We start from the raw sequence: 135,550 nt of genomic DNA, 5'->3' as shown, positions 1-135,550 counted from the left end.
AAAATGTTGTATTTTACTTGTTTTTGTATGACAAAGACCCGTTTCTATTTGGCTACACAGGTGTACGCCTCAGCGCCCAACATGCGCACTGATGGTCCAATGTGGCTGCGGCTGGTCCAGTCAGCCCGGAGCGCTGAAGAACAGAACCTACACAAACGATGTGAAGAACGGACACCTATTCTTTAGAGCCCTCAGGACGATCCAGAAGGAAGAGGAGCGGTTGGTGTGGTACGGGAAAGACCTGGCCAAGCTTTTTCTCCTAAACCACTGCAGATACAAAGCAAAGGTATGTCTACATACTCTATGAATGTGTTATTACATAGTAATAAAATATGATGTATTACATTATAGATACATATTGTTCATATCAATTTTCAGGATTTTAATACTGACTGCAATTATACATAAATTAGGACATCAAACTATATTTATTCATTATATTTGTACAATTTAAACAGTATTGGCAAAGGTTTATGTCAAGCAATATTAGCAGAATAAGGTGATATTAATCCATATCCATCTCTATAACCAGGTACTGGTCCGTACACATGTGCTAACTGTAACCAATGCTTTGAGACTGAGTTCCCCTTTCTGGCACATCAGAGATTCCTCTGCACACAGCGACAACCAAACAGCCACAGCACCAAACCTGGTCTAGGCAACACTGACCATGTGAAACCTGACTCCCTTCCTGTTCCTGCCTTCAAACAGAGCCGTCCAGAAACAAGTCCACAGGATAGCAAACCTGCAACAGACTTCCATAACTTAGCCCGGGATATGGAGAATATTAAGACAGGGTCTTCCAGCACCAGGGACTCTGAGACTAGAGGTTCCCTCAAAAGGAAACACACAGAGGTAGAGGAGGACAGGTGCAGTGAGCCACAGCATCTAGTGATTAAGCAGGAACCACTGGACACAGGATACTGTACTTTGACCATGAAAAGGCAACCCAGCCCAGTCTCCTGTCACCTGCCCAGGAACATCAACAACAACAACATCACCAGGTTCTGGGCCTGAAGACCTCAGATCTTCATCCAGCCTAAAGAACCAGAGCATTCAGCCCGGTAGTGGCCGAGTAGAGCCTCAGAGAGACCCAAAGAAAACAAAGTCAGAAAGACTACGGTCTCCATGTCACTCAGAGGAGTTGTCTTCTTTCACTGACTCTACTACTGTCACCTCTGCCTTCAGCCAGGTCTCTAAGAACAGGACGAGTGTCTTCTCCCAGCCCCCACGCTCTGTCTCCTTTCCCCAGACTACCCCCCTGCTTCGGAGGGATAAAACCTCAATCACCCCCTTTACTACTGTCAATCACCCTGCTGGTCCAGGGTGTTCTGAAACAGAGGCGCCCTCTATACAGCCCAGCAGCTCTCTGGACCAGGACCACAGGCAATTCCCACCTCCAGGTCCAGATTTACCTATCCCCGGTGCTCCTGTCCCCCTCCGTCTCACGGCTCTCGCCCCTCTGCCTGACGGCTCAGAACTGGTGTGCCAAATGCAACGTCTCCTTCCGCCTGACCTCAGACCTGGTGCAGCAATATGAGGTCCCACCACAAGAGGGCGGTGGACGCCACAGAGTCAGGGTCTGGGGTGAAACAACAGCAGCGCAGGGCGAGAGAGGCTCAAGTGTTGCATCTGCAACGAGGTCTTCAGACAACGCCATCACCTTGCGGACACTTGACCTCTCACACATGAGTTCAGTTCAATTAGTTCTTATCATTGGTAAGATCTTGATATTTTAATGTTTGATGTGTCATCATATTGATGAAGATACTAATTGGAGAACTAATAAAACACAAACTATTATGTTAATTATTATAATGTAAATTATCAATGCGATGACATTTGTTCTCTGAATTCTGTAAAATGTGTCAATTTTTGAATGCCATATATTTTTTTACACCATATATTCTTTTACATCAAATGTTTGTTTTCCACACAAATTACAATAGTTTGGGTATTATGACTTGATTGTAAGGTCAGTTGCGAACACTAGATGGTGCCAGAGAGCTATTTACAGGGACAGAAAAAAACTCACTTAATTTTTTTTATTTTATTTTGAAAGAAAAATATACCTATTATTACCCTGATAAGTAACACATTGGGGGGGAGCAAACAATAAAATATACACGATACAAAACCAAATAGTAAAAAAAGATGAGAATACATAAAAATAAAACATTTATAAAAAGTAATATTTGTAAGGTAAACAAACACATATGATGATACAAAAACATTTAAAAAACAGAGTTAACTATTCACAGGCTATTGGGTCATATTCATATTCCTTTCACCAAAGATGAGATGACAATTGTTTTATGTTCAGCACAAATATTTAAGTAATTTATGACATATACAAATCACACAATTTACTAAGAACAAAAACATAAAAGAAAAATAGATTACATTTTAAGAACACTGAGCAAGCCAACCAGCAACAAGCTCATGCCACTTCAGAAATACCACTTCAGAAAAGCTTAGAAAATCATCAGTAACCATTTCGACCCATTGGTATAAAAAATAACTGTCATACTGTGTGGGTAGACATGTTACAAATGAATCATCTGTAAAAGAACTGTAATACTGTGTGGGTAGACAAGTTACAAATGAATCATCTGTTAATGTACAGTGCGAGAGGCAAGATTTTCAGTTCTCCAGCCGAAGGAGCCATCCTTAATCTGAGTGCTTGAAACAGTTATTTTCCCCATCCTTTGTGAACATCTTAATCTTCCAGACCCTGTCAACCGTGAGCCTCTTGTTGCGAAAGAGGATCGCCCAGTGTCCCACTCATGACCGTCACCTACCGATGCTCTCTATGCAGTAGGGATGTCCTGAAACACAGGACACATAACACAATGGTATTATTTAAATAAAAACTGTGCCGTGTATGAGTGCAAAACCTTGATTGAAGTTGACATGAAGTTAGTAAAGTGAACTAAAGTAAAGTGAACACCTGAGAGACCTCCGACTGTCCTTCTCCAGGTGGTTCTCTGGACCTTCGGTCTCATAGGAGGCCAAGTGCAGCTCATCCTCGGTGAAGACAGGTGTAGTGACCAGGTATTGGAGGATCTTCCTGTCTCTCTCAAAGGGACACATCACCTGACGCCACACCAGGAACTCACTGACCTGCTTCGCCAGGTCCCACAGTTTCTATAGAGAAACAGGAAATTAACAATATTGACAACAATGCCTTTTTTGCCCACTACTAAAAGCGTAGAAGATGAGTATTGTCATTATCAATAACCCCAACAATAATGCATCCCGTACATTACAGTAAGACTCACCTCAAAGTTCACATGACCGTTGGGTAGTCGGCTGGCACATCCCTCATTGAGGAAGTAGATGTCCTTGATGAGAAGGCTGAAGAATGGAATGACTATCTTCTCCTGGTTGCTGTGTGCTGTGATAGACCTCTGGGTGGCTCCTCGCAGGGCAGTACGGTAGTTGCTGAAGTTACTGGAAGGGTCCATTTGGTGCTCCAGTATGTCAAATTTGTCTGTGTTGACTTTGCTCCAGGTCTTCTTCAGTCGAGACACAGGACTCATGTTCATTCCGGCTATGGGAGAAGAGACCAGAATGTGGGGATCAATTTCAGTTCAATTCAGTGAATTTAGGAAGTAAACTGAAATTCCAATTCTAAGCATATTATTGCAGAATATAGAAATCATTCTAGAGCCCTGTATTGTAACATACTGATGATGGCCATGAGTGAGTTGAAGTTGCCGATGTTATAGCATTCTCTAGCCACATCTATGAAGAACTCCAAGGCCCGGGCTCTATGCTTCTTCTTTACAGGCTGGAAGGAAGAAAAACACAAAACCATGGGAACAGAGTCAGAAAGAAAGGATGACAGAAAGAGAATGCTTGTGGGGAGAGAGACAGAGATGGAGAGAGCTAAAGAGCGCGAGAGAGACAGAAAGTAAGTAAGAAAGACAGAGAGCACTCACCATGCAAATTTCAGTAGCCACCAGATAGCTGAGTCTGTTAAACCAAGCTACATAGGCCTCCAGGTTAGTAGTCCTGCGTTTCCGGAAGAAACTCTGAGGGGGAAAGAAAGTTCATGGTTACTTTTCAACTTATTATCCAGCTGAATTACAACATCGAACCGCTGTTGGAGCAATCCACTAAATTCTGTTTATTTTCTTGTAAAATTAATGTGGTCTAGAGTTGTTTCTGTCAGTCAGTTCTTGGCTACTTGTTGTGATGTACTCTGTGGATGATTGTTAACAGACTATCACAATGATAGTCAGCCACAGCCCATTCAGTAACCTCCCCCTAATGACTGACATATGGTCTCTTATGTAACCAGTGGAAGGAGGTGGACAATGTTATGTACACGGTATTGGACCAGGCCTACCTTATGGTTGTCCAGGGGATCTTTCACACCAAAGGCTTGGATGAACTCCTCTGGCCCAATAAAACTCAGTCTGTCCTGGAATTGGAAAAATCACAAGGTATAAACTCAATATTCTTACATTCACGTTACTTGATGGATTAAGTTTATGTATAAGAGAAACTTCTAGTTAACAATAACTTCTAATTCAAACAGAAATGCCATTCAGTTTCAACTTCTCTGAACACCACATGTCTAGAAGGTACATATACAATATAATCTCTCCTCACCAGTTCAATGTGTGTGAGCTGCTGGGCTAGTATAAAGGCATCATCACAGACACTGAGGACATCATTCCGCTGTCCGTTCTGCTGCTTGGCCTTCAGAGCGGTGGGTCTCTCGGCTGCGGAGGCATTGAGCGTGGCGATAGCCTCCTCATACTGACCCAGAGCCGCCAATCTCCGGATCAACCGCTGAGTCATCTGCTGCATGGCCCGCCATGAGTACTGATATAAAACAACATAGAGAGATATGAGTACTGATATAAAACAACATAGAGAGATATGAGTACTGATATAAAACAACATAGAGAGATATGAGTACTGATATAAAACAACATAGAGAGATATGAGTACTGATATAAAACAACATAGAGAGATATGAGTACTGATATAAAACAACATAGAGAGATATGAGTACTGATATAAAACAACATAGAGAGATATGAGTACTGATATAAAACAACATAGAGAGATATGAGTACTGATAGAACACAGCAATCAAATGTTATTTGTCACATGCGCCGAATACAACAGACCTTACAGTGAAATGCTTACTTACGAGCCCCTAACTGACAGTGCAGTTAAAAAAAATATGGATAAGAATAAGAGATAAAAGTAACAAGTAATTAAAGAGCAGCAGTAAAAAATAACAATATATACGGGGGGTGCCGGTACAGAGTCAATGTGCAGGGGCACCGGTTATTTGAGGTAGTATGTACATGTAGGTAGAGTTAATCTACCTACACTCAGTGGCCAGTTTATTAGTTACACCCCTCAGATCATGAAAATGGTTTGCTCCTACAGACAGTGAGTCACATGGCCGTGGTTTGCTATATAAAGCAGGCAGACAGGCATTGAGGCATTCAGTTACTGTTCGATTGAATGTTAGAATGGGCAAAACGACTGACCTAAGCGACTTTGAGCGTGGTATGATTGTCGGTGTCAGGCGCGCCGGTTCTAGTATATCAGAAACAGCTGGCTTTCTGGGCTTTTCACACACAAAAGTGTCTACGGTTTACAGAGAATAGTGCAACAAACAAAAACATCCAGTCAGTGGCAGTCCTGTGGGCGAAAGCTCGTTGATGAGAAGTCTAAAGAGAATGGCAAGAATCGTGCAAGCTAACAGGCCTGCCACAAACAGGCAAATAACGGCGCAGTACAACAGTGGTGTGCAGAATAGAATCTTGGAACACACAACTCGTCGGTCCTTATCACGGAAGGGATATTGCAGCAGACGACCACACCGGGTTCCACTCCTATCAGCTAAAAACAAGAAGAAGCTGCTCCAGTTGGCACGTGATCAACAACACTGGACAACTGATGAGTGGAAAAACATAGCCTGGTCCAACGAATCCCAGTTCCTGTTGCGTCATGCTGATGGCAGAGTCAGGATTTGGCGTTAGCAGCATGAATCCATGGCCCCATCCTGTCTGGTATCAACGGTACAGGCCGGTGGCGGTGGTGTAATGGTGTGGGGAATGTTTTCCGGGCACACGTTACGGCCCTTGATACCAATTGAGCAACGTTTGAACGCCACACCTTATAGAATCCATGCCCCAAAGAATTCTGGCTGTTCTGGAGGCAAAGAGGGGGTCCAACCCAGTACTAGATGGGTGTACCTAATAAACTTCCCATTGAGAATGTACTGTATACGCATACTGATATAACAACGTAAAGAGGAGCTCAATTTATGTACTGAACACAACGGAAAGAGGATATGAAATAATATATATACCGTATATTTCTACATAGTCTAGTTCAGCACAAACAACAGAAAGGAAAATCAATATCTATAGATATATCATAGACTTACAGATGTAAGATCTTAATTTGATTACTCTGTTGCAGGAGAAATTTCCTGCAATGCAGGACATTTAAAACTTGCAGTGTATTTGAGGTTTTAAAAGGCTTCTGATGTTTGTAATTTCCACTTTGAAATTTCAGACTTGATTTTCCCTTGTGAAAAATGTATCAACCTCTACAAAAATGTCCATTAATTATCCACATAATAATTAACATTTCCTGTTGTTGCAGGATTCTTTTCCTGCTGTAGCAAACATGCTCAAATTACGATCCTACATCTGTACATCAATGTATACTTGTATAGCCACAAGAGAGAGAAATCAATATCCAGGTATATCTTTATTTGTGCTGATATAATGACGAAGGCACTGAGTCCATTATCTGGCTCTGGAATTTGTGAACTTGTTATGGGTGTGTATTCTCACCTCCTATGCTACAAATGTAGGATCTTAATTTGATCACTCTTTTGTTGCTGTCAATTTTCCTGCAGAGCAGGAAATTTAACTTGTAGTGTATTCAAGGTTTAAAAAGGCTTCTAAAGGTTGTAATTTCCACTTAATATCAGACTTGATTTACCCTAATGACAAATGTATAAAACTCTACAAAAAATGTCCATTAAAAATGCACATAATAATTCACATTTCCTGTTGCTGCAGGATAATTGTTCTGCTGTAGAAATTGAAATGCATTCCAGGTGACTACCTCATGAAGCTGGATGAGAGAATGCCAAGAGTGTGCAAAGCTGTCATCAAGGCAAAGAGTGGCTACTTTGAAGAATCGCAAATATAAACTATATTTTGATTTGTTTAACACTTTTTTGGTTGCTACATGATTACATATGTGTTATTTTATAGTTTTGATGTCTTCATTATTATTCTACAATGTAGAAAATTGTAAAAATAAATAAAAACCCTGAAATGAGTAGGCGTGTCTAAACTTTTGACTGGTACTGTATTTGTAATGATATAACACTATCAACACAAGGCAGCAGTTCAGTTCATTCTTTATCAAGCTCAATTTGTGATAAATAAGGTGTCTGATGTCAAACTGAACTGTAACTGGTCAAATTAGATGTCTGATGTCACGTCTATTGTCATCTCTAATGAGTCAGTCAGTTAAAGGTCATGTCAGGGTGCTGACCTCATCTCCTCTGGCCAGATGATGGCTCATCTCTTTCAGGCAGCGCATCATCCTCTCATCTCTGAAGTCATAGGGAAACGTCTCTGTCCACTCAGTCAGCAGCTGCACGATCTTTGGAGCAACGTCCCGTATTCTGATCTGAGAACAACAAGGAAAAAGACATGCCAGTGTGAGACAGACTGTAAGGAGGTGGTGTCCACTCCTGGTTGTTAAGAACAACTGTGTGTGTGTGTGTCTGTGCTGTGTGTGTGTCTGCGCTGTGTGTTTGTGTGTGCGTTCCTGCAGGTTTGTGCCTGCGTGTTTGTCTGTGTATGCATGCGCGTGTGTGTCTGTTAGCTACCTTATCAAGCAGCAGGTCTCCAGATCGATGCTGCTCCACACACAGATGACAAAGCCGAGACATGAGCTCGTAGGGGTGGAGGAAGAGACGGGAACTCAGCAGGAAGGTGAAGACGTACGACCTCTGATGGAGAACAAGAAAAAAGATAATCAACAACAACTCATGTTGTCATAAACCCAGTATCAACTCAGCATAAACCCAGTATCAACCCAGCATAAACCCAGTATCAACCCAGCATAAACCCAGTATCAACTCAGCATAAACCCAGTATCAACCCAGCATAAAGCCAGTATCAACCCAGCATAAACCCAGTATCAACCCAGCATAAAGCCAGTATCAACCCAGCATAAACCCAGTATCAACCCAGCATAAACCCAGTATCAACCCAGCATAAACCCAGTATCAACCCAGCATAAACCCAGTATCAACCCAGCATAAACCCAGTATCAACCCAGCATAAACCCAGTATCAACTCAGCATAAACCCAGTATCAACCCAGCATAAACCCAGTATCAACCCAGCATAAACCCAGTATCAACTCAGCATAAACCCAGTATCAACCCAGCATAAAGCCAGTATCAACCCAGCATAAACCCAGTATCAACCCAGCATAAACCCAGTATCAACCCAGCATAAACCCAGTATCAACTCAGCATAAACCCAGTATCAACCCAGCATAAAGCCAGTATCAACCCAGCATAAACCCAGTATCAACCCAGCATAAAGCCAGTATCAACCCAGCATAAACCCAGTATCAACCCAGCATAAACCCAGTATCAACCCAGCATAAAGCCAGTATCAACTCAGCATAAACCCAGTATCAACCCAGCATAAACACAGTATCAACCCTGCATAAACCCAGTACCAACCCAGCATAAACCCAGTATCAACTCTGCATAAACCCAGTATCAACCCAGCATAAACCCAGTATCAACCCAGCATAAAGCCAGTATCAACACAGCATAAACCCAGTATCAACCCAGCATAAACCCAGTATCAACCCAGCATAAAGCCAGTATCAACACAGCATAAACCCAGTATCAACCCAGCATAAACCCAGTATCAATCCAGCATAAACCCAGTATCAACCCAGCATAAAGCCAGTATCAAGCCAGCATAAACACAGCATAAACCCAGTACCAACCCAGCATAAAGCCAGTATCAACCCAGCATAAACCCAGTATCAACTCAGCATAAACCCAGTATCAATCCAGCATAAAGCCAGTATCAACACAGCATAAACCCAGTATGAATCCAGCATAAACACAGCATAAACCCAGTATCAATCCAGCATAAACCCAGATTCAACACAGCATAAACCCAGTATCAATCCAGCATAAACACAGCATAAACCCAGTATCAACCCAGCATAAACCCAGTATCAACCCAGCACATACTGGCACATTTCCTGCTATTCAGTTGTGAAATCAGCTAATAATATACTGTACATAGTCTACCCATTTGTTCTGGAAGGATAGAACTTATGAATGCTTTATGGACTTCGTTAGTACACACAACACAAAATATAGCTGTATTCTATTTGGCATAACAACAGGTTGTAGAAGTCCATTATTTATGTTTTTGTTGTTGTCATTAGAGTCCCCCTGAGAGATCGTATTGGACCAGAGATAACAGCACTACCATCATGTTCTTGAAGAAGGGAACTTCTAATGCTGTTTTGACCCAATCATAACCCCAAATATGTTTGTATGATTCCAGTGTTGGTGTTTTATGTTGTTGTTGTTCTTGGACCAGGGATAGCACTCACGTCAGGGTAGTAGTCCACTGTGGGAACTAAATGTTGTATTAGGGCCTCCAGGGAGCCAGAAACAAGACTGTTGTCATGGTAGCACATGTCCCCGTAGCTCACGTCCATGGGCTGGTGGTATTTGTGGAGATGAATGTTGTTGTTATAAGTGCTGGTACTGAACTTGCCAGCGTATGGTGTCGTAGGAGGCATGTTGACCTGTTGAAGAGATGTGGAAATATAAAAACTATGTTCAATCTTTGTTTTTCTTCTCTTAAACTCCTAACTGATCACTTTATTTTTCATGGTTGCAATTCAATGTTATTTCCCTAAGAAAGATATTGTGTGTTTGTGTGTGTGTGTGTGTGTGTGTGTGTGTGCATGCTTGCGTGTGTAAGAGAGAGAGAAAAGCTGAACTGTAACAACTTATGTAATAAGTACTGGCAGTGTGTGTGAAGTTACTATAATGTTACCCTATTACTGTACGTCAACACCATGCTGGTATAAGCCTGACTGTGTCACTGTCTCATATCCCTACTACTGCTGAGTCTTTAGTCTACACCATGCTGGTATAAGCCTGACTGTGTCACTGTCTTATATCCCTACTACTGCTGAGTCTTTAGTCTACACCATGCTGGTATAAGCCTGACTGTGTCACTGTCTTATATCCCTACTACTGCTGAGTCTTTAGTCTACACCATGCTGGTATAAGCCTGACTGTGTCACTGTCTCATATCCCTACTACTGGTGAGTCTTTAGTCTACACCATGCTGGTATAAGCCTGACTGTGTCACTGTCTCATATCCCTACTACTGCTGAGTCTTTAGTCTACACCATGCTGGTATAAGCCTGTTTTTGCCACTGTCTCATTCACCCGACATCCTGGCACATTCTAACCCTGATCTCGTTCTCCCTGCTGGCTTCCTTAACACTGTTAAGAGAATAAAGGTGCTTTCTTCTTTACTCTGTTCAAACAGGGATAAAGGACCCTACACCCCCTACACGAACAGAGCCATGGAGCGTTGTATACAGTCCGTTCCAATATTTGAGCCGCACAAAAGTACGTAGAACGACGTAGAAAACGACACTCCGTCGCTGCGTTTGCAACGTGGCCTTTAAGGCGACCTGCTACAACAGGAGCTGACGATCTAAAACACAATAGAGCTATTCAACCAATCACCACCCAGCATTACTACTACAGGGACGCCCCACCCAGTCAAGATTAGATCTACGCTGTAACTGGAAAACAGTAAATGATATGGTAATGTTGGGTATTATCAACAATACTGTATCATACTGTAAATGATGATGCATTGTGGGAAAATGTTGTGGGCAGGGAAATAATTGCTGTATTTTGAATGGTACTGTAATTCCACGCCACACAATACAGTACTGTACCGTATCTTTGGAGTGGCAAAAACCTTTTGACCACTAGTGGGTGCATGGTATTGTTGTTTCTGGCTCGTTGACATATTTTGAGGTGTGCCTTGTAAGAGGCTATATTTGTTGCACCAGTGAGTGAAAATGCTGTACCAATTTAACGCATATGTGGTTATAGTGCCCCATCAATTTGTATAGGGGACAGACTGGAATGGCAGCAAGTCTTAAACAGTAATGGTTGAGCATTTTTCCATGTCCTTTTGGTCTATTTTTCCCGTAGTCGCTGCAGTTTGGAAGCCGTTCTTAAGGCCTCTAGAAGTACAAGTGATCTAAAACACCAAATATTAAATTATATACTGTAATGTGTAAAAACACTTTACCTAGGAGCCAACCTGCTTGCACCAATCCCTGGTATTGACAGTAAATGACTGTGAAATACAAACCCCTCAATTCATTTCATTCATCCAATCCGATTACGGTAGCACTGACTTTTTTTTTTACCATATAATACAGTACATTTTACGGTATTGTACTTGTGTCATTACGTAGCACTTGCTTTGATACCGTCTTTATATTACAGTAGGAGTACTGTAATATGAAATATAGAATTTTACTTGCCCCCGAGCTGCCTGTAAGCTACTATCAAATTCACAGTAACCCCTGTACAGAGTACTAGATAGACCTACTACATTTGAATGAAAGTGACATTCTCTGACTGATGCAACAGGCTTACACTAAACTAGCCTGGCTGGGGTTGAATGGGTTTAAAGGTTTATGTGGAAACAGATAAGAACTCAATCTACCTGATAAAGGAGCCAATAAAATAACAGTCAGAAAATAAGACTGATATACAATACATTATACTGTATCCATCTTGGATATAACGTCCAATAAGATTGATACAATGGAGGGATTAAAATATCTCATTACCCCACATGTCCCACCTTGTTTTGCCTGTTCCCTAGTCTAGAAAAAGATAAGAACTAAAATCTGATAGAGAAGCAAATGTAGAGTAATAAAATAAGATCCATATACTATATCCCTCTTGGACATATTATCTAATAAGATGGATATTGTTTTAAAGAAATCTCATGTCCCACCCTGTTATGTTTATTCTCAGCCCAGTATCCAGCTAACTGTAACAAACGAACTAACCACCGTACGGTACTGAAACACTGACCGGATAATCACAGCCCGCCCAACCCACTCCTCTGGCTGTTTATTACTCTTGACTCGCGCGGTCTTATTATGTGGAAAGCAGTCTTCCATAGAACCCTCCTGGGCTGAACCACACTCAGTCACAACACTAGTGAGTAACGTAGGCTAATGCATGCCAGGCAATTAATTACACAGGCAGGCATTATGCTGCAGACTAAAGCAAAACAATAACACAATTGAAGTACAAAACAACTGAAATTAGCTGTAATTATATCATATATAAGTGACTGGGATATGTAACTGATTTTGCAAAGAATTTTTGTTTGTAAAAGTCAAGATCTGCCATCATAAGCCGTTTTTGCATTCACTCAAAGTGCAACCCTCAAACCCATTGAAAGCACTGTAATTTATAGGTCAAATAGACATCTATTGGGAATGCATAGCATAGCCTAACACTTTTGTCTGGAAAGTTCCCAGCATGTTTTCCTTATTACAAATAATAAGACTTTCATAGTGGACATATTGTGATGAACTTACCCCGACTAGAAAAAACGAACAATTGTAACATTATAAAAAGGATGTAGACTATGTGTATCAAATACAGCTATTCCAAGTCTTTGCAAAATAATATCATATGTAAGAAATGAATCCTTCAAAGATATTCCTCGGAAATATGTGCACAAAAAGCATACGAATACTACCGATCAGTGTTTCAGAGCGTGAAATTCCTATTCGTATGGTCCATCCATTGTGTCCATGCAGTCCTTCGAATCACAAGTCATTTGAAACTGTGACCACGACCAGCCGTATTCAAATGACTTACAGAAAGCGGTGAAACAGCCTATAATAGGCTTAGAGGCGGATCGTTCTGCATGGCAGTAAGCCAATCACAATGAAGAATCAGAAAAATCGAAACGTTAGCGCACTCTCATTGGTCAGTTTGCCAGCCATCGATTCTCTTTGAACGACATAGGACCATAATATTACATATAATGTTTTGTGAGAAGGAAAACGTGAAAAGGACATTTGCTAGAGAGATAGAGGGAGTGTGTGAAGGCATATGGCATGGCCAGGTTTTTTGCGCTATCCAACAGCTTTGGTACATCATATGGAGTGTAAAATACAGTACCTGTCAAAAGTTTGGACACACCTACTGATTCAAATGTTTTTCTTTATTTTTACTCTTTTCTACAAAATATAATAACAGTGAATACATCAACACTATGAAATAACACATATGGAATCATGTAGTAACCAAAAAAGTGTTAAACAAATCAAAATATATTTGAGATTCTTCAAAGTAGATCAGTCAATACAGAACATTTCAAGAACTTTGAAAGTTTCTTCAAGTGCAGTCGCAAAAACCATCAAGCACTATGATGAAACTGGCTCTCATGAAGACCGCCACAGGAAAGGAAGACACAGATTTACCTACGCTGCAGAGGATAAGTTCATTAGAGTTAACTGCACCTCAGAAATTGCAGCCCAAATAAACGCTTCACAGAGTTCAAGTAACACATCTCAACATCAACTGTTCAGAGGAGACTGCATGAATCAAGCCTTCATGGTTGAATTGCTGCAAAGGACCCACTAAAGGACACCAATAATAAGAAGAGACTTGCTTGGGCCAAGAAACACGAGTAACGTACATTAGAACAGTGGAAATCTGTCATTTGGTCTGAGATATTGAGATTTTTTGTAGATTGTTGGTTCCAACTGCCGTGTCTTCGGGAGAAACAGAGTAGGTGAACGGATGATCTCTGCATGTGTGGTTCCCACAGTGAAGCATGGAGGAGGTGGTGTGGTGGTGTGGGGGTGCTTTGCTGGTGACACTGTCTGTGATTTATTTACAATTCAAGGCACACTTAACCAGCATGGCTACCATAGCATCCTGCAGCGATACACCATCCCATCTTGTTTGCGCTTAGTGGGACTATCATTTGTTTTTCAACAGGACAATGTCCCAACACACCTCCAGGCTGTGTAAGGGCTATTTGACCAAGAAGGAGAGTGATGGAGTGCTGCATCAGATGACTTGGCCTCCACAATCACCCGACCTCAACCCAATTGAGATGGTTTGGGATGAGTTGGACCGCAGAGTGAAGGAAAAGCAGCCAACACGTGCTCATTATATGTGGGAACTACTTCAAGACTGTTGGAAAAGTGTTCCAGGTGAGCTGGTTGAGAGAATGCCAAGAGTGTGCAAAGCTGTCATCAAGGCAAAGGGTGGCTGCTTTTAAGAATCTAAAATATATTTTGATTTGTTTAACACTTTTTTGGTTACTACATAATTCTATATGTGTTATTTCTTAGTTTTTATGTCTTCACTGTTATTCTTCAATGTAGAAAATAGTAAAAATAAAGAAAAACCCTTGAATGAGTAGGTGTGTCCAAACGTTTGACTGGTACTGTACGTCTAAATTGTCTCAGAATACAGTAAACTTTGCGGTTTTACATTTGAAAATACTTTACAGTAAGAATAAAAAATACTAAAGCACGACAGTCATGCAATTATTGCAAGTTTTGGCAAGGACCAAATTAACAATCACACAGTTTCAACTAGTGTTTCATTACTGATTATTAGTTCTACTTTATAATCTATTAACTGATAATTAATAGTTTATAAACAACTTATAGACCCTTTATAAATGTTACCAATGTATTGGTAATAAAACAATGATAAAGCAATTGGACATAAATCAATTGAAATGCCAAATTCACCATAAATCATGACCATTGAAAGTTGATCAATGGAACTTGAGAAACAAACAGGACTTCATCTTTCCTGATAGCTACAGATGTTTTAGTAGCAATGACCTGCTTCCATCAGCAGTGGGCGTGTCCTCTTACAATTGGAGCCTATAGGGAGGAGGTCAGAGACCTGGCAGTGTGTTGCCAGGACAGCAACCTCTATCCTCAACATCAGCATGACAAATGAGCTGATCTTGTTTGACTTTTTAATAATATTTCTCTATTTTCATTCTCTCTGCATTGTTGTGAAGTAAGTAAGCATTTCACCGTTAGTCAAGACCTGTTGTTTACAAAGCATGTGACGAATACAATTTGATTTGAGTCATATTACATAAAGATGGTTTCATGATTTACAGAGAACAGAGTGTGGGCCCCAGGTTGTGGGTGGTATTCATTTACAGCCTCTCAATCATAGTCTTACATCATTGTTCATACAGGAATAGCCAAAGCCTGCAATGCCTATAGGCTACGTTCTATTCTACTGCACCTACACTCACGCCAGCCACCTGAAAGCACTGCTAGCTGGAGATGGCTTCCGGCTTGGCTTCAGCTTGGTGAGGGCCCTTGTGGAGCCTTTCGATTAGATTCAATCCACAGTGCTAGGGCATGCGGGCCACAGCTTCCCTCAAAGAGAGGCAGTATATAACTCGACTGACACACACACATACACACACACACACACACACACACACACACACACACACACACACACACACACACACACACACACACACACACACACACACACACACACACACACACACACACACACACACACACACGCTGACATCATAGTGGACTGACTGACTCCTGCCTTCCATAAACACTCAGATTGAGCTTCCACCCACACACTCCTCTCTCTCCCCTCTCTCTCCTCTCTTTATCCCCTCTCTCCCCCTCTCTCTCCCCTCTCTCTCCTCTCTCCCTCTCTCTCCCCTCTCCCCTCTATCTCTCCCTCTCTCTCTCCTCTCTCTCCTGTATCTCTCCTCTCTCTTCCTCTCTCCTCTCTCTCCCCTCTCTCTCCTCTCTCTCCCCTCTCTCTCCTCTCTCTCCCTCTCTCTCCTCTCTCTCTCCCCTCTCTCCTCTCTCTCTCCTCTCTCTTTATCCCCTCTCTCCCCTCTCTCTCTCTTCCTTCTCTCTCCCTTCCTTCTCTCTCCCCTATCTCTCCCTCCTCTCTTTATCTCCTCTCTCTCCCCTCTCTCTCCCCTCACTCTCCCCTCTTTCTCTCTCCTCTCTCTCCCTCTCTCTCCTCTCTCTCTCCCCTCTCTCCTCTCTCTCTCTCCTCTCTCTTCATCCCCTCTCTCCCCTCTCTCTCTCTCTTCCTTCTCTCTCCCTTCCTTCTCTCTCCCCTATCTCTCCCTCCTCTCTTTATCTCCTCTCTCTCCCCTCTCTCTCCCCTCACTCTCCCCTCTTTCTCTCTCTCCCTGTAACGGCTGTCGTAGGAGAGAGAGGACCAAGGCACAGCGGGTTGCGTGCTCATCATTATTATTTATTAAACTGTGAACACGGAAAAACAATAAACAAAGACACGACAACAGGAAACAGTTTAGCAGGCTATACACATAACAGCAGTGCTAAAACAACTACCCACAATTAACAAACAAAACACATCCCTATATATAGGACTCTCAATCAAAGGCAACTACAAACACCTGCCTTCAATTGAGAGTCCAACACCCAATTACCTAACATAGAAAATACTCAACTAGAAAGAACATAGAAATACAAAAACATAGAACATAACCCAAAACCCGGAAATAATAAATCAAACACCCTTCTAAACAAACCACCACCCCGAACCACATAAAATAAATACCCTCTGCCACGTCCTGACCAAACTACAATAACAAATAACCCCTATACTGGTCAGGACGTGACACTCTACCTCTCTCTCACCTATTTATTCCCTCTCTTTCCCCTCTCTCTCCTCTCTCTCTCCTCTCAGGTGAAACCCAAGCAGGACTCATATCACTTCACAATGGACCTCTCTTCTATTACTGATGATGCTTGATGTTCAGTTACGTGATGATGAAGAAGAAGATGAAGGGATGTTGTTTACTGTGCTCTGTTGGTTGAAAATAAATCTGAAGGAGTTGGATTGTTTTGTTTAGTGTAGAAGCCGGGATGTTTTGTAGTTGATGTTTTGAATGTCTTATAAAGTTTTGTTTTACAGTAAGAAACACATCATTTATGGTATTGTACCTCTATTAGTCTGACTTCATAGTACCAACATAACACCAACTCTCATTGCATTGTTCATTATCACTTACAATATTGCGTTAATAACCATGTGCCCTAATAACAATAATAATGTACATGGAAAAAAACATATGATTCTCCAACATTAAGAGAATGGAAGAATAAAATGCTTTATTATTTAAATATTGAAAGAAAATCTGTCTACAGACAGAAACAACATAATACAATTTGAAGTCATGTGAGGCAGAGTCTTACAAGTATTAGAAACAGCGTTGGATGTGGACATGGTGGGTACATGTAAGTCTGAGCAAGTGTGATGTCATTAATGTTTGTGGAAATGTATTTATGTAAATGTGATGCAGTGGCGGTCAGTGCCGTTTAAAATGAGGGAGGAGGATTTTTGTTTAATTAGCATGGTCTTATTTCTATTACAGCATATTGGATGATTATCATTCATATTCCATTCACCCAGTTCAATGTTACAGCGATACAAATTTGAGGTGACAAACAGTGACACATGGACAGACAGTGACACATTCAATACCGCCTTGCACATGCTTGTCTGCATCTAGCTGATATAGGATGTAATCATTTGTTCAACAGTTGCAAACTACAGTTTCTATTGGTCAAATGTAAGTATGTTTATCCCCGTTTTGTTCCGTTTGCTTCCGTTTAAGAAATGTTTTTAAGCAGAATCGGCGGAATGAATACACCCCTGATCATGCGTAAACACTCAGCCATATTGTATTCCTTCTCGCATCCATGCGCACTTCTTGCATCCTCTCACCTCTTCCCTTCACTTGTGGACTTCAATGCACAACACATCAGCTGTCTGTGACCAGGTGAGAAAACCTTCATATCATAACCGCTAACCGCTACACACAGCCTACATCGTTGTCACCATATTAGCTAAAGTAACGTCAAAGTCAACATAGCTAATAGAACTAATGCTGTCACGCCCTGACTATAGAGATCCTTATTATTCTCTATGTTTGGTTAGGTCAGGGTGTGACTCCTCGGGTGGGGAAGTCTATGTTTTCTGTTTCTTTGTTTTTGGGCGAGTGTGGTTCCCAATCGGAGGCAGCTGTCTATCGTTGTCTCTGATTGGGAATCATACTTAGGCAGCCTGTTTTCTTCCTGTGTTTGTGGGAGGTTGTTTTCTGTTTAGCATCTGTTGCCTGACAGAACTGTACATTTTTGTTTTTTTCGCTTTTGTTACTTTGTTTGAGTGTGTTGTGATAATAAAGAATCATGAGCACTTACCACACTGTGCTTTGGTCCACTTCTCCTTCAGACAACCGTTACAAATGCATTAGTAAACCTGCTACAATCATGCAGTAATGTTACAGTGTATAGTCAGTAAGCAGTTACACCGGCAGGCCCCGGTGGCAATAAATGAGCAAAATCAAAAGTTTACCTTGACTTGGAAGAGTTCCAGTGTTGTGTTGGCTAGTCATAGCCAGCTAGCTAACATAGCATCCCTCTGTTTGAGCAGGGTGTTTCAGTAGGCTAAACTAGCTAGCTGTATTTGCTAGCTAAGTAAGTGAAACTGAAAGTGAAAAAAATGATAATCTCTCTATATATATACTGCTCAAAAAAATAAAGGGAACACTTAAACAACACATCCTAGATCTGAATGAAAGAAATAATCTTATTAAATACTTTTTTCTTTACATAGTTGAATGTGCTGACAACAAAATCACACAAAAATAATCAATGGAAATCCAATTTATCAACCCATGGAGGTCTGGATTTGGAGTCACAGTCAAAATTAAAGTGGAAAACCACACTACAGGCTGATCCAACTTTGATGTAATGTCCTTAAAACAAGTCAAAATGAGGCTCAGTGGTGTGTGTGGCCTCCACGTGGTGTGTATGACCTCCCTACAACGCCTGGGCATGCTCCTGATGAGGTGGCGGATGGTCTCCTGAGGGATCTCCTCCCAGACCTGGACTAAAGCATCCGCCAACTCCTGGACAGTCTGTGGTGCAACGTGGCGTTGGTGGATGGAGCGAGACATGATGTCCCAGATGTGCTCAATTGGATTCAGGTCTGGGGAACGGGTGGGCCAGTCCATAGCATCAATGCCTTCCTCTTGCAGGAACTGCTGACACACTCCAGCCACATGAGGTCTAGCATTGTCTTGCATTAGGAGGAACCCAGGGCCAACCGCACCAGCATATGGTCTCACAAGGGGTCTGAGGATCTCATCTCGATACCTAATCGCAGTCAGGCTACCTCTGGCGAGCACATGGAGGGCTGTGCGGCCCCCGAAAGAAATGCCACCCCACACCATGACTGACCCACCGCCAAACCGGTCATGCTGGAGGATGTTGCAGGCAGCAGAAAATTCTCCACGGCGTCTCCAGACTCTGTCACGTCTGTCACGTGCTCAGTGTGAACCTGCTTTCATCTGTGAAGAGCACAGGGCGCCAGTGGCGAATTTGCCAATCTTGGTGTTCTCTGGCAAATGCCAAACGTCCTGCACGGTGTTGGGCTGTAAGCACAACCCCCACCTGTGGACGTTGGCCCTCATACCACCCTCATGGAGTCTGTTTCTGACCGTTTGAGCAGACACATGCACATTTGTGGCCTGCTGGAGGTCATTTTGCAGGGCTCTGGCAGTGCTCCTCCTGCTCCTCCTTGCACAAAGGTGGAGGTAGCGGTCCTGCTGCTGGGTTGTTGCCCTCCTACGGCCTCCTCCACGTCTCCTGATGTACTGGCCTGTCTCCTGGTAGCGCCTCCATGCTCTGGACACTACGCTGACAGACACAGCAAACCTTCTTGCCACAGCTCGCATTGATGTGCCATCCTGGATGAGCTGCACTACCTGAGCCACTTGTGTGGGTTGTAGACTCCGTCTCATGCTACCACTAGAGTGAAAGCACCGCCAGCATTCAAAAGTGACCATAACATCAGCCAGGAAGCATAGGAACTGAGAAGTGGTCTGTGGTCCCCACCTGCTGAACCACTCCTTTATTGGGGGTGTCTTGCTAATTGCCTATAATTTCCACCTGTTGTCTATTCCATTTGCACAACAGCATGTGACATTTATTGTCAATCAGTGTTGCTTCCTAAGTGGACAGTTTGATTTCACAGAAGTGTGATTGACTTGGAGTTACATTGTGTTGTTTAAGTGTTCCCTTTATTTTTTTGAGCAGTGTATATTTCTCTCTTGCTTCTCCTTCATTTTGGAAGAAATTAATTAGCTATTGTCTTTCTCTCTCTTTGAGCCATCTACTCACCACATTTTATACACTGCAGTGATAGCTAGCTGTAGCTTATGCTTTCAGTACTATATTAATTCTCTGATCCTTTGATTGGGTGGACAACATGTCAGTTCATGCTGCAAGCTCTGATAGGTTGGAGGATGTCCTCCGGAAGTTGTCATAATTACTGTGTAAGTCTATGGAAGGAGGTGAGAACCATGAGCCTCCTAAGTTTTGTATTGAAGTCAATGTACCCAGAAGAGGATGGAAGCTAGCTGTCCTCCGGCTACACCATGGTGCTACCCTACAGAGTGCTGTTGTGGCTACTGTCGACCTTTGCAAAATAGTGTGTTTTATTCATTATTTTTGGTGACGTGATTATATTTAGTTAAGTTTAATCTAAAAAAGGATAACTTTTTAAAATGTATTACACATTTTTTTAAATGAAATTCACTGAGGAGGATGGTCCTCCATTGATGTTATGTTGTGTATTGTTTTTGTCTATGTATGTTTTTGTTTGTTGTAAAAAAAAAAAAACTGTAGAAAACACGAGGTCACCAAACATCAACGTAGTATGGCCTTGGTGTGTTATTGTCTAACTGGGATTACAGACAGACCACTTTGTGAGATCAGAGGAGAGACTGGCTGGGGTAGAGGGGGGAGACTGGTGGATATGAGGGAGGGGTGCCCTATCTGACTCAGAGATCTTTCAGTAAGTCTTATAGTTCCCCAGTGGCCTGTGAGTCAGCAGCCAATCTCTCCCATTTGACCCGACTAGGTCCAACATGGAGCTTTCTCTGTTAGACAAGTTAGATTTAACGACCCTGCAAAGTATTCTGTCTCCAGCCACTGTCTGACGGAAGGCCTAATGGGTGTCAACTGACACATTACCTCTGCATGCAACACTGGTATGAATGACACTCACACACACACATGCACACACGCACATAGACAAGAAAAGGATCCAAACATTTCAAAGGTCCCTGTATGCGTGGCACTCAAGGGTACAGAAAGCATCTCCTTCTCCAAACAGCTAGGCTGTCCACGACAGCTGAAACAGAGCAGTACCTAGCCAGTTGCTTTGCCCTAGTTTTTGTCTGACCCGCAATCTGGAGGCCACGCCCTGCAAGTCTGTGTACCTGGCCGAGACTGCCAAATATCAGCGCCACCAGCTTGCACCTACACCCGAGGCATCCCAGCGTGCCACGAGGGCCTGGTATTTAAGCAGCTTCTTGGCAAAGGCCTGCTCCATGGAGCTGTCAATTTAACAGCCCATTTCCAACCTGAGCACCTCCCCGTGGTCTCCCCCCACAACAACAATATCTGCTGTATTTGGTACACCGGAAAACAAATCAACATCAAACTAGCTTCCCCTTAGACAATAATGTTTATGCACACACACACACACACACACACACACACACACACACACACACACACACACACACACACACACACACACACACACACACACACACACACACACACACACACACACACACACACTAACACAGGCACAGCACTATGGATGATCACAGAGCTCTTTGTGTGTCAGAGCGATGAGGGACAGAGTTACTAGCCAGAAGTTATACACTCTTTTGGCAGGATCTGGTTGTTTTATACGCCCCCACACACTATGCCCCCCTCCTCCACCCTCTGTTTTCCCCTCCTGTCTGTTTTCAATGAGGACTTCTGGTAAATGGAAAGTGCCAGTGGAGGCCCCTGTTTCCCGGAGATCATGCACCCTTACTTCCATGTCACATGCAGACATATTCGTTGGAGAATATTGTGATAGAAACACAAGAAGATAGCTGTGTTTCATTGGCTTAGAACAGAAGCCATGTGTCTATGTGGAGATGGTCCAATAGGAACATCTGTGAATGGTGAGCAATGCAATTCAAAAGCCATTTGAAGGTGATTTACTGTAAGCTATACCGTGATTTACTGCAGTTTACTGTAAACTATGCTTATAGCTGCTGCAGTCTACAGATGTGGCTCTACTAGTTTTAGTGATCTTGGCATCCATTGGCCAGCTACTCAAGACTATAGTTTTAGTGGAAAGTACCTTTTACTTTCTATCCATCCACAACAAACTATCATTGCATTCTTTTATTAAACCAGGACCAGTCTGTAGGCGTTGTACAATGGGGTTTAGTTGAACTATATTTACTCCAGCGGCAAGGAATGTTTTTACACCATGCTACTGTTCCACAACATGTGCTGCTTTGTTTTCTCTCTCTGCCTGGTAGAAAGTAATTGGGCTGAAAGTGTTTTCAGCCAGGGCCACGGCCAGGGCCATGTGCCTTGCTGCAGGTGCATGGGGCATATGAATGTGACACAAACAGGAAGCAGTGTGTTCCCTGCAGGCCTGCTGTGTGGGACACCCTGAACTCACTACCGTCTCTATATAGAGAGCTAATCCTCAATCTGAGAACACCAGTGTTATATTGAGTTGTCAGTATAATCTCTTCCAGACACTTGAGATGATAAAGTTCAGTGAGTCAGTGCTCCAAGTTAACCATTCTGTTTACTGAAGTCTGAGTGCACAAGGGGCAGGGTTTGTGTGTGTCTCATGTGTCTGGTAACTTGACCTGATTTGGACATAAATGGGGTGGGAACGGGAAAGAGAAGGGGGATGAGGAGGGGGCGTTCAGGAAGATGAGGAAACTAGAAGAGAACACCCTAGACAGAACTGTTCCCACAGCCCTCCCTCCCTCCCTCCTCCCTCCCTCCCTCCCTCCTCCCTCCCTCCCTCCCTCCCTCCCTCCCTCCCTCCCTCCCTCACAAGAGAGGTCTGGACTGGTCTGGTTCAACAATGAGTGCATCACATCTTGTCACAGCAAACAATGCGTCACATCTTATCACAGCAAACATTGCCTGTGGGACAAGAATGTTTTTAGGACAGTTTGTTTTTGTTCTGGTCCCTTCTGCGTATTTAGTCTAATTTTAGTCTACTTACTAAACAGTTTAAGAGTTACTCACTGATTGTGATTTGGTCCTACAGTAATTGCTGAGACCAGTGTATTTTGTCTTTAAATGGTAAACAGCTGTGTCACAGATCTGTTTGTACTCTTGCCAACTCCACTGCCGTCATTGTCAAACCAAACATTGGCATGACAATGAGGGACAAGGAGTTGGCATGATGGCACAAACAGACTGGCACTGACAATTTGGATGGAAAATTATTGAGGATAATAGCGGATGATATTGCCACTCCTATTTGCCATATCTTCAATTTCCGCCTACTAGAAAGTGTATGCCCTCAGTCCAGGAGGGAAGCAAAAGTCATTCCGCTACCTAAGAATAGTAAAACCCCTTTTACTGGCTCAAATAGCCGACCAATTAGCCTGTTACCAACCCTTGGTAAACTTTTGGAAAAAATGGTGTTTGATAGATACAATGCTATTTCTGTCACGTCCTGACCAGTGAACGGGTTATTTGTTATTATAGTTTGGTCAGGACGTGGCAGGGGGTATTTGTTTTATATGCTTTTGAGTGTGTGTTTATGTAGAGGGGCGTTTTATTTATGTTTCTGGGGTTTTTGGTTTAGTTCTATGTTGTACAGTTCTATGTCTGTTTCTAGGGTGTTTATTTCTATGTTTAGTATTTGGGATTGGGGCCTTCAATTGGAGACAGCTGGTTATCGTTGCCTCTGATTGAAGGTCCTATAATTAGGAGTTTGTTTGTTTTGGGGATTGTGGGAGATTGTTCTTTGTATTGCTGTGTGAGCCTACAAGACTGTTTGTCGTTCGTTCATCGGTTTCTTGTTTTGTTTCATGTTTAATAAAAATGAGCATTCACATACCCGCTGCGCCTTGGTCCAATACCTACGAAAGACGTGACAGAATCTCCCACCAACCACGGACCAAGCAGCGGAGAAAGGAGCAGCAGGTTGACTATCAGGAGTTGTGGACCTGGGAGGAGATTATAGCCGGAGGATGGGTCGAATGTAGGGGTATAGCATTAGGGCCAGGATGCCCCAAGCCAACTTTTGTAAGGCATGCATCAAGGCTCACGTGTGCGTGGTGCCAGCGCCCCGCATTTGCCAGGGGGAAGCGGGCATCCAGCCAGTAAGGGTGGAGCCAGTGCTGCGCTCGAGACCGCCAGTGCGTCTTCACGGTCCAGTGTATCCTGTTCCTGCTCCTCGCACTAGCCGTGAGGTGCGTGTCCCCAGTCTGGTTCCTCCTACCAGCACCACGCACTAGGCTTCCAGTGCGTCAGCCCAGTCCAGTACGTCCTGTTCCCGCTCCTCGCACTAGCCTTGGGGTGCATGTCCCTAGTCTGATACCTCCAGTACCAGCCCCACGCACTAGGCTTCCAGTGCATCAGCCCAGTCCAGTACGTCCTGTTCCTGCTCCCCGCACTAGCCCTGAGGTGCGTGTCCCCAGTCTGGTACCTCCACGACCAGCCCCACGCATCAGGCTTCCAGTGCATCAGCCCAGTCCCGAGCTTCCGACGACAGTACCTCGTCCAGAGTGTCCGGTAACAGTGCCTCGTCCAGAACTTCCGGCAACAGTGCCTCGTCCAGAACTTCCGGCAACAGTGCCTCGTCCAGAGTGTCCGGCAACAGTGCCTCGTCCAGAGTGTCCGGCAACAGTGCCTCGTCTAGAGTGTCCGGCAACAGTGCCTCGTCCAGAGTGTCCGGCAACAGTGCCTCGTCCAGAACTTCCGGCAACAGTGCCTCGTCCAGAGTGTCCGGCAACAGTGCCTCGTCCAGAGTGTCCGGCAACAGTGCCTCGTCCAGAGTGTCCGGAACCAAGAGAGACGGCCCACTGTCTGGAACCAAGAGAGACGGCCCACTGTCCGGAACCAGGAGAGTCGTCCTACAGTCCGGAACCAAGAGAGTCGTCCTACAGTCCGGAACCAAGAGAGTCGTCCTACAGTCCGGAGCTCCCATAGTCGTCCTACAGTCCGGAGCTCCCAGAGTCATCCTACAGTCCGGAGCTCCCAGAGTACAGTCCAGGGTCCACAGTGACAGGCTTCAGGCAGAGGTATTCAGTGGGGGTGGACTGGTCAGGTAGGGGACTAAGGCCTGAGCCTGAGCCACCTCCACTGTAGGAGGATTGGGGAGGGGGGGTGTAGCACGGGAGCCGTCGCTGACGGCAGCCACCCTCCTTTCCCTCCCTTTAGTTGAGTTTTTTTTGTGGGTATTTTTGTTGTCAGGTGCATCCGGGGTCTGCACCTTTTGGGGGGGGGGTACTGTCACGTCCTGACCAGTAAAGGGGTTATTTGTTATTATAGTTTGGTCAGGACGTGGCAGGGGGTATTTGTTTTATATGCTTTTGAGTGTGTGTTTATGTAGAGGAGTGTTTTATTTATGTTTCTGGGGTTTTTGATTTAGTTCTATGTTGTACAGTTCTATGTCTGTTTCTAGGGTGTTTATTTCTATGTTTAGTATTTGGGATTGGGGCCTTCCATTGGAGGCAGCTGGTTATCGTTGCCTCTGATTGAAGGTCCTATAATTAGGAGTTTGTTTGTTTTGGGGATTGTGGGAGATTGTTCTTTGTATTGCTGTGTGAGCCTACAAGACTGTTTGTCATCCGTTCATCGTTTTCTTCTTTTGTTTCGTGTTTAATAAAAATGAGCATTCACATACCCGCTGCGTCTTGGTCCAATACCCACGAAAGACGTGACAATTTCACAGTAAACAAATTGACAACAGACTTTCAGCACGCTTATAGGGAATGACATTCAACAAGCACAGCACTTTCACAAATGAATGATAATTGGCTGAGAGAAATTGATGATAAAAACATTGCGGGAGCTGTTTTGTTAGACTTCAGTGTGGCTTTTGACAGTATTGATCATAGTCTACTGCTGGAAAAACGTATGTGTTGTGGCTTTACATTCCATGCTGTATTGTGGATAAAGAGTTACCTATCTAACAGAACACAGAGGGTGTTCTTTAATGGAAGCCTCTCCAACATAATCCAGGTAGAATCAGGAATTCCCCTGGGCAGCTGTCTAGGCCCCTTCTTTTTTCCATATTTACTAATGACATGCCACTGGCTTGCCACTGGCCTGAGTAAAGCCAGAGTGTCTATGAATGTAGATGACTCAACACTGGACACGTCAGCTACTACAGCGACTGAAATGACTGCAATACTTAACAAAGAGCTGCAGTTATTTTCAGAATGGGTGGCAAGTAATAAGTTAGTCCGAAATATTTTGTATTTTATATTGTATTTTATATTGTATTTGGGACAAATCCTTCACTTAACCCTAAACCTCAACTAAACCTTGTAATGAATAATGTGGAAAATTAGCAAGTTGAGGTGACTAAACTGCTTGGAGTAACCCTGGATTGTAAACTATCATGGTCAAAACATATATATTCAACAGTAGCTAAAATGGGGAGAAGCCTGTCCATAATAAAGTGCTGCTCTGCCTTAACAACACTATCAACAAGGCAGGTCCTATGGGACCTAGTTTTGTCACACCTGGACTACTGTTCAGTCGTGTGGTAAGGTGCTACCAATAGGGACTTAGGAAAATTACAATTGGCTCAGAACAGGCCGTTAAATCTACATGGAGAGCTAACATTAATGATATGCATGTCAATCTCTCATGGCTCAAAGTGGAGGAGAGATTGACTTCATCAATACTAGTTTTTGTAAGAAGTTTTGACATGCTAAATGCACCGAGCTGTGTGTTTAAACTGCTAGCACACCTCGGACACCCATGCATACCCCACAAGACATGCCACCAGAGGTCTCTTCACAATCCCCAAGTCCAGAACAAACAATGGGAGGCGCACGGTACTACATAGAGCCATGACTACATGGAACTCTATTCCACATCAGGTAACTGATGCAAGCAGTAGAATCAGATTGAAAAAAAATGATAAAAATGCATCTTATGGAACAGCGAGCTCTGTGTGTAAGGTTTTGTATTTATTTTCTTAGTCAACCTTGTGTTCTGTTTCGTTGTGTTCTTGAATGTAGCCTTATTTTTCATTTTTGTTCATTGATTTCACCTGTGTTAGTTACTCACCTGGTCTCAGCTCCTTATTTAGTTCAGTTCATTCTGTTTGGGCCTTTATGAGGTATTGTTCGTTTTGACTCTACTAAGTTTTTTTCCTAGCTCGTTTGTGAGAAGCAGTAATAGCCTTCAGTTCTAGTTTTGATTCACCTGCCTGTTTGTCTACCTGTGTATGACCATTGCCTGCCTGTGACCCCGATTCCTGCCTCCTGCGAAGGTGAAATAAACACCTGCCGCGCTCTGCGCGTGAATCTACACCTTTTTCTCCCTGAGTATTCATTACACTGTGAAGAGACACACACGGGTACAGACACACGCATACGCAAACAAACGCTAGCACATGCACTCTACACACACATTACATTGTAATATTGTTATATGGTGGTATTATACATTTTGTATTGTAGATATGTAGTGGTGTAATAATGTTTTATGCTGTACTGTTTTATCTTTTGTTTTATGGGTAATGTAAGTGCCTTAATGTGTTTGGACCCGAGGAAGAGTAGCTGCTGCCTTGGCAAAAACTAATGGGGATCCCTAGTAAATACAAAAATACTGAGGCTATCTGCTTCCTGGTTTGGGACAGAATTATTTTTAAATTAACCATTAGTTACCGTATTTTGGTTTACCCTAAGAATCAAGCTAATTGTCAGCCTCTAACCCTGTGTTTGTTGGGCAATGGGCACTTACCTCTCCTCTTCCTGGTGCTTTAGGCAGTTGTCAATGTACAGTAGACTATGCTAATTCAGTTAATCAGCAACACAGAGTGAGAAATCATTCAATATGGTTCAAATAGGCACTTACTGTTCTGGATGAGAAGAGAGGAGAGGCGGGGAGAGGAGAAGCAAAGAGAAGTGAAGAGCGAAAAGAGGAAAGAGTAGAGAAGAGGAGAGAGGAGAAGTGAGAAGAGAGGAAGGAGGAGAGAAGAGGAGATGAGAAGAGAGGAAAGAGGAGAGAAGAAGAGAAGTGAGAAGAAGAGAAGTGAGGAGAGGAGAAGAGAAGTGAGGAGAGGAGAGAGGAGAGGAGAGGAGAAGAGAAGTGAGGAGAGGAGAGAGGAGTGGAGAAGAGAAGTGAGGAGAGGAGAGAGGAGAGGAGAGGAGAAGAGAAGAGAAGTGAGGAGAGGAGAGGAGTGGAGAAGAGAGGAGAGGGGAAGAGAAGAGAGGAGAAGAGAAGAGCGTCATGCACTCTTGCATAATACCTTCTGTTCATACTGTTTAGCCGTCTGCCCAAAGGGAATATGAAATCCAGATTTTACTGGGCTGGATGGACACTCATCATTACCTCAGCCCCTGAGTCACCAGGAGTGTGAAGTGTCTTGGCCACAATAAGCCCCAGTGCTGACTAGCTGAGGTATACTGAGAGCCACAAGAAAATAAGTAACCTGTTGCACTTTACTCTACAGCTCAGAATCATTGGGTTATAACATAGTAATAACCATGGCAATTACAAGTAGTTACCAGTAAGTAAATTTCTACCAAAATATCGAATGGAGTTCCGTTGATGGATAATCAAATGCGATTCCAAAGTTTTAAAGAATCTTTGTAACGAGTTCTAAGAACTTTTGCACTGTTTCGGTGTGTTCTGTCATTGACAAAGAAACAAATTCAGCTGGGCTGACCCAAGCAGTAAAGTGTTGGCTGAAAGCTCTGTTTGTGCCCTGGCTGCAATGGCTTTCCAATGGCCATAGTTAGTTTCTCATTGTTTGGGTTGAGGTATGTTGAAGAGGTATGTTATGAATAGTGAATTGAGCTGTTGATGACAGTGCATCTGTGTAACTGTTTTCACAATGTAGCCAACCTAAGAAAGTGGAATTGGGGCCATCAGCAGTGGCGATTTTAGCATGTAAATCTTGGTGGGTCAAAAAAAAATGTAAGTGGGATGCATGCCAGCAAAGCCACTACACAACACTGAACAATACATTAATTGCACTATAACGGTACCTACAAACTGTTAGGGCCTACATAAAGCTGTCCCTACCGCAGTCCCAACATCTTACCACTGTTACACCTGGCTATCAGGCTGATATGGCTGTCTTGCTTAAACAAATATGGTTTCTAATGACAATTGAAATGTACAAACTATGGCATAAGGGGACGACAAGCGGATAAGAGGCATTCGGAATTTCGATTAAGACATTAATGAGCGAGCTAGGACGGACGTAGTAAATATAACTATTTGTATAGCACTTTTGAAATGTACAGCGACAGAATTCAGAACATGGGCCGTTCTTACAGTGTTCTCCCTGTACACCAAGTCAGAACCATAGGATAAATAAAGGGGGCATATAAGTAGACAATGAAGGTTCTTACAATATTCGATGATTACATTTCTCTGAAACAGGTTATAGGTTACATGTGCACCACCAAGTCAGAACAGTCGGCGAAATTAGAAGGGTAAATAGACCAAATTATTAGGGTGAGGCACATGGGCTACCAACATCTTACTACACAACAATCACATACAGTAGTATTACTTTCTTAGCTACAGTATACATATCTGGCATATTACCTAATTTATTCAGCAGCATACAACACATTTTTGGTCTCACCTTGTTGTGCTATGCTCACTTGAACAGGAAGGTGGCGCAACGGTCCTTCGTGGGAAAATTTTGTCATCAAAGTCTGGCATTCTCTGGATTTATGGTGTTTTCAAAACAACTGCAAATCATTTTTTTTATTGAACCTTTATTTAACTAGGCAAGTCAGTTAAGAACAAATTCTTATTTACAATGACGGCCTACACTGGGCAAACCTGGATGACGCTGGGCCAATTGGGCGCCGCCCTATGGGACTCCCAATCACGGCCGGTTGTGATACAGCCTGGATTCAAACCAGGGTGTCTGTAATGATGCCTCTGCTAGCTAAGATTTTGAAAGTTGATGTTGACATCAGTCCAATCAAAGCTACTGTATATATAATGTGATTTGAGGTCATTTTATCTGTGGCCAATGACCTTGAGCCTTCTTGGATGGGCAATTCTAATGTAACTCTATGGCAGCACCCATGGGGCTAGAATTTTGTAGCTCTACCCTTAGACTTGGCGGTGACTTAGTGTCCCCATGAATGACAGAACACTGAGCCAATCACGGCGCAATGCTCCGTATTTTTGCCCCACCACCACAGAAAGTACTGAGCTAGGCTGAAACACCTGCATTTCAGAGCTGCCTTAATCAAGAAAACACAAAAGAGACCATGTTTGTATGCAACTTTACTAATTCAATGATATATATTTTTTTTACATTGTTTGCTAACTGATATGTGATGTATTAATGCCAAAATAATATTTAAACAGGCAAGCCCTCCCCCCCCAAAAAAAAAAACAATGTCGGGCTCAAAACAGGTGGGGCACATTGACGGGTCGCCACTGGCCATTACTAACCACGCTGCTGTTGTCAACCATTGTGTTAGTGGCCTCACAGATGCATCAAAGTGACACTTGAAAATGTGAGTAAAACAATCTTCAAGTCAAGTGACTACATAAACAGACCACTTCAGCATCAGTTCAATTTGAAAACAGAGAGTGGAATTCTCTCTTCCACATTGCTCAACTTTTTATCACCCCTCCTCTCCACCTATGCTTCCTTCCTCATCTTTCCTTCCCCTGTCCCTCCATGTCACTCTTCAGCTGAAGTGCTGATCTTAAGGAAATTAAAGGAATCAATCTGTCTTTGTGGGTGTGCAGCATCTGCAAGTGTTCTGGATAATTTAGAAGCAGTTGTGTTTGTACAGTAGAGACCAAGGGAACAGTTTGTATCATCCTACGGACCATTTAGTCCGCACACACACACACACACACACACACACACACACACACACACACACACACACACACACACACACACACACACACACACACACACACACACACACACACACCCACATCCATCCACACCCATCACAACAACAAATACCTAGGTGTCACTTAAGCATCTCCAATCCAAAATTAAATCTAGAATCGGCTTCCTATTTCGCAACAAAGCCTCCTTCACTCACGCTGCCAAACATATCCTCGTAAAACTGACTATCCTACCGATCCTTGACTTCGGCGATGTCATTTACAAAGTAGCCTCCAACACTCTACTCAGCAAACTGGATGTAGTCTATCACAGTGCCATCCGTTTTGTCACCAAAGCCCCATATACTACCCACCACTGCGACCTGTATGCTCTCGTTGGCTGGTCCAGGTCATCTATAAGTCTTTGCTAGGTAAAGCTCCACCATATCTCAGCTCACTGGTCACCATAGCAACACCCACCCGTAGCACGCGCTCCAGCAGGTATATTTCACTGGTCATCCCCAAAGCCAACACTTCCTTTGGCCGCCTTTCCTTCCAGTTCTCTGCTGCCAAAGACTGGAACAAACTGCAAAAATAACTGAAGCTGGAGACTTATATCTCCCTCTCTAACTTTAAGCATCAGCTGTCAGAGCAGCTTACCGATCACTGTACCTGTACTCATCCAATCTGTAACTAGCCCACCCAACTACCTCAACCCCTCTTTTTGCTCTTTTGCACCCCAGTATCTCTACTTGCACATCATCATCTGCACATCTATCACTCCAGTGTTAATGTTTAATTGTAATTATTACGCCTCTATGGCCAATTTATTGCCTTACCTCCCTAATCATCTACATTTGCACACACTGTACATAGATCTGTCAGCGTATGCGCTACTGGTGTTGAAGTCAGGTGCAGGAGAGCAGAGAGTTGTGATCAGGCGCACACTTTATTCGGCAGAAGCAAACAACAGACGGACGCAACAATGTCCAACAAACCTCCAGCCAAAGGCAAAAGTGCAAAGCGCGAAAAAGTCACAAATAAGCAAAAATGTTTAACAATACAATACACATAGTACCCGGGGAAAAACCAGCTAGGCGCGTCAATACAAAACACGTAACAAAACAATCCCACACAAAGACATGGGGGGAACAGAGGAATATATATATGCAGTTGATTAGGGAATGTAAACCAGGTGTGCGGGGAACAAGACAAAACAAATGGAACAATGAAAAATGGAGTGGCGATGGCTAGAAGGCCGGTGACATCGACCACCGAACACCGCCCAAACAAGGAGGGGAGCCGACTTCGGCGGAAGTCGTGACAAGATCTTTCTATTTTTCATTTTCTTTTGTGTTAACTGTACGTTTGTTTATGTGTAACTCTGTGTTGTTGTTTTTGTTGCACTGCTACGCTTTATCTTGGCCAGGTCGCAGTTGTAAATGAGAACTTGTTCTCAACTGGCCTACCTGGTTAAATAAAGGTAAGCATTTTTTACAAAATAAAATAGGCTGTATTATATAGGGAATAGGGTGCACTATATAGGGAATAGGGTGCACTATGTAGGGAATAGGTTGTATGGAATAGGCTGTACTATATAGGGAATAGGGTGCACTATATAGGGATTAGGCTGCACTATATAGGGAATAGGGTGCACTATATAGGGAATAGAGTGCACTATATAGGGAATAGGGTGCCATTTGAGACACAAATAGTTTGGGACACAAATTGTTTTCTCAATAAACCACAAAAGGCTGGTCCTCCCTCCCTCCCTCCCTTTCTGTCTGCATCACATAAGGTCCACACTATGGACACCACTGGGATTAGACTAATCTGCCACAGACTGTCCCGTCTAAGGGGGTTGAGAAGCACCTCTCTGCCAGAGACACGCATGGAAAGAGACAGAATTGGGCCTTGGGGGCTTTGATTACTAATCCCTACTGATCAGAGGTCCACACTAACTCAACACACTAACTCAACCTGCTCCAGAGATGCAGTCAGGAAGGCAGAGCAGGTAGACAGAAAGGCAGACAGGCAGCCAGGCAGTAAAACAGACAGGAAGGCAAACAGGCAGCCAGGCAATAAAACAGCCAGGAAAGCAAACAGGCAGCCAGGCAGACAAACAGGCAGCCTGGCAGTAAAACATACAGGCAGGCAAACAGGCAGCCAGGCAGTAAAACAGAAAGGCAGGCAGGGCAAAGTTGTCAGGCAGAATGGCAGGGCTTTAAACAGCGCCACGAATTTGAGTGATCTGGACTAGAGATGGACAGCACACAACCAGGAGAGAATCAGCTTGGCTCATCCATTCACAGCAGCACCCCCCTCTCCACCCCCTTCCACCTCCAACTCTTCATTCAAGTGTGCTCAAGACAAAGTGGTTGTGACTCAGACCCATAACAAACACAGTTTAAGTTAGACTAGAGAGAGCTAACCACTCACTAGAGACCTCTAGTCACCCTCTATAAAAGCTGTCAGCTGGTCTCACACAGCATGCAGGGAGGAGGGGATCCGAGAGAGGGGGAGATCAAATGTCAAAAGAATTCCACTGAGCACCTGGAATCTGGAATCTTCAAGTGGGGCTTCTCGGCTCTCTGTTACCATTGAGAGTTTCCAAATCTCCACGGGAAGCTCTTACATAAGCATTCCATAAAGTACAGACAAATAGATTGGTCATCCTAAACAATTTAAACAGAAGACCTCAAGCATTACAAGAACTCAAACATTGCATTGCAGCAAAGTACAGTCCCGACAGTCTATAGAGATAGAAAGATGGGTAATCTTAAACAACTTTGATCTGTTTTTAATAACTTTGTTTTCCCTTGCTCCTCCAGAGTTGTGTAATCCTATATGTTTAAAGGCCTCTCATGCCATCACACATTATTTGTGGTATCTCTAGAATGCGGCCTGTCTGCATGTGGAAAACCCCCAGACTGATTGATTCTGTGGTACAGTAGCTATTATTTCTGGCCTTAGCTCAGCGGAGCAGCCAGGGGTGTCTTATGCAACAATCCGCTAGCCTACGCGATCAGCCACAAATAGTCTCTGCTAGGCCCTTATACTGTATACAAACCATATTGACATGGACATTTGTATTGCATCGATCTGGAGAGGCTTTAGTCCGATCACTCATCCCTTCACACACCCACAAATAGAGCTATTGCAGTGTATCAGAGTTTTAGTTCAGGTCATTGTGTAGGTTAACTTTCCCTTTTCATAAAGCCACTTGACTACATCCCTCTCAATACAGTATATCTTTATCTATTTCAATGGAAATCCTTTAATTCTTGCTGTTACATTACAGCTCTCAACCGGCCAAATTACATAACTGCATAAATCTCCATGTTTATTTTCAACTTCACCAACGGTTCCCTCTCTTGTGCCACAGTAAAATAACTAACCGTGGAATGTCCACATGGCCTGTCACTGTCAGACACTGGGCTCTCTCTCTATCAAAGGATACAGCTGAGGCCAGTGTTGCTGTGCTCAGTTTGAACAATCACAGACATTCATGTTAACTGAATCAGTCAACGGTGGTGTTGGTCTAAACTCCTGTGTAGTGACCTGTTTTTGCTGTTCTCTCTCTGCTGCTTGTTTTGGATTTTTTGTATTTTATTTGGGTCACGACAAGTTAAAATGACACTGTTTCATAAGCATATTATGATATAAACATGCGTATCTAAATTTCTTTAAGAGATCATATGGGATTAACTGATTATTTATATTTTCTTCAAAGATCTATTGTTGCTTCGCAGATGTCAAAAGGTTATTCAGTAATCATTACTAATATTGAACATCTAAATAAAATGTCCGTATTTCTCTGAAGGATTTTCAAAATATTAAACACTTGCCGTCATTTTAAAATCCAAAGTGTTCCTCACTGCTGAAGAGGACTAGATATTGGATATTACAGAACCCACTTCTTATCCAAAACTTTCTATGATTGAATTAGGGTGTACGGTAGCAGAATGTCTCCCTGAAGACCTTGCATGGCCATGGAGTTAGGGATTGAATAGCACTCTCTGATGGCCATGAGTGGAAATGTCAGAGTTTTGAGAATGTTCCTTGAACAACATGGAGTGTATAAAACATTAAGAACACCTTCTTAATATTTTGCCCTCAGAACAGTCTCAGTTGGTCAGGGCATGGATTACAAGGTGTCGAAAGTGTTCCACAGGGATGCTGGCCCATGTTGACTCCAATGCTTCCCACAGTTGTGTTGGCTGGATGTCCTTTGAGTGGAGGACCATTCTTGATACACATTGGAAACTGTTGAGTGTGAAAACCCCAGCACCGTTGCAGTTCTTGACACACTCAAACCGGTGCGCCTGGCACCTACAACACCCCATTTCAAAGGTCTTTCCCATTCACTCTCTGAATGGCACACATACACAATCCGTCTCAATTGTCTCAAGGCTTTACAATACTTCTTTAACATGTCTCCTCCCCTTCATCTACACTGGTTGAAGTGGATTTAACAGGTGACAACAATAATGGATGATAGCTTTCACCTGGATTCACCTGGTCAGTCTGTCATGGAAAGAGGATTTAATGTTTTGCACATTCAGTATAGAGTACATTACTGCTTTTTGCTATAATAATACTCATGTTTGAGAGAGGCCAAAGAAACTTATTGTACAATATACAGTATATGATATACTATTAATGAACAATTGTATTTATTTAATCTTTATTAAAGCAGGGGAGAGTCCCGTTGAGACCAAGTCTCTTTTTACAAGGGAGCCTTTCATTACAAAGCATGAATGAATAAGTCAACACATGTAATATGTAGGTAAACGCACAATGTGTTTGAAGTGCACATTTTTCAAATTCGTTTTCTAAGAAAAATTGTATTTGGAGAAAAGGTTAGGTTTATAGGTTTATTTGGTCAAAATATGTCGATGCATCATAGCTGCAGGCCATCACTTGCCAATAGGCGCACAGACAGGGCGGGGCTATAGTTCACGTCCCTCCTCTGACGTTATTTTGCGTGATATCGTGATGGATGCACAGGTACACTGGGAACTGGTTTTCACTAGCTACCACAGCCACAAAGTCAAACTGTCTGTATCGTAAAGATTCATGATTTTTCTGTTGCTTTTTTTGGTTTTAATTTTAGGTTAGGGTTAGGGTTAGGCATAAGGTTAGCAGTGTGGTTAAAGTTAGGTTTAAAATCACATTTGAAAATCATACATTGAAGAAATAGGCGGGGTTTGTGACTTTGTGGCTGTGGTAATTAAGGACGACCCTGCACACTGGACTTCACACTCAAAGTTGGGAATGAGGGGATGAATGGTAGTACCGCCAGTAAAAACAATGGCATTTAAAAAGGTCCCAGATTTCTCTCTTAACGGAAAGTATTGAAAGAGTAAACTATGGAGACCTTCCTAATGTTATTAAACGAGTTGTTTATCATCAAGCTTCTTCTTATGTTTCTCTCCAGCGGACAAGTGTTGGGAGGTAAAGTACAGAAAACCTGTGTAATTCTTTGTCCATATGAAAACTTCCTCTTGAATTTTCCTGAGAATGATACATTATGGTATGATAATATAATTTGCCTCTATCTTTTTAACTGTTGACTCATTTGTATTGTGCAATCTAGGCCAACTAGTCTACTGTATATGTGATGTTCTTTTATTGGCGGATTGACTTGCATTCAGGGATTTTGACGTTTAGATAAATTCACATTTATTTGTTCGATTATAATAATACATTGCATGAAGCATTATTGTTATGTTGTCGTTATAAGAACAGAAGAAGGTGGCAGATTTATAATTCAAAGTGATGCAGTGTTATAGCAGGCAGATTAATATTAATCCAATTAGTTAAGGATCTATAAACGCGATAAGACCTCGTAGGAGGACACTGCCAGTGACACGATAACATAGGCTGCTATTATGTATTTGGAGCAGAAGTCTCCTGCAAGTATGTCTTTTTACTATAGCTATTTGCGAATATATATATATAAACTTGCATTACAGTTTTATTACATTGTTATAACCACATAATTAAATATAATATTACATTGTATCGCTATGGTTCTACTATCTGATGCTTTTTCCATGGCTGACCAGATTTAGGTTTATAGTGTGAGTTGGAACTATTCGATATAGTGTTTCCCCAAATAGGCCTCGTCTATTCAATGGGTTGCTTTGTGAGATGTCAACTGTGATTCTGCCAATGACGCAACTAACTACTGAAAGAACAGCAGTCCTGACGTAGTAGACGACATGTTTTAGGTCAGCATTTGGAAAGTTGTACTGCCCGACCTCATGCACTACTATTATGACACCTTGCCACTTGTGTTTTTCTCCTCACACTATTCAGTCTGGAATCATCAGATAAACAGTTTGGCCTAACCTGACCCTTTTACTCTGCGGGGACTGGGAATCATAGGTCATTCACAAATATTCTCTACACACTCACTTTCCTTCCATGGGTATTTTAGTTCTTCCATCAATTGGGCCACTGCTCCAGATATTCTGAATCTGAATGATGTCCCGCCAGCAGCACAATCTGCCTAGTTTTCCAGTTAGAACAATGCTCAAGGCATGAGAGTTTACATGAATTGAATTCAGATACAGGCAGTAAAGGTCACAGACACTTTGCAATAATAGCGAGCACTTAGTCCCTGTAGCAGGGAAATCAATAAGTTAAATGGGATGCTGCCAAAGAGAAGACCTAATTTTGCTGCCTCAATAGGCTAAATGATTGTTGTTAGCATTCACATGTGCTTTAAGAAAGGGAAAAACCACCAGGGACAAAGTTACTATAGTGTTTTATGCAAGTTAACAAATGCTGAATATCTACATTACTTGTTGTTGCGTTCTCTAAAAAGAAAAGAAGATTAGGCCTAATGCGTTGTTTTGCAGCATGAAAAATAGGCTGCCCTTTGGCACTACTAGAATAGAATGGGTGGGGTGCAACCAACTATGATACAGAACTGCTCATACAGAATTTATCTTCAGTGTATGGAAATAAACCCTGCAGAATACAGCAACAGGCCGTGACATGATTAGCGCCTAGCCGAACCAAATCTTATTATTCCTAAATCTGATGACATCATATAGAATGATTTTTAAATCTGCTGTTTCTCAACCCCTCTACACAGCCTCATTCTACGGGGATGGATATGTCCAGCTGAGGACTGTGGAGTTATCCAGCCGAACGTCGCTCCATGTGCGCTTCCGCACCTCAAGTCACAGTGGACTACTTTTCATGGCTGCCGGAGAGACAGACTTCCTCCTGCTAGAGCTGCACTCTGGTCGCCTGCAGGTGAGAACACACCTTACAGATAAACAGACATGCCGTAGCGCAGAGATTGCAGGTGAGAACACGCCTTACAGACAAACAGACATGCCGTAGCTCAGATTTGCATATTACTTCATAGGCTCAAAGCAATGCTCCCGAGTGGCGCAGCGGTCTAAGGCACTGCAACATATGCAGTGCTAGAGGCGTTACTACAGATCAAGGTTTCTTTCCCGGGCTGTGCCACAACCGACCGTGGCCAGGAGTCCCATAGGATGTCGCACAATTGGCCCAGCGTCGTCCGGGTTAGGGGAGGGTTTGGCCGGTGGGGCTTAACTTGGCTCACCGTGCTCTAGCGACTCCTTGTGGCGGGCCGGGTGCCTGCGGGGTGACCCCGGTTGCCAGTTGAACGGTGTTTCCTCCGACACATTCGTGTGGTTGGGTTCCGGGTTAAGCTGGCGAGTGTTAAGGAGTGTGGTTAGGCAGGTCATGTTTCGGAGGACGCACGACTCTACCTTCGCCTCTCCCGAGCCTGTTTGGGTAAAATACCCCCCAAAATATTTTAAAAATACTGTCACTGTAGAGATGACTCCAACAACACCAGTTCTGACCACTGTGATTACGTAAAACTCAGTACTGCTCTTAGCACTTCTACTTTGGAGCACAGACAAGCCACGACAATCATTTTCTCTAGATTACAGATTGTGGACACCCCTTCAAATCAAATGGCTTTTTCAGCCACACCCGTTGTTGACAGGTGTATAAAACCGAGCACCAAGCCATGCAATCTTCATAGACAAACATTGGGAATAGAATTGCCTTACTGAAGAGCTCAGTAACTTTCAACGTGGCACCGTCGTAGCATTTCTGACCTGCTAGAGCTGCCCCAGTCAACTGTAAGTGCTGTTATTGTGAAGTGAAAGCGTCTAGGAGCAACAACGGCTCAGCTGCGAAGTGGTAGGCCACACAAGCTCACAGAACAGGACCACCGAGTGCTGAAGCGCATCGCGCTTAAAATCGTCTGTCCTCGGTTGCAACACTCACTACCGAGTTCAAAACTGCCTCTGGAAGCAACGTCAGCATAAGAACTGTTCGTTGGGAGCTTCATGAAATGGGTTTCCATAGCCGAACAGCTTCTAAAATCGCCTGGCTGGAGTGGTTTAATGCTCGTCGCCATTGGACTCTGGAGCAGTGGAAACGCGTTATCTAGAGTGAATCATGCTTCACGATCTGGCAGTCCGACAGACGAATCTGGGTTTGGCAGATGCCAGGAAAACACTACCTGCCCGAATGCATAGTGCCAACTGTAAAGTTTGGTGGAGAAGGAATAATGGTCTGGGGCTGTTTTTCATGGTTTGGACTAGGCCCCTTAGTTCCAGTGAAGGGATCAGTGTGGAATAACTTGACTGGCCTGCACAGAGCCCTGACCTCAACCCCATCGGACACCTTTGGGATGAATTGCAGTGCCGACTGCAAGCCAGGCCCAACATCAGTGCCTGACCTCACTAATGCTCTTGTGGCTGAATGGAAGCAAGTCCCCGTAGCAATGTTCCAACATCTAGTGGAAAGTCTTCCCAGAAGAGTGGAGGCTGTTATAGCAGCAAAGGGGGGACCAACTCCATATTAATACCCATGATTTTGGAATTAAATGTTTGACGAGCAGGTGTCCACATACTTCTGGCCATGTAGTGTATATAGGCAGTTATTATCCTCAGAATGGCCAAAGGTTAAACCCAGAGGAGGGCTATGTTCCTATTGCTTTCATAGAAAAAAAGACCACCGTGAGTTTAAGGATTTACCACAGTCCCTGACAAGTTCATTCATGAATCTTTCTGGAAGAGACCACAGTCGGTTAAATGTTAGTATCTGCTGCAGCATATAAGGTTTTAGTTGATGAGTGGCTGTAAATGTGGTGGAATGGATTCAACCTGGCATTCTGCTTGTGAATGACCTCTACTTATGCTATGTTAGACAGAAATATGCTGAGGAGAACAACCTTGATGTGCTACTTTCCTGAACCCTTCTGTTGTTTGATGCTTTTTGTAACAAATCTGTAATGTTATCTTACAAAATAACCACCAATTAGTCTTTGGTTAATTTTACAATTGGAAAACATTTCTTGATACCTTCATCTCCCCTTTGTCCCTCCTTTATCTCTCCTTTATCCCTGCTTCATCTCTCCTTTATCCCTCCTTCATCTCTCATTTACCCCTCCTTCATCTCTCCTTTATCTTTCCTTCATCTCTCCTTGATCCCTCCTTCATCTCTCCTTTATCCCTCCTTCATCTCTCCTTCATCTCTCCTTTATCCCACCTTCATCTCTCCTTCATCTCTCCTTTATCCCTCCTTCATCTCTCCTTTATCCCTCCTTCATCTCTCCTTTATCCCTCCTTCATCTCTCCTTCATCTCTCCTTTATCCCTCCTTCATCTCTCCTTTATCCCTCCTTCATCTCTCCTTCATCTCTCCTTTATCCCTCCTTCATCTCTCATTTACCCCTCCTTCATCTCTCCTTTATCTTTCCTTCATCTCTCCTTGATCCCTCCTTCATCTCTCCTTTATCCCTCCTTCATCTCTCCTTCATCTCTCCTTTATCCCACCTTCATCTCTCCTTCATCTCTCCTTCATCCCTCCTTCATCTCTCCTTCATCTCTCCTTTATCCCTCCTTCATCTCTCCTTCATCTCTCCTTTATCCCACCTTCATCTCTCCTTCATCTCTCCTTCATCCCTCCTTCATCTCTCCTTCATCTCTCCTATATCCCTCCTTCATCTCAACTTTATCCCTCCTTCATCTCTCCTCCATCTCTCCTTCATCTCTCCTTTATCTCTCCTTTATTCCTCCTTCATCTCTCATTTACCCCTCCTTCATCTCTCCTTTATCTCTCCTCCATCTCTCCTTTATCCCACCTTCATCTCTCCATCTCTCTTTCATCCCTCCATCTCTCCTTCATCTCTCCTATATCCCTCCTTCATCTCACCTTTATCCCTCCTTCATCTCTCCTCCATCTCTCCTTCATCTCCCTTTCATCTCTCCTTTATCCCTCCTTCATCTCTCCTTTATCCCTCCTTCATCTCTCCTTCATCTGTCCTTTATCGCTCCTTTATCTCTCCTTTATCCCTCCTTCATCTCTCCTTCATCTCTCCTTTATCGCTCCTTTATCTCTCCTTTATCCCTCCTTCATCTCTCGTTAATCTCTGTTTTATCATTCTTTCTCTCAGGTTCAGTTGGATTTGGGATCAGGTGAGCGTACCCTCCGCTCTGAGAAGGGGGTTCATCTGAACGACTTGGCCTGGCACTCTGTGGAGCTCCAACACGACCAGCACAATGTCACTCTGACGGTGGACCGCCACTCTCACACCAGCGTCAGGATCCCCGGGCCAGACCTGGACCTCAGTGTCCACGATGGGTTGTTCGTTGGTGGGACGGTTGGCCTGGACAAACCCTACCTCCATAGTGACGATGCCAAAGGTTGGGTTAGAATAAAAATATTAGATTTAAGTTATAATCAATGACTATAAAGTATTCTTCTTCTTTTCCTCCTGCTCCTCCTCCTCTTCCTCCTCCTCCTAGGCTTCCGTGGCTGTGTGGACGAGGTGCTCTTCAACCAGCACAACTTGCTGTCCAGCCTGCGGCCCTACTCGGGATATAAGAGTGTCCATGAGGTGTCTCTGGGCTGCAGTTCTCAGTTTTCTGCAGGCGAAGACGACCCCATCAGCTTCTTCAGTTCCAGGGCGTACATGTCCCTGCCCCCATGGGACGTCCCTCAGGAGGGGGTGTTGGAGTGTGAGGTACACACCTCCTCCGAAGAGGGGATCGTCCTGTACAGCTCTGCCCACCAGAGTGACTTTATCGCCATGGAGATCCAAGAGGGGACTTTGGTGGTTGTCGTTGGTAACGGCGGGACTAGGACGGAGCTGCATTCCCTCACGTTCGTCAACAACCAGAAATGGCACCGGGTGAAACTACACTTGCTTCCTCACAGCCTGCAGCTGACTGTAGGTAAGGACGACCTGTACGGACCACGATGGCAACAAGTAGTAACCTTTATTTTGTGTTGTCATTGTTGATTTTAAATTCAGTGTATCCACTTGTGTGACTGGAATTTTATTTTTTGAGTTGTCAAATTATGGCTAGGGTTAGGGTTACTGAATAGTTACAGTACTGTAGTTGGAATGTTGTTGACAGTTTGTTGAATATCTACTGAACATCTAAAAAGCATCTATTTGAGACTATTCAAATAAAGTGATACCAATGAATTGTATCTTTCTAGGTGAGGAGATAGTCAACCACAGCCTAGGGGCTCATTCCGAGTCCCTGCAGCTCCGAGGCCCTCTCTACATGGGTGGTGTGGATGACAGATCACGTTTAGAAGCCAGGAAGGCCGGCCTGCTGTCTTTCAATGGGAAGCGGCTGGCCGGTGGAGGATCCTTCAAAGGCTGTCTGAGAGACATCCGGGTCAATGCGCAGAGGATGGGGCTTCCCCACGCTGTAGTCACCAAAGACATATCTGTCGGTTGTGAATTAGAGAAGCTTCCAGAAGCAATCACCACCGTGAGCCCCACGGCTGTCCTCTCTGTCACCTTGCCACTAGTCCACCATCATGGATCAGACAGGGACAGGAAGAAGCCGGGTCAGAACTTTCTGGTTCTGAAAGACTTAGTGGTTCCAGAAGGTGGGAAGGCTCTGTTAGAATCTAAGCACATCAAGGTGAACCTAGAGTTCCGGAAGCTTGGAATCCGTCAGTCTCAGATTATGTTCCGTATTGAAGAGCAGCCTGTGCATGGCCAGCTGAGGCTTGATGTGGATCATTCAGACCAAGACGAGGATTGGACCTTCAGCATGCTGGACCTGTGGCATGGTAGAGTGATCTACGTCCATGGAGGCTCAGAAGACCCTCAAGACTTCTTCATGTTCTCTGTCTTTACCAACAGCAAGAAGGAGATCCCCTTTTACCTCAAGGGAAACAAACTACACCGCTTCAACATCAGCGTCACTCCCGTCAATGACGCTCCCGAGCTCAGCCTCCCTGAGGGAAGTCTCTTCATCCTCCTGGAGAACTCCAAACGCCACCTTAACATGGATGTTCTCAGAGCCACCGACCTGGACAGCAACTCCACAGACCTAGTGTTCACCGTACTGGGGAACCATAATGCTGAAGCAGGCTTACTGGAGAACCAGGACTACCCAGGGACAGCCATCACCACCTTCTCCCAACCCGACCTGGAGGAGGGGAAGGTCAGCTATGTGCACACGGGAGGGCTGGTGAGGAACTCCCGGATGGCTGTGAGGGTCAGTGATGGGGACAAAGTGAGCAACACAGTAGTACTAAGGATCATGGCTGTCCAGCTTGAGCACAAGGTGGCCAACAACACAGGGGTGGAGGTGGACCAGGGTGGGGCTGCTGTCATCAGCAGCCAACACCTGGCTATGCAGGTCAACGTTGTGAAGCAGGGCTTTGACATCCGCTATGACGTGGTGGAGGCACCGCGATATGGCGAGCTGCAGCGGCTGCACTCCAGCGGAGAGTGGAAGCCCACCTTTGTCTTCTCACAGAAGCTTCTGGAGAAAGAGCGCATCAGGTACCTAGCTGTGTTGTTTGATCTGTGTTTGTGTGCAATTGTCCATTGTTTTAACACCACGAGTTGAAGGAAATATTTACATTTTATTAAATAACTTAATGGACAATAAATATTTTATTTTCGATTTTATTCAGGTACCTCAACACCTTCCAGGAGATCAGGACAAGCAATGTCACAGATCAGTTCAAATGCAGGGTCAGTGTGGGCTCAGCAGTGACTGATGAACTGGTTTTCCACATCACGGTGCGCTGGATCCACGTCAAGGTCACCAGGAGTAAGATGGAGGTCAGCGGTGTGAGGAAAGTCCTTAGCAACGAGGAGCTCTGTGTTGTCTCCAAGGGCATGAAGCTCCATGACAGTGAACTTCACTTCAGAATGCTATCCCTGCCAAAGAAAGGACAGCTTGTGTTCAAAGACAAAGTCTTAATGAAAAACTCAACATTTAGCCAGAAGAATATATCTGACCACATGGTGAAATATGAGGTTACAGGTAGGCCTCATGAGGACACAAGGGACTCGTTTCGTTTCCAGGTGGTCTCCAAACACGCACATTCAGGGGGTTACGACTTCAGAATCAACATCAAGGCAGATGTTCATAGCCTGATCCTAACAAACAAAGGACTGTCCATCCTGGAAGGAGAAAGCAAGGTAATCACCAAGGATTTGCTGTTTGCTGAAACAGTCGGGGTCAAAGCAGCACTTTATACACTCACCAGCAGTCCTAAACATGGCAAGTTAAAGAGGATCAATCTCTCTAATTCTACGTCTATTAACGATAACATCACGGCTTTCACCAATCAGGACATCGTAGAGGACCGCATCATGTACGTGCACGACGGCAGTGAAACCACGGAAGACGCGTTCACGTTCCACACCACCATCGCCAAACACACCAAAGCACACAATCACAAACGCACACACTCCAAAAAAGAAAACACTCACACCATTGACGACATCTTCAACATCTCGATTGCCCTTGTCAATGACGAGAAACCGGTCCGCGTTGTCGACAAAGTTTTCCACGTGGCCAGGGGCAGGCAGAGGCTGCTGACGTTAGACGACCTGCGCTACCACGACGCTGACTCAGACTTTGATGACAGTCAGCTGGTCTACACTAGACGGGGAATCCCCATGGGCGACCTGGTCCTAGTAAACGACACAGGCCACAAGCTGTACCAATTCAGCCAGGAGGACCTGCAGCAGAGGAGGGTGCTGTTCATCCACAGGGGGGTCAGTATGGAGTGAAATCAGTAACTTTTATTACACACAAAATACACACACACACACACACACACACACACACACACACACACACACACACACACACACACACACACACACACACACACAGTTTTAATTATTGATTTGTTACAGTTACGAATATTAAAGATTTCACTCCATAGGTCAGCTTTGGACGTTTCGTCCTATTCGTGTCAGATGGGAAACACTACACATCCACACTGTTGGAGGTCATTGCCCAGGACCCCTACATCCAGGTGGAGAACAGCACAGGCCTGCTGGTCCAGAAAGGCCATGTGGCCATCTTGGGTTCGGCCAACTTCAGTGTGTTTACAAACCTGGATGTCCGAGACGATGAGGAGGTGGTCTACCAGGTCTTCCTCCCGCCGAGACACGGGCATCTGTTCCACAACAACGTTAAGGTAAAATAATTGAAATAGCACCAGCATTGTATTGTTTGTAATGTGCATGTTGTGTGTTGTGATGTTGTTCGTTGTAAGCCTGTGACATTTAATTTGACCTAGGGCATCAAGAAAGGTTCAATTCAAAGGCGGACCGGTTTAGTATAATTCAATTCAATTGATTCAATTCAATTTGAAGGTGGATCGTTTCACTCAGCATGATCTGAAGCTGGGCAGCGTGCAGTATCGCCATGATGACAGCATGAACCTGGCTGACTCCTTCAACTTCACGGTGAGCGTTAAAGAGGTGCGTCTGGACGCCAGCATTGGGGTGAGAGTGTACCTGGAGAGCCACCAGCAGCCCCCCACTGTACTCTACAACCACATTGTAGTGGTGGAGGAGGGCAAGTCTGTCAAGATCAACAGAGGAGACCTGGAGGTGAGATACTACATTGAAGTTCCCTATCACAAGCAGTTTTTCTGTTAAGAACCATGGGCTATCATCACAAGTTTTAGTTATAAGGGACACAAGAACAGATCCCATTACCTTCACTGGGGTGTTACACAAGTTTTATGCTTAGGAATAATACTAGAATGGATTTACAAACATAGACACATTTACACGTTACTTTTTTGTCTTGTAAAAAACTACACTTCTCAAATTCCACCAAATAGTCTAATCTCATGTCATGTCACATCTTTCATCTCACCTCTGTTTTCAGGTAACCCATAAGGACAGCCTCCCCTCTGAGATAGTGTACAAGGTGAAGACGGCTCCATCCCACGGGTTCCTCCGTAGGTCAACCCAGGGAGAGGACAGACCCTACCAGGGTAGCAGAGAGGAGACCATCCAATCCTTCTCCCAGGAGGATGTCAACATGGGACACATCCAGTACCTCCAGGTTGATTCAGACCAGACCCACGACTCCTTCCTTCTGGACGCCTCCAACGGCATCACAGTGGTCCATGACATCAGGTAAGTAGATGATAGGCTGACCAGAAGTCCATGACATCAGGTAGGTAGAGGATAGGCTGACCAGAAGTCCATGACACCAGGTAAGTAGATGATAGGCTGACCAGAGGTCCATGACATCAGGTAGGTAGATGATAGGCTGACCAGAAGTCCATGACATCAGGTAGGTAGATGATAGGCTGACCAGAAGTCCATGACATCAGGTAGGTAGATGATAGGCTGACCAGAAGTCCATGACATCAGGTAGGTAGATGATAGGCTGACCAGAAGTCCATGACATCAGGTAGGTAGATGATAGGCTGACCAGAGGTCCATGACATCAGGTAAGTAGATGATAGGCTGACCAGAAGTCCATGACACCAGGTAGGTAGATGTCAGGCAGACCAGAGGTCCATGACACCAGGTAGGTAGATGTCAGGCAGACCACAAGCGGGGAGGTTGCCGGTTCAAGCCAAAAATGTGAATTACTCTCCATCCAGGCACCATGCACCGCGGCTGACACTGTGCCTCGATGTGTGTGTGTGTGTGTGTGTGTGTGTGTGTGTGTGTGTGTGTGTGTGTGTGTGTGTGTTGGGGTAAAAGGCAGAAGATTAGTTTCCGTTCTAACCAAATGGACAATAAGCATCTCATTCTATTCTATTCTATTCTATTCTATCAGGGTCTCCGTGGACATCATCCCAATCCACATCCCTCTCAATGTCTTCAACGTGACCTTGGAAGAAGGGTCATCCACGGCCCTGACCAAGGAGGTCCTACAGGTCACCAACAGACACTTCTCTCAGGTTGATTTCTTCTACCATGTATCTGAGCCGCCAAGCCATGGTCATATTGAACACGCACGCATTCCTGGACTCTCCATTCCTTTCTTCACACGCAAACAGGTTAGTAAAAGGTCCAAGGTCATCTATGTTTTTATCTTCTTCAGGTGGAACATCTTCTACCAGTAGGGTTTTAAAAAGAGTGTCTATACTGGGCAGATGGAATTATACTGGACAGATAGATTTCCTAACCTCCGGGTCATTTCTGTGATTTCAGGTGGATTCAGGGCATATTTATTATGTCCACGATGGAAGTGATACACTGTCAGATAACTTCACCATTATCGCCAACGACACAGACACCAGAAAGCACAGCCAGCCCTGCATGGTGTTCGTCCATGTGACGCCTGTCAACGATGAGGCCCCAGTCATCACAGCCAACAGGATTCTACGGGTGAGTTTTTGTGTGTATATAACACAATAATACTGTAGTAACAGATATGTGTAATAACAGAGATGGAAGGAACTTGAGAAACTGGCAAAAAAAAGTGTGAGTAATTTGGGATTGACCTATGCTAGTATGCTCCTCCTAAGTCATGTCAGTATGTTTTAGCCTCATGATTTTGAGGAACAGGGTTTATAAGAAAATTATGTAATTGGCTCTATTTTGGGAGTGGTCAGGAAACTGTGTCACTGGTTGTTTGGCAGCTTCCTGTACATTTGAACCTCTGTCATGAAAAATGATTTAGCAAAGGCTTAGAGTTGAGAGTTTGCCCCAACTTATCAAATAGTTGGAATTCCTGACATACTATCAGCTGTCCTTCTTGACCTTGAGATGTTTCTGTTGTTGCTGGATTTGAGTCCAATTGAGTTATTTTGTTGTTCAAATGTATGAGCCACAGTGTAACATTTACACCCTTTTGACTTCAAATATAAGAGTGTAGCATTGTTTCAAGACAATTCATTTTTTCAGTTACAAGTTAAGAATCTGGTATTTTGAACATTCAGTCAAGAGTTCACGGATTTCCTCTTCTGGTATTATTGAAGTACCTTAATCTGTCCACCAGGACATCACTCTCAGTGGTGGTATCAGACACCAACCAACCGTCATGACATACTGTAGGTCAGTGGTTCCCAATTAGGGGTACTTGGCCTATCCACAGGGGGTACTTGAGAAGACTCATGAGACCATAGGCCTACTGCTAAAATGCACATGAGGGGGTACTTAAACCCCCTAAGGTCGATGTCCCCGTGGAAATCTAAATAGCGTAATATAAAAATCCCCATAAAAATCTGTCAATTTACGCTAGAGATGTATGTTTTTTTTGCATTAGATCCACTTCTGCATCTGCAGTGAAAGGTGAGAGAGCTAGAGCGGTGTTTATCAGACCATGACACATCCAGGAAATCGGTCTTCTCACAAAATCGTCTGTAGCGTCCAAACGGTTTGGCCTAGAAACTATCATGTTTTGCTCTACGACCCACACAAGCGTCTTGGGACTCGTCTGAAGTTGGTACAGCCAATTTGCCAACTTCTGTCGGTAGCTTCCGAACAGTTGGGGCTACACACAAATATGACCCGTCTGTTGAAAGGTGAGACTCTCACGAACACGTACATGTTTTGCTCTATTATGTCCACAGGCCTCACAAGACTTGTCTGAAGGTCCCCCGGTACCAGTTGAAAAGATTTATGGAAGTACAGTGCCACTCAAAAGTTTGGACACACCTACTCATTCAAGGGTTTTTCTTTATTTGTACTATTTTCTACATTGTAGAATAATTAATAATTAACACATATGGAATCATGTAGTAACCAAAGAAGTGTTAAACAAATCAAAATATATTTTATATTTGAGGTTCTTCAAAGTAGCCACCCTTTGCCTTGATGACAGCTTTGCACACTCTTGGCATTCTCTCAACCAGCTTCATGAGGAATGCTTTTCCAACAGTCTTGAAGGAGTTCCCACATATGCTGAGCACGGAAGTGCGGAAGTGGATCTAATGAGACCCTGTTGGCTGCTTTTCCTTCACTCTGCGGTCCAACTCATCCCAAACCATTTCAATTGGGTTGAGGTCGGGGGGATTGTGGAGGCCAGGTAATCTGATGCAGCTCTCCATCACTCTCCTTCTTGGTTAAATAGCCCTTACACAGCCTGGAGGTGTGTTGGGACATTGTCCTGTTGAAAAACAAATGATAGTCCCACTAAGCGCAAACCAGATGGGATGGTGTATCGCTGCAGGATGCTATGGAAGCCATGCTGGTTAAGTGTGTCTTGAATTCTAAATAAATCACAGACAGTGTCACCAGCAAAGCACCCCCACACCATCACACCTCCTCCTTCATGCTTCACGGTGGGAACCACACATGTGGAGATCATCCATTCACCTACTCTGCATCTCATAAAGACACAGCAGTTGGAACCAAAAATATAACATTTGGACTCATCAGACCAAAGGACAGATTTCCACGGGTCAAATATCCATTGCTCGTGTTTCTTGGCCCATGCAAGGCTCTTCTTCTTATTGGTGTCCTTTAGTAGTGGTTTCTTTGTGTCACAACGGGTGGCTTGTGGATTCCGAAGAGTCAGGCGCAGGAGACAGAAAGATTCCGTTAATGAATTTAATAAAAATATCCACACGGAAAATATGCAAGGTATGGAGTGCAAGGTGTGCAAAAGTAACGCACCACCCTTAAAAGAACGTAACCAGGGACGCAGCCCAAAAGGAATAGCGTAACTCCACAATATACAGAACCACATGAAACACACCCTGACAAACGAACAATCCCGCACAAACAACAAACCTAACTAACTAGCCTAAATACCCCTCCCCACTAACAACTAACACAAAACAGGTGCGCAACTAACCTAGGCCTAACTAACAGAACGTGAAACATAAATCGATGGCAGCTAGTAGGCCGGCGACGACGACCGCCGAGCGCCGCCCGGGCGAGGAGGGGCGCCACCTTCCGTAGGTGTCGTGACACTTTGCAGCAATTTGACCATGAAGGCCTGATTCACACAGTCTCCTCTGAACAGTTGATGTTGAGATGTGTCTGTTACTTAAACTCTGTGAAGCATTTATTTGGGCTGCAATTTCTGAGGCTGGTAACTCTAATGAACTTATCCTCTGCAGCAGAGGTAACTCTGGGTCTTCCTTTGTTGATGGTTTTTGCGACTGCACTTGAAGAAACTTTCAAAGTTCTTGAAATTTCCAGACTGACTTACCTTCATGTCTTAAAGTAATGATGGACTGTCATTTCTCTTTGCTTATTTGAGCTGTTCTTGTCAGAATATAGGACTATCTTCTGTATACCACCCCTACCTTGTCACAATATAACTGATTGGCTCAAACACATTAAGAAGGAAAGAAATTCCACAAATTAACTTTTAAGAAGGCACACCTGTTAATATAAATGCATTACAGGTGACTACCTGATGAAGCTGGTTGAGAAAATGCCAAGAGTGTGCAAAGCTCTCATCAAGGCAAAGGGTGGCTACTTTGAAGAATCTCAAATCTAAAATATATTTTGATTTGTTTAAGACTTTTTTGGTTACTACATGATTCCATATGTGTTATTTCATAGTTTTGATGTCTTCACTATTATTCTACAATGTAGAAAATAGTAAAAAAAAGAAAAACCCTTGAATGAGTACGTAGGTGTGTCCAAACTTTTGACTGGTACTGTATATATGGAGACTGTTTAGTGCCAAAAATAAGGGGTTAAAAACATGTAAAAAAAAGAAATATATACACATTTTTCCTGATCTTTCTTATATCTCTCAGATATAAGACAGACATTTCAGAACAAACATCCTTTAGATTTTTTGGGTACAACTTTTTCATCAAATTATTATTATTATTTTTATTCTTCAAGGGGTCTTAAAATTCAAAATCAAATAGCAAAAATATCCTTGGTATGACCTTGGTGGTACATTAACCAATAAAGGTTGGGAACCACTGCTGTAGGTTGCGGTACAATACGATGGTAGACTATTCATAGAATTTCCATGTTTGACAGAAATCTTTTCTATTCTCAATCTGTTTCTTTCTGCTTGTTTTGCTTGTCCTCTTCTCTACCTGTAACTGTCCTCTTCTCTACATGTTCCCTTTACAGGTGTGGGTGAACTCAGTCACAGAGATCAGTGTAGATGACCTGAGTGCTGAGGACAGTGACTCTCCACCGGAGGACCTAGAGTTCATCGTGACCCCGCCTAGTAATGGTCACCTGGCCCTGAAGAGCGCCCCCTCCAGACACATCCTCAACTTCACCCAGACACACACCCTCCACGGACAGCTGGTGTTTGTCCACAGTGGTGAGACTATGGATACTGGATAGTAGATATCAATAGGAGGTAGCTGCTCTTACAGAATAGAAGGTTAGGAGAGCTGAAGGGTGCCAACAAAATGCTGGAGATGCAAGTGGACAATATACGACATGCAAGTTAGACATACAAGTCATATCCCTGTTCTGGGGGATTATAGGTGTTATAACCACAGACATATGTACAGTAGTATATCCAACCACCACAAGCATAAAGACAGACTTTTGTTCCTTGCAGGTGCCTTGTCCGGAGGTTTCCACTTCCAGGTCAATGATGGGGTGAACTTTGCCCCCCGACAGATCTTCAGCACCACGGCACGCTCCCTGGTCCTCAGCCTGGAGCGGAACCACGCCCTCACAGTGTTCCCAGGTAACAGTAACTAGATACACTGAGTATACCAAACATTAGGAACACCTTCCTAACACTGCTGGGTTTTTCACACTCAAAAGTTTCCTATGTGCATAAAAAATGGTGCACCATCCAAAGGACATCCAGCCAACTTGACACAACTGTGGGAAGCATTAGAGTCAACATGGGCCAGCATTCCTGTGCAACGCTTTCAACACCTTGTAGAGTCTACGCCCTGACGAACTGAGGCTGAGGGCAAAAAGGGGGGAGGGGAGGGGATGCAACTCAGTATTAGGAAGGTGTTCCTAATGTTTGGTATACTCAGTGTATTTAGACTTTGAACTACGCCCTCACAGTGTTCCCAGGTAACAGTAACTAGATATATAGAACATGAATCAGTTATGCTGTTCCCAGGTAACAGTAACTAGATATATAGAACATGAATCAGTTATGCTGTTCCCAGGTAACAGTAACTAGATATATAGAACATGAATCAGTTATGCTGTTCCCAGGTAACAGTAACTAGATATATAGAACATGAATCAGTTATGCTGTTCCCAGGTAACAGTAACTAGATATATAGAACATGAATCAGTTATGCTGTTCCCAGGTAACAGTAACTAGATATATAGAACATGAATCAGTTATGCTGTTCCCAGGTAACAGTAACTAGATATATAGAACATGAATCAGTTATGCTGTTCCCAGGTAACAGTAACTAGATATATAGAACATGAATCAGTTATGCTGTTCCCAGGTAACAGTAACTAGATATATAGAACATGAATCAGTTATGCTGTTCCCAGGTAACAGTAACAGGAAATATAACTATAGCCACCCCCTACACCATAATCAGAATAAAGTGTATTGTCCTAAAAAGGAAAATCTTGGTACTGTTCACAAAGTGAATATATAAAACACTGTACCCCCCCCCCTCTGTGCTGTCTTGCCAACCCTTTTGGTGATTCGCATGACAATGACCATAGGAGTTGTCAAGGCAACACAAACAGATCTGGAACCAGGCAAGTAAACCCCTAGTCTGTCTGCTGCAGTATAAAGTCATTCTCAGTCTGTACTGAATCAGATGATCATGGTGCCAGCTGCCAGCCTGTACTGAATCAGATGATCATGGTGCCAGCTGCCAGTCTGTACTGAATCAGATGATCATGGTGCCAGCTGCCAGCCTGTACTGAATCAGATGATCATGGTGCCAGCTGCCAGCCTGTACTGAATCAGATGATCATGGTGCCAGCTGCCAGCCTGTACTGAATCAGATGATCATGGTGCCAGCTGCCAGCCTGTACTGAATCAGATGATCATGGTGCCAGCTGCCAGCCTGTACTGAATCAGATGATCATGGTGCCAGCTGCCAGCCTGTACTGAATCAGATGATCATGGTGCCAGCTGCCAGCTTTTACCAGCTGGTTATGTGGTAGGTTGCTAAGTAACTTAATCATACTTAACTTAGCAGCCATTATGCCTCCTGGCCAGAGGTCATAGGATAACGGAGGTGGCATAGTCTTACATTATACAGAAAGGTGATTCAATCGCCCTTGAGACCATGCTACCAGTACGGTATCTTCCAAGATAATGTTGTCTAGAGAGCTGCATGTAACACCCCACCTGAAAAAAACATGAAATAGCTACTTAAACTGCCTGTCTCTGTCCTGGTTATGTTTGTAATACTGCAATGTCCTTGTAGTTACAACAGACAATGAAGTTTGTACAACCTGCCGATCATGTCTTTCATAGTTACAACTTGTAGTTACAACAGAAATTTGTAGTCTACAACATGTCAATCTTTTATTTACAACAGACAACAGACAAGAAGTTTGTACAACATGTCACTCATGTAGTTTATAGTTACAGCAGAAGTTTGTACAACATGTCACTCATGTAGTTTATAGTTACAGCAGAAGTTTGTACAACATGTCACTCATGTAGTTTATAGTTACAGCAGACGTTTGTACATGTCACTCACCAGACAAAGACGTCCGATCATCGGCGTACTTTTTTTTGGTGTAAAGTAGCACAGGTGCAGAAGGTACATTTGTTTAGCTATCGGAAAGAGGTGTCCAGAGAATCTGGTCACGCAGCTACTCTGCAGGTTTTCTCCCTACTAAACACGGTCCTGTTTTTTCTCTGCAGGCTCTGTGAATACCATCTCTCAGAATAACCTTCTGGTGGTTACCAACGACAACGGTGACATGGGAGGGAACCACTCCATCCTTTACAGTGTTACCAGTCCTCCAAAGCTGGGGAGACTGCTCAGAAAACAGACAGACAACTCTACTGCAGAGATCTCCTCCTTCACACAAGACATGGTAGGCCTATGTGTGTTTATGTAATATCACTTCTTACGGTAAAGTCAATAGAGACACAGTTTTATTTATGTTTGGCACAGTTATGTTTTCTTTACAAGACACATTTTAAGAGTGTCTTTGCAACAATAACTTGGATTTTGAAGTTAAAATATCACTATCTTTCTCGTTTCTCTGTTGTCTTGTTATTTTAGGTGAATGAGGGTTCGATTAGTTATGACCAAACCCATCCTGAATCGTTGGGATGGATGACTACAGACTCCTTCACTTTCACAGTGTCTTCGTCCCCTGTCTCTCTTCAACCTCAAGTCTTCCACATCCATATCTCCTATGAGCATGCTCCTGCAGAGCGCAACACCATCCTCACTGCTAACACTGGTGAGTCAGTTAGTCTGTGTTGCTGTTAGACAGACAGACGAAGGCTCTACTGGACTCTTGACTGTAGTATGCCCAGCTAATCTACCCTGCAGAATACCATCACTGGTCCAAAACCTCAAGATAAACTTTTGAATTTATTCTTATTTGCAATGACAATCCTGATATTGATGAATGTTCAATAAAAGCTGTTTGTTTATGTTTGTATGTTGTTCTTCTCTGTTACCAGGTGCTGTTGTGACTGAAGGTGGCAGAGTGGTGATTGACAAGATGCAGCTGGATTCCTCTAACCTGCTGGGCAAGCTGTTGGAACCCCAGCGACGTTCCTACGAGGTCTGGTACCACGTCACCTCTCTACCCCAGCACGGCATAATCACCGTGGGAGAACGCAACCTGACCAGCGCCAAACCCAACTTCTCCCAGTTCATCCTGGATAAGTTTGGAATCACATACCAGCACGACGACTCCGAGACAACCCAGGACTTCTTCACCTTCGAGGTTTGGCTGAACCGTAAGGGCCAGCCTCCCCAGAGACCCTCAGAGCCCAGCCTGATAATAACAGAGTCGTTTGACCTCACAGTGACCCCTGTCAATGACCAGCCGCCCCTGCTCCGGACCAAGGCCCCCAGTCTGAGGCTGGTGCAGGGGGACACAGTGGTCATCAGCCCTGAGAACCTCCTGGTGGAAGACCTGGACACCCCTCCAGAAGAGATCCATTACAAGGTCTTCTTCATGTCATCCTTTACCATCCTTCACCTTTACAGGGCTCACAACCCCTCATCGTTTACACCTTACTTGTTGTTGTCCTTTTTACAGTAATTCTGTTTTCCCTCCTTACTTTTTTCTGTGAGTTGTTGAGACACGTCTGTGAAATGCATTGACATTTTATTTTATTTGATTTAGGTGATCAGCAAACCCATCAATGGCTTCCTGTCTCTAGGAGAGCAGCTGAATGAGACAGTGTCTGCCTTCACCCAGGCGGACATCAACCATGGCAGAGTCCACTTCAGCCAGGACGGAGAACCCTCTTCAGGGGTGTTCTATTTCAGTGTGACTGATGGGTTCCACCGACCGCTATACAAGCTCTTCAACCTGGAGGTCACCGCAGCAACCGTCTCCATGGTGAACAACACAGGATTGAGGCTGGTGCAGGGTCAGACAACCGCTACATTGACAACAGAACACCTGGCTGCAGAGACCAATGGGAGACACAGTGTGACGATTCACTATAGAGTGACCACACCACCACAACACGGCAGTCTTCTCATGTCCGACCTGCCAGTCAGTGAGTTTAACCAAGAGGACCTTCACTCATGTAGACTGTCCTATCACATGACGGACCTCACCTCCTCCTCGGACAGCTTTGAGTTCACAGTCTCGACCCCGGAGAGCAACATGACCGCTCAGACGGTCAATGTCACGGTCCGGCCGCTCATCCATTTCAGCGAGCGCGTCCTGATCCCCAGTGGCATCGCCGTGAAACTGAGGAAGGACTATCTGGACGCCACAGACCTCGCCACACTCAGCGGCAGCGACCCTGTCTTCCACATCCTGTCCCCGCCCAAACACGGCAAGCTGGTCAAGGTGACCTTTGACCTATCGGACGGCGCCAATCACTCGGTGGAGTCGTTTACCTTCCGGGACGTGGTGCAGGGCAGGGTGGCCTTACAGGAGACCCTGGCACAACAAAGACACAGCAACAACATCGCCGATCAATCAACATCTTTACTGTCCCAATTAGGGACCGCCGACCACAACACAACAGAGATCCATGTGTCCATGCTCAATGACTCCTTTTCATTCCTTCTGAGGGCGGATAATGTTCAGCCGGCTGTAGGAGAGTTTTTATTCACCATCGTGCCATACGAAGAGAGTTTAAACCACACGACCAGGTCACCTGGGCGCAATCGAACCACAGGCGGCAGAGGGACTACAATCCACTCTGCCACCCACCCTCACACCACAAACCACAAGACCCACAACAAGACCCTACAGAAGCAGTTCAAAGCCCGTCACCATTGGGGGAACCAGACCCGCGGAGGTCACCCCATGATCCCCATCGTCCCTGGAAACACCCATGGGAAACACAACATCCACGGCCCCCACAGAATCACTCCAGTTCTGGTAGAGTCCCTGCCCCGGCCGGCCTCCGACCCCCTGCTGCTCATCCTGCCCTTCCTGGCCTGCCTGCTGCTCATCGTCATCCTGGTGGTCCTGATCCTGGTGCTGCGCCACCGCAGGGAGAAGAGGGCCTTATCCAGAGGGCTCATCCAGGAGCTGGCGGCTGCAGCCGGAGATGGAGGCCCAGAGGGGAGCCCCTACCTGGGCAGGCCGGAGAGGAGCATTGCGGTCCCCTCAGTGGTGGTTACTCCGCTGCTGGGCCCTAATAGTTGCCCCAGTACTCCGGTCCTCAATGTGCTGCGTAGGGGAACACTGGCTCCACGTGACCCTTGTCTGCTGCTCTGGGCGGTAGATGCTGTTCCTGATATGGTTCAGGACCAGCACTGTCAACACCCCGAGCCCACTCTGAGAGACAACCAGTACTGGGTGTAATGGATCCACAGCTCATACCCCTACATTGAAACAGAGATACTAACTAAACTTTATACTATTGAGTAACTATTGAGTACCCCCACACCTACTCTGAGAGACAACCAGTACTATGTCTGATTGAACCCATACATACCCTGAAACACAGAGACTTGGTTTAACCTTGCACCCAATATACTGTAACTATTGACTACTGATGTTTGCATTCCAATGTTGGTGCTGTTTTCTGGTTTCATTGTGAACTTGATTTTTGGTCCTTATATAGAAAGTTCTTAATTGGTTCTACAATTCACCCTGTTACAATGTTTTATTTGTGGCAGGTTACTATTTTACTTTGGTTTTATTGGGATTTTATATTTTATACGTTATTTGACCAATTCGTTTTGCGCCAAGATGTTTCATTATAACTTTTCACAATGGCTTGAAAAACCTGTCTGTTTGTTTCAGGCCAGTAAACTGTTTATTTTTTTAGAGTAGTTGGATAATTCTATTACAGTATTTATGCTTCCAGTTTTATAAAAGATGTATGTTTCAGTTTGCGGTTACATTATGTAGTTTACATTAATCTGACTAATGTAGCAATTCAACTTGTCAGTGGTTAGAATAACCAAAGGAATAGATATAGCAACAGCCATTTATAGATGCACATGTACTGTATATACACATCTGCTTGTAGCTTGAAACAGGAACTGAGACTACATTAAATCTGTTTTCAAGGAAGTGCCTTTAGTTTGAATGCAGTCAGTCAGCCATGATGTTGTAATGGTCACAATGTCTTCTAGTCTGGTTAGGAACAATAGACCAAATACTTGACTAACACACTTTTTTGTTGTAAATAATTATCCTGAAATGCATGTCTTCACTCATTATCCAGTATTTTATAACCAAATGATAACTTAAACACGCCTGTTCATCACGCACGCATGTCATGCCTGAGTCAGTGTTTCCATTGGCTAGTAAATATGCAGCCCACTATTTCTATAAAAAGACTTGACACACTCTCTTTGTTTGTAAATAATGCATGTCTTCATCCAGTCTTTTTGTAATGAAATGATAACTTTATCATGCCTGTGCTTCGGGCATGCCAAACCCCAATCAGTGTTTTGAATGTCTGAATACAAAGTACTAAACATGTAAATAAATACAGTATGCAGTCAAATATTTCTATGGTAATAAAGATGAGCTATAATGAGAACACATAGTACACCAGTCAATGTGTGCTCATCTTTGCTGCAGCCTGCAGTAAACACATATCTGTATTTTTCTGATAAAATCTTTGTGTTATATATAGGTTGTGTACAGGGCGGTGAAAACGCATTTGCTCCCTTTCTGATTGTCTCTACTTTTGCATATTTTTTGATACGGAGTGAACTTCAACCAAAACCTAATATTAGATAAAGGGAACCTGAGTGAACAAATAACACAACAATTATATACTTATTTCATTTATTTCATAAACAAAGTTATGCAACACCCAGTGCCCCTGTGTGAAAAAGTAATTGCCCACTTACACTCAATAAATGGTTGTGCCACTTTTAGCTGCAGTGGCTCCAACCAAACACTTCCTGTAGTTGTTGATCAGTCTCTCACTATTTTGGCCCACTCTTCCATGCAGAACTGATTTAACTCAGTGACGTGTGGGTTTTCAAGCATGAACTGCTTTTTTCAAGTCCTGCCACAACATCTCAATTGGGATTAGGTCTGGACTTTGACTAGGCCATTCCAAAACTTCAAATGTGTTGCTTTTGAGCAATTTTCATGTATACTTGATTGTGTGTTTTGGGTCATTGTCTTGCTGCATGATCCAGCTGCGCTTCAGCTTCAGCTCGAAGAAGGATGGTCTGACACTCTCCTGTAGAAGTCTCTGATACAGATCAGAATTCATGGTTCCTTCTTTTAAGGCAAGTCATCCAGGTCCTGAGGCAGCAAAGCATCCCCAGACCATCACACACCACCACCATGCTTGACCGTTGGTATGAGGTTCTTACTGTGGAATGCAGCTTTTGGTTTTCGGCAGGCATAATGGGACCCATGTTGTCCAAAAGCTATACTTTTGACTCATCTGTCCATAGAACATTCTTCCAATAGTCTTCCAAGAGTCATCCGGGTGTTTCCAGGTGCTTTTTGGCAAACGTTAGTCAACTTTTTGGACGAGATGGGTCACATTATGTCTGGCGAAAACAAAACACTGCATTCCACAGTAAGAACCTCATAGGAATAGTCAAGCATGGTGGTGGTAGTGTCTAATATTCGGTTTTGGTTGAAGATCTGACTAAATTCAGTATAAAATAGAGAAAATCAGAAAAGGGGCAAATACTTTTTCACGGCACTGTAGATGTTTTATCATGTGTTGGCTGGCTATGTTTTTTTTAAGAACTCTTGAGTTTATAGCTAATGCACTGTAGGCCTACACAGGAAAGTGACTTGTGCCAGCTCAGTATTGCAGACTATAAATCGTCTTAAATGAGTAGCCTATGTTGGTCTGGACTGACCTTTTCAGTTGCCATAAAGACTAGAGTACAGCTTTTGTTTCTTTATATCCTTCCATTCATCTCTCCACTTTTCCACCAGACTTCAGAGGCCCGTGTGGGCTGGACTGGGGCAGAGTGAGTTACACACAAGGGGGAGGGTAAGATTTCACTTAAAGTGAACGCAGCTGAACAAGACATCTTCAGATTCAACACTAACATTCCACAAACAATATACTTCCTATTACTTAAAGAAAAGATATCGGTCATCATTATTGACAGTTAGAAATATTACTCAAATCAAGTTCCAACAAGTTGACTGTTTCCACAGAGAGAGACTGCACCAGAGCCCCAGCCAGTGGAAATAAAATGGCCTCTAGAGATGAATGGAGTTGTGGATCTTTGTGAACAGGAACAGTAACTTAAAAAAGGTGTCACTGCAAACGGTCTAGATTTAGGGGTCTGTGAACATCACATAAACGCCAATTTCAGCTCTCAATAATAATTAGACAGGGGTGAGATGGTAGCAGAAATCCCTCCTCCTGTATGATGAGAGACAGTGTCTTTGACCCTCCTTTGCAGTTTGGCTGCACAGTTCAGAAGACTGCTATGGCATTCTGAAATACACATTCAGAAACACCCTTACAGGAGTTGTGAAGTTCTGGTGCATTGCACAGCCCACTGCTATGTAGTCGATCTCAAACATGCAAAGGCCAGTCTGTGTAGAAATGAGTAATAGATATCCTATTAAATTACTAGAGGGGCTATGTCATAAACCCTAACAGTTCCATAATGGGGGGAAAATGGCAGCCATTGTGGTCAGGGAGAAATCCAAAAGCAGTCGAATTAGAATGAATGGCAGTAGAGGCTTATGTGATGCATTTCCTGCTTTTACTTATGCAGGAAAATAGAAGTAAGGCATATAATGCACAGTATCAGAAATTGTATAATGGAATTATAATCGACCTAAAATATTGTCATATAATTATAAATACAGTTTATTTGGGTTTTATACCAATTTTCAGGATAAATAGCCTTATGTATGTAAACAGGCCATAAATATCTCAGATGTTGTTTTCCAGGAAAGCTGTGAGTGTTATTATATGATACAATATCAGTACTTGTTGCATTTACAACTTGTTTAAGTCCTATCATCTACTGATATCAGCCAGTGTCTGGTTGTGGATTGACGGCATTGATTGAATGGAATGTTGGCATATTGGCAGTTAATTAAAGCTGCAATATCTAACTATTTGGGTGATCCGACCAAATTCACTTAGAAATTGTAGTTATAGTTCAGTCATTCTCATTGAAAGCAAGTCTAAGTAGATATGTTCTATGTGTGCTATTTCTATGCTTCCCGTTCTTAAATTATCTTTTTGCATCTTTTACTTTCAGTTTTGTACACCAGCTTCAAACAGCTGAAAATATAATATGTTTATATTTCACAGCAGTTTAGATGGTACAATGATTCTCTACTATATACGTGCTTGTTTTGTCACATAATCTGAAATTAGGCAAACTATTAGAATTTTTTGCAACCAGGAAATGGAGGTGCGATTTCTGTAGCCTTGAATTTTTTTTTAAACATTCCTCTAAAACTGTCTAGCACACATACAGCACAGGTAAATTGTTCACATTCACTGTTTCACGCAATATCTTATCACAGCATTGGCAAACCTATGGGTGACCAACTCCCTGAACAACATGGCTGACCTTTGGACCATCATAAGAAGGTTCATTTCCATTCTAGTATTCTAATTCCTAATTCTATGGAATAAGTAATAAAGGAATCAACTAAGTCGTGCTGTGCTTTGAACTTTGCTCTGGCTAAGAGTGTCTGACTAAAGGCTGTTTGGCTGCTGCTTATCCTCACTAACTTAACCGAGATAATGTTTGTGAATGTGAACTTCCGTGTGGACAAACTTGAATAGGCTCTGGATCACTGTTATCCTTTAACATCAAAATTATAATGTGCACCTCCTGTGATTATTAAGACATGGGTGAGCCAACTCAATATTAGGGAGGTGTGCCTAACCTTTGGTATACTCAGTGTATATAGGACTATACACTGTTCCTTGAGTCATGTGATGAATAAAAGTCCCTTCTACATATATTAGTCTGTTCAGGGTGATGCGTGCTAAGTCATCTAGCAGTACCCCAGTCAACCTGGTCAAATAACTTACATAACTTAATTACAACTGCGTTTTGGGAGGACACCAACAATGGTCCTTCAAACCTCATATAACACCAACAATGGTCCTTCAACGCTCATATAACACCAACAATGGTCCTTCAACGCTCATATAACACCAACACTGGTCTTTCAATTCTCATATAACACCAACAATGGTCCTTCAAACCTCATATAACACCAACAATGGTCCTTCAACGCTCATATAACACCAACAATGGTCCTTCAGTTCTCATATAACACCAACACTGGTCTTTCAATTCTCATATAACACCAACAATGGTCTTTCAACGCTCATATAACACCAACAATGGTCCTTCAACGCTCATATAACACCAACAATGGTCCTTCAAACCTCATATAACACCAACAATGGTCCTTCAACGCACATATAACACCAACAATGGTCCTTCAATGCTCATATAACACCAACAATGGTCCTTCAACGCTCATATAACACCAACAATGGTCCTTCAACGCTCATATAACACCAACAATGGTCCTTCAACGCTCATATAACACCAACAATGGTCCTTCAATTCTCATATAACACCAACAATGGTCCTTCAACGCTCATATGACACCAACAACGGTCCTTCAATTCTCATATAACACCAACACTGGTCCTTCAACGCTCATATAACACCAACAATGGTCCTTCAACCCTCATATAACACCAACAATGGTCCTTCAACGCTCATATAACACCAACAATGGTCCTTCAACGCTCATATAACACCAACAATGGTCCTTCAACGCTCATATAACACCAACAATGGTCCTTCAACGCTCATATAACACCAACAATGGTCCTTCAACGCTCATATAACACCAACAATGGTTTCAAATCTCATTTAACACCAACAATGGTCCTTCAGTTCTCATATAACACCAACAATGGTCCTTCAACGCTCATATAACACCAACAATGGTCCTTCAACCCTCATATAACACCAACAATGGTCCTTCAACCCTCATATAACACCAACAATGGTCCTTCAATTCTCATATAACACCAACAATGGTCCTTCAATTCTCATATAACACCAACAATGGTCCTTCAACGCTCATATAACACCAACAACGGTCCTTCAATTCTCATATAACACCAACAATGGTCCTTCAACGCTCATATAACACCAACAATGGTCCTTCAATTCTCATATAACACCAACAATGGTCCTTCAACGCTCATATAACACCAACAATGGTCCTTCAATTCTCATATAACACCAACAATGGTCCTTCAAACCTCATATAACACCAACAATGGTCCTTCAATTCTCATATAACACCAACAATGGTCCTTCAACGCTCATATAACACCAACAATGGTCTTTCAACCCTCATATAACACCAACAACGGTCCTTCAATTCTCATATAACACCAACAATGGTCCTTCAACGCTCATATAACACCAACAATGGTCCTTCAACGCTCATATAACACCAACAACGGTCCTTCAAACCTCATATAACACCAACAATGGTCCTTCAACGCTCATATAACACCAACAATGGTCCTTCAACCCTCATATAACACCAACAATGGTCCTTCAACGCACATATAACACCAACAATGGTCCTTCAGTTCTCATATAACACCAACAATGGTCCTTCAATTCTCATATAACACCAACAATGGTCCTTCAACGCTCATATAACACCAACAATGGTCCTTCAAACCTCATATAACACCAACAATGGTCCTTCAACGCTCATATAACACCAACAATGGTCCTTCAGTTCTCATATAACACCAACAATGGTCCTTCAATTCTCATATAACACCAACAATGGTCATTCAATTCTCATATAACACCAACAATGGTCCTTCAACGCTCATATAACACCAACAACGGTCCTTCAGCTCTCATATAACACCAACAATGGTCCTTGAATCCTGATATTACACATACAGTACAACTGTAGGAAGAGAGATTTATTTTCAACAATGTCCTTCGACATCAGGGATTCCCACAGAGACATCATTTTCAGTATTATTTTGGCCGATCTCTCCCCCTATTGAGAACAATAAGAAGGAATGAAAAATCAAGTGTTCTGTTCTCCCCCAGGGTTCTAGAATCTTAAAGCTTGTCCCTGGCACAGATCTCTCCAGGAGGTTTCACATAACGAGGTCCAGACACTACAACAGGATACCAATCCCCCCTTGGTTGCCCTCTCTATGATAACACACACGTACAGACATTGATACACATGCACACACACACACAAAGGGACATGTCATTCATATTTGCCATGAGACTGAAATCATGTTATATTTGTTCAGAGGAAAAGGCAATTGAGGGGGATTCAATGCAACAGGTTAAACATGTTTTCACAGATATATTTGCGATTCTAAACAGTTTCCTTACTGAAATCATTCTACATATTTTTGAAGTGACACTAATTGTATAAGTGATGATTTAACATATCCTGTCACGCTAGACTACGTTATCAAGTTTTGCAGACAACAACCCTCTCTGTCAATGAAGGAATAATTCTCACTCCTATTTCATATCCGTCAGTGCAGTACCTGCATAGATCCGCTCACTTCCAACTGTAGAATGGATGAATAATCTTGTCAAGGAAAAACAACACATAACCAACTACATTGTAATTACGGACCAGTTACTTTAGTCCGCACCATAAAACATATTCCGTTTAAATGGGGAATACTTCTCTGAGATAGGGAGGTCAAAATGTGTCCCTCGATCTTTTTGCCAAACCAGTGCTCCAGTGTCCAGATTATGAAATAGGGAACAATGCAGAACTGCACAGTGCCAAGACCAGCACACTCCCTATGGTCCTACCCCATGTTCTCATAATCTCTCTCTCCCTCAACTCCTCCTCACTCTGTATCCACCCTCCTCTCTCTCTCTTAGTCCCCCCTCCTCTCTTCATCCCCCTGTACCCACCCTCCTCTCTCTCTTAGCCCCCCCTCCTCTCTTAATCCCTCTGTATCCACCCTCCTCTCTCTCTTAGCCCCCCCTCCTCTCTTAATCCCTCTGTATCCACCCTCCTCTCTCTCTCTTAGCCCACCCCTCCTCTCTCTTAGTCCCCCCTCTTTATCCTTCTGTATCCACCCTCCTCTCTCTCCCTTAGTCCCCCCCTCCTTTCTTTATCCCTCTGTATCCACCCTCCTCTCTCTCCCTTAGTCCCCCCTCCTCTCTTCATCCCTCTGTATCCACTCTCCTCTCTTCATCCCTATGTATCCACCCTTCTCTCTCTCCCTTAGCCCCCCATCCTCTCTTCATCCCTCTATATCCACCCTCCTCTCTCTCTCTTAGTCCCCCCTCCTCTCTTCATCCCTCTGTATCCACTCTCCTCTCTCTCTTAGCCCCCCCTCCTCTCTTTATCCCTCTGTATCCACCCTCCTCTCTCTCCCTTAGTCCCCCCTCCTCCTCTTTTCATCCCTCTGTATCCACCCTCCTCTCTCTCCCTTAGCCCCCCCCTCCTCCTCTCTTCATCCCTCTGTATCCACCCTCCTCTCTCTCCCTTAGTCCCCCCTCCTCCTCTCTTCATCCCTCTGTATCCACCCTCCTCTCTCTCTTAGTCCCCCCTCCTCTCTTCATCCCTCTGTATCCACCATCCTCTCTCTCTTAGTCCCCCCTCCTCTCTTCATCCCTCTGTATCCACCCTCCTCTTTCTCTTAGTCCCCCCCTCCTCTCTTTATCCCTCTGTATCCACCCTCCTCTCTCTCCCTTAGCCCCCCCTCCTCTCTTCATCCCTCTGTATCCACCCTCCTCTCTCTCCCTTAGCCCCCCCTCCTCCTCTCTTCATCCCTCTGTATCCACCCTCCTCTCTCTCCCTTAGCCCCCCCTCCTCCTCTCTTCATCCCTCTGTATCCACCCTCCTCTCTCTCCCTTAGTCCCCCCTCCTCCTCTCTTCATCCCTCTGTATCCACCCTCCTCTCGCTCCCTTAGTCCCCCCTCCTCCTCTCTTCATCCCTCTGTATCCACCCTCCTCTCTCTCCCTTAGTCCCCCCTCCTCCTCTCTTCATCCCTCTGTATCCATGCTCATCTCTCCAGGGCCTTATATGATATCCTCGTCGTACTTCTGCAGTGCCTCTTCTAGCTTCCCAGTGATCTTCTGGAAGAAGATGATTTGCTGCTGGAGGTGGTGTTGCATCTGGCTCTTGAAGTCACGTACGCGTGTACGGTGAAAGTGCTGGATCTCAGCCAGTGTGGCGCAGGAAATGATGTTACAACGCTCGTTGATGGTTGATCCCTCCCCTTCCTGTTTCTGGCACTCCTTCACTTTGGTAAGGGCACCTGGGGAGATAGGTGGAGGAGAGAAAGAAGGAGATGGAACGGGGAAAAGATGAGTGGGGAAAGGGTTAGAGAGAAGGGTATCAAAGGTATTCCTTTTAATGGTGAAAAGGAAAAAGGCTATATTTAGTCAAGCAAACTCTGGTTGAATCATGTCTCAGAAAGAAGAGTTGACCATTGGTTTCATTCCCTCTGCTCTCTGTCCATATAGTAGTAGACTAAAGCCAATGCTCCGTGGTGCCACTCACACATAATTAGAATCGTCTAATTCAAAGCAGTCTGTCTGGTTTACAGCTGATTACACTGTGGAGTACTGTGGCTAAATGGTTATCAACGGCCACAAACACTGAACAACCTATTTAGAAGTGAATAGCTAAGAACAGCAATAGTTGTAATGAGATATGAACAATTAAATTGTTGCTGTGAAGGAGACATACACTACATGACCAAAAGTATATGGACACCTGCTCGTCGAACATCTCATTTCAAAATCATGGGCATTAATATGGAGTTGGTCCCCCCTTTGCTGCTATAACAGCCTCCACTCTTCTGGGAAGACTTTCCACTAGATGTTTGAACATTGTTGTGGGGATTTGCTTCCATTCAGCCACAAGAGCATTAGTAAGGTCGGCACTGATGTTGGGCAATTAGGCCTGGCTCGCAGTCCCTGTTCCAATTCATCCCAAAGGTTTTCGAAGGGGTTGAGGTCAGGGCTCTGTGCAGGCCAGTCAAGTTCTTCCACACCAATCTCGACAAACCATTTCTGTTCTGGACCTTGCTTTGTGCACAGGGCATTTTCAGGGCCTTCCCCAAATTTTTACCATTAAGGTGGAAGCACAGAATGGTCTAGAATGTCATTGTATGCTGTAGCGTTAAGATTTCCCTTCACTGGAACTAAGGGCCCTAGCCCGAACCATGAAAAACAGCCCCAGACCATTATTCCTCCTCCACCAAACTTTACAGTTGGCACTATGCATTCGGGCAGGTAGCATTCTCCTGGCATCCGCCAAACCCAGATTCGTCTGTCGGACTGCCAGATAGTGAAGCGTGATTCATCACTCCAGAGAACGCGTTTCCACTGTTCCAGAGTTCAATGGTGGCGAGCTTTACACCATTCCACCCAACGCTTGGCATTGCGCATGGTGATCTTAGGCTTGTGTGTGGCTGCTCGGCCATGGAAACCCATTTCATGAAGCTCCCGAAGAACAGCTATTGTGCTGACGTTGCTTCCAGAGGCAGTTTGGAACTCAATAGTGAGTTTGAACCGAGGACAGACAATTTTTACGCACTTCAGCACTCGGCGGTCCCGTTCTGTGAGCTTGTGTGGCCTATCACTTTGCGGCTGAGCCGTTATTGCTCCTAGATGTTGCCACTTCACAATAACAGCACTTACAGATGACCGGGGCAGCTCTAGCAGGGAAGAAATTTAATGAACTGACTTGTTGGAAAGTAACCTTTATTTAACTAGGCAAGTCAGTTAAGAACAAAATTCTTACTTACAATGACGACCTACCCCGGCCATTCTACTGCCAATGTTTTTCTCTGGAGATTGCATGGCCGTGTGCTCGATTTTATACACCTGTCAGCAATGGGTGTGGCTGAAATAGCTGAATCCACTAATTTGAAGGGGTGTTCACATACTTTGTATATATAGTGTACTTGAGCTCTGAATGTGCAAGTGGAAGATTTGACTAAAGACTTTTCCGCTCCTTTAGTGAATACCCTTATCTACAGCCATTAGACTCCAGGCCTTATCTGGGAAATATAAATCAACACACACACACACACACACACACACACACACACACACACACACACACACACACACACACACACACACACACACACACACACACACACACACACACACGCGCGCGCGCACACACACACACACACACACCTGCAGACACACACACACGTGTGCGCACACACACACCTGCAGACACACACACACACACACACACACACACACACACACACACACACACACACACACACACACACACACACACACACACATATATACACACACACACTTGGATGAATAAATATACTAAGGATATTAAATTAACTTGGACTTTGTTATTTTCGGCACTTGCATGCAATCACAGAGCCACAGCACCAATAAGCTGAACTTCTGCACCGGTGCCAGTGGGAAGAAATGTGTCCAGGCAATATTGTGCAGCAGCTCCCCAGATCCCCACCCTTGGAGAGGAAAATCATTTAATCCTGAGGCTATTCCGCATTCCAATATTCCCAGGGAAACGCTGGACAAGAGGCCCCGGAATCTCCTCCTTCTAATTCTATGCCGATGTAGGCTAACATAACCTTCAATGTCACAACTGAACTTGGACTACATAGCATGTTACAAAACGGCACCCCATATGTATGTGCCTACTATTTAATAAATCTATTACAAAGTGACAAATAAGAGAACGTTGCATCCGTTAGTAAAATGAGAACTAAAGAGTTCTGTTGGTAACCACGTTTCCTTGAAGACTATGCCTGAGCTGTGATTATAGGCTCCTTCAGCAGAGTCCAAACCTCTGATCTCACTCTCTTCATTGGGTGTGAGACAAAACTCTCAAATCTCTCTTTCAGGACAGAGAATGAAATGTCATGCCTCAAGGCCATATTCTTCAGCATTACTCAACAGAGAAAACTGTGAAAGCAAACTTTTGCCAGGGAGCACAAAAGTCAAAACATGTGTGTGTCATGTTACATGATCTGAAGTAATGTTCAAAACACAAAACATTTTGCTGCGAGGGATATCCAGGAAAGCCAAGGCAAAATGTGTTTTTGTTCATCATCAACATAACATGACCTTTAGAAATAGAATGCCTATGAGAGTGCAGCCAAATTGCAACGTTTAGAGGGTCTTTGACCATTCTATGGACTCTATTTCTAGAGCAGAGACAGCTGTGACATAATCATACTGTACCTTTCTGAACATGGATGATATCAGGATAGTTGGCCAGATGTCCCTTGTACAGGTCCAGCAGATCCGATATGGGGTCCAAATCCTGTCTGGGCTGCTCAGCAAAGTAGTCTCCTATAGCCTCGTAGGCCTCTCCTGTGAATGCTATGGCACGGTTCAGTCCTACAGAATAGGACTGCTGGTCCATCTCAAAGGCTTGGCCCAACAGTTTGAAAGACTGACCCACTTTCTGATACTCTTTCTTAAATCCGGTGATCTGCTTCCGGGCGAACTCGTTGATGGTGGCGTTCACCACTAGGCAGTTGTCATCCATCTTCTTGGTGAAGGCTTTAAACCCATCGACCTTGTTCTCTACATCTTGTAGGTCCAGTGGAACAACGGGGGTGGAGATGGTCAGGAAGAAGTTAGCGCCAGTCAACTCATCCTTCTCTGCCTTTCTCTTGCCCATCTTCCACGTCTTCTCGTCTGTGCTGGGGCAGGTGAGGAAGTGCTGGAAGACGTCACATCTAGCCAGGACAGGGTGGCTCGTCATGTGGTTCATCCACCATATCAAACCTTTTCTGCGTTTGGAGACAAAGTCCTGTTCAAAGCGCCCAGTGGCCTGTTTCTCAGGCAGATGGGGGACTGAGATGACAGGGAAGCGTTCCACAAGTCGAGCGTAGAGCCAGTCAAAGTGCTTGTATCTTCTATTCACCTGGCTCTGGGTATGAGAGGGAGTCAGTCTGTATGACATGTAACTCTTCATGCCTTTGAATTTTGTCTGTTTGGTGGGGTCATCAATGGAGCAGGCAAACGGGTATGGGTCTTCCTGCCACTCTGGCCCATACTGCCCCATGACAACACAGATCTTGTCCCCATCTTTGACAAAGGCAGCCGCCTCGCCCAATACAAAAGCCTCTCCGCCAGATTTCACAAAGGTTGAGAACCTGTTGAGGTTTTTACCTATTGTTGCTGAACTTTTGGCTTGGGCACTGTCACGTCTCCCAGGCAACGAAGTAGTCACCGTGTATGCTGTGGAACTAGTTCCATCATTGTCATGTTTAGTTCCAGGCTCAGCCGCCACAGTAGAGCTGTCATCCCAGTCATCATCCCAGTCATCATCACTACCTTGACTGGTCTGGTAACCATGGCGCTGGGGAGTTTGCACAGGATAAGCGGAGTGGGTCGGATCTTTAATGTTCTCAGCACGAGAGTAGGACTGGGAATGGTATGATGAATCATATCCACTTGATGGGGAGTCGGGTTGACCTTGATCCGCCGACATGCCATTATTGTTGGACGAGATGTCAGATGATTCATTTCTGAGAATCTCCACGTATGAGGCTGGAAAAAGACCAATATCCCCTCTGCTGTTTGTTCCCTCTAGCCATCCCTCTATGTCTTGTTCGCTGTATAAAGTAACAACTTCGTTCTCAGTAATCGATATCTCTCCTAGATTTTCCGAACTAAAGTCGTACAAGGCTCTTGCCCTAAACGCCATAGTTTATAACACAAAAAACAGGGGAGCGCGCGACCTAGTCTTGATAGACTATTAATTAGTCATGCGAGCGAGCCATCGGACCACCGTATCACTTTGTATTCAGCACCAAACTCTTTTTTTTGTTTTAGTCCTTTGCAATTGGGCTGTAGAATGTCGTCCGAACATAAATTTCAAGTTATAAATGCGCTTGTATTCTCTGTAGTCTAATCGCATGAGTGAAAGTCAAAGAACAATGTCTTCTTTTTCTTCACGAAAAGGTACAACGGAGAAAGTCCTATTCCAGATGCTAAAGGCTCGTAACAGGACTAGTCCGCAGACGAAAGCACTCTGAATAATCGAGGGTGGAGCTAGTTCTAGGCTACATTTAACCACTGAGATATGCATTCAGCAGGCAACACAGCAGCGAGCAATACGTTTGGTCAAGTTTCCATATTGTTACAATGATGTCATATTTTTACGTACAGACCATATCGTTATAACGACGTTATAATAATATTTTTTTCATGCTGCATGCACATGGAGCTTCTAGCCACTGGTGTCTGTCTGTTTCACAATTTTCAAAGGATTAAAGCATTTACAACATCTGGTGGAACCTCTATAGCCAGGATCTTTTTTGTTTGTTTTTGTTTAAATAATCAATGTCCCCATATTTGTTATATCATTCAAGTAGACCAAGAATATTTAAAACCTCAAATTATACCATGACTGTGATCGTGCCACGATCTGTGAAGTTTAACGTTGTTTTTTATTTATTTTTTATTATCTGTTATCTGTGCTGTTAGCCCATATTTGATGTTTGAAAAAGGTCATCCTCGTATTCATTGTTAAATTGTATGTATATTTTTTAAATTAGGCTACATGTATCCCTAATCATAAAATAGTTTGTTTGCGCAGTGCTCTGGTGTATCGTTGCGCATTAACCACTAGGGGTCCCTACACGCACATTATTAGAGAAGGGATTACATTTTCTCACTTTGAGGCTACGTTTAATTGTCATCTTTTTCTAAGAATAACCTTGCTAGATTTAAATAGTGTAGCGGATGGGATAGCCCTGCAGAAAGGTAACATCAGTAAAGTAAACGAAGCGTCTACTGTACAAAGTCACGTGACGTCCAGTGACAAGCCGGGGGGGATGTCATAGAATCCAAGACAACTAACGTGTGTACGCTTCCGGGATATTACCAAGTTTCGACACGGTAGTTGAGGTTTGGATTTCAACCACTCAGAAGTTACTCGATAGTATAGCATCAAATCATTGTTACTTTGATGTATATAATTTCAAACGTTTGTAATATAATCATATAGGAATCCTATGACCGGATCTAACCAAATTAAGACTAGCCGATTATCGCAGTTTCGCTCGAATATCTTTCATTACGCTTCGCATGAAAACGCTTTCCATATTTCCTGCAACATTGTGTGTATCCTACAGTCCACACTCGGATTCTTGCTAGGGACCTAAACAAAACCATTTGAAAAGAAGGCCGTGCATAGAATTCCGAGTGTACATTTAGCCTAGCTAGTTTAGGAGAAAATAGTGGTTTACCTGGAATACGCCAACCACCAACCAATTTCTGTTTTGGGAGAGCACGTCAAGCTACTAAAGTATTTAATGGATTTTCTGGTATGGTATTTTTCTTTGATTGTCATACTGTCATATGATAGCCACAGGCTATGTCTGTGGCTTTATTTTCGATTTGGCATAGGCTAATTCCCCCTCCCCTTTCAAAAAACAAACAAAAATAAATAAATAATTGAGCACTGAGGGATTTGGAGGCTCAGTCTAGCTTTGGAGAACCCAGTACAAGGGTCAATCTATCCGGTCTGCTTGGTGGAACACTCGTTCCTTGGCCATTAGGATAACCAACAAAATTGCAACCATTGCAGCTGGGCCAAACAATATTGGACCTCCCTTCTATTTGGTTTTGTGATTCAGTTTTGAGCCACAGTAGTGTTGTCATACAGTCGGGTAATGCTGTCAGACTGAGATTATTATCTGGGGAGGAGTCACCAGTAGGCCAGCTGTTTAAAGCTTGACTTTCCTCATTCTAATATTTTGACACATTTTGGGGGCTTAATCATATCTCTTTCTGTGTGTGTGTGTGTGTGTGTGTGTGTGTGTGTGTGTGTGTGCGCGCGCGCGCGCATGCAGGCACGCTGTTGTTTTTCTCATGGGTTTGTGTTCACATGTCAACATCTGCCTTCCAAATCTATCACATCTGTAGGAGATGGTCCCTGAAAAATAGCAAAAGGTTGTGACACACAGGGGTGTGGTAATGTCATTTAGAGGTCTGATGACGTTTCAGGGGTCAGCATGGGGTATGTTGGACATGACAAGATAGTGGCTATCTGTAACAGGGTGGGGGGTGTACTCTATACCAGGCTTGTTTTGCTGTGTTCAGGGGCTAGCCTTTAGCCCATCTATACACGTAGGGCTTTTGACCTGTCGTTGTGACTGTCTGCAGAATCATGTATTCATTAATATGTTGTCCCTTGAACTGTAAAGCGTTTTCTCCAATGGGAAGAACCGATAAGACATTTTCTTAGGATGGAGCATTTCCTCAAGAAAGGAAGGAAGGCGGCTTAAAATAGCTCAACATGTAGGCTGCAAACCAAGGGAGGAAGGAGAAAGATGATGAACCTGCAGTATTGTACCTACATTTACACTTTACATTTTAGTCATTTAGCAGACGCTCTTATCCAGAGCGACATAAAGGAACATGGAGCCAGTAATCGAAAGGTCGCTGGTTCGAATACCCTAGCAGACAAGGTGAAACATCTGTTGATGTGCCCTTGAGCAAGGCACTTAACCCTAATTTGCTCCAGGAGTACTGTACTACTATGGCTGACCCTGTAAAACAACACATTTCACTGTACCTATCTGGTGTATGTGACAAAACATAAATAAATGTTTTGTGCCTTGCTCAACGGCATATATTTTTCACCTAGTCGGTTTGAAGATTCAAACCAGCGACCTTTTGGTTACTGGCCCAACGCTCTTAACCAGTGGTGTAAAGTGCTACTTAAGTCGTATTTTGGGGTATCTGTACTTTACATTTCTATTTTTGCCAACTTTCACTTTTACTTCACTACATTCCTAAAGAAAATAATGTACTCCATACATTTTCCCTGACACCAAAAAGTACTCGTTACATTTTGGGCGGCAGGTAGCCTAGTGGTTAGAGCGTTGGGCCAGTAACTGAAAGGTTGCTAGATCGAATCCCTGAGCTGACAAGGTAAAAATCTGTTATTCTGCCCCTGAACAAGCAGTTAACCCACTGTTTCTAGGCCGTCATTGTAAATAAGAATTTATTCTTAACCAACTTGCCTAGTTAAATAAAAAGTACTTGTTACATTTTCACTGGAAAATAGTCAAATTCACACACTTGTCAAGATAACATCCCTGGTCATCCCTACTGCCTCTGATCTGGCGGTCTCACAAAACACAAATTCTTTGTTTGTAAATTACATCTGAGTTTTTGAGTGTGCCCCTGGCTATCTGTCAAAAAAAGCTTAATTTAAGGAGTTTGAAATGGTTTGTACTTTTGATACTTAAGTACATTTTAGCAATTCCATTAACTTTTTTTTTTACCCCCTTTTTCTTCCCAATTTCAACATCCAATTGGTAGTTACAGTATTGTCTCATCGCTGCAACTTCCGTACGGAATCGGGAGAGGCGAAGGTCGAGAGCCGTGCATCCTCTGAAGCACAACCCAACCAAGCCGCATTGCTTCTTGACACAATGCCTGCTTAACCCAGACGCCAGCACCAATGTGTCGGAAGAAACACCGTACACCCGGCGACCGTGTCAGCGCGCATGCGCCCGCCCCACCACAGGAGTCACTAGTGTGCAATGGAACAAGGACATCCCGGACGGCTAAACCCTCCCTAACCCGGACGACGCTGGGCCAATTGTGCGTCGCCTCATGGGTCTCCCAGTTGCGGCTGGCTGCGACACAGCCCGGTATCGAACCAGGATCTGGAATAATGTAGTTAGCAGTGCGATGCAGTGCCTTAAACCGCTGCGCCATTCAGGAGGCCCCATTCCATTTACTTTTGATGCTTAAGTATATTTAAAACCAAATATTTGTTAACTTTTACTCAATAAGTATTTTACTTAGTGACTTTCACTTTTACTGAAGTAATTTTCTATTAAGTTACCTTGACTTTTACTCAAGTATGACAATTGAGTACTTTTCCCACCACTGCTGTTAACCACTAGGCTACATTGCACCACTAGACCTAGACTTGCATGTCTCTGCATATCCCACCACTAGCTCTCTTGGTCGCCAAGGAAAAAGTCCTGTAGTCAGAGAGCCGACCTTCTCTAACGACTATTTGTGATGAAGTCTTCTCCTTGAACCAGACCCTCTCCAGGCATACGTGGACTGTTGTAAACAAGCCTGTGTTTTGACTTAAAAAGGGATTGTTTAGGTAACAACTCCAAAAATAGAGGTATCTTGGGTGTTCTCCTTTGTCATTTGATTCGGGGCAATTCCACGGTGACAGACTCACAATACATGCCAAGCCATTGATTGCAAAGTTTAACAAACCATACACCTATATGCTGAAGTCTACTTTTAACAATTGCAACTGAATATTTGTACTAAAACACATTTACTTGAGGAGCAGTGCAGATGCAAAATTTTGTAACAGAATGACAGTAAAAACTCCCGCAGTTGTTTATGTGACCACATTTTCCAAAAACTCTTAAATATCTAGGCTCTTTTGGTTATTTAAGTACAGCAAGTGAAGTGGATCAACTTCCAGTATCAGAATGACGGTAACGGAATAACATCGTAGGTCCTTGATCTTCTGCACTATAGATGTGGTAAAGGAGCCAATTGAATGCATGCTTTCCATTGACCAGATTTTTGCACATTCAACAAACCTGATCTAACAACATGGATATTCATCCAATCCGTCATCATTTTATCTATTGTAACAGGCCCACAATGTAGTTACTTTAGTCTGTTTTCACTGCATAACATGTAGAAGTTCTCCCTTTTTCAGTTTTAGAAGAAGCGACTGCTAAATGCTAACTCCCGATTGTATAAACTGGTAGCATAGCTAGCATACAGAAATTGGTAGTGGTAGCCAAAGTAGTTTTTATTAACAATAATGCAGTTGATTGGTAACGATGACTTCAACATGTATTGGGGTTGACATCCATACAAACATCATACTCAGATTTTTACCTCAACATAGTATAAAATACACATATAAACAATAACCTAAATGTAGGCACATTTTGATGGGGGCAGTGAGGAGACTTGGTATCATTCCCCACGGCCCTTTCCCCCACGCGTTTCCATGGAAATTCCATCATTTTTTTTTTTTAGTTGGATTGACCTCTTTACCGCCTCTATACAGAAATGCATCATTATGAGTGCATTCTCTTAATGGGGATGTATTTTCAATAGGTACAAACAGGTAGAAAGTTGTAATATCCTCCTTTTGAATGTTTGGGTATAATTCTACACACTGGCTATTATTCCAATGATCTCCACCCCAAACAAGACCAAATATGGTTGGTCCAGACCGGACCAAATCTTTACCAATCATAGACGTCTATGTTTCACAGTACAGCACAGTAAAACACAGTACAGTAGAGTTCAGTAGAGTAAAGTATGAGTTCAGTACAATGGAGTATATTTCAGCACAGTAGATACAAGTAGAGTGTAGTTCAGTAGAATATAGGCCATTATATCATACTGTACTCGATTCATGTGTGCTCCACTGTACTTTACTGAACTATACTCCATTGTACTCTGTACTGTACTGTACTGCACTGAACTCTACTTTACTTTGCTCTACTGTACTGTGTTTTACTGCTCCATGCCCCCAGGAGAAGGCTTGGAACAATGGGGGACGACCGTGCCTCTTCCTCCTACGCACCACGCCATTAGAACTCCCTTCCAGATAATCTCAGGGCTGTTCAGACGGTTGGAGATTTTTAAAGAAGGCCTTAATTAAGACCCATCTCTCTCGGCTGGGCTACCTTTCCCACTAGACTTTGATTGTTGCTTTCATTACATGGTTAGATACATGGTTAGATACATGGTTAGATACATGGTTAGATACATGGTTAGATACATGGTTAGATAGATAGATCTGTCTGTCTGTCTGTCTGTCTGTCTGTCTGTCTGTCTGTCTGTCTGTCTGTCTGTCTGTCTGTCTGTCTGTCTGTCTGTCTGTCTGTCTGTCTGTCTGTGTGTGTGTGTGTGTGTGTGTATATATACACACACACATTTTGTTTTTTAAACTATTTTTCTATATTTTATACACTTTGAGATTATTGTAAAATAAAAATCACCTTTAAATGTTTTTATTTTATGATTATTATTGATATTATAATTTCTCGTTGTGGCCAAATCATTTGCAGTCATTGTGTTACAGAGTTTTTTTCACAGCACGTTTTAATCACTTATTGGACGGTCTTCCTTTCCTTCTACTTCTGTGATCTTTCATAATCCTGATGGAGCGAATTGAGAAAATATCTTAGATATGTGGGTTTTTGGATGCAGAATGACAAGACACTTGTACAGAATATTTTGTAAAAACTTACCGAAGGCTAATAATTTCTGCAAAACAAAATCTAAATGTTGATATTAGTTGGCAGGGGCCTTTATTACATTATTGTTTTGATGTATTTCTAATTCCTTTTTAAGATGTTTTTTTAAGATCCCTTTTCCACCATTTTACCATTTTAGTCATTTAGCAGACGCTCTTATCCAGAGCGACTTACAGTAGTGAATGCATACATTTCATACATAGTTTTTTTTTCTTCTTCCGTACTGGTCCCCCGTGGGAATCAAACCCACAACCCTGGTGTTGCAAACACCATGCTCTACCAACTGAGCCACCTGTGACACCAGAAATCAAACCCTTTGCTTATTCCATGTTTTTTTTATGGAAAATGGTTCCCAAAAATATAGACTCTGAGCTTTCATTTGATACCACATTTGATATGCTCCTATGAACTTCACATGTTGGTGCTCATGGGTCCTTTTACATGGAAATGACCTTCTGTAACTTGCAGGGCCATTGGAACTTATTACTGTAACGGACAATGCGGTGATGTGGTATTAGGCCTATACAAGGCTGTTCCCAGATCTGTTTGTGTCACGCTAAACAATGACCACAGGAGTTGGCAAGACAACACAAACAGATCTGGGATCAGGCTAGTGATATTACTCTGAGTCTTCATGGAGAGGAACTGAACCCCACTAGACTACTTGACCAGAGGCAGTAAATACTGTAGTTAAATTAAAGATTAGCCACTCATTCTCCAGTCAATTTTCCATAGACTGTGTAGAGGAAACACTTTATTGGAGCACTGCAGTGCATCACAGCTGTTTTAATGGGGTAAAAACGGATCCACAGGAGATTTTTAGCTTAGATGGAATCGGTGGACCCGCTGTCCCTAACAGTTGGCACGGAGACGAGAGACCAATGTTTTGTTTAACTGGCAGTTGTGTTTTTTCAGAGAGCTGGGCTTCCTCCGCTATCGGAGGTGGACGACACGGTGCGTGCTGATTTTGTGTTTATTTTATTCACATTTTACAACTTCTTTCTTTGCACATCCTCACTCCACTCCTTTCAATTGTTGTATTAGGGACACGGATTCAGTTCTGGGTTTGACCTGACACAGTGTGTGCTATTCAAAAAAAGGCCTTTGAGAATGTTCTGCATTGTTATAATCTGACCTCGCTGAAGGAACAGATCACCTCCATGAAAGAGGCTGTTGATTACAGCTGTGCTCTTAAAACACAGTGTGCTTTTTATTCTCCGGTGGAAGAAATCATCATGATATTATCGATCCCCTTCATTTTTCTCGTTACGTGACAAACCGGTAGTATCGTTCAGTAGAAGTGCGATTTTGTCCTGGCAAGGATAGACAACTAACTCTGCCCTTGTTGAGTCCCAAATAACACCCTATTCCCTATATGGTGCACTACTATGGGCCCTGGTCAAAAGTAGTGCACTAAATAGGGAATAGTGTGCCGTTTAGGTTGCAGACGCAGCTGGTCAGATGGTGACGTTTGACTCCTGAACAGATTCTAGTGTCCACAGTGACTGAATGACGGAGCAGGGCAATAGGACAAAATATCCACACACAGTTGACGTCATAGCCTCATTTCACGCAGGCCTAGTTTTGTAACACAGATCTTGAAAATGATCAGAGATAGGCCAAACACATAGAGATCACAGCCATATAGCTTATTTAGATTACATTTATGCAGGCTATCTAAATATGGGTCTGGTATCATGTGGGGAATCAGTCACACCTTCATTATCATTTCAATGGCAGTGTTTTCATTTGTTGCCAAAGGCTCTTGGGAAGACATCTGTGTACAGTAGGCTACATTGTCTGTTTACGAAATCTGCCTACTCTTGGATATACTACATCCTGTTTGAGAAGTGAGGTCATTTTGGATCTAGTCTTAATTTCAGCTCTTTCTATGGATGGAATTAAGAACCACAGGTGTAAACAGTTCTGTTCTAGAGTCTCAAAGATTCCACTCTTTCTTTCCTCTCACTCATTAGGAAAATAAGTAACTTCTTTGACTAGTGCGTCTGTAGTCTCCTGCATCTGTCCTCTCTTGCCACTGGGCACAAACTGGTTGAATCGACGACGTCTCAATATAATCGTTCAACATATTGTGACGTGGGATCTATGTGGAAAATACAATGGATTTGAAAAAATTAATCAACGTAGTAAAACTGTTTTGAGGGTAACATTTTACTACAGGATTATGTCATCATGGTAACCAAATTTCAACCGATTTTATACAAGAATTGTCTATGTTAAATTTGTACCTTTTTAAAACAATGTCAGATCTTCAACGTTATATCTGGGCAGCACCTACTGGAGATTTATCTATATACAGCTACCCTTTGGTCTCCCATCCAGGGTTTAACCAAGCCCGATTTAGCTATCATATTGTCACTTTCAAATGTGCTATCGTGAGAATGATTGTTGCGAGATCTCCATTTAAAAACGAAATAGATTCACTGTTGCTATCGAAGTCTTTCTAAAGGGTAGGTTTAAAAGTGCAAATGAAATGTGACCATACTTTATCACTCATTTCGTCACGTTGCCCAAGGTCTCAACAAATATTATCCACATTGAAATGGTGTGGTGTACCCTCTTTTTCATAAGTCAGTCTGAGTTAGATATCCTTCTAATACTAATTAAGCTTGGACTCATCCTTTTTTAAATTCACTCAAAGCATCATGGAAAATAGCCAGCCTATAAGCCTCCCTTTTGTTGCCAGATTGGCTAGCAGCTAAGATATTGTATTGGTGCGAGATGTGGAAACCAGTTTGTAAATTCCCAAGACGAGTGAAAGGCTAGCCCATTGGTTCACATTTGTATGGAAAGGTTTTGAGGATAATGGTGTGAGACAGAGCTTGAGAGAACAGACAGTAAACAGAATTAGCCTACCTTTCAGATCTGCTTCTAATAATCTCTTCTTCAGGGCCTTAGACTTTACCAGCTTACTGCAGCTCAATGGAATCAGGGTTTGGAAGGACGTTTGACGTTTTCGCATGTTGACTGTATTATGAGGACCTTTTTGATCTTCAAACTAGACATAGATGTCTGACAGGGAAATGGAGCAATTGTCTGTGATCCGGTAGTCCAACCCTTTGTAGATCAGACAGCCTAGCAGCGATACTGGCCCTTGCTTACTCTGCTGCACCACCAGTGTCGTAACTGTCGTTTGATCTAAATTAGTGTGAACAGATGTCCTGTCTCTCCTATATTCTCTCTCTAGCCTCTATTTCCCAGATGAAGTTTCTGAGAGCTGCTGATTGGCTTCGTTGGATCATAACTCTGACTAGAGTCCTCTCCCTTTCCTCCTGCTGCTCTGTCGGTCTCTGTTTGGTCTTTCTCTCTGACTGTCCTCTGTCTGTTGCTGTCAGTGACTCGTTGGTTGTTGAGGAAAGTGCGTCTTTAGCTGTGGACAATGTCTGAGTGCATGCAGCTCACCCTATGCATTTGCAGGATTGCCGCCTATACGGTAAGGACAATAACATGCGTCATAAACATAATAGCTTTTAACGTATCTTTCTCCTGTTCTGTCTGTTGGTACGTTGATGATAAGTCTCTCCTGTCCTGTCTGTTGGTACGTTGATGATAAGTCTCTCCTGTCCTGTCTTTTGGTACGTTGATGATAAGTCTCTCCCGTTCTCCTGTCCTGTCTGTTGGTACGTTGATGATAAGTCTCTCCTGTTCTGTCTGTTGGTACGTTGATGATAAGTCTCTCCTGTCCTGTCTGTTGGTACGTTGATGATAAGTCTCTCCTGTTCTGTCTGTTGGTACGTTGATGATAAGTCTCTCCTGTCCTGTCTGTTGGTACGTTGATGATAAGTCTCTCTCGTTCTCCTGTTCTGTCTGTTGGTACGTTGATGATAAGTCTCTCCTGTCCTGTCTGTTGGTACGTTGATGATAAGTCTCTCCTGTCCTGTCTGTTGGTACGTTGATGATAAGTCTCTCCTGTTCTCCTGTTCTGTCTGTTGGTACGTTGATGATAAGTCTCTCCCGTTCTCCTGTTCTGTCTGTTGGTACGTTGATGATAAGTCTCTCCTGTCCTGTCTGTTGGTACGTTGATGATAAGTCTCTCCTGTCCTGTCTGTTGGTACGTTGATGATAAGTCTCTCCTGTCCTGTCTGTTGGTACGTTGATGATAAGTCTCTCCTGTCCTGTCTGTTGGTACGTTGATGATAAGTCTCTCCCGTTCTCCTGTCCTGTCTGTTGGTACGTTGATGATAAGTCTCTCCTGTCCTGTCTGTTGGTACGTTGATGATAAGTCTCTCTCGTTCTCCTGTTCTGTCTGTTGGTACGTTGATGATAAGTCTCTCCTGTTCTGTCTGTTGGTACGTTGATGATAAGTCTCTCCTGTTCTGTCTGTTGGTACGTTGATGATAAGTCTCTCCTGTCCTGTCTGTTGGTACGTTGATGATAAGTCTCTCCCGTTCTCCTGTTCTGTCTGTTGGTACGTTGATGATAAGTCTCTCCTGTCCTGTCTGTTGGTACGTTGATGATAAGTCTCTCCTGTCCTGTCTGTTGGTACGTTGATGATAAGTCTCTCCCGTTCTGTCTGTTGGTACGTTGATGATAAGTCTCTCCCGTTCTCCTGTCCTGTCTGTTGGTACGTTGATGATAAGTCTCTCCTGTCCTGTCTGTTGGTACGTTGATGATAAGTCTCTCCCGTTCTCCTGTTCTGTCTGTTGGTACGTTGATGATAAGTCTCTCCTGTCCTGTCTGTTGGTACGTTGATGATAAGTCTCTCCTGTCCTGTCTGTTGGTACGTTGATGATAAGTCTCTCCTGTTCTGTCTGTTGGTACGTTGATGATAAGTCTCTCCCGTTCTCCTGTCCTGTCTGTTGGTACGTTGATGATAAGTCTCTCCTGTTCTGTCTGTTGGTACGTTGATGATAAGTCTCTCCTGTCCTGTCTGTTGGTACGTTGATGATAAGTCTCTCCCGTTCTCCTGTCCTGTCTGTTGGTACGTTGATGATAAGTCTCTCCTGTTCTGTCTGTTGGTACGTTGATGATAAGTCTCTCCTGTCCTGTCTGTTGGTACGTTGATGATAAGTCTCTCCTGTCCTGTCTGTTGGTACGTTGATGATAAGTCTCTCCTGTTCTGTCTGTTGGTACGTTGATGATAAGTCTCTCCTGTCCTGTCTGTTGGTACGTTGATGATAAGTCTCTCCTGTCCTGTCTGTTGGTACGTTGATGATAAGTGTCTCCTGTCCTGTCTGTTGGTACGTTGATGATAAGTCTCTCCTGTCCTGTCTGTTGGTACGTTGATGATAAGTCTCTCCCGTTCTCCTGTCCTGTCTGTTGGTACGTTGATGATAAGTCTCTCCTGTCCTGTCTGTTGGTACTTTGATGATAAATCTCTCCCGTTCTCCTGTCCTGTCTGTTGGTACGTTGATGATAAGTCTCTCCTGTTCTGTCTGTTGGTACGTTGATGATAAGTCTCTCCTGTCCTGTCTGTTGGTACGTTGATGATAAGTCTCTCCTGTCCTGTCTGTTGGTACGTTGATGATAAGTCTCTCCTGTCCTGTCTGTTGGTACGTTGATGATAAGTCTCTCCTGTCCTGTCTGTTGGTACGTTGATGATAAGTCTCTCCTGTCCTGTCTGTTGGTACGTTGATGATAAGTCTCATGTCAGTTGATAAGTTAGTGTGATTGGCTTCATTGGATCATACAGTATATGGCCTCTTTCCTTCTGCCCCACCCTTGACGTGTGTGTTGATTGTATAGGTCTGGGGTACTCAACTCTGACCCCACGAGGTCCGGAGCCTACTGGTTTTCTGTTCTACCTGATCATTATTGCACACACCTGGTGTCCCAGGTCTAAATCAGTTCCTGATTAGAGGGGAACAATGGGAAAAAAATGCAGTGGAACTGGCTTTGAGGTCCAGAGTTGAGTTTGAGGGGTATAGGTGATTATACTTGGCTTATACTGTAACTAGAGAGAGCTGTTTGGGCTGAGGCAGAGACCCACCTCTGCTCCATGGCATCTCACCCTCTGCCTCCAGGCAGGTAGGCAGGATTCCAGAAGGCAACTCGAAACAGGTGTGTCAAGGCATGTTTACCTTCAGGATGACAGGAATGGCAGGAGTTTGGAATGTTCTGCTCAAGGACATGGGATGCGGAATCTACCTGAGCTCTGACATTCCAGCTGTGCTAGGGAAGAATGTTTTGATCTTAAGAGTCAGGAGACAATGTTTCATTCTACTGCTGGTGATTTGATCAAATTAAATTGTATTAGTTACATGCGCCGAATACAACAGGTGTAGACCTTACAGTGAAATGCTTACTTACGAGCACCTAACCAACAATGCAGTTAAAAAAAAATACGGATAAGAAATAAAAGTAACAAGTACTTAAAGAGCAGTAGTAAAATAACAATTGTGAGACTATATACAGGGGGGTACCGGTACAGAGTCAATGTGCGGGGGCATCGGTTAGTTGAGGTAATATGTACACTACCTTTCAAAAGTTTGGGGTCACTTAGAAATTTCCTTGTTTTTGAAAGAAAAGCACATTTGTTGTCCTTTAAAATTAACATCAAATTGATCAGAAATACAGTGTTAATGTTGTAAATGACTATTGTTGCTGGAAACGGCAGATATCTTTTTAACGGAATATCCTCATAGGCGTATAGAGGCTCGTTATCAGCAACCATCACTCCTGTGTTCCAATGGCACGTTGTGTTAGCTAATCCAAGTTTATCATTTTAAAAGGCTAATTGATCATTAGAAAACCCTTTTGCAATTATGTTAGCTAAGCTGAAAACTGTCGTGCTGATTAAAGAAGCAATAAAACTGGCCTTCTTTAGACTAGTTGAGTATCTGGAGAATCAGCATTTGTGGGTTCGATTACAGGCTCAAAAATGGCCAGAAACAAATAACTTTCTTCTGAAACTCGTCAGTCTATTCTTGTTCTGAGAAATGAAGGCTATTCCATGTGAGAAATTGCCAAGAAACTGAAGATCTCGTACAACGTTGTGTACTATTCACTTCACAGAACAACGCAAACTAGCTCAACCAGACCAGAATAGAAAGAGGAGTGGGAGGCCCCGGTGCACAACTGAGCAAGAGGACAAGTACATTAGTGTCTAGTTTGAGAAACAGACACCTCACAAGTCCTCAACTGGCAGCTTCATTAATAGTACCTGCAAAACACGAGTCTCAACGTCAACAGTGAAGAGGCGACTCCGTGATGCTGGCCTTCTAGGCAGAGTTCCTCTGTCCAGTGTCTGTGTTCTTTTGCCCATCTTAATCTTTTCTTTTAATTGGCCAGTCTGAGATGTGGCTTTTTCTTTGCAACTCTGCCTAGAAGGCCAGCATCCTGAAGTCGCGTCTTCACTGTTGACGTTGAGACTCGTGTTTTGCGGGTACTATTTAATGAAGCTGTCAGTTGAGGACCTGTGAGGCATCTGTTTCTCAAACTAGACACTCTAATGTACTTGTCCTCTTGCTCAGTTGTGCACCGGGGCCTCCCACTCCTCTAACTATTCTGGTTAGAGCCAGTTTGCTCTGTTCTGTGAAGGGAGTAGTACAGAGCGTTGTACGAGATCTTCAGTTTCTTGGCAATTTCTCGAATGGAATAGCCTTCATTCCCCCCTCCCCCCTCCCTTTTGTACACTACTGCTACTCGCTGTTTGTTTGTTACCTATGCATAGTCACTTGGCCCCCACCTACATGTACAGATTACCTCAACTAGCCTGTACCCCCGCACACTGACACGGTACCGGTGCCCCCTGTATATAGCCGCGTTATTGTTATTCTATTGTGTTACTTTTTATTATTACTTTTTATTTTTGTCTACTTGGTAAATCATTTCTTCTTCTTGAACTGCACTGTTGTTTAAGGGCTTGTAAGTAAGCATTTCACGGTAAAGTCTACACTTGTTGTATTCGGCGCATGTGACAAATACAGTTTGATTTGACTGACGAGTTTCAGAAGAAAGTTCTTTGTTTCTGGCCATTTTGAGCCTGTAATCGAACCCACAAATGCTGATGCTCCAGATACTCAACTAGTCAAAAGAAGGCCAGTTTTATTGCTTCTTTAATCAGAACAACAGTTTTCAGCTGTGCTAACGTAATTGCAAAAGGGTTTTCTAATGATCAATTAGCCTTTTAAAATAATAAACTTGGATTAGCTAACACAACGTGCCATTGGAACACGGGAGTGATGGCTGCTGATAATGGGCCTATGTAGATATTCCATAAAAACATCTGCCGTTTCCAGCTACAATAGTCATTTACAACATTAACAATGTCTACACTGTATTTCTGATCAATTTGATGTTATTTTAATGGACCAAAAATGTGCTTTTCTGTCAAAAACAAGGACATTTCTAAGTGACCCCAAACTTTTGAACGGTAGTGTACATGTACATAGAGTTATTAAAGTGACTATGCATAGATGATAACAACAGAGAGTAGCAGCGGTGTTGAGGAGGGGGTGGGTAATGCAAATAGTCTGGGTAGCCATTTGATTAGCTGTTCAGGAGTCTTACGGCTTGAGGGTAGAAGCTGTTTACAAGACTCTTGGACCTAGACTTGGCGCTCCGGTACCGCTTGCCTTGCAGTAGCAGAGAGAACAGTCTATGACTAGGGTGGCTGGAGTCTTTGACAATTTTTAGGACCTTCCTCTGACACCGCCTGGTATAGAGGTCCTGGATGGCAGGAAGCTTGGCCCCAGTGATGTACTGGGCCGTACACACTAACCTGTGTAGTGCCTTGTAGTGGGAGGCCGAGCAGTTGCCATACCAGGCAGTGATGCAACCAGTCAAGATGCTCTCGATGGTACAGCTGTAGTACCTTTTGAGGATCTGAAGACCCATGCCAAATCTTTTCAGTCTCCTGAGGGGGAATAGGTTTTGTTGTGCCCTCTTCACGACTGTCTTGGTGTGCTTGGACTATGTTAGTTTGTTGGTGATGTGGACACCAAGGAACTTGAAGCTCTCAACCTGCTCCACTGCAGCCACGTCACTGAGAATGGGGGCGTGCTGGGTCCTCTTTTTCCTGTAGTCCACAATCATCTCCTTTGTCTTGATCACGTTGAGGGAGAGGTTGTTGTCCTGGCACCACACGGCCAGGTCTCTGACCTCCTCCCTATAGGCTGTCTCGTCGTTGTCGGTGATCAGGCCTACCACTGTTGTCATCGGCAAACTTAATGATGGTGTTGGAGTCGTGACTGGCCGTGCAGTCATGAGTGAACAGGGAGTACAGGAGGGGACTGAGCACGTACCCCTGAGGGGCCCCTGTGTTGAGGATCATCGTGGCGGATGTGTTGTTACCTACCCTTACCACCTGGGGGCAGCCTGTCACGAAGTCCAGGATCCAGGAGACAATGCTTCATTCTACTGCTGGTGATTTAATCTTAGATTTGTGTTGGAGGAGCTAAACTAATATGAGTGTGGTAGTTTGCAGGGCTGGTCTGTTTATGTTCAGTATGAGGTTGCATTGTGACATGAAATCCAACCAACGTCATAGTGTGGAAATATCTTATGTTGTGCTTAGACTGGACTCAGTAGTTATCAGATGTTCCTTGGCCAGTTGACCTATGAGAGATGTTGACCTATCAGCAAGCCATCAGATGGAAATATATCTGTTATTATACTGTTATTACAGTACACTGGCTGCTTAGTTTAGGCTACACTTTTCAGCAGATATGTTTGATTGGTTTTGAATGTGGTTCTGGTTAGCTAGGCCTAGGCTTTGTCATAAATAGGGCCCAGGTTTGTTTGAGTCACCAGGGCTCGTGGCTGTGGGTGTTAATGTCTGTCATTAGAGCTCTTTGGTCTTTAGTTGGCGTACTAATGGTGTTTAAAATAGCGTTGTTCTACCTGTTCTCCTCCTGAGGGGAAATGGGATCACCAGCACTTTGCTATACAGGTCAGACATTATCTTAATTCAACAGCCTCAGAGATCTGTGCTCAATGAACTGGAACAAACAGAGATAGTGGGCTACTCAGAGAGAGGACACATAGGCTACAGTAGGCCACTAGGTCTACGATGTAACAACATCTCGATACAGCAGAGAATTCAGCAGGGAAAGGCTTAAAGACTGTCAGTAGGAGCTTGAAATGGTGGGAAATATTTAAGCCTGTGGCCTCAAATCCCAACCCCTGTTAGGGCCTAGGCTCAGTGGTATGGTCCATCTACATTTACATTTGACATTTAAGTCATTTAGCAGACGCTCTTATCCAGAGCGACTTACAAATTGGTGCATTCACCTTATAATATCCAGTGGAACAACCACTTTACAATAGTGCATCTAAATCTTTTAAGGGGGGGTTAGAAGGATTACTTTATCCTATCCCAGGTATTCCTTAAAGAGGTGGGGTTTCAGGTGTCTCCGGAAGGTGGTGATTGACTCCGCTGTCCTGGCGTCGTGAGGGAGCTTGTTCCACCATTGGGGTGCCAGAGCAGCGAACAGTTTTGACTGGGCTGAGCGGGAACTGTGCTTCCTCAGAGGTAGGGAGGCGAGCAGGCCTCCCTACCTACAGTTGGGAGTTGGTGGTTCAGTAGAGTGGTGATGTTTGGACTGGGGGAGAATGTTGAATATAGGCTACTGGGCTCCACCCGGCTCAATGCACTTCCTCACTTTGATAAAGCAGGATATGGCAGCCTGGCCAGTCGGTCATTTAATAACCCACAGTTCAGTTGTTCAGCTGAGAATGACCATGCCTAAGGCCTTCTGAGAAACGAGGGCCTTAACATTTTTACATGAACATTTTAGCCATTCAGCAGATACTCTTATCCAGAGCGACTTACAGGAGCAATTAGGGTTAAGTGCCTTTCTCGAGGGCACATTGGCAGATTTTTCCCCAAGTGGGCTCTGGGTTCAAACCAGTGACCATTTGGTTACTGGCCCAACGCCCTTAACCATTAGGCTACGAACCGCCCAAACAGGAGGCAATTGGAGAAAAACGGTATGGGAAAGTGTGAACTTACCGGGTTGGAATGGGCCGATCTGAATGGTCCGTTTTGAGTTGGGGGAAACAAAGATTGATTGATGTCCGCTTTGTGTTTCTCAGTGATCTGTGCCACTAACCAGGGTGGAGGTAGCCATGTTTACTGGACTTGTGTGGCTGTGGGAGAGACTTGGGTGGAGGAGGTAGCCTGAATCCCATACTGACTCGTCATAAGGATATTTGAGAATTAATCAAAGGTTAATCCAACCCATGTCGTGAACAGCTTCTGATTTACTCATCTGATGAGCTTCAGATTTAGCTCAAGATTTACCCTCTCATGAACAGCATTCTGTGTGTTTTGGTTGGAATTTGTATTACGATCATAGATTAGCAGGCACTGAGCCTTCAGCCTTCGCTTAGACAGTCTGAATGCAGGGCCAGAGAGAAAAACGCACTGTAGGGTTGCATCCCAAATGGCATCCTATTCCCTATATATAGTGCACTATTTTTGACCCGGGCCACCTAGAGTTCCATTTGGGTCGCACACTAGCTTTCTATGCCAAGCCAAACAGTCGGCCTCAGGGCTGTGGACAGCAGGGGACCACCTCACAGCTTAGCTCTTAGCAGAGTCTGACACTTGTCCTAACCTCCTGAAATATGAAACAAATCCCTCCTGCTATCTGTTGCATTAGCACTCTACTTTACCACTGTGTGGAGAGAGAGAGAGAGATGACTGAGAGGAGTATTGTGGGCTAATGTCCTCATGTACACTTCTCCATGTCTCTTGGGTGAGATGGCATAGTACTGTACATACTTCCTGATTGTCTTGGGGTAGGGTATCTCTGAGATATCATCTCTTTCAGGCAGGTGAGAGAGAAAGGCTTCTTTCTCGTAAAGATTCTAAAGGCTATAGATCAATATTGATGATGTGTCCATTGACAGAAGACCAGAGGGATCTAGACCCAGTATAGGTTGAAGTGCTTTATCCATCTCTGGTATGGTTTTCCATGTGTGGTGGATTTGTGTAGTCTTTTTATTGTTTTCAAGCCAAATTGTGCACTTCCTCAGTTTAGTTGTTTGTCCCAATCTTTCTTTTCAACTTCCAATTCACAGTCCCGTGCCTGTTTCCTGTTGTTCCCCCTGTCCTGTCCAGCAGGCCGGGTTCTCTGGCCTTGGCTTGGCACTGCCCACCGTGGTTACCATGGTGACCAGAATAGGGGGTACCTCGGTCACAGTGGGCAACTTCCTGTTGTGATTCTACACCTTTAGCTTTGCATTAGTGGTCCAGTCTGTTCCTGCTTCAGTAGCTAGCCAACGCCTCTCTTTGTTCACTCATTGCAGTCTATGGTTCATCGACAAACCAAACAAACTCCATGCTGTATTATGAAGAGTTGTCTGCTACAGCACAGACAGTACGGCGCCAGGCTAGTTCTGATTCAGTGATGGTCTTCCCCCACCTGCAATGTGTTGTGTTTGTTCAGTGGTAAAAATGTAGTGCGTTATTAATGAGGCAAACTGAAACCTTCTTCACCTGCTATCTTTACTATCAACACAAAGCGAACACATCTTTACATGATAAGGAAGTTTATTGGGTAATATATCGGACAAAGGTACAGTATCTTAATCTTCCACATTCAGAGGGTGTGTGGGCGGGTGTAGAAAATGACCCACAGCCACTACAAGAGTGAGCCTAAGTCTGGCTTTGCTGTATTAAAATCAAATCAGATGTTATTTGTCACATGCGCCGAATACAACAGGTGTAGACCTTACTGTGAAATGCTTACGAGCCCTTAACCAACAATGCAGTTCAAGAAATAGAGTTAAGAAAATATTTACTAAATATAAAATAAAAAGTAACACAATAAAAGGACAATAACAAGGCTATACAGGGGATACCGGTACCGAGTCAATGTGCTGGGTACAGATTAGTGGATACCGGTACCGAGTCAATGTGCTGGGTACAGATTAGTGGATACCGGTACCGAGTCAATGTGCTGGGTACAGATTAGTGGATACCGGTACCGAGTCAATGTGCTGGGTACAGATTAGTGGATACCGGTACCGAGTCAATGTGCTGGGTACAGATTAGTGGATACCGGTACCGAGTCAATGTGCTGGGTACAGATTAGTGGATACCGGTACCGAGTCAATGTGCTGGGTACAGATTAGTGGATACGCGGTACCGAGTCAATGTGCTGGGTACAGATTAGTGGATACCGGTACCGAGTCAATGTGCTGGGTACAGATTAGTGGATACCCGGTCCGAGTCAATGTGCTGGGTACAGATTAGTGGATACCGGTACCGAGTCAATGTGCTGGGTACAGATTAGTGGATACCGGTACCGAGTCAATGTGCTGGGTACAGATTAGTGGATACCGGTACCGAGTCAATGTGCTGGGTACAGATTAGTGGATACCCGGTACCGAAGTCAATGTGCTGGGTACAGATTAGTGGATACCGGTACCGAGTCAATGTGCTGGGTACAGATTAGTGGATACCGGTACCGAGTCAATGTGCTGGGTACAGATTAGTGGATACCGGTACCGAGTCAATGTGCTGGGTACAGATTAGTGGATACCGGTACCGAGTCAATGTGCTGGGTACAGATTAGTGGATACCGGTACCGAGTCAATGTGCTGGGTACAGATTAGTGGATAGCGGTACCGAGTCAATGTGCTGGGTACAGATTAGTGGATACCGGTACCGAGTCAATGTGCTGGGTACAGATTAGTGGATACCGGTACCGAGTCAATGTGCTGGGTACAGATTAGTGGATACCGGTACCGAGTCAATGTGCTGGGTACAGATTAGTGGATACCGGTACCGAGTCAATGTGCTGGGTACAGATTAGTGGATACCGGTACCGAGTCAATGTGCTGGGTACAGATTAGTGGATACCGGTACCGAGTCAATGTGCTGGGTACAGATTAGTGGATACCGGTACCGAGTCAATGTGCTGGGTACAGATTAGTGGATACCGGTACCGAGTCAATGTGCTGGGTACAGATTAGTGGATACCGGTACCGAGTCAATGTGCTGGGTACAGATTAGTGGATACCGGTACCGAGTCAATGTGCTGGGTACAGATTAGTGGATACCGGTACCGAGTCAATGTGCTGGGTACAGATTAGTGGATACCGGTACCGAGTCAATGTGCTGGGTACAGATTAGTGGATACCGGTACCGAGTCAATGTGCTGGGTACAGATTAGTGGATACCGGTACCGAGTCAATGTGCTGGGTACAGATTAGTGGATACCGGTACCGAGTCAATGTGCTGGGTACAGATTAGTGGATACCGGTACCGAGTCAATGTGCTGGGTACAGATTAGTGGATAGCGGTACCGAGTCAATGTGCTGGGTACAGATTAGTGGATACCGGTACCGAGTCAATGTGCTGGGTACAGATTAGTGGATAGCGGTACCGAGTCAATGTGCTGGGTACAGATTAGTGGATACCGGTACCGAGTCAATGTGCTGGGTACAGATTAGTGGATACCGGTACCGAGTCAATGTGCTGGGTACAGATTAGTGGATACCGGTACCGAGTCAATGTGCTGGGTACAGATTAGTGGATACCGGTACCGAGTCAATGTGCTGGGTACAGATTAGTGGATACCGGTACCGAGTCAATGTGCTGGGTACAGATTAGTGGATACCGGTACCGAGTCAATGTGCTGGGTACAGATTAGTGGATACCGGTACCGAGTCAATGTGCTGGGTACAGATTAGTGGATACCGGTACCGAGTCAATGTGCTGGGTACAGATTAGTTGAGGTAATTTATACATGTAGGTAGGGGTAAAGTGACTATGCATAGATGGGTGTAATTTGATTAATTGTTCAGCAGTCAACCTAACCAGCAAGGTGTCAATATTGAATAACTAAAGAACAAAGTCCATTTCTCACATTGTTTGTCTTGGCATGGCACTGATTTCTTAAGACAATAGCTGCAAATGGCGATGGGTAGCATTTCACTTTAGAACTGCACTGTCATTGTTTTTATGAACAAAGTTTAAGAGAAAGTTGATTGCATAGGACAAAAAAACTCAAATAAAACTAACTTTAAAACCCAATGTTAGGCCTAAACAGATTTTATGAGCTAGGTCTGTTTTGATGTTGATTATGAAGTTTTGGAGAGCTCAGTCCCTACCTGCAGTATGGTCGCGGTCTGTCCTCAAGGCAGCGTTTTTCTGTCAGCGAGGAGGTAAAAATGCTTCCTTAACACAGCCTGGTGTCATCTGCTCCGATGACATGGAAGTAATCTCACACTCCTCCATTTCCTTCTTTCTGGGGGATTTTCAGAGCCAGCTAAGAATAGGCTAGATATGGCTCTCTCATGTCACAGCAAGCAGCCAGCTAAGAATAGGACAGAGACATAGCCGTGGGAGGTAGGGGTGTTGAAGGTGCTGCAGCACCCCCTGACAAATTTAAATGTTTCCAAAATTATATATTTACTCCAGTCTAAGCACTGACTGAATTTGGGCAGCACATGCACCAAATATCAAAGAGCTTGTTGTGTTGAGGTCATAGAAATATAATCCATAGAACCCAGCTAACACAACGTTCTGAGAACTATATGTTTTCTTCGAGTTTGGTGAGATCATTGTTGTCATAGCGTACAACCTTCCCATAAAGTTTCCTACTGGTTTTTATGGTTCTATTTAAAGTAATGTTCTCAAATTGTTCCCAGAACATTAAGAAACAACGTTCTTCTGTTGGAATTTTTGTACTTCAATATAACGCTTTCTACAGGTTTCTTCATGGTTCAATTTAAAGTCCTGTTCTCAGAACATTAAACCTTTCCATAAAACCACAAAACATTGGTAACATTCAATTAACTTTCTAAGAATGTTATTTTAAAACATATACATTTCATTCGCAGCATCAACAAAACTCTATCATATATCTTGTTAACTGATCTTAATGAGTGCTTGATTCCTTTGAAATGGGGTCTGTTTGAATAGACTAAAATGAACAGCTTTGTATGCGTTAAAAAAACATGGCATGCTAGTTTCCTGGTGGCACGGTGGACTAATTCCATTGATAAAGAGCAGAAGATTATAGGTTTGAATCTCACTGACGCCATGCCACAATAAAAATTTAAAAAAATGTGTTTGCATGATTAATACCTAAGCAAATTAATTTCCATGTGTCCTATATGTGCTTGGAGTTCAAAACAGTTAACCCAAACTAAGTTAGCAGTGTTTATTAAGTCTTATTGAAATGTTCTCAGAACGTTATTTAATTACCCTCAAATAACCTAGAATTTATGTTGTCAGAACTTTTAATAAAACCTCCCAGGAAAACTTTCAGAGAACCATAGAAAAATCACAAAAATGTACATTCCCAAAACAGGTTACATTTAAAAAAAAGTTTTAACTGTAAGGAAACTTATGGCTTCGTTCCCAGAACCAAAAACCTCCATTCCCACACCTTCCAACCAACCAAATGTGCTAGCTGTGAAGGTTTTCTGAACCTCAGCCTGGTAATATGACTGGTAAACTCATTGGTATGCTCAAAATGTCTCTCAGTCCTAACTTGAATAGACTACCACAGAACGAGTCATATTACCCATAAAACCTAGCTAATTTTTATTTTTCCCATAGGGGATTTTAGAAACACTTACAATAAGGGCTGTGTTTTGTGTAGGCTTTTGATAATCGTGTAAATCTCTAGGACGGGGACTTTTATCAATATATTTGCCTGTATTTACCCCCCAAAAATGAAATGCTAATTAACTGCTAATGTGGCTAGCTCGCCCACACAACGCCATACACGTGGTCTGCGGTTGTGAGGCTGGTTGGACATACTGCCAAGTTCTCTAAAATGACGTTGGCTTATGGTAGAGAAATAAACATTCCTGCAGTCAGCATGCCAATTGCACACTGGTGTTGTGAGAGAACTGCACATTTTGGAGTGGCCTTTTATTGTCCCCAGCACAAGGTGCACCTTTATAATCATGCTGTTTAATCAGCTTCTTGATTTGCCACACCTGTCAAGTGGATGGATTATCTTGGCAAAGGATGTGTTGTTGTATGTGTCGAACTGCTTTGCTTTATCTTGGCCAGGTCGCAGTTGTAAATGAGAACTTGTTCTCAACTAGCCTACCTGGTTAAATAAAGATAAAATAAAAAGGAGAAACGCTCACTAACAGGGATGTAAACAAATACAGTACCAGTCAAAAGTTTGGACACACCTACTCATTCCAGGGTTTTTCTTTATTTTTACTATGTTCTACATTGTAAAATAATAGTGAAGACATTAAAACTATGAAATAACACATGGAATCATGTATTAACCAAAAAAGTGATAAACAAATCAAAATATTTTTTAGATTTGAGATTCTTCAATGTAGCCACCCTTTGCCTTGATGACAGCTTTGCACACTTTTGGCATTCTCTCAACCAGCTTCCAGAGGTAGTCACCTCTCAATTAACAGGTGTGCCTTGTTACTAAACATTCATTTGTGGAATTTCTTTCCTTAATGCGTTTGAGCCAGTCAATTGTGTTGTGACAAGGTAGGGGTGGTATACAGAAGATAGCCCTATTTCTTAAAAGACCAAGTCCATATTATGGCAAGAACAGCTCAAATAACCAAAGATAAATGACAGTCCATTACTTTAAGACATGAAGGTTAATCTGGAACATTTTAAGAACTTTGAACGTTTCTTCAAGTGCACTCGCAAAAATCATCAAGCGCAATGATGAAACTGGCTCTCATGACGACCGCCACAGGAAAGGAAGACCCAGAGTTACCTCTACTGCAGTTCATTAGTTACCAGCCCCAGAAATTGCAGCCCAAATAAACGCTTCACAGAGTTCAAGTAACAGACACATCTCAACATCAACTGTTCAGAGGAGACTGCATGAATTAGGCCTTCATGGTCAAATTGCTTCAAAGAAACCACTACTAAAGTACACCAATAATAATAAGAGACTTGCTTGGGACAGGAAACACAAGCGATGGACATTAGACCGGTGAAAATCTGTCCTTAGGTCTGAGTCCAAATTTGAGATTTTTGATTCCGACCGCTGTGTCTTTTTGAGACGCAGAGTAGGTGAACGGATGATCTCCGCATGTGTGGTTCCCACCGTGAAGCATGGCGGAGGAGGTGTCATGGTGTGGGTGTGCTTTACTGGTGACACTGTCTGTGATTTATTTTGAATTCTTTAGAATTCAGCATTCTGCAGCAATACGCCATCCCATCTGGTTTGAGCTTAGTGGAACTATAATTTCTTTTTCAACAGGACAATGACCCATCACACCTCCAGGCTGTGTAAGGGCTATTTGACCAAGAAGGAGAGTGATGGAGAGCTGCATCAGATTACCTGGCCTCCACAATCCCCCGACCTCAACCCAATTGAAATGGTTTGGGATGAGTTGGACCGCAGAGTGAAGGAAAAGCAGCCAACAGGGTCTCATTAGATCCACTTCTGCACTTCCGTGCTCAGCATATGTGGGAACTCCTTCAAGACTGTTGGAAAAGCATTCCTCATGAAGCTGTTTGAGAGAATGCCAAGGTTGTGCAAAGCTGTCATCAAGGCAAATGATGGCTACTTTGAGGAGTCTAAAATATATTTTGATTTAACTCTTATTTGGTTACTACATGATTTCATATGTGTTATTTCATAGTTTTGATGTCTTCACTATTCTACAATGTAGAAAATCGTAAAAATAAAGAAAAACAGGTGTGTCCAAACCTTTGACTGGTACTGTATGTGCACAAAATTTGAGATAAATAAGCTTTTTGTGCATATTCTGGGATCTTGTATTTCAGCTCCTGAAACATGGGACCAACACTTTACACGTGGGTGTGTCTTGTTGCTCCTAACCATCTCTTATAGCAAGGCTGCAGTAGGGGTCTGCAAGGACTCCCTCAGATAGGAGTCATGGCTGTTGATCGACTGGTTCAAGCTGTTGGTCATGCTCCTAACCCCCGACTCTCGCTCTCTCCATGAGTTCCTAAATACAAACATCGTCAAGTTGTCTATTTTTTCGTGGACTTGCCAGTCTGGTATAGGGCTAGTGGAGCTTGGTCATCTAATCTTGTAGGCTATTGAAATTCTCAGTCAGGGAAAGGGAAAAAAATGACATGGGCAGTAGTGAAGGAACTTGCTGGCATATGTCACCTGGTGGTGGAGTTGAAATAATGAACAAATTCACAAGATGGACATTTTAACTAATTCCGGGTAGTTGAGGATCAGAATTTGTCTAGTTTTGAATTTTTTATTTTATTTGTTCTGAAAACGGTAGTATTGTCAACCATCATCTTGTGTCTGCTTGTAACAACGTGATTTAGTCCTACGTCATGAGAGCTGAGCAGCCTGCCATCTTATTTAGAGCTACTTTATAAACATGTAATATTTAAGAGATTATGTGCCAGACTGGTCCTGCCATCACTCATCTCATAATAGTGATGTGAGAAAAAGCACTATACACTGAGTATACTAAATATTAGGAACAGCTTCCTAATATTAAGAATTCAAAATAATTAAAACAGCAGTGTTGCAGTTCTTGACACAAACCGGTGCACCTGGCACCTACCAGACCCCGTTCACAAGCACTTCAATCTTCTGTCTTGCCCATTCACCCTCTGAATGGCACACGTGCACAATCCGTGTCTCAAGGCTTAAAAATCCTTCTATAACCTGTCTCCTCCCCTTCATCTACGCTGATTGAAGTGGATTTAAGGTGACATCAATAAGGGATCATAGTTTTCACCTGGATTCACCTGGTCAGTCTATGTCATGGAAAGACCAGGTGTTCCTAATGTTTTGTATACTCAGTGTATGCTGCCACAGTGCCTATCATCACCACCAGAGAGCAGTCTCTTCCCATGTAATGGTGTAGTAGTCAATGGGTGGAGTACACTGTCCCTGAGCCTGTGCTGTTATCATTCGTAGCCTGAGAATGGTATACCGATGTCGACTTTCTAAATCTCAACCTGACCTACCTTTTTTTGTCTGTTCCTGTGTATGTAATGTTAAGATCAATTTGTTTAAGCTGCTATTTCAGACACTGCTAGGCTACACACACAGGTCTGTAATTGGTACCAATGAAGAGCATGTTTATCCTGTGCAACACCTGTGCAACATGAAAGGCTTGTCTTGTCTTCTCACCTTCCGCAAGGGGAGATCAGTGGGCTATTGTTTATATAGAGCAGCGCATGGTACTGGTTCGAACTGAGCTTGCAGTTTTACATGTGATGTTTATTCTATGAGCAGCAGACTCTGCTTAGCTGACCAGACCCATGTCATTTCCTTTATCAGCACCCAGATAGCGGTGAGGAACCTGGGATCTGTTTCTACTAAATGGACCAGAGACTGGGTGCACATTGCTTGTTGTGTAGAAACATGACATAACCACCATGGGGCCCTTACTGTGTGAGAGACCGGGTGTGTGAGACCGGGTGTGTGAGACCGGGTGTGTGAGACCGGGTGTGAGACCGGGTGTGTGAGACCGGGTGTGAGAGACCGGGTGTGTGAGACCGGGTGTGTGAGACCGGGTGTGTGAGACCATGACCAGCTTCCCTGGTTTCTTTTTCAATAGGAGGCCCCTATTGAGGTTTCTTTGATCTTCCATGTTGACGGAGCAACAGTCCCTCAATGACTTGGACCATGTTGCATAACACATCTGGAGGTTCACGTTCACTCACAACATCCTGTACTAATACTATGGTACCTCAATGCATCCTCTCTTAGCACACTGGCTATATAAGTTCAAAGACGTGTGGTGTGTCACAGGATTGCGTGTGTCACAGGATTGAAATGAAAGCGGAGGAGAGTTTTTTTCTCTCCTCTCCAGATCTTACATGATCTTTGGCTGGAAACAGATGGCGTTAACAGATGTGATCCTGCCCGACGTCTCCCGAGTGGCGAGTGGCGAGTGGCGTACTCGGTGGCAGAACAGACGTCAGTAGTGTCACAGAGTAGATCAGTGGGTGTAGAATCCAAACACAGATTCCACAGATACTCTAGCTCTGCTCTAGCTCTGGCCATCAGACCTGTTATTACTCTAACTCTGCAGCCCTTCTCTCCACCCCATCTTCCCTATCCTTTTATCTCTCTTTCCCACTCTCTCTTTCACTCTGTGTCTCTCTACTCTTCTCTTCATCCGTCTCTCCCTTCTACCTCCAGTGTTTCAGGACACTGTGCTGTAAAGGACCGCCCTCTCCCAGACCAGAGTATGACCTGGTGTGTATTGGACTCACAGGCTCGGGGAAGACCAGTCTACTGTCCAGACTCTGCAGTGAAGCCACAGACAACATCGGGCCAACTACGGGTGAGACTCGCTTTACCAGAAGAAAGCACTTTTCAATCGCTCTTTACACAGTTAGGCCTATATCACTTTATTTTTTATTTTTTTTGCAGTACAGTGTTCAAGTATACCATGCACTGAAACATTTAAGCTTCAGTAGTTAAGTGGTGAGCATTCAGACATCTTCCCTACCTGCTGAAAGAACCGGATTATAAGCCTTTCACAACACATACATGTGCTTTAGGCCTACATGTGTTGAAGACGTGCTGAATACCTTTCTCTTGCCTCTTATTAAGCTAGGTCTGCCTTATATCTGTGTGAAGCTTTACATGTCATTCTGTTTTCTAGGTTTTAGCATCAAAGCTGTTCCATTCCAGAATGCCATTCTAAACGTGAAGGAACTTGGAGGTAATTCCTTCACCTATTTTCGTTCATGATGGAAACACATTGTTCAAGCTGTTGGGGTACTCAACTTTTCTAGTTCAGTGGGCAAAACGATTTTGAAAAGTAATGGGTCGTATTGTTGGACAAGTATAGATGGGACTTCCTCCATTTCAAAAAGTTTTCTCCCATTCCGTGCTACCTGAACATAACCCTGGCTATACACACTCCAGCAATATCAGAATATCCCCATATACAGTTGAAGTGGGAAATTTACATACACCTTAGCCAAATACATTTAAACTCAGATTTTTACAATTCCTGACATTTAATCCTAGTAAAAATTCCCTGTCTTAGGTCAGTTATGATCACCACTTTATTTTAAGAATGTGAAATGTCAAAATAATAGTAGAGTGATTTATTTCAGCTTTTATTTCTTTCATCACATTCCCAGTGGGTCAGAAGTTTACATACATACACTCAATTAGTGTTTGGTAGCATTGCCTTTAAATTGTTTAACTTGGGTCAAATGTTTCAGGTAGCCTTCCACAAGCTTTCCACAATAAGTTGGGTGAATTTTCCTCCTGGCAGAGTGTAACTGAGTCAGGTTTGTAGGCCTCCTTGCTCGCACACGCTTTTTCAGTACTGCCCACACATTTTCTATAGGACTGAGGTCAGGGCTTTGTGATAGCCATTCCAATACCTTGACTTTGTTGTCCTTAAGCCATTTTGCCACAACTTTGGAAGTATGCTTGGGGTCATTGTCCATTTGGAAGACCCATTTGCGACCAAGCTTTAACTTCCTGACTGATGTCTTGAGATGTTGCTTCAATATATCCACATCATTTTCCTGCCTCATGATGCCCTCTATTTTGTGAAGTGCATCAGTCCCTCCTGCAGCAAAGCACCCCCACAACATGATGCTGCCATCCCCGTGCTTCATGGTTGGGATGGTGTTCTTCGGCTTGCAAGCCTCCCCCTTTTTCCTCCAAGCATAACGATGGTCATTATGGCCAACAGTTCTATTTTTGTTTCATCAGATCAGAGGACATTTCTCCAAAAAGTACGATCTTTGTCCCCATGTGCAGTTGCAAAACGTAGTCTGGCTAATTTTTACCCCTTTTTTTTCTCCCCAATTTCGTGGTATCCATTTAGTAGTAGTTACAGTCTTGTCTCATCGCTGCAACTCCCGTACGGACTCTGGAGAGGCGAAGGTCGAGAGCCATGCGTCCTCCGAAACACAACCCAACCTAGCCGCACTGCTTCTTGACACAACGCACATCCAACCCGGAAGCCAGCCGCACCAATGTGTCGGAGGAAACACCGTACACCTGGCGACCTGGTCAGCGTGCACTGCGCCCGGCAGCTGTTTAAAAGCACAGTCAATTTAGTGTATGTAAACTTCCGACCCACTGGAATTGTGATGCAGTGAATTATAAGTGAAATAATCTGTCTGTAAACAATTTTTGGAAAAATTACTTGTGTCATGCACAAAGTAGATGTCCTAACCGACTTGCCAAAACTATAGTTTGTAACAACAAATTTGTGGAGTGGTTGAAAAACAAGTTTTAATGACTCCAACCTAAGTGTATGTAAACTTCCAACTTCAACTGTATACGAACCCCCAAGGCATCTAAAACCATGTTAATACATTTTTCCTTGGCTAGCTGAATGTTAGAGTCCCCTAAGATAGTAAATATTATCGAGCCCCAACAGGTTAATACATTTTTCCTTGGCTAGCTGAATGTTAGAGTCCCCTAAGATAGTAAATATTATCGAGACCTTGAATGACACACATCCTGCATAGAGATGAGTCATCGTTATCTCTCCACGTTGATGCAGAAAGCAACGTGTCGGATAGACACGACACACAAATGAAGTAGCTAACACGTTCACTCAAATGTCACTCGCCCGCTGGGTGTGCAACTGTGTGGGTCAGAGAGGCAGTAATGTGTAAGTCCTTTCTGTGTTTGTATGTGTGTGTGGGGAGTGGGACACATGACATCATTGGTGTGGACAGGGACTCTCCCTTAGTTCCAGACAGGGTTCCCCTAGCTGCTGTTCTGAATCCACGTCCCAAATACCACCCTATTCCCTATTTAGAGCCGTACTTTTGACCAGGTAGAAAGTTGTGTATTTTATTTAACCTTTATATAACTAGGCAAGTCAGTTAAGAACAAATTCTTATTTACAATGATGGCCTACCCCGGCCAAACTCGGACGACGCAGCCAGCCAGTCTGCCAGCCAGCCAGTCTGCGGGTAGCTGCCAGCCAGCCAGTCTGCGGGTAGCAGCCAGCCAGCCAGCCAGTCTGCGGGTAGCAGCCAGCCAGCCAGCCAGCCAGCCAGTCAGTCTGCGGGTAGCAGCCAGCCAGCCAGTCAGTCTGCGGGTAGCAGCCAGCCAGCCAGCTAGCCAGTCTGTGGGTAGCGGCCAGCCAGCCAGTCTGTGGGTAGCAGCCAGCCAGCCAGCCAGTCTGTGGGTAGCAGCCAGCCAGCCAGCCAGTCTGTGGGTAGCAGCCAGCCAGTCTGTGGGTAGCAGCCAGCCAGCCAGCCAGTCTGTGGGTAGCAGCCAGCCAGCCAGCCAGTCTGTGGGTAGCAGCCGTATATCGGGGGGGTGGGGGGGGTCTGTTTCGTCTTTTAGTTCCGTATATCGGGGGGGGAGTTAGGGAGACAGGACTGTGTTGTTTGAATCTGATATGGGAGATGTTTGCAGGTCACCAGGTCATGCAGCACTGGTACTGTTTCTGTTTGGCTCTCTGTCTTTATTTCCCTGACAGTAGTCGTGTCTGTCTGCTAGGGATTGTAGTGTTTTTGGTTTGTCTGCCCTCTGGCTGAAATGTTTTTGGTTGGTCTCTGAGATGTTTTCAGTCTGTTCGTGGCTTTAGGAGAGATGATATGGGAGTTCAAAGCAGAGGGATTCCTCACAGCCTGTTTCCCGTCAGTGGGATGATGACATCATGCTGTGTGTGTGATCTGTCAGTCTGTGGCTGTTTCTCTATTTAATATTTGCTCAATTCCTCACATCATCTCTCCACACACACCTCTTTCCCCAAAAGAAGATTTGAGGGGGGGACCTTCTCCTCCAATACAGTTGAGAAGGAGTTGAGTAAACAGGATGTGAGGAATTGTGTAAAGACAAATTGAGATAGGGTCTTTGAGATATTGTCTGTCTACCAGGTCGGTGGATCGCACCAGGGAGGAGTTCTCAGCTCTGATGATCTAGTGTAGAACTGCCTGATGATCTGGTATGACCAGATGCTATACTGCAGACCTGGTGCTCTACTGTAGATCTGATGCTCTAGTGCAGACCATACCAGTGTATGTGTCCCACACGGTACCCTATTCCCATCAGGCTCTGGTCAAAAGTAGTGCACTATGTAGTGAATAGGGTGCCATTTGGGACACATGTCGTGTGTCCCGTCGGCGTGTAGCAGCCACCCGCCGGTCGGCGTGTAGCAGCCAGCCAGCCGGTCGGCGTGTAGCAGCCAGCCAGCCGGTCGGCATGTAGCAGCCAGCCAGCCAGTCTGCGGGTAGCAGCCAGCCAGTCTGCGGGTAGCAGCCAGCCAGCCAGTCAGTCTGCGGGTAGCAGCCAGCCAGCCAGTCAGTCTGCGGGTAGCAGCCAGCCAGCCAGCCAGCCAGTCTGCGGGTAGCAGCCAGCCAGCCAGCCAGCCAGTCTGCGGGTAGCAGCCAGCCAGCCAGCCAGTCTGCGGGTAGCAGCCAGCCAGCCAGTCAGTCTGGGGTAGCAGCCAGCCAGCCAGCCAGCCAGTCAGTCTGCGGGTAGCAGCCAGCCAGCCAGCCAGCCAGTCAGTCTGCGGGTAGCAGCCAGCCAGCCAGCCAGTCTGTGGGTAGCAGCCAGCCAGCCAGCCAGCCAGCCAGTCTGTGGGTAGCGCCAGCCAGCCAGCCAGCCAGTCTGTGGGTAGAGACAGCCAGCCAGTCTGTGGGTAGCAGCCAGCCAGCCAGCCAGTCTGTGGGTAGCAGCCAGCCAGTCTGTGGGTAGCAGCCAGCCAGTCTGTGGGTAGAAGCCAGCCAGTCTGTGGGTAGCAGCCAGCCAGTTTGTGGGTAGCAGCCAGCCAGTCTGTGGGTAGCAGCCAGCCAGCCAGCCAGTCTGTGGGTAGCAGCCAGCCAGCCAGTCTGTGGGTAGCAGCCAGCCAGCCAGCCAGTGGGTAGCAGCCAGCCAGCCAGCCAGCCAGTGGGTAGCAGCCAGCCAGCCAGCCAGCCAGTGGGTAGCAGCCAACAAGCCAGCCTGCGGGTAGCAACCAGCCAGTCAGCGGGTAGCAGCCAGCCAGTCAGTGGGTGGCTCAGGCATCTGAAAATACTAATTTCACAACATGCATGATGTCATACCATTTGTGGAAAATGTGGTTTCTGTTATCGTCACACGTGATTGTAATGCAATATGTTTTCTGGTAAACTGGCTTGTGGTCATGTTTTCTGTTCATCTAAAGTTACATATATACACTGAGTGGACAAAATACCAGATCTGTCCATGACATACAGTTGAAGTCGGAAGATTACGTACACCTTAGCCAAATAGATTTAAACTCTGTTTTTCACTATTTCTGACATTTAATCCTAGTAAAAATGTCCTGTCTTAGGTCAGTTAGGATCACCACTTTATTTTAAGAATGTGAAATGTCAGAATAATAGTAGAGAGAATGATTTCTTTCAGCTTTTATTTCTTTCATCACATTCCCAGTGGGTCAGAAGTTTACATACACTCAATTAGTATTTGGTAGCATTGCCTTTAAATTGTTTAACTTGGATCAAACGTTTCGGGTAGCCTTCCACAAGCTTCCCACAATAAGTTGGGTGTATTTTGGCCCATTCCTCCTGACAGAGCTGGTGTAACTGAGTCAGGTTTGTAGGCCTCCTTGCTCGCACACGCTTTTTCAGTTCTGCCCACACATTTTCTATAGGATGGAGGTAAGGGCTTTGTGATGGCCACTCCAATACCTTGACTGTCACACGCGTCGTTGAAGGGGGACCAAAACGCAGCGGGTGAGGTGCTCATCTTCTTATTTTATTAAAGAAAACACTTAATCAACATAAACAAACGACAAAAACAGTCCAGTAAGGTGCACAGACTATACTAGAAACAACCACCCACAAACACAACTAAATATGGCCTCCAATTAGAGACAACAACAATCAGCTGCCTCTAATTGGAGGTCATTGCCAAAACTCACATAGAAATAGAAAAGCTAGATTAAACATAGATATAGGAAAACTAGAACCTAAACCCACAATACCCAAACACACATAACAAACACCCCCCTGCCACGCCCTGACCAACTATAATGACAAATAACCCCTTTTACTGGTCAGGACGTGACATTAACTTTGTTGTCCTTAAGCCATTTTGCCACAACTTTGGAAGTTTGCTTGGGGTCATTGTCCGTTTGGAAGATCCATTTGCGACCAAATTTTAACTTCCTGACTGATGTCTTGAGATGTTGCTTCAATATGGCCACATGATGCCATCTATTTTGTGAAGTGCACCAGTCCCTCCTGCAGCAAAGCACCCCCACAACATGATGCTGCCACCCCTGTGCTTCATGGTTGGGATGGTGTTCTTCGGCTTGCAAGCGTCCCCCTTTTTCCTCCAAACATAATGATGGTCATTATGGCCAAACAGTTCTATTTTCGTTTCATCAGACCAGAGGACATTTCTTCAAAAAGTACGATCTTTGTCCCCATGAGCAGTTGCAAACCATAGTCTGGCTTTTTTATGCCAGTTTTGGAGCAGTGGCTTCTTCCTTGCTGAGCGGCCTTTCAGGTTATGTCGATACAGGACTCGTTTGACTGTGGATACAGATACTTTTGTACCCGTTTCCTCCAGCATCTTAACAAGGTCCTTTGCTGTTGTTCTGGGATTGATTTGCACTTTTCGCACCAAAGTACGTTAATCTCTAGGAGACAACGCATCTCCTTCCTGAGCGGTATGACGGCTGCGTGGTCCCATGGTGTTTATACTTGTGTACTATTGTTTGTACAGATGAACGTGGTACCTTCAGACGTTTGGAAATTGCTCCCACAGATGAACCAGACTTGTGGAGGTCTACAATTATTTTTCTGAGGTCTTGACTGATTTCTTTTGATTTTCCCATGATGTCAAGCAAAGAGGCACTGAGTTTGAAGGTATGGCCTTGAAATACATCCACAGGTACACCTCCAATTGACTCAAATGATGTCAATTAGCCTATCAGAAGCTTCTAAAGCCATGACATCATTTTCTGGAATTTTCCAAGCTGTTTAAAAGCACAGTCAACTTAGTGTATGTAAACTTCTGACCCACTGGAATTGTGATACAGTGAATTATAAGTGAAATAACCTGTCTGTAAACAATTGTTGGAAAAATTACTTGTCATGCACAAACTAGATGTCCTAACCGACTAGCCAAAACTATAGTTTGTTAACAAGACATTTGTGGAGTGGTTGAAAAACGAGTTTTAATGATTCCAACCTAAGTGTATGTAAACTTCAACTGTAGACTAACCAGGTGAATCCAGGTGAAATCTATGATTACTTATTGATGTCACTTGTTAAATTCACTTCAATCAGTGTAGATGAAGGGGTGGAGACAGAAGGATTTTTAAGTCTTGAGACAATTGAGACATGGATTGTGTATGTGTGCCATTCAGAAGGTGAATGGGCAAGACAAAACATGTAAGTGCCTTTAAACAGGGTATGGTAGTAGGTGCCTGGCGCACCGGTTTGTGTCAAGAACTGCAACGTTGCTGAGTTTTTCACCTTCAGCAGTTTCCTGTGTGTATCAAGAATGGTTCACCGGCCAAAGGACATCCAGCCAACTTGACACAACTGTGGGAAGTATTGGAAACAACATGGGCCTGCATCTCTGTGAAATGTTTTTGACACCTTGTAGAGTGCATGCCCTGACAAATTAAGGCTGTTCTGAGGGAAAGGGGGGGGGTGTTCTTAATCTTCTGTACATGACCAAAAGTATGTGGACACCTGCTTGTTGAACATCTCATTCCAAAATCATGGGCCTTAATATGGAGTTAGTCGTCCCCCCCCCTTTGCTGCTATAACAGCCTCCACTCTTCTGGGAAGGCTTTCTACTTGATTTTGGAACATTGCTGCAGGGACTTGCTTCCATTCAGCCAGAAGAGCATTAGTGAGGTCGGGAACTGATGTTGGGCGATTAGGCCTGGCTCGCAGTCGGCATTCCAATTAATTCCAAAGATGTTCGATGGGGTTGAGGTTAGGGCTCTTTGCAGGCCAGTCAAGTTCTTCCACACCGATATCGACAAACCATTTCTGTCTGGACCTCTCTTTGTGCAAGGGGGCATTGTCATGATGAAACGGCAAAGGGCCTTCCCCAAACTGTTGCCACAAAGTTGGAAGCACAGAATCATCTAGAATGCCATTGTATGCTGTAACATTAAAATGTCCCTTAACTGGAACTAAGGGGCCAAGCCCGGTGTTTCCACTTCACAATAACAGCACTTACAGTTGACCGGGGAAGTTCTAGCAGAGCAAAAATTTGACAAACTAACTATGACGGTGCCACGTTGAAAGTCACTCTCTTCAGTAAGGCCATTCTCCTGTCAATGTCCTATGGAGATTGCATGGCTGTGTGCTCGATTTTATACACATCAGCAACGGGTGTGACTGAAAAGCCAGGGGGTGGTTGTCCACATAGTTTTGTACATACGAACAGTACCAGTCAAACGTTTGGACACACCTACTCATTCAAGGGGTTTTCTTTATTTTTACTGTTTTCTACATTGTAGATTAACAGTGAAGACATCAAAACTATGAAATAACACATGGAATCATGTAATAACCAAAAAAGTGTTAAACAAATCAAAATATATTTTAGATTCTTCAATGTAGCCACCTTTTGCCTTGATGACAGTTTTGCACACTCTTGGCATTCTGTCAACTAGCTTCACCTGGAATGTTATTCCAACAGTCTTGAAAGAGTTCCCACATATGCTGAGCACTTGTTGGCTGCTTTTCCTTCACTCTGCCGTCCAACTCATCCCAAACCATCTCAATTGGGTTGAGGTCGGGTGATTGTGTAGTCCAGGTCATCTGATGCAGCACTCCATCACTCTCCTTCTTGGTCAAATAGCCCTTACACAGCCTGGAGGTGTTGGGTCATTGTCCTGTTGAAAATTATAGTCCCACTAAGCGCAAACCAGATGGGATGGTGTATCACTACAGAATGCTGTGGTAGCCATGCTGGTTAAGTGTGCCTTGAATTCTAAATATATCACAGACAGTGTCACCAGCAATGCACCATCACACCTCCTTCTCCATGCGTCACGGTGGGAACCACACATGCGGAGATCATCCGTTCACTTACTCTGCGTCTCACAAAGATACGCCGGTTGGAACCAAAAATCTCAGATTTGGACTAATAAGACCTAAGGACATATTTCCACCTAATATCCATTGCTTGTGTTTCTTGGCCCAAACAAGTCCCTTCTTCTTATTCGTGTCCTTTTAGTAGTGGCTTCTTTGCAGCAATTCGACCATGAAGGCTTGATTCACGCAGTTTCCTCTGAACAGTTGACATTGAGATGTGTCTGTTACTTGAAGCATCTATTTGGGCTTCAATTTCTGAGGCTGGTAACTCTAATGAACTTTTCCTGTGGCAGTCCTCATGAGAGCAAGTTTCATCATAGCGCTTGATGGTTTTTGCAGCTCACTTGAAGGATCTTTAAAAGTTCTTGAAATGTTCCATATTGACTGACCTTCATGTTTTTTTAAATAATGATGGACTGTCATTTCTCTTTGCTTATTTGAGCTGTTCTTGCCATAATATGGACTTGGTCTTTTTACCAAATAGGGCTATGTTCTGTATACCACCCCTACCTTGTTACAACACAACTGATTGGATCAAATGCATTAAGAAGGAAAGAAATTCCACAAATTTAACAAGGCACACCTGTTTATTGAAATGTATTCCAGGTGACTACCTCATGCAGCTGGTTGAGAGAATGCCAAGAGTGTGCAAAGCTGTCAAGACAAAGGGTGGCTACTTTGACAAATAAAAAATATATTTTGGTTTGTTTTAACACTTTATTTTGGTTACTCTATGATTCCATATGTGTTTTTCATAGTTTTGATGTCTTCACTATTATTCTACAATGTAAAAAAGAAAAAAAAACCTTGAATGAGTAGGTGTGTCCAAACTGGAACTGTACGTACATACATCTGTATATAAATAGAGAGGGAGATGAACACACACAATAGCCAGTGGTCTTATATGAGTGTATGGGAGCCTTGCTGATGTCCTAATAGCCTGTAAAAGACCCCTCAGCAAGATTACGTTTGAACATTGGTTTCAACATTGTTTCTCAGGCCACGGTAGTGATGGATAGCCAAGCTCTTATGCTTGGCAGATTTTTCAGCATCTGTTCTTGAGCAATAGATTCATCTTGATAATACGGTCTAGTTAAGACTTAACTTCCTACCCCTCCTCTAACCCCCATTCCCCCCACACAATTATTTGAGGTGTTTTGATACGTAATAGTTCATCTGTAAGCTGTTTCAGCTCATACTCCCACGCAATATTACTCAATTTCTTGAGCAGGCATATTGGTCAAGTTGGGGGATGGAGTTTTTAATGGATTCTCAGAGAGAGTAGTAGGCTAATCGTCTGTAAACACTTGTAATGAGGGGCGGAGTCAGCCATAAACACGCCTGGATCATATTCATTAGGGCAAAATGTTTTAAAGCGCTTTGCAATGGAACATTAAAACAAGCGTTTCTTGTTGGACAAGTCCAGGTAGCCTATCCCTGTTTCAGTCTGTTTTCCTCCGTTGGATTCCCAAATGAATAACACCCTAATGAGAGATGATGGTGGGCGTGGTTAAATTACAGTCTGGTCCACTTTTCCTATAGCCCCAGAGATGGAAGAGTTAAACCATGGCCTCTTTCTCTTTTAGATTTCAGAAAAATAAGTGGTTGTTTTTCCAGCCACACTCAGTGAGAGTAATTTAACAATGCGGGTCCTGATAATGGACCTTATTCCTACGAGGTTGTGGTTCTATTCCCCCTCTGTCACTCACTCTAACCAAAGCCATGCCCTGCCTGGTGAGTCTTTTGTGCCCCCAAATTGTTGTGCAGAAAAGGAACCATATGTTCATTGTAAAAGAAAGTTCATTTGAACTGTGCTGTAGAGTGGCTCTCATAGGGAACTGCTTTAATGTGCTCTGAGTTGTTTCTCCTTTAAAGATAATCTTTGTGTGCGTCCCAAATTGCACTCTATTCCCCTTTTTATAGTCCACTACTTTTGACCCAGGATGCAATAGGGGTCTGGTCAAAAGTAGTGCACTATACAGGGGATAGTGTTCCATTTGGGATGCAGACTTCTTTGTGTGTTGAACACACTTCATTTAGACAGACATGTAATTTCCCCACCGGCCCCCAGCGCAACAGAGCAGGAGGCTAAAAGTTGGCAGTCCTGAAGTCTTAAAAACACAATGCTTTATCCACAAAGATCTTATGAAAGGAGGGTAGAAGCATTTGGAAAATGTTCTCCAGACGTATTCCAATTGAAACGATGTTGAAATTCATAGCATTTTTCCCCTTTTCCTGCTGGAGGTCTCTGTTGCTCATAGCTATCCATTTTATTTGCTGGATTATCAACTTACAATTGAATTATGAAGAATGAGCCTCTTGAAGCTAACGTTTAAAAACCAGTTTGGTTGTGACTGTCACTAGAGTATTGTAATAGCTTGTGACAGTGTGTTATAATTTTAAATCATACTGGAGCCAGTGCCAAGAGAACGTGTGTGTGTGTTTTCATATTATGTGTGTGCTTGTCTGTGTATAGCATGTGTGGGGGTCTGTCTATCAATTGAAGGAGCTGATTTAATTGAGGTATTTGAACTGGTGGTACTACTAATTGTGTAGGGCGTCAGTGTGCATGTGTTTGTTTGTGTGTGCGTGCGTCTGTCCGTTTGTGTGTGAGCATCCATCCCTGTGCTCATGCGTACAGCCGTCTGTATTTTCTCCAGGAGCAGACTCGATAAAGAAGTACTGGTCGCGGTACTACCAGGGTTCCCAGGGAGTGGTGTTCATCCTGGACAGCGCCTCCACAGACGAGGACCTGGAGATGGCCCGCACTGAGCTCCACTCTGCCCTGCAGCACCCCCAGCTCTGCACCCTACCCTTCCTCATACTGGCCAACCACCAGGACAAACCTGCCGCTCGCACTACACAGGAGGTAGGCCGACCGCACGCACACACATACTAGTGATGTGTGGGTTGACTCATATTTTTTAACCACTAGGCTACCTGCCGCCCCTGGCACTAATGTGCGGTTATATCCGCTGTGCGAGCGGGTTTAGGGTCATGAAATGTTGTGTGGATGAAGGGCGGGCAGGTTGAATAAAGACAAAACCAATGCATAACAAATCCATGTGCAATTCATATCGATAGGCTACATTGAGGTTACATTGAGTCACGTAACCAGATTGCAATCAGGTAAAGACGTCTTCCCTATACAACCAGTACACAACCTGCCTATGAGGGTGATGAAAGACAGGATAATGTCAACGTCACTCCAACCAGTTCTGCCTGCTGGGTAAAGGCCAATAGACACCATTTAGAGCACTAACGTACCCGACCTGCACTAACGTCTGTTTGAGAAGAGCTTCTATAACCAAATTGCAATCAGATAAAGACAATCTAATCATACAATCGGTATAGGTCACCCTGACCATGAGGTCACCCTGACCATGCGGTCACCCTGACCATGCGGTCACCCTGACCATGAGGTCACCCTGACCATGAGGTCACCCTGACCATGCGGTCACCCTGACCATGAGGTCACCCTGACCATGAGGTCACCCTGACCATGCGGTCACCCTGACCATGAGGTCACCCTGACCATGCGGTCACCCTGACCATGAGGTCACCCTGACCATGAGGTCACCCTGACCATGCGGTCACCCTGACCATGAGGTCACCCTGACCATGAGGTCACCCTGACCATGAGGTCACCCTGACCATGAAGCCATCCCTATCGCAGCGGATCAGGCTGTCGTCATGGATACCAAACCAGATTTGTTTTAAGGTTAGTTGTGCTCATGCGAACTAAACCTATTGAAGCAGCTGTCTGTTAACCTGCCTATTTTAAACAGCTGATACATTATAATTCCATTAGGACCTCGGCCGCGGCCAGGAGATGGCTTTGTGGGCTTGCTGTGTTTTAGTTTCAGCAACAAATAGGATTTAGTCATGTAGCTACGTGTTTGTTTGCAAACACTCCTGTATGTGAAACCTGTGTAGTCCATTTATAACAGGAGTCGTAATGGGTGTGGATTTGCATCAAACCACTTCCTTTCTGACTCGCACTCTCTCCTACCTTTCCTGTCTCCTCTTCACTGTCCTATCCCAATAAACCCCCCCTCATATTGACCTGCGCTAAAAACGAATCTAAACAAACCAACAAAAGTTCTGGCCCAAGTTGTAAACAGGATGTACATTCCTTGTTTATATGTCTAGCAGCCATTTCCTGTCTCTCACATGACACCCTATTCCCTATATAGCCCAGTGGGCTCTGGTCAAAAGTAGTGCACTATATAAGGAATAGGGCTCTGGTCAAAATTAGTGCACTATATAGGGAATGCCATAATCGACATCCATGTCTTCGGCACCCGGGGAACAGTGGGTTAACTGCCTTGCTCAGGGGCAGAACGACAGATTTTTACCTTGTCTGCTCGGGGATTTGATCTAGCGACCTTCTGGTTACTGGCCCAATGCTCTAACCACTAGGCTACTGTGTGTGTATTCGGTGTGTGTATACTCTGTGTGTGTGTTTGTATACTGTGTGGTGTGTGTGTGTGTGTGTGTGTGTGTGTGTGTGTGTGTGTGTGTGTGTATACTCTGTTCGTGTGTATGGTGTGTGTGTATACACTGTTTGTGTGTGTGCGTGTGTATATTCTGTTTGTGTGTATACTCTGTTTGTGTGTGTGTATACACTGTGTGTGTGTGTGTGTGTGTGTGTGTGTGTGTATACTCTGTGTGTTTGTGTATGTATACTGTGTGTGTGTGTGTGTGTGTGTGTGTGTGTGTGTGTGTGTGTGTGTGTGTGTGTGTGTGTGTGTGTGTGTGTGTGTGTGTGTGTGTGTGTGTGTGTGTGTGTGTGTGTGTGTGTGTGTGTGTGTGTGTGTGTGTACAGTACCAGTCAAGTTTGGACACACCTACTCATTCAAGGGTTTTTCTTTATTTTTAGTATTTTCTACATTGTAGAATAATAGTGAAGACACTAACACATAAGGAATCATGTAGTAACCAAAATGGTGTTAAACAAATCAAAATATATTTTATATTTGAGATTCTTCAAATAGCCACCCTTTGCCTTGATGACAGCTTTGCACACTCTTGGAATTATCTCAACAAGCTTCATGAGTCACCTGGAATGCATTTCAATTAACAGTTGTGCCTTAGTTCATTTGTGGAATTTCTTTCCTTCTTAATGCGTTTGAGCCAATTAGTTGTGTTGTGACAAGGTAAGGGTGGTATACAGAAGATAACCCATATTATGGCAAGAACAGCTCAAATAAGCAAAGTCAAACAGCAGTCCATCATTACTTTAAGACATGAAGGTCAGTCAATCCGGAACATTTCAAGATCTTTGAAAGTTTCTTCAAGTGCAGTTGCAAAAACCATCAAGTGCTATGATGAACCTGGCTCTCATGAGGACCACCTGTGTCTTTGTGAGACACAGAGTAGGTGAACGGATGATCTCCGCATGTGGGGTTCCCACCGTGAAGCATGGAGGAGGAGGTGTGGGGGGGCTTTGCCGTTGACACTGTCAGTGATTTATTTAGAATTCAAGGCACACTTAACCTGCTTGGCTACCACAGCATTCTGCAGCATTAAATGCCATCTGGTTTGAGCTTATTGGGACTGTCCAGGCTGTGTTAGGGCTATTTGACCAAAAAGAGTGATGCATCAGATGACCTGGCCTCCACAATCACCCGACCACAAACCAATAGAGATGGTTTGGGATGAGTTGGACTGTAGAGTGAAAGAAAAATAACCAACAAGTGCTCAGCATGTGGGAACTCCCTCAAGACTGTTGGAAAATAATTCCTCATGAAGCTGCTAAGAGTGTGCAAAGCTGTCATCAAGGCAAAAGGTGGCTACTTTGAAAAATCTGAAATATATTTTGATTTGTTTAACACTTTTTATGGTTACTACATTATTCCATATGTGTTATTTCATAGTTTTGATGTCGTCACTATTATTCTACAATGTTGAAAATAGTAAACATAAAGAAAAACCCTTGAATAAGTAGGTGTGTCCAAACTTTTGACTTTACTGTGTGTGTGTGTGTGTGTGTGTGTGTGTGTGTGTGTGTGTGTGTGTGTGTGTGTGTGTGTGTGTGTGTGTGTGTGTGTGTGTGTGTACACTGCTGTTCAAAAGTTTGGGGTCACTTAGAAATGCCCTTGTTTTTGAAAGAAAAGCACCTTTTTTGTCCATTTTAAAATAACATCAAATTGATCAGAAATACAGTGTAGACATTGTTACTGCTGTAAATGACTATTCTAGCTGGAAACGGATGATTTTAATGGAATATCTGCGTACAGAGGCCTATTATCAGCAAAGATCACTGTGTTCCAATGGCATGTTGTGTTAGCTAATCCAAGTTCATCATTTTAAAAGGCTAATTGATCATTAGAAAACCCTTTTGCAATTATGATAGCACAGCTGAAAACTGTTGTCCTGATTAAAGAAGCAATAAAACTGGCCTTCCTTAGACTAGTTGAGTCTCTGGTGCATCAGCATTTGTGGGTTCGATTACAGGCTCAAAATGGTCAGAAACAAAGAACTTTATTCTGAAACTCATCAGTCTATTCTTGTTCTGAGAAATTAAGGCTATTTCATGCGAGAAATTGCCAAGAAACTGAAGATCTCATACAAAGCTGTGTACTACTACCCTTCACAGAACAACACAAACTATCTCTAACCAGAATAGAAAGAGGAGTGGGAGGCCCTGGTGCACAACTGAGCAAGAGGACAAGTACATTAGTGTGTAGTTTGAGAAACAGATGCCTCACAAGTCCTCAACTGGCAGCTTCGTTAAGTAGTACCCACAAAACGTGTGTGTGTGTGTGTGTGTGTGTGTGTGTGTGTGTGTGTGTGTGTGTGTGTGTGTGTGTGTGTGTGTGTGTGTGTGACACTAGACTTTGAAACTCAATTCACCCGTTGTACCATTCCCTAGGGCAATATTGGATGGAGTATCCTGAGCACATGGCTACATGAGAAGGAGATTGTGTGTGTGTACTGGCAGTATAGAATTGTTTTGTGTAGCGCTGCTGTGGCTGCCTGACAGGCAAGGCATGCACTTCATTGAATTATGGTCCTCTGGTAGACTTTTGTAACTAGATTTGTTGTAGGGGGACATTCATTCAGTATTAGAGGTCAAATGAGCTTGAGTAAGCTCTTTCACTCCCTGTCTTTGGGATCTGTTCTTGGAATGTCCAAGCCCATAACAATTTGATGACCAGTAGTTATGGATGGGGGGCTGTAGGTTAAGCTATAGTGGGGTTCACACGGTCCAGGGTCTCCATCTCTATCAGGCAGGATAGCCTGTGTCCAGGGGTAGACTATTTCTCAATAGTCTGAAGTGTCTTCCTCTCCTCTCCTCGTCCCCTTCAACTGCACTGATCTGAAAGAACTGACTAGGTGAAATAGTCTAATGATTACCTGTCAAGTCTTTTCCAATTAGTGCAGATGACGGGGAGGAGACAAGGAGAGGAAGAGACTGACTGACTATTGAGATGGAGCCCAGGGCCGGTTGCGTTAAACATCTTATGCGTTTTCCTTAATGTGAAATTATTCCTGATGGTAAATCCTTACCTAAGGGAATTGTTGAAGGGTGTTGAATAGAGCCCTTCAAACGTTTTCCTTAGGTGAGGGCATACTTAAGGAGTCTCTGGTTACCATGGAGATGACCTGATTGACTGACAACATCTCATCAGAGATCTAGAGTCGATGTCCGTGCCCCCTCGGATATCTAATTATCATTATACAAAAATCCCCATAAACATCTGTCAGTTATAGCTGGAGATATCTGGGGGTTTTTTGCGTTCAATGCTTTTCAATCCACTGCATCTGCCGACGTCGCACTTCCGCATCTGCAGTGAAAGGTGGCAGAGCTAGAACAGTGTTTGTCAGACCATGAGACATCCCAAAATCGATCTTCTCACAAAGTTTCTGTAGCGTCCGAATTTTTATTTATTTTAATATGATCCTTTAAATTAGTACTACTAAACAAAAATATAAAATGCAACATGCAACAATGTTAAAGATTATACTTAATTACAGTTCATACAAGGAAATCAGTCAATTAAAAATAAATTCATTAGGCCCTAATATATGGATTTCACATGACTGGGAATACAGATGTGCATCTGGTCACAGTTACTTAAAAAAAAAAAAGGTAAGGCCGTGGATCAGAAAACCAGTTAGTGTCTGGTGTGACCACGATTTGCCTCATGCAGCGCGACACATCTCCTATGCATAGAGTTGATCAGGCTGTTGATTGTGGCCTGTGGAATGTTGTTCCACTCCTCTTCAATGGCTGTGTGAAGTTGCTGGATATTGGTTGGAACTGGAATATCGTACACGTCATTTGAGAGCATCCCAAACATGCTCAATGGGTGACATGTCTGGTGAGTATGCAGGCCGTGGAAGAACTGGAATATGTTCCGGGATTAATCCAATGGCATTGAGGAGTTTACCACATCAGACACCGGCTTCATTAATAAGTACATTGACGATGTCGTCCCCACAGTGACCATACGTACATATCCCAACCAGAAACCATGGATTACAAGCAACATCGGCACCAAAGATGCCGCTTTCAAGGAGCGGGACACTAATCCAGACGCTTATAAGAAATCCCGCTATGCTCTCCAACAAACCATCAAATAGGCAAAGCGTCAACTGAGAACCAAGATTGAATCCTACTACACTGGCTCTGACGCTTGTCGGAGGTGACAGGGCTTGCAAACTATCAAAGATTACAAAGGGAAACCCAGATGTGAGCTGTCCAGTGACGCGAGCCTACCAGACGAATGAAATACCTAATATGTTTGCTTCGAGGCTAGCAACACTGAACCATGCATGAGAGCACCAGCTGTTCCGGACGACTGCATGATCACACTCTCCGTAGCTGATGTGAGTAAGTCCTTTAAACAGGTTAACATTTATAAGGCCACAGGGCCAGGCAGATTCCCAGCATACTTGGACCAGCTGGCAAGTGTTTTTACCTCTCCCTGACCCAATCTGTAATACCTACATCTTTCAAGCAGACCACCATAGTCCCTGTGCCCAAGAATGCCAAGGTAACCTGTCTAAATGACTATCGTCCTGTAGCACTCACATCTGTAGCCATGAAATGCTTTGAAAGGCTGGTCATGGCTTATATCAACACCATCATCCCAGACACTCTGGACCCACTCCAATTCGCATACCACCTCAAAAAATCCACAGATGATGCGATCTCTATTGCACTCCACACTGCCCTTTCCCACCAGGACAAAGGGACACCCCGAGGTGGTGAGGGTAGGCAACAACACATCTGCCATACTGACCATCAATACGGGGACCTCTCAGGGGTGCGTGCTTAGTCCCCTCCTGTACTCCCCGTTTATCCACAACTGCGTGGCCGCTCACGACTCCAACACCACCATAAAGTTTGCAGACAACACAACTGTGGTAGGCCTGATCACAGATGACGATGAGACAGCCCACAGGGAGGAGGTCAGAGACCTGGCAGTGCGGTGCCAGGACAACAACCCCTCCCTCAACATCAGCAAGACAAAGGAGCTGATCCACATCGACAGGGCTGTAGTGGAGCAGGTCGAGAGCTTCAAGTTCCTCGGTGTCGACATCACTAAGGAATTATCATGGTCCACACACACCAACACAATCGTGAAGAGGGCATGACGACGCCTCTTCCCCCTGGCAACTTTTTGGCATTCGACTGCAAGGCGCTACAAAGGTTAGTGCGTACAGCCTAGTACATCACTGGGGCTGACCTCCGTGCCATTTTGGACCTCTATACCAGGTAATGTCAGAGGAAGGCCCTGAATATTGTCAGACTCCAGCCACCCAAGTCATAGACTGTTCTCTCTGCTACCACACGACAAGCAGTACAGATGCACCAAGTCTGGAACCAACAGGACCCTGAACAGCTTCTACCCCCAAGCAATTTGACTCTTAAATAGTTAGTCCGGGAAGCTATTGGTTAGCCTAGCGGTTAAGAGCCTTGGGCCAGTAACTGAAAGGTCGCTGGTTCGAATCCCAGGTGAAAGGTGAAAAATCTGTTGATGGGCCCTTGAGCAAGGAACTTAACCCTAATTGCTCCTGTAAGTCACTCTGGATAAGTGCATCTGCTAAATTACTAAAATGTAACTAATCTGCACTAACTATTTTGACTCATCACGTACACTGCTGTTAATGTTTATTATCTGTTATCTTGCCTAGTCACTTTATCCCAACCTATATGTACATATCTACCTCAATTATTTTGTACCTCTGCACATTGACTCAGTACTGGTACCCCGTACATATAACCAAGTTATCGTTACTCATTGTGTATTTATTCCTCGTGTTTACTTTTTTCCTCTCTGCATTGTTGGGAAGGTCCCGTAAGTAAGTTGTTTACAGAGCATGTGACAAATAAGATTTGATTTGATAATCAAAATAAATTGGATGCACTGGAGCTCAATTTGGAGTGTCACAGCATGGGGGTGTGAACACTTATGTGAATTCTATTTCACTTTTTTATTTTCAATACATTTTCAAAAATGTCTAAACATGTTTCGACTTCATCATTATGGGGTATTGTGTGTTGATGCTTGGGCCAAAAAATATATTTCATCCATTTTTAATTCAGGCTTGTAACACAACAAAATGTGGAATAAGTCAAGGGGTATGAATACTTTCTGAAGGCACTGTAATTCTCTGAGACATGATGACGAGACAAATGCATGAATGGATATTGTACCGTTTAGTATACGTAAGTCTGTAAATGTATACGCCACACACACACACAGCAGCAGTCTAGACAGTACTGGATGCTACAATGGCAAGGTAGACGTGACACAGGTGGCGGTGGAGACAGTGACAAAAGGAGGCCAGTTCCACCAGACACAGCCCCTTTGTTTGACCTTTCCCGGCGCAGCGAGGTGACCTTTCTCGCAGAATGCTCTCTGCCAGCCTGTTGGGACGGGAGCGCCACACAATGGTGTCTGGATTCCTCTCCCCTCTTTCTCTTACCCTCTCTCTTTCCCTCTTTCATTCTCCCCTCTCTCCCTCTTTCTCTCTCGTTCTCCCTCTTCCCCTCTCATTCTCTCCCTCTTTCTCTCTCGTTCTCCCCCTCTCTCTCTCTCGTTCTCCCCCTCTCTCTCGTTCTCCCCCTCTCACTTTCTTTCACCCCCCCTCTCTTTCTTTCCCTCTCTGTTTGTCTGTCTGTGAGACACACATGGCTTTTGTCTGCCACCTCTCAAACACATCTTTCAATAAGAGGAGAGAAAATCTACGGCCCCCAAAACGTCATATAATATGTCTAATTGATCGAGGCTGATGAAGAGCTCTCGTTTCTTTTTAACTATGGATGCTATTCACTTTGAGCACTGCCTTTACACCAATGTTCATCAGATAATGCTGTAGAAGTAACAACTCATTACTCTTAATAATACATGGGATTTAAAGCGCCTTTTCAGGAAACCCAAGACACTGTACAGCAATGTGGGCCAAAGCATTTCCTCTTAAACATACATCAAATCAAATCAAAATATTTATATAGCCCTTTGTACATCAGCAGAAATCTCAAAGTGCTGCAACAGTTTAAGGTTCAAAGGAAATACTAGTATCTCTGATATGCTACACTTCCAGGTACGAGTGACTAGGTAGAGAGGACAGAGCAGACGATGGCTAGATGGATTGTTATCTGGACCATGTCTTCCTCTGCTAGCAGCTCAATGTGTTGTGGGTTTCCTAGGCATCTGTCCCTATCAGTCAGTCATAACTCCATTCGGTACAGATGCTGGGGAGGGATGCTCTGTCTAGTGTCTACGGTGCCGTGCTGCAGCCAAGGTCATTTTATTATTATTCAGATCAGGGGACAGGAGGAAGGGTGAGACCCCAGCGGATTATTGTAAAGGAAAGGCATTGACCCCCATTGCCTTCCCCTCTGTGTAGTAGTCTCCCCAGTCCGGTGGACAGGGGAAGTAAATTACCCCAGAGAGTCAAGCCTGGGCAGGGTAGAGTTTCATCTGCCACTGGGGTTAGTTATTGAGAGAGTGGAGGCTTAAGGGAACGGCATCAGTGAGCAAAAGCCTTTGTTTATAATGAGGATAACAGCAGAGCCTGTTTTTATAATGAGGATAACAGCAGAGCCTGTTTTTATAATGAGGATAACAGCAGAGCCTGTTTTTATAATGAGGATAACAGCAGAGCCTGTTTTTATAATGAGAATAACAGCAGAGCCTGTTTTTATAATGAGGATAACAGCAGAGCCTGTTTTTATAATGAGGATAACAGCAGAGCCTGTTTTTATAATGAGGATAACAGCAGAGCCTGTTTTTATAATGAGGATAACAGCAGAGCCTGTTTTTATAATGAGGATAACAACAGAGCCTGTTTTTATAATGAGGATAACAGCAGAGCCTGTTTTTATAATGAGGATAACAACAGAGCCTGTTTTTATAATGAGGATAACAGCAGAGCCTGTTTTTATAATGAGGATAACAGCAGAGCCTGTTTTTATAATGAGGATAACAGCAGAGCCTGTTTTTATAATGAGGATAACAGCAGAGCCTGTTTTTATAATGAGGATAACAGCAGAGCCTGTTTTTATAATGAGGATAACAGCAGAGCCTGTTTTTATAATGAGGATAACAGCAGAGCCTGTTTTTATAATGAGGATAACAGCAGAGCCTGTTTTTATAATGAGGATAACAGCAGAGCCTGTTTTTATAATGAGGATAACAGCAGAGCCTGTTTTTATAATGAGGATAACAGCAGAGCCTGTTTTTATAATGAGGATATCAGCAGAGCCTGTTTTTATAATGAGGATGAGAGCAGAGCCTGTTTTTATAATGAGGATAACAGCAGAGCCTGTTTTTATAATGAGGATAACAGCAGAGCCTGTTTTTATAATGAGGATGAGACCAGAGCCTGTTTAATAATGAAGATAAGAGTAGAGTGGCTTACTCACTGACTGTGCATGTGTGCTCATGATGTGCATGGAGGGAATGCACACAAACACACACACAGCACTGCGTTGGGAGGGAGGTGATGGTCTTTCTTGCGTACTACCTAAAGCCATGAGTGAAAGAGTTATTTCTAAGGGACTGCCAAGAAATGTTGCCTTGCCTTGTTGTCTTGGGCTTCAGATGGAGAAAGTGTTGTCACTGTGATTCCTGCGGTTTTACCAGGCATGGTGGTTCTTCCAGACAGTAGGAAGTATCATATGAGAAAGATTGGGGGGGGGTTGTCATGGTGGTTTTGTGCGTGCGTCTCGATGGATTTTGTGTGTGTGTGTGTGTGTGTGTGTGGTTTGGTGTTGCTCCTGCTGTTCAGACACTGGCCTTGGCATCCGTACTGTACAGCGATGCCAACGTCGCCTGAGTGAATTCCCATCCCTCGGCAGAAAACAGAGTCCCGTTGTTCTGGTCGGAGCGGAGAGAGGAGGGCGTGCGGTCTGTCTGAGTCTCTGAGCACAGGGACGAACAAGGACACAAACACAGATTCCAACAGACTCCACAGGCTATGGTTGAGTTTTCCCTCCTAACCTGGGTTTAAAAAGTATTCAAAATCATTTTTAAATGTTTTCGCTGCGCTTGGTTGAGCTTGCCTGTTGCATTGGAACCAATAGAAAAGTCCCAAAAGTGCCCAGCCCACCTACCAGTCACTCCAGGCAGGCTAAAGCAAGCACTCAAAGTATTTGAAAGATTTCAGAGTAAGTGAACCCAGGTCTGCCTCCCTCCACAGTGTCATTGGCCCACTGGAGCCAAGAACCCAGAACATTCCACTTGAGTTTATGGAGGAAATAAGAGCAGGTTGAGCAATACCTACCACCTGTGGTGCAGACTGGCACAAATTTTGAAGAAAAGTGGCATATCGTATTTGTTTCTTATCAACTGTTATATCGAATGAAAATTCCACCAAAGAATGAGAGCAAGCTGCAATATTTTTTCATTAAAAACAAGCTTTTTGACTCTTGGATGGATTTCACTCAGTTCCTTAATGTATGCCATTCCCTTTGAGCCTTTTCATGTGAATTTACTTGTTTTCAAAGTCCTTTAAATTAGTCGACTGTGAATCCAGCTGCCACTTAGTCACCAACACTCTTAAACACACTCAATCACACACAACTTTTCCATATTAAAAACATTATAGATTTCTTTGTTGATCATGGTAAAAACACTGCTTTTGTTTGTACCCTTTCACACAACTGTTCACAAGGAAGTGGTTCTCCAAGTGGCACTGTTTACTTTCTGTTTAGTCTTTTCTGGTGATACTTTTATCTGTTCAGTTCAGCTGTGGCCACTGAACAAATCTATCTGCAAAACTCATTTCATATACAATATACCATAGTTCATTATTTAAATTAACTTCTCATTTATGTGTCATCCCTTCCCTACACATGTTCATGGTATTGCACATTGTAAATGCAGCACAGATTTGCTGTGTTCAATGGGCTTTATGGTATTGAATTACAGCTGTATCATCTCCTAAAGCGCACGTGTCTGACTGTTTGCAGAGGCAGTACAGTACACAGGCATTCAAACCAACAACAGCATTATGCAGAACTATCCTATCCATTAGGTTACATGCACACCTACATATTGCAAACAGCTACTGGCACTGTCGGTTCAGGGAACAGAACCGACAACTGCAAAATAACGTCATTTTTCCAGGAACAGAATCAGAACTGGGAATGAAAGTATTCTATACTGTTCCTGAACAGAACCGTTATTTTAAAAGCATGGGAACCAGTTAATAACGTTCTTTTACATTCCAGGCATTTTTTTTCCAGTCCCACATAAAATGCAGCAATGCACACCTGGTCTAATGTTAAGCCAACTCTCTGAAGTTCAAAGACATTTAAAGTTCCTTCATAGAAGACGCTCCTCCATAGGTATAATTCTGTGGGCCTAATTCAGGTAATGCATGTGATGATAAGCCCTTCAAGCAAAGCCTCCTCCTCCAACCTCTATCTCTTTCTCCCTACACGCAAAGTTTCTGTGGCATCTCGCACCCTACACGTCTGTCCACTGCATGTAAACAGCTGTAGCTTGCCCGTTGCATAGCAAGCTGCTCTGTCTGCTCTGATAGGTGAAGTCATTTCATGTCGAGCTAAATGTAAAAAATATATTTCAAAAGAAAGGAACGATATAAACCATTACTTTTTAGGGGGTTCAAACCGGTTCAGAACTTTATTTTCACCAATAGATATTTTTAACCAATTAGATTTCCAGGTCTGTATCTCTGATTGGGAAGTCTGGTTTTTTGTGTGTGTGTGTAACCTACAGGTAACTGCCAAAATGAAGGAAACTGTGTCTTAATAGGGCGTTGGGCCACAATGAGCCAGAACAGCTTCAATGTCCCTTGGCATAGATTCTACAAGAGTCTGGAACTCTATTGTAGGGATGCGACACCATTCTTCCAAAATAAATTCCATCATTTGGTGTTTTGTTGATGGTGGTGGAAAACTCTGTCTCAGGTGCTTCTCCAGAATCTCCCATAAGCATGTTATTGTACAGCCACTGCGTTCCAATTTAGGCACTTATCAGTTAACATCCCATTAGGGTCATGTATAAAAATGCTGGGCAGGCCATTGTTTTGGCCACCATGACTATGCCCCCCATAGGATGACAAGACCCCCATCCACAGGACACGAATGGTCACTGAATGGCTTGATGAGCATGAAAACAATGTAAATAATATGCCATGGCAAGCCAAACATCTGTTAGTCCAAATGTGCACTTCACATTTCCATATCATAAAACATGGCGTCATACCCTGGATTGTTCTGAATAGAATGAGCCTACGTTTGTCTATAGTGAAGAAAATTCACTGCAGAACGTGCACCTGAATGCATTCATGACTCCATTCTATGCACACCGCAATTACCATCTGTTTCTCTGAATTGGCTTGTGAAAGCCTAACACTGTAATATCACATATTTTTTTAATCTTAGCTAGTCATGTTGGTAATAGAACAAGCTTTCAAATGATGCCCACCTGACCTAGATGGCAGTTTCTATTGGTCCGTTTTTTGGATTGTGTAAACAGCAGTAGTTTTGTGATGGCGGGGATGCAGGGTTCTGTTCAAACAACTACAAGTGTGCTTTCTCTAGTTGCTTATAGTTGAAGACTCTTCTTTGAGTCATAAATGTGCATTTACATTTCTTCAGAACTGTGAACACTTTGGAGAGGTGTGTGTCCACTTGGAGACACCAGTTAGACCTCTCACTCAAACCCTTGCACTTTATTTTATGTTGCACCTACACCATATTTTCCAGGAATATTTATCATGTTACTGAATGTATCCAGAGTATTTTCAGATTTCACTGTCAACAAATGCAGCGGAAAGTACAGTAAATGTAAAATGCACATAAAATCAACAGTATAATGTTTTGGATTCATTCTTGTGCCCGGTGAACTGTTGTCTTCAACTTTGGTCTAATAATTTTCCCAATATCTCCTAAATCTTCCCTTTCAATTGCTACCATGCTTATGCATATGCTTTTCATATTTCTTCTGTAAGAAACATTTCAATGTAGCGCCATCCATATAGGCCAATTCCCATGAGTGTAAATGGTTAATTAACTCAGGAACCACACCTGTGTAGAAGCACCTGCTTTCAATATATTTACTGTCCCTCATTTACTCAAGTGTTTCCATGTATATCGATTGAGGTTGGCAATATATCCTGTATTCCCTGGGACCTCTCTGTGTGATGGCCAGCCCTTGAGGGAGTGTGTTACTGTGGCTGTGACATGTTCGAGTGGAGCTTCAACCTCCTCTGCTCCAACATGTGTCTCTGAAAATGGCACCCTATTTTCCATGTAGTGCACTACTTTGACCAGGGCCCATATGGCTCTGGTCAAAAGTAGTACACTATATAGGGAATAGGGTGCCGTTTGGGACAAAGCTCCAGACTGTGGCCCCCGACCGATGGAGCCTCCTGCCTCACCCCAATGTGTTTCCAATGTTCTGTCTCTGAAGACACTGAGGGCCTAGCCAGCCAGACCCAGTCCGCTATGCAGTGTGTGAATAATGGACTACCTACCTCCGCTCCAGACCCGGCCATCCACTTCACTCCAGCAGTCATAACAACTCGCACACCAAGCTATACATACTGGAAGTGGCGTCACTCATCAGTCGTCATGGCGTGAGGAGAGATTCATAACACAGATGAATGATGGCACCAGATGGTTCCTTTTCATGTATAAGGGCAGCGTTATATCAAGGCGGCAGTACATAATACATAGGCACTGTTCTCAGCACTCCTCCGTGAAAGCTGTTGTGCAAACTGTTGATGTATGTCATTAGATGTATTATGGTGTATAAGTCGTGTATAAGTACGTCAATGGACGAGTTGGACATACAGGACAAGTTCGCGCAATGTACAAAGGCCTTGTATTAGTGTTCTTAGCGTCTCTGCTGTTTTGAAATGTGAATCAGGTCTTGGCTCAGCGTTGGTTACTGAACTACCTCATGAAGAATGCTTTACCACAGAGGAATCCTCATAGCTAGGCCCTCGACTACTCCAAAATGAAATATTATTCCCTCCACTGCAGTGGGGAAATAGCAGGGATGATCCCAAGGATGTTAAAGGTCTTACAGGAGGTTTGCTTTGGAACGCTCCCGATATTCGCATATTTAAAAAAAAAAAAAAAATAGAGCTAATACCATAAATCCGACTTCAGTCTGAAATATGAGCTGTACGTCACACCTACGGGATGGAATCTCATTTTTCAGGTGAATTGGTAGATTTCAGAGTATCTTGGTGTTAAAGTATTTTGGGTCACCTGTCAGTCAGTGGGTTGTTTTATTTGTCTTTTGTGCCTGGCAAGCTGTGTTGGTACCGAGCCCATGTGTTGGTACCGAGCCCATGTGTTGGTACAGAGCCCATGTGTTGGTACCGAGCCCATGTGTTGGTACCGAGCCCATGTGTTGGTACAGAGCCCATGTGTTGGTACAGAGCCCATGTGTTGGTACAGAGCCCATGTGTTGGTACAGAGCCCATGTTGGCGCTGAGGGCCCTTCCTCTCTACTGATACTGCATAAGACATATGGCATGTCCTCAGTCCAGCGAGCTAGTCCAGTCCATCTCCCCAGCCCAGCTTGCCAGACCAGTCCAGCTCTCAAGCCCAATTGGCCAGCCCAGCCGGCTAGCCCAGCACGCCAGTCCAGCCCAGCGCATTTCCCCAGTCCAGCCCAGCGCATTTCCCCAGTCCAGCCCAGCGCATTTCCCTAGTCCAGCTCCCCAGTCCAGCTTCCCAGTCTAGTCCAGCCCAGTTAGCCAGCCCTGCGCCCCCAGTCCAACTCCCAAGCCCAGCTCGCCAGTCCAGCCCAGTTGGCCAGTCCAGCTCCCCAGTCTAGTCCAGCTCGCCAGTCCAGCTCGCCAGCCCAGCTCCCTAGTCCAGGCTAGCTCTCTAGTCCAGCTCCACAGTCCAGCTCGCCAGTCCAGCTCCCCAGCCCAGCTCCCCAGTCCAGGCTAGCTCTCCAGTCCAGCTCCCCAGCCCAGCTCGCTAGTCCACTCCAGCGCCACAGTCCAGCTCCCCAGCCCAGCTCACCAGTCCAGCCCAGCTTGCTAGTCCAACCCAGCTCCCCAGTCCAGCTCGCTAGTCTAGTCCAGCTCCACAGTCCAGTTCCCCAGTCAAGCTCCAGCCTCCGAGCAGGCCAGATGTTTGCTGTCAGTCCGTTCATGTGGCTCGTAGTCGTAGCCCCCTGTAAAATGTAGTTACTGTAAACCTACGGTGAGGGAGGCTAACAGGTGTTTTGCTGCCGCCTCGACATCTCCCCCAAAGGTGTGTTGGGAAACAGGTCTCCTGTCTGGAGGGAGGGAGGGAGGCCCATGTGGCTACGCAGCGCACGGGGTTATACAGGAGTCACTCAGCACCCTACGGCACCAACACATGGGCTCTGTACCAACACATGGGCTCTGTACCAACACATGGGCTCTGTACCAACACATGGGCTCGGTACAAACACATGGGCTCGGTACCAACACATGGGCTCTGTCTGAAAGTGTATAAGCTGTCCAATCCTTGAGTCCTCCTGTCCTTGATACCTCCTGTCCTTGATCCCTCAATTCCTCACCTCCCTCTCTAGGTGCAATAGAGGAGAGCTTGAATTTCGTATGGAACAGGAACTGGCTCAGGTGATAACTTCCTGTTTCAAAACATTTTCTCTACTGGACATGACCGGGTGCCTTCCAGATGCCGGTTTGGATTGGAGCAGTTGTGATCGTTCATCATCATGGGAGGACCAGTCGTGTTTCGGAAGAGTTGAGTTTCTCTTTCCTCAATCGAACTCTGACCCCTTTCATCATTATGTTTAAAGCGGTGAGTCGGGCAGATGAGCATCCTGCAACGGCCTTTGGCGCACATGTAGGTTTCCGCTCCCAGCCTCCCGTCGTTTTTAACCAGGAGAGATCCCCTCAGATCAGACTTGATCTTTTTAGCCCTGAAACTCATCCTATTGATCCCAGCTTTGAGCAGATTGATCTTGGGTTGTACAACATAAAGGCCCCACCACCCCAGTCTATAGAGCCAGACCTTCAACCCTTTATCTGCTGCACACACACTGAATGACCATCGCACATCTTTAGCGTGTTGGCCTCGTGACCCAGAACTGTCTTGTGTTAGCTAGCTCAGCCTGCATGTTAGTCGGGCTAAACGAGGGTACCAGCAGCTTGCCCCTTCTGACCCTATTGAGACGTCCAGCAGAGATGAACTAGCAATGGACATCTTTCTGCTGTGTCAGTCTGTTTCACCAGACAATGGATTGCTGTAGTGTATTAGCCAGGCTAGCCACAGTTTTCTGAGCAAACGGTGGACATAAAAGACTGTAAAACACCAGCAAATCAGCGGCAAGTGATTTTAATTTTGGAAATCTGTTCCAAAGTATTCCCACGCATAATAGAGATATATACACTGGGTCACAAGGCTAACAAGATAAAGATATAGGGAGACAGGTAGCCTAGCGGTTAAGAGCATTGGGCCAGTAACTGATAAGGTTGCTGGTTCGAATCCCCGAGCTGACTAGGTGAAAAATCGGTCGATGTGCCCTTGAGCAAGGCACTTAACCCTGATTGCTCCTGTAAGTCGTGTCTGCTAAATTATTTTTTTTATTCATTTTTTTTAAATAAGACTGACTGACCAGGTGAAATCTATGATCCCTTATTGAGATCACTTGTTAAATCCACTTCAATCAGTGTAGATGAAGGGGAGAAGACAAGTTAAATAAGTATTTTTTTAGCCTTGAGATAATTGAGACATGGATTGTGTGTGTGTGTGTGTGTGTGTGTGTGTGTGTGTGTGTGTGTGTGTGTGTGTGTGTGTGTGTGTGTGTGTGTGCGCCATTGAGGGTGAATGGGCAAGACAATATAATTAAGTGCCTTTAAACAGGGTCTGGTAGAAGGTGCCAGGTGCACCGGTTTGTGTCAAGAACTGCAACGCTGCTGTTTTTTTCACGCTCAGCAGTTTCCCGTGTGTATCAAAAACGGTCCACCACTCAAATGACATCCAGCTAACTTGACACAACTGTGGGAAGCATTGGAGTCAACTTGGGCCAGCATCCCTGTGGAACGCTTTTCTGGGAGGTGTTCCTGTATGTTTGGTGTCTATAAAATATAATCAAGGTTTGAAATGTTTGTTTTAGTCAAATATTATATCTGTTTGGGCATCTTGCGGTCAATTTGTAGTTTACAAATTGTTTGTAATTATGTTCCGGCCCCGTGACCATCCGCTCAAGAAAACATCAGCCCACGGCTAAACCTAGTTGATGATGCCTGATCTAACCTCTCCTTCTAAATCGAGTTGATGATCCCTGATCTAACCTCTCCTTCTAAATCGAGTTGATGATCCCTGATCTAACCTCTCCTTCTAAATCGAGTTGATGATCCCTGATCTAACCTCTCCTTCTAAATCGAGTTGATGATCCCTGATCTAACCTCTCCTTCTAAATCTAGTTGATGATCCCTGATCTAACCTCTCCTTCTAAATCGAGTTGATGATCCCTGATCTAACCTCTCCTTCTAAATCGAGTTGATGATCCCTGATCTAACCTCTCCTTCTAAATCGAGTTGATGATCCCTGATCTAACCTCTCCTTCTAAATCGAGTTGATGATCCCTGATCTAACCTCTCCTTATAAATCTAGTTGATGATCCCTGATCTAACCTCTCCTTCTAAATCGAGTTGATGATCCCTGATCTAACCTCTCCTTCTAATTCTAGTTGATGATCCCTGATCTAACCTCTCCTTCTAAATCTAGTTGATGATCCCTGATCTAACCTCTCCTTCTAAATCGAGTTGATGATCCCTGATCTAACCTCTCCTTCTAAATCTAGTTGATGATCCCTGATCTAACCTCTCCTTCTAAATCGAGTTGATGATCCCTGATCTAACCTCTCCTTCTAAATCGAGTTGATGATCCCTGATCTAACCTCTCCTTCTAAATTGAGTTGATGATGCCTGATCTAACCTCTCCTTCTAAATCGAGTTGATGATCCCTGATCTAACCTCTCCTTCTAAATCGAGTTGATGATGCCTGATCTATCCTCTCCTTATAAATCTAGTTGATGATCCCTGATCTAACCTCTCCTTCTAAATCTAGTTGATGATCCCTGATCTAACCTCTCCTTCTAAATCTAGTTGATGATCCCTGATCTAACCTCTCCTTCTAAATCTAGTTGATGATCCCTGATCTAACCTCTCCTTCTAAATCGAGTTGATGATCCCTGATCTAACCTCTCCTTCTAAATCGAGTTGATGATCCCTGATCTAACCTCTCCTTCTAAATCTAGTTGATGATCCCTGATCTAACCTCTCCTTCTAAATCGAGTTGATGATCCCTGATCTAACCTCTCCTTCTAAATCGAGTTGATGATCCCTGATCTAACCTCTCCTTCTAAATCGAGTTGATGATCCCTGATCTAACCTCTCCTTCTAAATCTAGTTGATGATCCCTGATCTAACCTCTCCTTCTAAATCTAGTTGATGATCCCTGATCTAACCTCTCCTTCTAAATCGAGTTGATGATCCCTGATCTAACCTCTCCTTCTAAATCGAGTTGATGATCCCTGATCTAACCTCTCCTTCTAAATCGAGTTGATGATCCCTGATCTAACCTCTCCTTCTAAATCGAGTTGATGATGCCTGATCTAACCTCTCTCAACCTCTCCTACTTCATAGACTTGTTGCTTTCTCTTTATGTTGAATTAATCATCATTCTTCCCCATTACGTACACTACGCACGCACGCACGCACGCACACAAATAAAAACAATAGACAAACGCTGCGGCACCTTCCAAGCCTGTTCCTGCTCTCTTTCTCTCTCTCTCTTTCTCTCTTTCTCTCTCTCTCTCTCTCTTTTGGAGGAGGGAGGATTGTGTAAGCGAGCGATGAAGTCCCAGACAGGGAAATCTTAATCAGCATTCTTGGCATGCTATGGGAGCTTTGGCTCAAAGGATGTTTTGTTTCATTATTTATTTATTCTCCTTTCTGCTCTGAAACAAAAGGACAAGAGCAGCAGAGGTTTCTGCAGCCTGTTAGTGCAGCTTCTAGTCTCTCCTGTTCCTGTGGGTTTGGCCATCAGTACGGTATGGTGTCCTATGGTATCTTCTGTATTCTCTGAATGGGTTTGAACATGATCTCTCCCCCTTCCTCAGTCTGCTCAGAGAAGAGGAAGTTGTCCCCACTCACTGACACTGACAGACACCCTGATACACACAGCCAATCTCTGGACTCTCCTCTTTAAACACAGATGGACAGAATCTGTTGGAAAAGTTCACTTTTAAGTCTCTGTTTACTCAGATTGTTTAGTTTGATTTATTTGACCTTTTTTCCTATTCCTGTTATCCAAGTGATGGGTCATGTTCATTATGGCACACCATAGCAAAAGATTTAGCAATGGAAAATGAAATCTAGCATTTCATAACTCTTTTGACTCAGTCTGAGCATTTTCTTCTGTTTCATGCCTACTTAACCCTGCTATAGTATCCATAATCCCAACCAGTAGTATTCTGAATGTGAAAAAGGACTCCTCCGTGGACTGACCTGACTCTCGGGGGCTTTGCCAGGTATTTATTCTTGGCCTCTGTGGTGTCAAATGTCAAGGTTCTCCAGACACCGCTTTGCTCTCTCAGATCATTATGACCCAGAGAGGGCAACAAGTAACATTCTGTCACCACGCTGTCTGATGGCCAGGAGACCAGCATTGCCTTATATCACCTGGAGGTAAACCTTCAATGAGACTGTCTGATGGTCCATAGACCAGCATGGCCTTACATCTCCCTGGTAGTAAGCCTTCAATGAGACTGATGTCTTACAGACCCCTTATGGCCATAGAAATATAATCGCTAGAACAGAAAAGCACCTCATTCTATTTCCATGGTTATGGCCTGGCTGGCCATGCCTCATCCCCCCCAGTAGTAAACCACCCCAAAGACGGACCGTTATGGCCTTAGGCCTACCAGCCCATATATGAGTGGTCCTATGTGGTTCCCATATATCACTGGACTGGTCTCAGGCAGCTCCTACGAACTAGTAAAACTATACAGAAACGGTCTGCAATGCTGGCTTGACCATCACCTATCAATCCGTGTCAGTATTGGCAGAACTGAGAGATTTTGAAAGTGTTAAGAGAATTGTGGCAGTGTTTTTGTCTTTTTCAGATTTTTGACATAGCTGGACACTGTGCTTGTTTTCAGAAGTGTGTGTACTGTGTGCTTAAGCTCAGCTGGGAGTTGAAATCACGAGGGTAATCTTTCTCCCATTTGATTCAGAATTGATTGCAATATTTTGGACGTTTGTTATTGTTTTGTTTTCCTGCAGACTTCCAACATGGGACCTGCATAGTTCTTAAGACAATCTTTGTACTTTGGTCTAGTTTGTGGTCTCCACTTGGCTCTTGTTATGTAATGCAAGTATTGGCAGATATTGGTGTAATTACAGAGGAATGAACAGTATTTAGACAAAAACAGTTATGGTATACTATGCTGTACACCCACACATTAAGAACGAAATCACAAATTAGATAACGTTACAGTTATTTACTCACTGTGACATAATTGCGCCGAAGGAGATGGCTGCCGTTTTACGATCCGGTAACCAATTGTGCTATTGTGTATTTTTTTTTGCGTTATTTGTAACTTATTATTTACATTTTTTTACTTATCTATTTTTTAGTTAACACTTCTTTTATATTTTTTCTTAACTTCTTAAAGCATTGTTGGTTAAGGACTTGTAAGTAAGCATTTCACTGTATTCGGCGCATGTGACAAATAAAATTTGATTTGATTTATGTTTTCAATGAGTGTCCAAACCTCTGAGCTCTCTATCTGTTTCTCTCTCTTTCTCTGTTTCTATGTTAGATAAAGAAGTATTTTGAGCTGGAGCCTCTGGCCCGAGGGAAGAGCTGGATTCTAGAAGGCAGCTCAGTGGACAACATGGATGCCGTGAAACAGAGCTTCACTCAGCTCATTGAGCTGCTGGAGGACAAGGACCAAGACACAGGCAGGATATGAGCTGGGACCTAAACTACTGGGAACTACAAATCCCACAGGACCTGCTGAGCCACAAGAACTACAAACCACACAGGTCCCACAGGACCTGCTGAGCCACAGGGAACTACAAATCCCACATTGGTCGACAGTTAGACCACACAGGAGCCACATCCGAGCTACAAAGCCCATCGGAGGGCATACCACATAGGCAGTCCATACCACACAGGCAGGCCATACCACATAGGCAGTCCATACCACACAGGCAGTCCATACCACACAGGCAGGCCATACCACACAGGCAGTCCATACCACACAGGCAGTCCATACCACACAGGCAGTCCATACCACACAGGCAGTCCATACCACACAGGCAGTCCATACCACACAGGCAGTCCATACCACACAGGCAGTCCATACCACACAGGCAGTCCATACCACACAGGCAGTCCATACCACACAGGCAGTCCATACCACACAGGCAGGCCATACCACACAGGCAGTCCATACCACACAGGCAGTCCATACCACACAGGCAGGCCATACCACACAGGCAGTCCATACCACACAGGCAGGCCATACCACACAGGCAGGCCATACCACACAGGCAGGCCATACCACACAGGCAGGCCATACCACACAGGCAGGCCATACCACACAGGCAGTCCATACCACACAGGCAGGCCATACCACACAGGCAGGCCATACCACACAGGCAGGCCATACCACACAGGCAGGCCATACCACACAGGCAGGCCATACCACACAGGCAGTCCATACCACACAGGCAGGCCATACCACACAGGCAGTCCATACCACACAGGCAGGCCATACCACACAGGCAGGCCATACCACACAGGCAGGCCATACCACACAGGCAGGCCATACCACACAGGCAGGCCATACCACACAGGCAGGCCATACCACACAGGCAGTCCATACCACACAGGCAGGCCATACCACACAGGCAGGCCATACCACACAGGCAGGCCATACCACACAGGCAGTCCATACCACACAGGCAGGCCATACCACACAGGCAGGCCATACCACACAGGCAGGCCATACCACACAGGCAGGCCATACCACACAGGCAGGCCATACCACACAGGCAGGCCATACCACACAGGCAGTCCATACCACACAGGCAGTCCATACCACACAGGCAGTCCATACCACACAGGCAGTCCATACCACACAGGCAGGCCATACCACACAGGCAGTCCATACCACACAGGCAGGCCATACCACACAGGCAGGCCATACCACACAGGCAGGCCATACCACACAGGCAGGCCATACCACACAGGCAGGCCATACCACACAGGCAGGCCATACCACACAGGCAGGCCATACCACACAGGCAGGCCATACCACACAGGCAGTCCATACCACACAGGCAGGCCATACCACACAGGCAGGCCATACCACACAGGCAGGCCATACCACACAGGCAGGCCATACCACACAGGCAGGCCATACCACACAGGCAGGCCATACCACACAGGCAGGCCATACCACAATGGAACAACCTGATCACAGAGGAACCATCGAACATGGAGTCATTCCCCTCCGCAGAGAATCTATGGGCCACCAGGGTTGTAATGGTTAGAGAAGTAAAAGACTACCAGCTCTCAAACTGTAGAGACCTGGTGGACTGACTCCCTGAAAAGTAGTGCTGAGTGATTAACTGAAATGTCGGTTTAGTTTAGTTTTTTAAAATAACGAATCGTTCAACGTCAGTTCAATTATTTGAATACCATTTACTTCGTTTTTTTCTGTGCGCTCAACGTGCCATTTCTCTAGAGAGATTTCTCTCTGGGGTATGTTGTTCAACTCATCATACAGTAGTTACATACAGAAAACGTGTTAATTAATACAATGACCAGAATCCATTGTGCCTACGGCTGCCTGTTCTCATTGGTTCTTGCTGGGCAAGCTTGTGGGAAGAGATGAGATGATGACTTGGAATAAAATAATAAGTCACCAAATATATATTGTTTTATATACAGTTGAAGTCGGAAGATTACATACACCTTAGCCAAATACATTTAAACTCAGTTTTTCACAATTCCTGACATTTAATCCTAGTAAGAATTCCCTGTCTTAGGTCAGTTTGGATCACCACTTTATTTTAAGAATGTGAAATGTCAGAATAATAGTAGAGACAATGATTGATTTATTTCAGCTTTTATTTCTTTCATCACATTCCCAGTGGGTCAGAAGTTTACATACACTCAATTAGTATTTGGTAGCATTGCCTATAAATTGTTTAACTTGGGTCAAACGTTTCAGGTAGCCTTCCACAAGCTTCCCACAGTAAGTTGGGTGACTTTTGGCCCATTCCTCCTGGCAGAGCTGGTGTAACTGAGTCAGGTTTGTAGGCCTCCTTGCTCGCACATGCTTTTTCAGTTCTGCCCACACATTTTCTATAGGACTGAGGTCAGGGCTTTGTGATGGCCACTCCAATACCTTGACTTTGTTGTCCTTAAGCCATTTTTCCACAACTTTGGAAGTATGCTTGGGGTCATTGTCCATTTGGAAGACCCATTTGCAACCAAGCATTAACTTCCTGACTGATGTCTTGAGATGTTGCTCGAATATATCCACATGATATATATCCAGATGATGCCATCTATTTTGTGAAGTGCACCAGTCCCTCCTGCAGCAAAGCACCCCCACAACATGATGCCTGCCACCCCGTGCTTCACAGTTGGGATGGTGTTCTTCGGTTTGCAAGCCTCCCCCTTTTTCCTCCAAACATAACGATGGTCATTATGGCCAAACAGTTCTATTTTTGTTTCATCAGACCAGAGGACATTTCTCCAAAAAGTATGATCTTTGTCCCCATGTGCAGTTGCAAACCGTAGTCTGGCTTTTTTATGGCGGTTTTGGAGCAGTGGCTTTTCCCTTGCTGAGCGGCCTTTCAGGTTATGTCGATATAGGACTCGTTTGACTGTGGATATAGATACTTTTGTACCCGTTTCCTCCAGCATCTTCACAAGGTCCTTTGCTGTTGTTCTGGGATTGATTTGCACTTTTCGCACCAAAGTACGTTCATCTCTAGGAGACAGAACGCGTCTCCTTCCTGAGTGGTATGACGGCTGTGTGGTCCCATGGTGTTTATACTTGCGTACTATTATTTATACAGATGAACTTGGTACCTTCAGGCATTTAGAAATTGCTCCCACAGATGAACCAGACTTGTGGAGGTCTACAATATTTTTTTCTGAGGTCTTGGCTGATTTCTTTTGATTTTCCCATGATGTCAAGCAAAGAGGCACTGAGTTTGAAGGTATGGCCTTGAAATATATCCACAGGTACACCTCCAATTGACTCAAATGATGTCAATTATCCTATCAGAAGCTTCTAAAGCCATGACATAATTTTCTGGAATTTTCCAAGCTGTTTAAAGGCACAGTCAACTTACTGTATGTAAACTTCTGACCCACTGTAATTGTGATACAGTGAATTATAAGTGAAATAATCTGTCTGTAAACAATTGTTGGAAAAATTACTTGTTATGCACAAAGTAGATGTTCTAACCGACTTGCCAAAACTATACTTTGTTAACAAGAAATTTGTGGAGTGGTTGAAAAATGAGTTTTAATGACTCCAACCTAAGTGTATGTAAACTTCTGACTTCAACTGTATATATAATGTAAGTAATGTGAATAAAGGATGGAGTGTAGAGCGTCTACAGATGAACTCCAAGTAGTGTTACCTGGTTTATTAATAAGTAATCTGCAGTAATGGGCAGTCACTACCATCATTGGGGTTTTAATAATAAAATAATATATACACAACCATAATATAGAACTTGAACCATAACTGTAATGGCAGTCACTACCATCAATTGTTTAATTCTGTGTTGTTACAGCCTTGAACCCACATATTTTAAATTTTTACATTTTAAACTGAAATTGAACACCGTGATTAGTTTTCAAAAACCGAACTGAAACTGAACTGACCTCAAAAGGCACTAATCTCTCAGCACTACTGAAAAGGCACATGTCATGTTGGAAATGTAATGCCTTGTCTTCACTCAAAAGAAATATCTCTATTTAAGACATACAGAACATCAGTTTGCCACTATCTTTAATGCTTTATTATCATTCTCATTATTCACTTCAGATTTTTCTGTCCTTTTGATGATCG

General features: G+C 44.0%; 4 protein-coding genes across 6 annotated transcripts; 2 read left to right on the top strand and 2 right to left on the bottom strand.

Moving 5' to 3' along the window:
- Window positions 1-2,035: 2,035 nt before the first annotated feature.
- Window positions 2,036-12,997, bottom strand: LOC106568392 (ras-GEF domain-containing family member 1B-B). Of its 2 annotated transcripts, none has more exons than XM_014138700.2 (11): window positions 12,881-12,997; window positions 9,663-9,860; window positions 7,895-8,017; window positions 7,555-7,692; window positions 4,621-4,836; window positions 4,355-4,429; window positions 3,945-4,037; window positions 3,691-3,793; window positions 3,282-3,553; window positions 2,951-3,147; window positions 2,036-2,828 (listed from the first exon to the last, which is right to left on the bottom strand). In XM_014138700.2, the coding sequence occupies exons 2-11, from the start codon at window positions 9,852-9,854 to the stop codon at window positions 2,798-2,800; spliced, it is 1,440 nt and encodes a 479-aa protein (XP_013994175.1). In that variant the 5' UTR covers window positions 9,855-9,860; window positions 12,881-12,997; the 3' UTR covers window positions 2,036-2,797. The 2 variants fall into 2 exon arrangements, with proteins under 2 accessions (XP_013994175.1, XP_013994176.1); XM_014138701.2 differs by having other exon boundaries at window positions 12,717-12,989.
- A 23,149-nt stretch (window positions 12,998-36,146) lies between these two features.
- On the top strand, window positions 36,147-58,410 carry LOC106568394 (chondroitin sulfate proteoglycan 4). The gene is made up of 17 exons (XM_014138702.2): window positions 36,147-36,551; window positions 38,203-38,366; window positions 41,559-41,808; window positions 41,911-42,339; window positions 42,611-43,919; window positions 44,054-45,149; window positions 45,323-45,580; window positions 45,759-45,998; window positions 46,282-46,535; window positions 47,191-47,413; window positions 47,568-47,744; window positions 51,408-51,606; window positions 51,853-51,984; window positions 54,112-54,287; window positions 54,479-54,662; window positions 54,889-55,382; window positions 55,563-58,410. The coding sequence occupies exons 1-17, from the start codon at window positions 36,467-36,469 to the stop codon at window positions 57,210-57,212; spliced, it is 7,320 nt and encodes a 2,439-aa protein (XP_013994177.1). The 5' UTR covers window positions 36,147-36,466; the 3' UTR covers window positions 57,213-58,410.
- A 7,396-nt stretch (window positions 58,411-65,806) lies between these two features.
- Window positions 65,807-70,905, bottom strand: LOC106568395 (sorting nexin-18). Its single transcript, XM_014138703.2, has 2 exons — window positions 69,084-70,905; window positions 65,807-66,145 (listed from the first exon to the last, which is right to left on the bottom strand). The coding sequence occupies exons 1-2, from the start codon at window positions 70,558-70,560 to the stop codon at window positions 65,907-65,909; spliced, it is 1,716 nt and encodes a 571-aa protein (XP_013994178.1). The 5' UTR covers window positions 70,561-70,905; the 3' UTR covers window positions 65,807-65,906.
- An 840-nt stretch (window positions 70,906-71,745) lies between these two features.
- LOC106568397 (ADP-ribosylation factor-like protein 15) lies at window positions 71,746-131,681 on the top strand. Of its 2 annotated transcripts, none has more exons than XM_014138705.2 (5): window positions 71,746-72,184; window positions 98,149-98,293; window positions 98,618-98,677; window positions 109,643-109,851; window positions 131,264-131,681. In XM_014138705.2, the coding sequence occupies exons 1-5, from the start codon at window positions 72,173-72,175 to the stop codon at window positions 131,414-131,416; spliced, it is 579 nt and encodes a 192-aa protein (XP_013994180.1). In that variant the 5' UTR covers window positions 71,746-72,172; the 3' UTR covers window positions 131,417-131,681. The 2 variants fall into 2 exon arrangements, with proteins under 2 accessions (XP_013994180.1, XP_013994179.1); XM_014138704.2 differs by lacking the exon at window positions 71,746-72,184 and adding an exon at window positions 80,405-80,588.
- Window positions 131,682-135,550: the final 3,869 nt, after the last annotated feature.

Source organism: Salmo salar, chromosome ssa13 (assembly GCF_905237065.1).
Source record: "Salmo salar chromosome ssa13, Ssal_v3.1, whole genome shotgun sequence".
Taxonomy (NCBI): domain Eukaryota; kingdom Metazoa; phylum Chordata; class Actinopteri; order Salmoniformes; family Salmonidae; genus Salmo; species Salmo salar.
This window is presented reverse-complemented; position numbering and strand designations above follow the sequence as displayed.

What these genes read in the sequence shown, in the direction of transcription:
- LOC106568392 (XM_014138700.2), bottom strand. Translation starts at nt 9,854, where the DNA reads ATGCCTCCTACGACACCATACGCTGGCAAGTTCAGTACCAGCACTTAT. An exon ending in GAGACCTGCTGCTTGATAAG is followed by an intron (nt 7,693 to 7,894) that starts GTAGCTAACAGA and finishes TGTTGTTCTCAG; the next exon opens with ATCAGAATACGGGACGTTGC. An exon ending in ACGGTCATGTGAACTTTGAG is followed by an intron (nt 3,148 to 3,281) that starts GTGAGTCTTACT and finishes GTTTCTCTATAG; the next exon opens with AAACTGTGGGACCTGGCGAA.
- LOC106568394 (XM_014138702.2), top strand. Translation starts at nt 36,467, where the DNA reads ATGGAGACCTTCCTAATGTTATTAAACGAGTTGTTTATCATCAAGCTT. An exon ending in CTGGAGAAAGAGCGCATCAG is followed by an intron (nt 43,920 to 44,053) that starts GTACCTAGCTGT and finishes GATTTTATTCAG; the next exon opens with GTACCTCAACACCTTCCAGG. An exon ending in CATCCTCACTGCTAACACTG is followed by an intron (nt 54,663 to 54,888) that starts GTGAGTCAGTTA and finishes CTCTGTTACCAG; the next exon opens with GTGCTGTTGTGACTGAAGGT.
- LOC106568395 (XM_014138703.2), bottom strand. Translation starts at nt 70,560, where the DNA reads ATGGCGTTTAGGGCAAGAGCCTTGTACGACTTTAGTTCGGAAAATCTA. An exon ending in TATCATCCATGTTCAGAAAG is followed by an intron (nt 66,146 to 69,083) that starts GTACAGTATGAT and finishes CTATCTCCCCAG; the next exon opens with GTGCCCTTACCAAAGTGAAG.
- LOC106568397 (XM_014138704.2), top strand. Translation starts at nt 80,535, where the DNA reads ATGTCTGAGTGCATGCAGCTCACCCTATGCATTTGCAGGATTGCCGCC. An exon ending in CAACATCGGGCCAACTACGG is followed by an intron (nt 98,294 to 98,617) that starts GTGAGACTCGCT and finishes TCTGTTTTCTAG; the next exon opens with GTTTTAGCATCAAAGCTGTT. An exon ending in CCGCTCGCACTACACAGGAG is followed by an intron (nt 109,852 to 131,263) that starts GTAGGCCGACCG and finishes TTTCTATGTTAG; the next exon opens with ATAAAGAAGTATTTTGAGCT.